We start from the raw sequence: 121,896 nt of genomic DNA, 5'->3' as shown, positions 1-121,896 counted from the left end.
CGTCCTCAGACTATCTCCCACTCGGGCGCGCCCTGGTCTCCTTATTTAGAGAGCACCCACATCGACACTCCCATTTAGGCTTGCTAGCGTAGCCCCTATTCATAGACATTGTTCGGTCGCTCTACTATCCAGGTCGAGCTTTCTAACGCCCAACCTGTCCTTTGCCTTCAGACAATCCCATCCTACAACCCTTAAACCCCAGGAAGGAACATCCTCTGCGGCCCATTTTCCCCGCCTCCTGCAGCTTCCCGAGTCGCCGCTGGGGAGCGGGTCAGGCCTCTGCGCTCGCCGTCTTCTGGGAACAGCTTTACGATACGTTGACCGTCATTTTACGACACGCTGGGGTTGCTTTGTGGCTGTCAACTTTCCCCGAGGTCCAAGTTGGTAGCTACCTTGTGTGTGGTAGCAGATACTACGGCCGCGGAGAAATGAAGCAGAAGCGGAAAGGTACGGAAGGGAGGGAGAGGAAGACGGGGCAAGCGGGGTGATAGGGAAGGGGCGAACACCTGGGCGGTGAGGTGCTGAACGCAGTTTTTCCCGCGGGACTCCTCTGCCTGAGCCAGTCGCCCTGCCACCCTAGGGTCAGTCTGTGTGTCGGCTCCAGCCCCTTGCCTTCTCGTTTTACCTGTTGTGCTTTTTAAACCAGCCTACCCTTTTCCTTTTTGGCAGTCACTTGATGTCTTTTGTGTAGATGGCAGGAAAAGCTTTGTTCCAAGGTATGCTGTCCAAGGAGTTAATGTGGTCGGTCGATTCACAGTGCTCTCGGGTCTCTTAATTTGCTAAAATTTGTTTTATGGTACATTTCACCTTTTTTTTTTTTTTGAGATTTTCCTTTAAGATCTGGGTTTAAAAAAAAGAAAAACTCTGAGTTCTTGGTTTTCTGTGCGACAGTTGTGTAGTTATTTTCGTTTATACTACCTCCTGAATTAGCATGGTGCAGTTCCATCTTTTGTTTTCAACAGGATGGAGTCAGATTTGTAAGTATTTTCTCACAAGTTCTAAACTTATTTCTGTACACTCATGTGAGCAGTCGGTCTAATCATGATTGATGGCTATGATAATAATAGCTACTATTTATTGAGCCTTTGCTAATAATTTTGAAATGGATATCATTTCCACTGTGATGGAAAGTGGAATCTTTCCCGCGGGAGATTCAAAGAGTTAAGTAACTTACCCAGCCCAAAATTATACGTAGGAAGTGGAACTGATGCAGGCTGTCTGTGTGCACCCAAAAAACCACAATTTTTTTCTTTTAAATCTGTCTTTAATCACTATGCCTCTGGGCATCCACTACCATTTCCTAGAACAACAGCTCCAAATGTCCAGGTTACTTTCAGTTGTCTTGTGGCATCACACTACATGCCCCCAGTTAGTCATCTTCTCCTGCATTGCTCTTCCTCAGACTATCAGGCCAGACAGCTTCCCACTCTTCACTTCATCTATCACTAAGCCCTGCCTCTTGAAATAGTTTATTACTCATCATTTTGGCCATCATCCTCTTAATCCACCTCCATCAATAACTAATATTTGAATACTACTTTGGCTTTCCTATACGTTATTTGAATTGATTCTTAGAATAGTCTTGTCAAATGTGTATGTTTTATCCCAATTTGGCAGGCAGGGAAATGGGAATACAGAAGTCTTTGATCTTCCCATTATCACACAGCCAGTAGGGGTTGGGAGCTAGGGATGGGAGCCTAATATCCAAGATTTTTACTTTTAAATCTTGTGGGGGTTTTACATTATTGGCTTTCAAGAGCCTTTTATTTAGTATCAAATTCTATGTATTCTTTTTACCTTCTGAATCATTTTTGTATCATTTTCTTATGTCCTTTTTTTAAAACACTACTTTCATCTTTTTACTCCCAAACTTGAGAATATTATTATTCTCCACTCCATTTAAATGCCTTTGCCTAGTAGTCAGTGTATCCTATAATCTGTTTTTTTATTGAACCTTGTTAGGCAACACTCCTTTACACAAAGATAGATAATTCCTATACCTGACATTGTTCCTTCTGGATTGTCCTCTGTTTCACTTGTCCACTCCTTTCCTTTCTTTAAAGTCCCCTCTGCCGTTTCCTCCATGAAGCCTTTTCTTACTAATTTGCTTCTCTAGTTAATTTTTTTATACTCAAGAGCTGTATATGTGGTTTTCAAATCTTTATCTGTTTTTATTATCACCTGAATCCTCTTCTCCTCTCCAGATTATTACATAGAGCTTCAATATATTACAGATGCAAAAGCCAAGCTGCTTTGGTTTAATGAAGAAAGAGACCCTCCTTTCCCTTCCTCTCCTCCCTCTCCCTCTTCTTCCAGCACCACCACCAACCCTACCTCTGTTACATGGTCCTTGAACCGCCTTTTTGGAACTCTGAATTACGTGGTTTCGAAAGCATTTAGCTTTTGATTATAGATGGACTTTTTTCCCTCAACATCGTGTGTGTTAACTTTGCTTCATTAAGTTAGAGGCAGCTTAGTACAGAGAAAAAAGCATGGAACTTGTGGAGAAAACACCTGGATTTGAGTTGTAACTATTCCATTTACAATGGCATCTTAACTTCCCTTAATTTTTAACACCTGTAAAAGGGGCTAACACCATCTACCTTACAGTGTTGTGAGGTTTCAAATGAGGTACATAAAGGGGCTCCATTACTGCCAGGGCTTTCTCATCTATTCTTCTCCCTGATGACTCCATTGTCTCTGCGCACTAGCGTTCTCTACAGGCTGGAAGTATGCTTGGTGGCAGTTCCCAAGCCATATCACTGGTGGGAGAGTGGCATTTTTTGCCTTGAGGAAAGAGCTCAGATTGGCCTGACTTGGGTAGGTGCCTGACCTTGAACCGATCTATTGTAATTGGGATGGAGTCATGTAAGAACCTGTCAGCTTCTGCTTGTCATGTCAGCCTCAGTTGCCAGAAGGTCATGATGGTGGACAGACTATCTCTTAGATCCCTAGGCAAGTATAGAACCAACATTCTTTGTATTACGAAGGAGCATTGCATTGCTTTGTAATATTACGTCTGTGGATACCTGGATTTGAGTTTCAACTTTACTCCTTGGTGGCATTTTTGTGGGACAAGCAAATATTCCTATTCTATCTACTGCATTCTGAGAGATGAAATAATGCATCTAAATATCATAATTCTGGAGATAAAGGGAAGCTATTTTAACCACTTTGATGCTTTCTTGTGCAATTAGGTTCTTTCTCCTCATGTTTGTCTCTATTCTTTCCTGTATCTATCATTCTTACAATGTTTGTACTTCTAAAGTGAATTCTCCCCATATATAGATGAAGCAGGTTTGTTTTAATTAAGGATACAAAAGGTATGCTCAAACTGTAAACAGTGGAAGTTTGGTGTCTTGTAAACTTGAGCTGTTCATCTGAGATAGTTGGAATAATTTTGGAAGAAAAAAATAAATACAAAAAACTTTACCGGGTTATATGGTTTTTTACATTGTTAAATATTATTTTTCCAGGAGATCTCAGCCCTGCTGAGCTGATGATGCTGACTATAGGAGATGTTATTAAACAACTAATTGAAGCCCACGAACAGGGGAAAGACATTGATCTGAATAAGTAAGTTGATTTATAAAACAAAGAAGGCAGTCTTGTTCTTAGGTGGTAGATCTTTTTATTGAAATTATCAATTGAAATTATCAAATATGACTTGTTTCCTATCTCACGTTTTATATTTTAATTGAGAACTTAGCTTTCTGCTCTGCCCTGTCACTCATTTATGGCAAAATTCTATCACAGCCTAAGAATACTAATAGCTTCTAATATTTATTGGGTGCTTACTATGTCCCAATCACTGTTAGTAGTGCATTGTATTAGTTCAGTTGGTCCTCTCAAAAACTGTGTGAGTTAGGTTCTTATATCACCCTCATTTGACAGTTGGGTATGAGACAGGAATATTAGATAATTTGTCTAAAAGTAAAGAACTAGTAATTGGCAGAACTGGGATTTGGAATTAGATCATCTGTCTCAGAGCCCCGTTATCTTCTTTGCTGCATCACTTCACATCCTTGTTCCCTTCCTCCTGTCTCAGGAAGCAGTAGCTCTTTTAGGAAAACCCTGCGTTTGGGGTCTTTGATCTAATCCAACCCTTTCCTACTTTATAGCTTTTTGACCTGTTCATCTGTTTCCTTTCCACAGTCATGTTCAGTTTTGACTTTGCTACATCCTCAGTTAAGAGTAGTCTTTCATCTCTGCATCTTTTTTTTCCATTAGATATTCACTAAGTAGATCTGCTCTAATGAAAAGATTTTCTCCCCACACCCAGTAGGTCATCAGTGATTTAAATCACCACAGCATGGCCTTTTTAAGACTGTTTCTTGTGCTTGAGATACTACAGTGTTTTATCACTTCCTTGGAATATTGTGCTTAATAAACTTTTGCTAAAGGAATAAATAAGTTACTTAACTATCCTTTCTTGACTGTGGAGTTATATTTTACTGATTTTTCTATCCTGTCTTTAGAAGTTGCTTTTCTGTCATTGTTGGCTATACTGCTAATTATACAAAAGTCTTTTATTTCTAGTGAACATTTCTTCTTCTTGTATTTTTTGTCAGTCTCTTTAATTTAGCACATCTAAAGTTTACGCTAACATCTTCCTGAAAACAAGCCTCTATGCAGATGTCCTCTTTGCTTAATTGTATTAACCTTCACCCAGGCTTGAAACTCTAGGGGGGCCTCGGTGGCTCAGATGGTTAAGCGTCTGCCTTCGGCTCAGGTCATGATCCCAGGGTCCTGGGATGGAGTTCCTCATCGGGCTCCCTGCTAGGCGGGGAGCCTGCTTCTCCCTCTGCCTCTCTCTCTCTCTCTCTCTGACTTTCATGAATAAATAAATAAAACATTAAAAAAAAAAGAAACTCTAGTGTCCTCTTCATTAGTTCCAGTTAATATTTAAATTTTGCCTACTCTCTCTTCATTATGACTCTCACTTTCATTTCCACTACTAACTCCCTAATTCATCCCTTTTTGAACTTAATTCTAGACTACTGCAGTAGCTTATGCTTTCAGTCTATATCTCCTGCTGGGTTAATTGTTCCTTGTTCTCATCTTTTATCATGTCATTTCCCTGTACAGGAATTTTCAGTATGTCCCCAACATTTATGAAATTAAATGCAAATTCCTCAGCCCATTATGTAAGGCCTCTTGGTTTGGCTTCAACTTGCCCAACTTTTTAAATTTCTGTACCTTTACATTGAAAGTGTCCTGCTTTATATTAAGTCTACCCATATATCTTAAAATATGTGCATTCCTGTTTTTGTGTCTTCACATAAGCCAGCCTATTTGTTCTCAGTGGCATCTCCATGTCTTCACTGCCTGCCTGAAGCCAACTCTTTTCTGTGCCTATTTTCCATGACTGTCTCCCCAGCACCCATTGAGTTCCTCTCTTGAACTCTGGACACATTCATTATTGTATGTGTGTTTTATCACATATATTTTTATCACTTACACATTTATTTTTGTGAATGCCTATCTGAAAACATAGCAACATACAAACATAGAGCATGAAACAACTATGCCTTATACCTTCTGGCATACCAAGTACTTGTACTCTTTACAAATCAGGTACTGAGTTAATATTTTTTGAAAATGATGCAGGGGCGCCTGGGTGGCTCAGTCGTTAAGCGTCTGCCTTCAGGTCAGGTCATGGTCCCTGGGTCCTGGGATCAAGCCCCGCATCGGGCTCCCTGCTCAGCGGGAAGCCTGCTTCTCCCTCTCCCACCCCCCCCCCCACTTGTGTTCCCTCTCTCGCTGTGTCTCTCTCTGTCAAATAAATAAATAAAATATTTAAAATTTAAAAAAAATGATGCAAATACGTCACAATATTTTTAGATGGATTAAAATGAGAAATTAAGGTGACTGTTAGGGTTTGCTAGCACCAAGAAACAAGAAACCAGTAAAATTATAGAGAAAAGCAAGGAATATTAGTTGGGTTGAAGGTTATTTCTAGGGATTGGGGATAAAGTTATAATCAGGAAAGGGTAAATGGGTTTTCTGAAGTGCTGATCATATTGTATTCCTTGGAGTGTAGGTAACACAAGTGTTTGCTTCATAAATTTTAAAGTATGTTTATATGTTTTATGTTCTGTTTTTTATGTATATATTATTTTATGTTAGAAAAAGTTTTAAAACACTTTAAAAATATATATACCTTATTTACTATTTGGTTCTGTACACCTTTCCTTCAAATTGTTTTTTGTTTGTTTGTCTGGTCTAAGACCATAGCTCACAACCAGGCATGATACCCCCCACCCACCCACCCAGGAGACATTTTTACTTGTTAACAATGGGAAGTGGGGTGCTGGTGGGTAGAGGCCGATGAAGCTGCTAAACATCCTACAGTGTAATAAACAGTCCCTTACAACAGAATTAATCCCAGATGCTATAGTGTTGAGGTTGAGAAAAGGGTAGAACGCTGTGAAGCTAGAGCAGTTTGTTAAATGAGACCTACCTTGTGTCACTGTCCTGGGACCTTCCCTGTAGTCATCTTGTTTTCTTTCTGGTACTCCGGAGTAAGAAGAAGTCATTGATATGTTTTCCTGATTTTCTTCTATTTTTCTGATACTCACAAATTTTAAAGCCACTGTTGTCACTGGGTGAAAAGATAGGGGAGTGACAGGAGTTGATGATGTTATTTGTAGGCCATTCTTTTGGTAGTATGCCTTGAAATATTATGATCTTGATAATGCTAGATGCTTTACTTCCAGGGTGAAAACCAGGACAGCTGCCAAATATGGCCTTTCAGCACAGCCCCGCCTGGTGGATATCATCGCTGCGGTCCCACCTCAGTATCGAAAGGTCTTAGTCCCCAAATTAAAGGCAAAACCCATCAGAACTGCCAGTGGGGTGAGTAATTTGATTCATGAAATATTGATTCCATATCTATTCTGCCAGAAATCCTTGCCTCCATGTAACACCCAGGTAGTGAGGTGGAAAAGGGGGATTCAGTTTAATAAAATCCATATATTATGATATGGGTTGCAGTAGAGACATGTGCAGAATGTTGAAAAACACTCACTATGCTTAAAGGAGTAGATTATGTTTTAATGTCCTTAAAAGTATAAATTGAGGCTTCGTGACTATCTCCATGTTATAAATATTGTTGGCCATTTTAAGGTCATGGCTTTCAATACAATTGATACTTATAAAAGGTACTTTTACTTTTAAAAGATTTTGTTTATTTGAGAGAGACAGAGAGCGCATGAGTAAGGGAAGAGGCAGAGGGAGGAGGAGAGAATCTCAGGCAGACTCTGTGCTGAGTGCAGAGCCCGAGGCTGGGCCCAATCTCATGACCCCAAGATCATGACCTGAGCTGAAATCACGAGTAGGACGCTCAACCCAGGCGCCCCTTGTACTTTTAAAAGGTAGTTAATGGTACAAAGGCATTCTGTATGTGGTTTTTGGGAAGCGACTGACGTAATGGGAAGCACTGTGGAAGTCCAGAGGACAAAGATGTCCCTGCAGTAAAAGAGACTAGGGAAAGCCCTAGAGAAAGCATGGCACTTGCTTGACATATAAATGGTGCCCATATAAGCAGAGAAGAGCAGACTTGAAGAATAATGGGAGCAAGGACACAAGGAACTAAGGCACAGAAGTAGAGGTATTATAAGAGGTAAGATGTGTGTAGGGTACAGTGAGTACCTCACACTGACTGGAGTTGATACTCCATTTGAGAAAGCAGCAGGACATTAGGTTAAAGAGTTAATTTGGGATCAGCTTGTAAAAGATCTTAAATGTCTGCAAAGAAGCTGGGTAATAGGAAACTGTTAAAGATATTAGAGGAGAGTGATGTGAACAAACCAGATTTTCAGAAAATTAATTTGGATACAAGATGTAGAGTAGCTTGGAACCAAAAAGACCAGTTAGCATACTCTTGGCTTGATCTAGGTGTAAAATATATTAAGAACTGGAATTAGGGTAGGGGCTTTAGGATATAAAGGATGAGTGTGAAAGATAGGATTTGGACCCTCTTAAAACATGATACCCAGAATTGAATTGTGTGTTTCTGATATGATCATAGAAATTCAATCTCTTATTTGGTTGGGAGTATAAAACTTGGTAATTACAGTTTATGTTGACTTGTTTAGTGGCCATATCTCCTGGATCATACTGCATTTGTAACTAATTAAACCCTAAAACTTTTATACACAATGAATCACTAATTCTGGTCTCTTCTCTCTGTACTTAAGAGTTTTTGTTTTATTTATTTGTACCTAGTGTAAAGGGTTCTTTAAGAGAAATTAATACAGTTGAACAACATGGGTTTGAACTGCATGGGTCCACTTACAGGCAGATTTTTTCCCATAAGTACAGTACTATAGATGTATTTTCTTTATGGTTGTCCTGATACTTCTTTTTGTCTAGATTACTTTATTGTAAGAATACAGTATACAATACCTATAGCATACAAAATATGTATTAATTGATGGTTTCTGTTACCAGTAAGGCTTCTGATCAACAGTAGACTATGAAAATAATTAAGTTTCTGGGGAGTCAAAAGTTATATGCAGTTACTCAACTGAGTTGAGGGGTTGTCACCCCTAACCCATGCTTTGTTCAAAGGTCAGCCATAGTTTCAAACCCCTCACCTCCCATTTTTCCCCTCAGGGCAAGCACTTTTAACTCTTAGCTGATTTCTTGGCATTTGCTTCTATATCCCCAAATAACACACTCTATAGATAAGTCTTGAATTTTTAGTTTTGAGCATTATGTATGAGCTTGCTGCTATGGAAGACAAAGACTTATCAACCTTTCCTTAACCTGGCTAATAAGCCTGGCTTCCATGACACCATTCTCTCTCCTCCTCCTCCTACCTCTAGTTACTTCTTTTCTTTCTTTGAGGTCTGTTCTTGTTCTGCTTGCCTCTAAAAATTGATGTTTTCTGTTGTCCTGGGTCCACTGTTCTTAGTACTATACATGCCTTCTTTGGTGATCTCATCTGTTGACATTTCTAAGTATTGTTATATGCTGACTTCCAGCTCTGACCACTCCTCAAGCTTCAGGCTTTTGTCAAAGTGCCTGTTAAACATCTCTCCTTTGACTGCCTATATACCCTCAAGTATAATATAACCAAAACTAACCTCAAACTTGCTCATTCATCTTTCTTCTCCATCCTAGTTCATGGTGCCTCTATCCACTCAGTTTCCAAAAGATGTGAAATGCATTGTCCATTCCTACCACCACTGGTAGGGATATTCTGGCCTTCATTATTTCTTTTTAGACTATTTCAGTTATTTCCTAACTAGTCTACTTTTTCTTACCTGCACCAAATCCATCTTTGCCAATATCACCAGAGTGAACTATTAAAAATATCAGAAGTACAGGGAGAGGTTGGAAGATGGCAGAGTAGGAGGACCCTAGGCTCACCTCATCCTACAAATACAACTAGATAACTATCAGATCATCCTAAATACCCCAGAAATTGACCTGAAGAATTGCAGAACAAACTACACAACTAAAAGTAGAGAAGAGCCCACACTGAAGAAGGTGGTAAGTGCAGAGATGCAGTTTGGGAGAGAAAGAGATCATGGCCGCTGTGGTGGGGAGAGAGCCACAGTGGCAGAGAAGGGTGAGAGACAGACTAATAACTGTCACACCAGGGAGCCCACAGGGAGAATGAATTCCCATAGCAATTGGCTTGGCAAGTGAGAGGGGCTGAATTTTGGGAGTTTTTGCAACCAGCGGACTTAAAGACTGGAATTTTAAAGGTCAGTGGGCTTGGCTGGGATAGAGCCCAGAGGGCATTGCACTGCTCTTAGAAGCTAGGCAAACAACCCATGACATACAGTGTGGAAACAGCAATCTGAAGAGCACCTGGGGGACACAGTACAGAGGTTATTTGCTCACCTCAGAGCACATCCCAGAGAAGCAGAGTTCAAGGAGAGACCCCTCCAGGAACACAGAATTGACGGGCACCATTTCCCTCACCCATCCCTCAGCGTGAGTACAGGGCCACCTGTGGGAATCAGCGCAGCACCCACACTTGCTACCTAACTTGCTTATACCAAGCCCACTTCAAGTGCCTTTACTCCTGTGGAACTGCCCTTCCCCATCACACTTGCCTCAGTCCCAGGTTGGCGAGTCCCTTCCCCCTGAAGACCGGCCCAAACTCCTGCTTATACTGTGTCTCCTGACTCAGAAGTTTTGTGGAGCCCCTGTTCAGACAGCAGTGGTGACAGGTCTCATTCACAAGCAGACCAGAGCACGCCTGGTTAAAATGCACTACATTCAGGTCAGGGGCCAAGTACTCTCACAAAAGGCAAAGATAGCCTCTGAAGATGACTGGCCTAAAGGATATAACAGCTAGGATAAAAAGCACAGCACATGCAGCACACATTGGTGACATTCCCAGAAGCGCCAGGCCCTGGGGAACTGGGGACAGTACACAGCAGGGCAGTACAGGACTTCTTCATAAGGCCATTACCCTCAAGAACGGGAGATGTAGCTGACTTTCCTAACACAGAGAAACAGAGACAAAATGTGAAGACAGGGAAATTTATTGCAAATGAAAGGAAAGAAAAAACAAAAGAAAAGGAAAGACAAGAAAGGAGGGAGGGAGAAAGAGAGAACAAAAGAGGGAGGGAGGGAGAAAAGAAAGAAAAAGGAAAAAGACAAGACCACAGCCAGAGATCTAAGCAAAGGAGATATAAGTAACATGCCTTATGGGGTACTTAAAGCAATGATCATAAGGATACTCACTGGACTTGAGAAAAGAGTAGAAGACATGAGTAAAGTACTTAATACAGAGATAAGGAATAACATAGCAGAGATAAGGAATAACATAGCAGAGATAAAGGGCTCAATAAATGAAATGAGAAACATACTTGATGGAATGAATAGCAGGATGGAAGAAGCAGAGGAGCGAATTAATGACCTAAAAACAAAGTAATGGAAATAATCAAGCTGAACAAAAGAGAGAAAAAGGAATTATGCAAAATTGGAATTGATATAGGGAACTCAGTGGCTCCATCAAATGTAATAACCTTCATATTATAGGTGTCCCAGAAGAGGAAGAGAAATCAAAGGGGGAGGAGAATTTATTTGAGGAAATAATAGCTGAAAACTTACCTAGTTTAGGGAAGGAAACAGATATTCACATCCAGGAGGCACAGTGAATGCCCAGTAAAAGCAACAAAAGCAGATTCACACCAAGACATAGTGTAATTAAAATGGGAAAAAGTAGTGATTAAAAAAAAACAAAAAACGTATCTTAAAAGCAGCAAGAGCAGACAGTTACATACCAGGGGAAAGCCCCATAAGGTTATCAGCAGAAACCTTGCAAGCCAGAAGAGAGTGGCATGATATATTCAAAGTGCTGAATAGGAAAAATCTTCAGTCAAAAGAATACTCTATCCAGGGGCGCTTGGGTGGCTCAGTCGTTAAGCGTCTGTCTTCGGCTCAGGTCATGATCCCAGGGTTCTGGGATCGAGCCCTGCATCGGGCTCCCTGCTAGTCGGGAGGCCTGCTTCTCCCTCCCCCACTCCCCCTGCTTGTGTTCTTTCTCTCGCTGTGTCTCTCTCTGTCAAATAAATAAATAAAATCTTAAAAAAAAAAAAAAAAAGAATACTCTATCCAGCAAGGCTATCATTTAGAATAGAAGGGGAGATAAAAGAGTTTCCCAGACAGGCGTGCCTGGGTGGCTCAGCTGGTTAAGTGACTGCCTTCGGCTCAGGTCATGATCCTAGAGTCCTAGGATCGAGTCCCGCACCAGGCTCCCAGCTCAGCAGGGAGTCTGCTTCTCCCTCTGACCCTCTCTGCTCTCATGCTCTCTCTCACTCTCTCTCAAATAAATAAATAAAATCTTAAAAAAAAAAAAAAGCTTCCCAGACAAACAAAAACTAAAGGAGTTCATGACCACTAAAACCAGCCCCACAAGAAATATTAAGGAGGACTCTTGAAGTGGAAAGAAGATCAAAAGTGACAGTATGAAGATAGGAAACACAAAAGCAGTAAAAATGAATATTTATGTAAAAGATGAGTTAAGAAACTCACAAAATAAAAGGATATAAAATATAGCACCGTATACCTAAAACATGGGGAGGAGAGGAGTAAAGAATGGGTTCAAACTTAACCATCAACTTAATATAGACTGCTATATGCAGAAGATGTTATATACAAACCTAATGGTAACCACAAATCAAAAACTAATAGATATGCAAAGAATAAAGAGAAAGGAATCCAAATATATCACTAAAGAAAACTAGCAAACCGTGAAAGAGAGAAAGAGAAGAAAGGATCAGAGAAAAATGTCAGGAACAACCACAAAACAAGGAATAAAATGGTAATAAATACATATCTTTCAATAATGACTTTGAATATAAGTGGACTAAATGCTTCAAAAGATATAGGGTGACAATGAATTAAAAAACAAGACCAACCTATATGCTGCTTACAGGAAACTCATTTTAGACCTAATGACACCTGCAGACTGAAAGTGAGGGGATGGAGAAACATCTCTCATGCAAATGTATATCAAAAGAAATCTGGGGTAGTGATACTTATATTGGACAAAATAGATGTTAAAACAAAGACTGTATGTAATAAGAGACAAAGAAGAACACTATATAATAATAAAGGGGACAATCCAACAAGAAGATATAACAATTGTAAATATTTATGCACCCAACATGGGAGCACCCAAATATATTAAACAGTTAATAACAAACATAAAAGATGAATCCATAGTAATACAATAATAGTAGAGGGCTTTACCAGCCCACTAACATTGATGGACAGATCATCCAACCAGAAACAAGGAAACAGTAGCTTTGAATGACACATTGGACTAGATGGATTTAACAGATATTCAGAACATTCCATCCTAAAATAGCAGAATACACATTCTTTTGAAATGTACATGGAGCATTCTCCAGAATAGATCACATATTAGGCCACAAAACAAGCCTCAACAAATTCAAGAAGATTGTAGTCATACCATGCATCTTTTCTGACCATAACACTATGAAACTAGAAATGAACCACAAGAAAAAATATGGAAAGGCTACAAATACATGAAGGCTAAATAACATGCTACTAAACAATGAATGGATCAATCAGGAAATAAAAGAAAAAATTAAAAAGTACATGGACACAAATAAAAATGAAAACACAGCAATCCAAAATCTTGGGATGCACCAAAAGTGGTTCTAAGTGGGAAGTTTATAACTATACAGATCTACCTCAAGAAGCAAGAAAAATCTCAAATTAACAACCTACTTTTACACCTAAAGGAGCTAAAAAAAAGAACAAATGAAACCTAAAAGTAGAAGGAAGGAAATAATAAAGATTAGAGCAGAAATAAATGATGTAAAAACTAAGAAAATAGTAGAACAGATCAGTGAAACCAGGAGCTGGTTCTTTGGAAAAAGATCAATAAAATTGATAAACGGCTAGCCAGACTTATCAAGAAGAAAACAAGAGAAAGGACCCAAAATCACAAATAAGAGAGGAGAAATAACAACCAACACCATAGAAATACAATTATAAGAGAATATTATGAAAAACTGCCAACAAATTAACAGCCCACAAGAAATAAATTCCTAGAAACATGTAAACTACCAAAACTGAAACAGGAAGAAATGAAAAATTTGAAGAGACTGATTACCAGCAAAGAAATTGAATCAGTTATCAAAAAACTCCCAACAAACAAAAACCCAGGACTGGATGGCTTCACGGGCAAATTGTACCAAACATTTAAAGAAGAGTTAATGCTTATTCCTCTCCAACTATTCCAAAAAATAGTAAGGAAAACTTCCAAATTCATTCTATAAGGGCTTCGTTACCCTGATACCAAAACCAGATAAAGATACCACTAAAAAAGAGAACTACAGGCCAATATTCTTGATGAACATAGATGTAAAAATCTTCAACAAAATACTAGCAAACTGAATCCAGCAATACATTAAAAAAAAAAAAAATCATTCCTCACAATTAAGTGGGATTTATTCCTGGATTTCAAGGGTGATTCAGTATTCACAAATCAATCAACACCATACATCACATCAATAAGGGAAAGGAAAAGAACCATATGATCATCCTAATAGACTAGGAAAAAGCATTTGACAAAATACAACATACATTCATGATAAAAACCCTTAACAAAGTAGGTTTAGAGGGAACATACTTCAACATAAACATACCTCAACATAATACCATATATGAAAAACCCACACCTAACATCATCCTTAAGGGGGGAAAACTCAGAGCTTTTCCCTAAGGTCAGGAACAAAGATAAGAATGTCCTGTTTCACCACTTCTATGCAGCAGAGTACAGGAAGGCCTAGCAGCAGCAATCATACAACAAAAAGAAATAAAAATCATCCAAATTAGTAAGGAAGAAGTAAAACTTTCACTATTTACAGATGACATGATACTGCATGTAGAAAACTCAAAAGACCACCAAAAACCTGCTAGAGCTGATACATGATTTCAGTAAAGTGGCAGGATACAAAATCAATGTAGAGAAATCTGTTGCAGTTTTATTTTTTTTATTTTTTAATTTTTTTAAGATTTTATTTATTTATTTGACAGAGAGAGCACAAGCAGGGGGAGCAGCAGGCAGAGGGAGAGGTAGAAGCAGGCTCCCCACGGAGCAGGGAGCCCGACGCAGGGCTCAATCCCAGGACCCTGGGATCACAACCTGAGCTGAAAGCATATGCTTAACTGACTGAGCCACCCAGCTGCCCCCTGTTGCATTTTTATACACCAATAATGAAACATCAGAAAGCGAAATTAAGGGGTGCCTGGGTGGCTGTCAGTTAAGCATCTGACTCTTGATTTCAGCTCAGGTCATGATCTCAGGGTAATGAGATCGAGCCCCATGTCAGACTCTGTGCTCAGCATGGAGTCTGAGATTTTCTCTCTCCCTCTCCCTCTGCCCATCCCCCCCGTTCATTCTCTCTCTCTAAAATAAAATCTTAAGAAAATGAAATTAAGAAAACAATCCCATCTACAATGACACCAAAAATAATAAGATACCCAGGAATAAACCTAACCAAAGAGGTGAAAGACCTGTACTCTGAAAACTATAAAATTAGTTTGAAAGAAATTGAAGAGGACACAAAGAAATGTAAAGACATCCCATGCGTAGATTAGAAGAACAAATATTGTTAAAATCTCCATCCTACCCAAAACAATCTACACATTTAATGCAATCCCTATCAAAATACCAATAGCATTTTTCTTAGGACTAGAACAAGCAATCCTAAAATTCATATGGAATCACTAAAGACTCCAAATAACCAAAGCAATCCTGGAAAAAAAAAAAAAAAAAAGGCAAAGCTGGAGGGATCACTGTTCCAGACTTCAGGTTCTTTTACAAAGCTATAGTAATCAAAACAGCATGATACTGGCACAAAAATAGACACACAGATCAGTGGAACAGAATGGAAAGCCCAGAAATAAACTTATAACTGTATGGTCAATTAATGTTTGACAAAGCAGGAAAGAATATCCACTGGGGAAAAAGTCTCTTCAACAAATGGTATTGGGAAAACTGGACAGCAACATGCAAAAGAAAGAAACTGGACCACTTTCTTACACCATACACAAAAATAAATTCAAAATGGATTAAAGACCTAAATGTGAGACCTGAAACCATAAAAATCCCAGAAGAGAGCAGCCTGTATCTTCTTTGACATCAGCCAAAGCAGCTTTTTTCTAGGTATGTCTCCTGAGGCAAGGGAAACAAAAGCAAAAATAAACTATTGTGGCTACATCAAAATAAAAAGCTTCTGCACATCAAAGGAAACAAGAAAACTAAAAGGCAACGTATGGAATGGGAGAAGATATTTGCAAATGACATATCTGATAAAGGGTTAGTATCCAAAATATATAAAGAACTGATTCAACTCAACATCCATCCAATTAAAAAATGGGCAGAAGACATGAACATTTCTTCAGAGAAGACATCCAGATGGCCAAAAGACATGAAAAGATGCTCATCATGACTTACCATCAGAGATAAGCAAATCAAAACCACAATGATTTATCTTCTCACACTTATCAGAATGGCTAAAAGCAACAACAGAAGATACTGTTTTGACAAGACTGTAGAGAAAAAGGAACCCTTTTGTACTGCTGGTGGGAATGCAAACTGGTGCAGCCACTGTGGAAAATAGTATGGAGGTTCCTCAGAAATTTAAAAATAGAACTACCCTGCAAGCCAGCAATCACACTACTGGGTATTTACCCAAAGAATACAAAAACACTAATTCAGAGGGGTACATGTACCCCTATATTTATAGCAGAATTATTTACAATAGCCAAATTATGGCAGCAGCCCAAGTGTCCATCAATTCATGAATGGATAAAGGAGATGTGGTATATATATACAATGGAATATTATAAAGCCATTAAAAAGAATGAAATCTTGCCATTTGCAATGACATGGATGGAGTTAGAGATACGCTAAGCGAAATGAGGCAGTCAGAAAAAGACAAATACCGGGGCGCCTGGGTTAGTTGGTTAAGCGACTGCGTTCAGCTCAGGTCATGATCCTGGAGTCCCAGGATCAAGTCCCACATCGGGCTCCCTGCTCAGCAGGGAGTCTGCTTCTCCCTCTGGCCCTCCCCCCCTCTCATGTGCTCTCTCTCTCTCTCTCAAATAAATAAATAAAATCTTTAAAAAAAAAAAGACAGATACCATATGATTTCACTCACATGTGGAATTTAAGAAACAAAATAAATGAGCAAAGGGAAAAAAAGAGACAAATCAAGAAACTGACATTAAGTATATAGTACAAACTGATCGTTACCAGAGGGGTGGGATTTAGGGGGATGGGTTAAATAGGTAATGGGATTAAGGAGTGCACTTGTCATGAGTACCAGGTGATGGATGGAATTGTTGAATCACTATATAGTACATCTGAAACTAAAAAACACTGGATGTTAACTAACTGGAATTAAAATAAAACCTTTAAAAAAAATTAAAAATATAAAAATAATAGAAGTACATACACAGGTGATTGTCATTCCCTGTCTGCTACGCGTCCTGATCTTCATGCTTTTTTTTTTTTTTTTTAAGATTTAATTTACTCATGAGAGACAGAGAGAGAGAAAGAGAAGCAGAGGCAGAGAGAGAAGCTGGCTCCCTGCAGAGCAGGGATCCCGATGAGGGACTCGATCCCAGGACCTCAGGATCATGACCTGAGCCAAAGGCAGACGCTTAACTCACTGAGCCACTCAGGCACCCCAATCTTAATGCTTTTATTCCTGCTGTTACTCTGGTGGTGCTTTGTAGTTATGTTTTTGTTTTTTTTTACAGAGCAGTTTTAGGTTTACCTAAAAATTGAGCAGAAGGTACACAGGGTTCCCCTATACTTCCTTTCCTCCCTCCCCAGGTTGCCCTGGGCATTGGTTTGGCACATTTGTTATAATTGATGAACCAATATTGCTACCTTATTACTGAGTGAAGCCCATAGTTTATATTGGGGCCACTTACAGTGGTGTGTATTTTGTGGGTTTTACCAATGCCTAATGTCGTGTATCCACCATTTCAGGATCATGTGGAATAGTTTCCTTCCCTAAAACTCCCCTATTCATCCTTTCCTTTGCTCCAAACTTCTGGCAAACTGATCTATTTACTGTCTCTGTAGTTTTACCTTTTTCAGAAAGATGTAGTTGGAATCAAATAGTATATAGCTTTTTCAAATTGGCTTCTTTCACTTAGCAATATGCATTTAAGGTTATGCCATGTCTTTTTAGGACTTGATGCAGCTCATTTGTTTTTAGAACTGAATAATATTCCGTTGTCTGAATGTACTACAGTTTATCCATTCACCTATTGAAGGACATCTGGGTTGCTTCCAATTTTTGGCAATTATGAACAGAGCTGCTATAAACATTGTCTGAAGGGTTTTGTGTACACATAAGTTTTCAACTCCCTTGGGTAAATACCTAGGAGCATGATTGCTGGATCGTATCGTAAGACTAGGTTTAGCTTTGTGAAACTTTGCCAAACTGTCTTCCAAAGTGGCTGTACCATTTTACAGTCCCACCAACAATGAGAATTCCTGTTGCTCCTCATGCTTGCCAGCATTTGGTATTGTCCGTGTTCTGGATTTTGGCCATTCTGGTAGGTGTGTGGTAGTATTTCGTTTTAGTTTGCAATTCCCAAATGACATATGTTGAGTATCTTTCATATTATTATTGCCATTACTATATCTTGTTTGACGAGGTGTCTCTTCGGATCTTTTGCCCTACTCCTAATGGGTTGTTTGGTTTTTTATTGTGAAATTTTAAGAGTTCTTTGTATATTTAAGATATGTATCTTTTATCAGACATGGGTTTTGCAAATATTTTCTCTGAGTCTGTGTCTTTTCATTCTCTTAAGAGTATCTTTCTCAGAACAGAACTTTCAAATTTTTAAGGTAGTCCAATTTACCAGTTTTTTCTTTCTGGATCATTCTTTTGGTGTTGATCTAAAAACTCATTGCAAAACCCAAGGTCACCTAGATTTTCTCCTGTTATCTCCTAGAAGTTTTATAGTTTTGACTTTACAGTTAGGTCTGTGATCCATTTTATTTTATTTTACTTTTTATTTGAGAGAGAGCACACATGCGCAGCACAAGCAGGGGGAGGAGCAGAGGGAGAGGGACAAGCAAACTCCACACTGAGCGCAGAGCCCAACGCGGGGCTCCATCTCACGACCCTAAGATTGTTGCCTGAGCCGAAACAAAGAGTTGGATGCATAACCAGCTGAGCCACTCAAGCACCCTATCAATTAATTCTTAATCAGCACAATTGTTAGCATCTCAGGAAGGCTTCCCTGACTTCCCTAGTGAGGGCTAATTAATTGCCTTCTTTGTCATTCCTAGTATTTTCTACATCCTTCTTACCATGTGGTTTTGAAATAACCTGTTTCTATGTGTCTTGCTCCCCTAGGCAGATATGATTTCAGAGGACAGAAGCAGTGCGTTAATATTTTTGTAGTCTCAAGGCCCATTTGTTCTGTGTAGTTTAGAACCTGGCCTATATACTGGGCCCTCAATAAAAGATTGTTGAATTAGACTGACCACATCAGTGGTATTCGTAGTTCTGGCTCATTTTAAATAAAAACATTTGTTTGAAAATCTAAATTTTTCATTCAGATTTGCAATTTTTTGTAAATTTTGGACTTTGTCTAGATCACTAATGATTTAAATTTTAATAATTTTTATTATGAAAAATAATCAAACTTACAGAAGAATTGAAGGTCTAGTATAAAGAACATCTTCCCCCTGAACCACTTGAGAGTATGTTGCAGAGTAAGTTGCCTTTGAATACTTTAGTGTGCATTTCCTACAAATAAGGACATTTTCTTTTATCACCACAATAGAGTGTCAAAATCAGGAATTTAACACTGATTAAGTACTGTCACCTAATCCTCAGACCTTGTTCAAGTTTCACCCACTGTTTGTTTTTGTTTTTTTTTAGCCATAAGAGACTTTTTTTTAATTATCTATTTTTTTAAAAAAGATTTTATTTATTTATTTCAGAGAGAGAGTGAGTGAGAGAGAGCATGAGCCAGGGGGAGGAGCAGACTCCCCACTGAGCAAGGAGCCCGATGTGGGGCTCGATTCCAGGACTCCAGGATCATGACCTGAGCTGAAGGCAGACACTTAACCAACTGAGCCAGCCAGGTGCCCCTCACCCACTGTTTCAATAATGATCTACAGAATCCAGTTCAGAATTACATGTTACATTTGGTTGTCATGTCTCTTTAAAGTCTGGACACTTCCTATCTTTCCTTGACTTCATTACCTTAACACTTTTGAAGATTTCAGGCAGGTTATTTTGTAGCATGTTCCTTAGTTTGGCTTAATCAGATGTTTCCTCATAATTAGATTCAGGTTATGCATTTTTGGCAGGAACATCATAGAAGCAATAATATGTTCTTATACTATCAGGTGGTATATATCCAAATAGTTTCAATTTGTCCTGTCACTGATAATGTTCTTTTTTTCTTCATTGAGGTAAAATTGGTATATAACATTTTTATTGAGGTAAAATTGATATATATCATTATATTAGCTTCAAGTGTATAAGATAATAATTTGATAATTGTATACACTACAAAATAATTACCACAATAAGTTTTGTCACCATCCATCACCATATAGTTGACCCCCTTCACCTGTTTTGTCCATCCCCTAGCCCCCTCCCTCCTTGATAACCCCCAGTCTATTCTCTGTATATATGGTTTTGTTTTGTTTTCTTTTTTACATCCACATATAAGTGAAGTCATATGGTATTTGTCTTTCTTTGTCTGACTTATTTCATCTACCATTTAATACCCTCAAGGTCCATCCATGTTGTCACAAATGGCAAGATTTCATTCTTTTTTATGGCTGAGCAGTATTCCATTGTGTATATGTATGTATGTGTGTGTGTATATATATGTGTGTGTCACACACACACACACACGACACCTTCTTTATCCATTCATCCACTGATGGACACTTAGGTTGTTTCCATATCATGGCTATCATAAACAATGTTGCAGCAAACATAGGGGTGCATATATCTTTTCAAATTAGTGTTTCTATTTTCTTAGGATAAATACCAAGAAGTGGAATAGCTGGTTCATATTGTAGACTTCTTTTTCATTTTAACCTCCATACTGTTTTCAATAATGGCTGCACCAACTTATATTCTCACCAACACTGCATGAAAGTTCTCTTTTCTCTCCACATCCTCACCAACACTTGTTATTTATTAGATTTTTCATAGTAACTATTCTAACAGGTAATATCTCATGGTTTTAATAGGCATTTCCCTGATAATTATTGATATTCATATGTCTGCTGGCCATCTGTATGTCCTTGGGAAAATGTTCAAGTCCTCTGCTCATTATTTAATCATATGTGGTTTTTGCTATTGAGCTGAGTTTTGTAATATATTTTGGATATTAACCCCTTATTGGATATATGATTTACAGATATTTTCTCCCATTCAGTAGGTTGCTTTTTCCTTTTGTTGATGGTTTTCTTTGCTGTGCAGAAGGTTTTTAGTTTGATGTAGTCCCACTTACTTATTTTTGCTTTTGTCGCCTTTACTTTTGGAGTCAGATCCAAAACTTCAACACCCAGACCAGTGTCAGGGAACTTCTGCCTGTGTTTTTTTTCTAGGAGTTTTATGGTTTCAGGTCTAACATTCAAGCCTTTAATCCATTTTGAGTTAATTTTTGTATATTATGTAAGATAGTGGTCTAGTTTTGTTCTTTTGCATGTCGATGTCCAGTTTTCCCGACACCATTTATTGAAGATTGTCCTATCCCCATTGTATATTCTTGGCTCCTTTATTGTAAATTAACTGATGATCATATATGAGGGGTTTATTTCTGGACTGTCTGTTTCTGTTCTATTGATCTACGTGTCAGTTTTTATGCCAATATCATATTGTGTTTAATAGTTGAAATCAGAGAGCATGATACCTTCATCTTTGTTCTTCTTTCTGATATTGGAGGTTCATTTTGATCATGGTAGTGTCTACCAGGCTTTCCTCTGTAAAGTTAATCTTTTCCATTTTGTAATTAAGAAGTTTTGTGTGGTGAAGTACTTTGAAACTATGTAAGTATTTTGTTCCTTATCAGATTTTCATTTCAGATTTCATTTACTCATTCATTTATTTGTATGAATGGTTTAATGGTTTCCAGTTTGGTGGGTTATAATCTGTTACTATCATGTATTTATTTTGATGTACAAATGATCCCTGATTTGACCAGTGAGAGCTCTTTCAGGCTGGTTTCTGTGTCTTTCTAAAACGTCCCCATCATTTTTTGAGCAGTTCTAACTTTCTGTCATAATAAAATGTTCCAGGCTCATCTTGTCCTTTCTTTGCCCCATGTCTGCAATCAGCCATTTCTCCAAGGAGCCCTGGGGTTTTTCAGTGGAGAAGCGTATTTAGAAACCAAGATCTGAGTGCTATAAATATAAATAAATATAAATAGCTATACTCATTTTATATATATGTAACTATACTCATTGCTATTAGGGTGTTGCTGCTCCTAGACCATGTCAGTGAACCAAGCTAGGAAATATATATGTGTATATATATATACGTATGTGCACACACATATATATAACACATTTGCATTTATATTTATTTGTATATCAGAATATTTACTGAAAACTGTGAGTTCACAGCAATACCTTCCATTCCATCCAGGTTCTCTCCCTTTTCATAATTTATAACTTCCTTCTCTGATAGTAAGAAACCTGGCTTACATTCACCTTAGTCTATACCCTTATTTGGCCAGCGCCCCCCATATGTAACCATACTTTTATCTCTGTCATCACCCCCTTTCTTTTTTTTTTTTTTTCTCGTTTCTCCTTTATTTTTTTTTTAATTTTTTTATTGTTGTGTTAATCCCCATACATTACATCATTAGTTTTAGATATAGTGTTCCATGATTCATTGTTTGTGCATAACACCCAGTGCTCCATGCAGAACGTGCCCTCCTCAATACCCATCACCAGGCTAACCCATCCTCCCAACCCCCTCCCCTCTAGAACCCTCAGTTTGTTTTTCAGAGTCCATTGTCTCTCATGGTTCTTCTCCCCCTCCGATTTCCCCCCCTTCATTCTTCCCCTCCTGCTACATTCTTCTTCTTCTTCTTTTCTTTCTTAACATATATTGCATTATTTGTTTCAGAGGTACAGATCTGAGATTCAACAGTCTTGCACAATTCACAGCGCTTACCAGAACACATACCCTCCCCAGTGTCCATCACCCAGTCACCTCGTCCCTCCCACCCCACCCCCCACTCCAGCAACCCTCAGTTTGTTTCCTGAGATTAAGAATTCCTCATATCAGTGAGGTCATATGATACATGTCTTTCTCTGTTTGACTTATTTCGCTCAGCATAATACCCTCCAGTTCCATCCACGTCGTTGCAAATGGCAAGATCTTATTCCTTTTGATGGCTGCATAATATTCCATTGTATATATATACCACATCTTATTTATCCATTCATCTGTTGATGGACATCTTGGCTCTTTCCACAGTTTGGCTATTGTCATCACCCCCTTTCTGAAGCACATACTGTGCTCAGACCAGGAGGGCTCTGACAGACCCCTCTGAGAATATTTTGCACATGCTCTGAAGTATAGCTCCTAGTTTAATACTGTCTGCTCTAAATATTGAGATCCAGTATATCTGTGAGGAGGGTGAGTTACAAAGGTTAGGCTTAGATATAATTTTATATCTTTATTGCATAAAGTAATTTTTTCTTGTAGGCTATTTTAGTAAAAGAGAGTGAGAGAATAGATCACTGTGACTTTGAAAATTATTAATTCCTTATTTTGCACTTAATTTATAGGTAAAATATAATCCAAGCTAGTATATAAGTGCATTTGTATATTTTAGAGATTAAAAACATTGAAAAGAGATCACCCTTATACCCACGGCTCAGCTTAAGAAATACAGCATTACGAATACATTGAAGCCCCTTATGTGCCATTTTCTTTTTTTGTTTTTTCCTTTTGTGCCATTTCCTGATTGTATTCCTTTCCCTCCTTCTGAGAGATAACCACTCTCCAGGATTGTGTATTCATCATTCCATAATAGCTTTTTTATTAATTTTTCTTTTGTAGATTGCTGTTGTGGCTGTGATGTGCAAACCCCACAGATGCCCACACATCAGTTTTACAGGAAATATATGCGTGTAAGTGTGGATGATTTTCATAAGTTGTGTGTGTGTGTACTTTAAATGAATTAGTTAATCCCCTAGAGTCTTAATCAGTGCATGCTGGTAATATTTAAAACTTCGATTCAGTAGATTCATAAGTTAGTTCTTTGAAACAAGCAGCCATTGATAGGATGTTTCACTGCTTTAAAAATGAAACATATAAAGATTTTAATATGTTGTAATAAAAAATATATAGGTTAGAGAACTCAAGAGTGACAGTCTATTAACTTGATAAATGAAACATGGAAATATGGAGCTGTCTAAATTCTAAATGTCAGAAATCTAAAATAGGTTTGGATCAGAAAAGTATCAAGTTAAAAAGTTACCCTTATAAATAACCTTTAAACTTCTTAAATTTAGATAATTGGAAAAATAGGCAGAAGAATATGCATGATTCTAGGTAGGAAGATTAAATGAGAGAAAGGTTTTCTAAGTATAGTTACCAAGAGAGCACTGTATCATTCCAAACCTAGGAAGACTTAAATCCTGTTATTTCTTCCTAAAAGCTTAAACCTCTAAAATAACAGTGACTGCAACATTCTCCAAATGACTACAGTAATGTTCCTTATATGTTTGTGTTTACTTGTTCATAGAAAATATATTAATTGTAATACTGCAAAGATAGACTCTTAGGATTTGAAAATGAAGCTTGTTTGCTCTCAGGATTTTATGGAGACTGCAGATACTTGAACTAGACTGTTGAACTGAATTTTGTATCTGACATCTTTATTCTTTGGTTGTATTGGCAGATACTGCCCCGGTGGACCCGATTCAGATTTTGAATATTCAACCCAGTCTTATACTGGATATGAGGTAAAGTAATGTGAGGTTGTCCTGAGGAAGTGTAACATCATACTTTACCTATAGTGTGCTTATATAAGTACTGGTTTCTGAAATTTTTTAATTTTTTATTTTTCTCCTGATCATAGAAGTTGTTCATCAAATATTTGTTGAGTCTCTACATATATTGCTCTAGTCACTAGAAAAATACTTATATAAGCACTTGTTATATATGTCAAACTATTCCAGGTGCTTTACAACCTTAAACCTTTCAGCAGCATCTTGAAGTGAAGACACTGTTATTATCCTGGTTTTATGAATAAGGAAACAGGCTTAGAAGTCCTAAACATCTGGCCCAGAGACACACTGCTAATAAGTGACAGACCCAGGTTTTGAATTCTTTGTTCCTCACCACATTATACTGCTTCTTCAGCAGTAGAAAATGGACGAAGTCCCTGATTTTATGGAATTTACATTCTAATAATGGGAGATAGACAAGAAAGAAGAAAATATCAGGTACTAGTAAATGTTAAGCTGAGAAGTAAAATCGAGTTAGATCTGTAGAAGATGAGTAGATACTTTAGTCTTGGTGGTTGGGAAGTGACTGAGGAGATGATATTTGAACTGAGTCCTGAATGAAATGAAGGAGCCATGCAGGAATATCAGGAGAGAGCATTCCCAGCAGAGAGAATAGCTAGAACAAGGAGCTGTAGCAGGAACGATAGTGAGGTGTACCAGGACTTAGTGGGTAAGGGGAGGAATGAGACTGGAGAGACAGATGACATAGGAGTTTGTAAGCTGGGCAGAGAGTTTGGATTTTATTATAGGTGTCATGAGAAGCCATTACGGTTGAAGGCAGGGGGTGGTCTGTTCCAGTGTAGGGTTTTAAAAGATCATTTGATGCTGTGTGGGTAAAGGATGAGAGTGGGGACAGGGTGCAAGCAAGAGAACAGCAAACAGGCTTTTGAAGCGGTCAGCCTCTTCAGAAGAGGTCAGCAGCCAGCAAACCACTGGACTTTTTCTTATATATGGCATTTCACTTTTTACTCGTTTTCCATTGTTCAAATTGTTAAAAATACAAAAGGAATTATTCAGTGAAAAGGCTCCCTCTCATTTCTGTCCCTTAGCCACCCCTTTCTGCTCCAGCAGGAAGTGACCCTGGAGATTTCATAAGTGTTTACACAAAGATAAATACGATTCAAGGAGATTCCCTGCTGTTCAGATACTTAAGACAGTGGGGGTAGAGACTAGCCAGATGCTATTCAGAACATTATTTTGATCCCTAACAAGACTGAAGAAGGAAGGAGCACAAGAGGATTTTATTTTTAATACAGTCCTTTAGAAATTACTTTTTATTTTTTATTGAATGTGGGCCCAGCAGGAGATTTTTCTCTTTTTTTCTTAGCCAACCTCCATGCGAGCTATCCGTGCTAGATATGACCCTTATCTACAGACAAGACACCGAATAGAACAGGTAAGTTTTTAAAAAGCATTTTTAAATTAGGTTTTTGTACACAGAAGGTATTATTGTTTGATTTGAGTTGAACCTGAAATAACTAAAAGAGTGTCTTTCCCCTCAGTAAGTTTTTAATATCTATCTGAAGGAGGGAGACTGTTTTGCAATACCCAGCAAGGTCAGAAACACTACTTCCTTTAGAGACTGTATTATTTTAAGGGTTTTATAGTCTCTAAATTTCTTTCAACTTGTACAAACTCATTTACCATATGAAATTTACACATGTAGATGCGTGGAAGTTCTTAGACAGTAAGTGGATGGGTTGAATTGTTGCTTCCATAAGCCACATAAAAAGTATTGTGCCTGGTTTGCCAGGTTGGGAATAGGGAATTGATTGCAAAAGGGTATGAGGAACTCCTGGGAGTCGTGAAATTGTTCTATATCATGACTCTGATGGTAGTTACACAACTCTAAACACTTACCCAAACTCATCCAGTTGTACACTTAAAAATTAATTGATTTTAATGTATGTAAATTATACTTCAATATAACTGATTAAAAACAAGTGCTTTGTAAATGGCCTTGCTCTGTTTGGGAAATCTGAACATTAATATAGTTTTTCCTTCTTACAATTCTATTTTGAACTTACCCAATTTAAGAAAGTGTGAACACTAACTTTTACAGTGACATCTAGTAGGGCAGCTACAAAATCTCCAATGGAAAGTAGTACATCCATAGTCATTAAGTCATTTCTAGTCATTTCTAACTAGTATTAGTGAATACCAGCCAATTCAGATTTTTCACTTTACTGTCACCCAAGCATGTGTGGATCAGGATTGTCAGCTATAGGAGAGGACCCCACCTGGGTGGAACCTACAGAGTTTAGAAATGCGTGTTCTAAACTGCCCATTGCCTCAGTTTCTTTTTTAACCATGGTATTTAATTCATTTAAAATGATGTACTGTATGGTGACTAACATAACATAATAAAAAAAATTTAAAAATATAAATAAATAAAGTGTTTCAATAGCATATGAAATTTTTATGTTTACCAAAAAGGGAATGGGTTTTAAAAGATTTAGAAACTACTATAGAACAGTGATTCTTTTCTTAACTGTAAATGCACTAGAATCGCCTGAGTATCTTTTCCAAAACATATGCCAGCATTTCACCTCTGGAGTTCTGATTAAGTGTGGTTTAGGGTACTGGCAAGATATTTTGAGCTTCCAGAGTGATTTTGTTGTGTATCCCTTATAAACAATCATAGATACAGAGCTTTCTTTTAGTGTTTGTGCAATTTACATATATACTTAAATACATATCTGCACGTGTATGCATATGTATGAATATGATTTATATACATAAAGATATACATATGTATAAATTATTTGCCATTTTCAGAAACAAACATTTTAAAAGGTGCCTTTTTGTCCAGATTAAGTGTAGACATCCTTTACATAGTGCCTTAATTAGAGTTCATAATTTGGTAGTCTACTTGACCCAGTTTTTCTCAAGCCTAAGATATGGCAAGAATTTTTTAATTGAAGTGTAGTTGGCACACAGTGTTACATTAGTTTCAGGTGTCCAGCCTAGTGGTTCAACATTTCTATTTGTTATGCTGCGCTCACCACAAGTATAGCTACCATCACTCACTATACAATGCTGTTACAATATCACTGACTATATTTTCTATGCTGTACCTTTTATCCCCATGAGTTATTCTTTTCGTAACTGAAGCCTGTATCTCCTACTGCCCTTCACCCATTTTGTCCATCTACTCACCCACTTACCCTCTGGCAACCATCAGTGTGTTCTCTGCGTTTATGGGTCTACTTTTTATCTGTTTTTGTTATTTATATTCCACATATAAATGAAATCATATGGTATTTGTTTTTCTCTGACTTACTCCACTTAGCACAATACACTCTAGTTCCCTTCATGTTATTGTAAATGGCAAGATCTCATTCTTTTTTATGGCTGAGTTATATTCCACTGTGTGTGTGTGTGTGTGTGTGTGTGTGTGTGTGTGTGTGTATATATATATATATATACATATATATATATGTGTATATATATATACTGCATCTTTTTTATGTATTTGTCTATCAGTGGACACTCAGGTTGCTTTCATATCTTGGGTATTGTAAATAATGTAATTATTTACAAATAATTGACTAATAAATGGAGGAGTGCATATATCTTTTCAAACTAGTGTTTTTGTTTTCTTTGGTTAGATACCCAGTAGTGAAATTACTGGCTCATACTGATTTTCTGTTTTTAATTTTTTGAGGAACCTAAGGAATTTAAATACCTGTTTTCAAAATTTAGAATCTTGTTTATTATAGTTGACAAAATGAAAAATCTGTACCATTCTCTCCCCTAGTAGAGAGATAATATTTCATATTTTATCAACCAGACTTTTCTTTTCCTTTTTTTCCCCACAGAGCAGTGCCACCTGTGCTCATAATCTTCACAATTGATTTAAAACTTTAAAGTTTTGATTTAAAACTGCTTTCTTAATTTTTCTTTCTAATGTAGTGTTCTTTTTCTTCTATTGGCATCAGGTCCTGATTATGTTTCATATAGTCATCTTTTTTGCCCCCAAGGCTTACTGCAAGTGTTCTGACATAAAAATACATAATCACTAAATACTCATTTATTATATTGCATATTGTATTGTTATTATATTTGCCCTTCCTGCTCGATGTCAAGCTTCTTGCTGGTTCTTTTTAATTCTCCCTTTCCCTCTGTGAGCTATAATTTTTTTTTCTTTCAGACTCTGGAGTCTGTTTTTTCAATCCACAGAATTCACTAAATATGTTTAATTGCTTTTCATTTTTAAACTATACTGATGAAAACACTACAAAATAAAATTAGAAATTTGCAGTGCCTTCTTAGGATAGTTGACTGTATATGTCTAATACTAATGAATTTATATGTATTTCAGTTAAAACAACTTGGTCACAGTGTGGATAAAGTGGAGTTTATTGTGATGGGTGGAACGTTTATGGCCCTTCCAGAAGAATACAGAGACTATTTTATTCGAAATTTACATGATGCCTTATCAGGACATACCTCCAACAATATTTACGAGGCAGTCAAGTAAGAAATCCTTATTTTACCATATTCTCCAGAGTGGTTGTCAGCTTATCCTTCTAGCCGCAGCCTGTGAGAATTCCTTCTGCTCTACATCTATATTCCTACTTCTTTTTTGGCGGGGGGGTGGGGATTGGGGTGAAGGGGGTAGATTTTGTTCTTTTTATTTGCATATTTTTGATGGGTTATAATTAAAATACGTCTTTTTCTAGTTTATTGAGATATAATTGACATACAGCATTGTAAAAGTTTATGGTGTACAGCATAAGGACTTACATATATTGTGAAATGGTCACCACAGTCAGCTTAGTTAGCATCCATCGCCTTACACATTCCTAGTTCTCATAGTTACGTCTATTTTGTGGGAAAGGATTGTTTTCATTGAAAAAATTATTTTTTTTTTAAATAAGTGTGTATGGTTCGTTGACATTAGTATTCTCTGAGAAAGAGTGATTCATAAAATCTACTGAAGGTTTTTTTCAGCCTTAGGCTGGTCTAAACTACAGGAGTAGTTTTGATTTGACTAGTTGAGCTTTCAGTCCACTCAAAAAGAGCACTAGGGGTACACTTTATGTAAAACATCTGGCTGCCATGAAATCAACAAAACAAGTGATTATTATGTAATAACTTATTTTATTAATAACTACTAAATAATTTCTGTTCATGAATGAGATGACTTATTCATTGTTGTTGACAAGAGAATTATACATTCTTTTGATATCATATCTCAGTTTTTAGCAAGAAGAATACTAACATTTTATATATATAGTTCAGTTATTTAAAAAGTGAGTCTTAAAAGTAGTTTTTATTTTCAGAAGTTTCAGGAAAACCTAGACCTAGTTAATTACCATATACTATTCCCTCTTATTTGCCGAATATTTATGGAGGTCCCACTAGGTGCTGTGTATTGATTTAGGCACTGGGAATAAGAAGGATGTTGTCCTTGCCCTTGTGGTGCTTATTTCTACTAGTTCAACATATAAACAGGAATGCTAATGGTAGAAATAGGCTATACTATGATAAATAAGTTTATTCTCTAGACAAAGTGGTGATATTTAATCTGAGACCCAAAGTATAAGGAGGAATCAGGCCAAGAGCAGAAAAAAATAGACAAAGGCACTGAAATGGGGAAGATCTTGGAGTCTTCTAGGAACAGAGAGGAGGCCAATGTGTCTAGACTCCAATGAACAAAGGAGAACATGTCATAAGGTGAGCTTGCAGAGATATATATGGGCCAGAGAATATAATGTTTTTGAGGAGCTAAAATTTTATTTGAAATGCAGTAGGAAGTAGATGAATGGTTTTAAGCAGGAGAGTGACACATTCAGGTTGATAAGAAGGTCATTCTGTCTATTGTCTAGCTAATGGATTAGAGGATTACAAGAGTAAAAATGAGAAGCCAGATAGAAGACTATTATATCCATCATAGTTCAGTTGAGGGTGGTGGCAGTAATGATGGAGAAGAGGATGGATTAGAATTCTGTTTTATTGTTGCAAATGACAGGACTTTGGATTGGGTTGGGGGTAAGAAAGAGGAAGGAATCAAGCATGATACCCAACTTTTGGTTATAAGAAATGGTTGATTGGTGGTGCCATATGCTGAGATGGAAAAGACAGAGGGAAGAGCAGGTATATGGGAGAAAACCAAGAATTTTACTTTGGATATGTTAAATTTGAAATACCTAAAATACATTCAAGTGGAGATTCAGGTAGACTATACAAGAGACATGTGGGCTGGCAATGCAAAATTGGGGGTTATCAACCTATACATGGCATTTAGATGCCATGCAGATGAATAAGATCACCTAATATGGGAGAGTTATTGGTCTCTGAGGTATACTGTGTGAAAAAGCAATTTTTAAAGCAATTCTTACAGTATGGATTCCATTATTTTTGTACATGCACATAAATGTAAGTGCATGGGAATGTAAGCACATGGAAATGTGTGTAAATGCTTAGAAAATGTAAATGCATGGAAGAGGTAGTAGAGTGATGATTATTATGGGCATTAGAGCTGAGGAGGAGGGGACATGGGAGGTGGGGGTAAAGGAGGACATTCATGTTTACTCTATATCATGTGCTGGGCATTGTGATAAGTATTCATTTATTTAAAACTCACAGTAAACCTTTGAGTTAAGTATTTATTTATTTTTAAAGATTTTATTTATTTGAGAGAGAGCACGAGAGAGCACAAGCAGGGGGAGGGGCAGAGGGAGAGGGAGAAGTAGGATCCCAGCTGAGCAGGGAGCCCCATGTGGGGCTCGATCCCAGGACCCCCAGGATTATGACCTGAGCTGAAGGCAGACCCTTAACCAACTGAGCTACCCAGGCACCCTGAGTTAAGTATTTGAATTATCCCTGTTTTTACAGGTGAGGAAACTAAGCACAGAGATTAGGCAACTTGTCAAAGTTACACAGGTAGTTTGGCGGCCAAGTGGGGCTGTGAAACCAGGCAGCTTTGCTTTCAGAGCCTGAACTTTGCTATAATGCAAGAAACTGTGCTAGGTATAAAATATGTATGAGAGTGTGTGTCTGTGTGTATATGAGCGCACATGTGTGTACATCATCAGAACTTCAAAATACTGGAAGAAATAATGTCTCTGGAGTTTTTTTACACTCCTCTTCCTGCCTTCAGGCTTTTTTCTGGCTTCTCTTTTATATTGGGGAGGTAGGGTCACATAGATAATTACAAAGTTGTTCAAATAGTGCCCCTCTTAGAGAATTTTTTATAGAGTAGTAAGTGCAACCAAAGTTTGAATGAACCTAAGGGTGGTTTTCATCGCTCTGTAAATAAAATGGTTCTTGGCACATAGTAGCCATAAGTAAATGTGTGAATGAATTTTGAATGAATGATCAATCTGTAGGTCAATACTGACAGCTAATGACTTAGGTAGGGCAACCTCTTAGAATAGGGACATCTTTTGTGTCCTTCCTACTTTCCCTGTCCCCTGAGCTATCAAGGGTATCTGGAGGGATCTGTATAAAGAGTTCAGCAATTGGGAGAGTGTGTGAGGAACCTACTTTGTTTGATTGCTTCTAGAGAATGTCATGAGTTAATTCTGTGTCCATGAATCTAGACTTTTAACAACAGCTGGCTGGTGTGATCTCTTTCTCCTACAGGATCTTTAGTAGCAAGATGAGATGGTGACCATATTTTTACTGCTTATTCAAAACCTTGATCATTCATGAATATAAATCATGCTTAGTAAAACACTGAAGTCTTTGAAACTTTAGAGGAATAATGATGTAATCTAACCCATTCTTCTTAATACTGAAAATCAGATGATAGCTTAGAATAAAATGTAAGTTGAAGGGAAACAACATTAATTAGTTCAAAGCCCCATGACATTGAAATGGCAACAGTACCTCAGAATTACTGACTAAAATTAATTTAACTCTGAGAATTCCCTAACAGGATAATCTATCAAGACCATTGAATTTTTCTACCTGCACTTAGATATTATATAATCTTCTCTCAGTGCAGCTACTTCTCGTGTTGAAGACCTTGTTTACTAAGTGGAATTGAGTATACTCTCTTGGACTTGCCCCACTGACCCAACTTCCATAAAAGTTTGCCATAAAGCTTTTCACAGTCTATAGTTTGGGTCCCCTGGGTCATAGGAGCTAGGTTAACTGAAGATCTGCATAACGAATTTTTAGGACGCAGCTAGTTTGACATTTTTATCTGTTGAAACTTTAAAATTTTTGCTTTATTCTTGGTGTGAAGTTTTAGCTTTATTTTTGCAGAAATGTTCTAGTGCCTTTTGTAAGTTGTCTGTTGTTGGGGTAAAAATAGAATTTGTATTATAACTCTCCAGCTTCAGATCATGATTTGTTTGTAGAAAAAGCCTGTTGGAGAAGAAAGCCTCTTTCCGTAATTGACTAGGCCAAGCCAGCGTTGTTTTGTTTCTGTTCTTGAGTTTACCTCAAGAGGGCAACAAACTCTTTACTTCCAGATGAAAATTTATATATGATTTGAGTCTTCATTGCAACAGATTTCATGAATGGCTCTTGGGAAGTAATAAAAGTACAATTTGGGAGCCATAAAACCATCCATAAATGTTACACTGAATCATGCCAACCCACGTTTGACATGTTTTGTTCTTTTCTCCTGGTCTCTATACTTTTATGAGATAATCTGGAAAAAGCTGATTTGTGGCATCCTGTTTGTTTTGTTGAGGTAAATTTTTTGCTACTAACTCCCTACAATAAAAATGGTATTTAGTTTTTCAGGAAATGTTCTTTAGTTTAAAGAAATAGCAGTCTGGTTTGTACTATAGAACTAGAGACTTAGAAAACCATTTTCAAATGTTAACATTTTGTGAAATAAAGAGCAGCCCAGAGATACTGTGTTTTGGACATAATGTGTTTTCTTCAAAATTTTTGCATGAGCTATTTAGGTCTCTGTTTTCTATGTTCTCTTGCACCGAGGGTTTTTGTGGAGACTGGCTGGGTTACCCAGTGTGGCTGACCTTTCTCAGATGTAAAGTAATGAGCTTCATGTTTGTTTTAGTATTAGTTGCTATTAGTCGTTTGTTATTGCTGAATGCAAATATGCAATACTGACTTTCATTAGCATAGCAGAGGTTTTAATTTAAAAGATTAATTTTAAAATTAGGTTAAAAATTACATAGTGACAGATGAGTCCATAATGTTTAAGGTGAAAAGTCTTCATTCAAATTGCAGTTAGCTCGTGTTACCCTCCTTTGTTATCCAGTGTCTAACCTGATTAAAGTTTAAGCCATATTTAAACCTGATTGAACCTGATTTAAACCTGATTAAAGTTTTGCTTTTTATTAAAAGTTAAGGTAAGGAAAAGCCCCCAAAAGTGAACCTGGTTATTATTTACAGCAAGTTAGTAGCAAAAAGTATGTTATATCCTTGCAAATAGAAAAATTGGAAAGCTGAGTCAAAGAGTTCAAGGACAAAGCAGGTGTGGTTTCTGTGAAGGCACATTAAATCAAGCAAAGTGATAATCACTCATTTCTGTCAGCTAGACTGAGACTTCAGTTGTCTGCAGAGAGCAACAATTACTGGTGACTGTTGTCCTCTAAAAATCATAGCTCTGGAGATGAGAAGGACCAGCAGTAGGATCTGAGTCACCCATTCACTGGAATGCAAATATTGCCAGATAACTCAGAGTAACCTTTTAAAATAGTTTTATTCCTTTTTAATCAGTCCTGCCCAGAAGCAGTTTTACGTTCAATCTTTAATGCTTCTTGGCTGTTTTCAAAAGATGCAATTTCAAAGGGTAGTTACCCATCAAGAAGTGGGTGAGTCATACCTTCTCCCAGTGGAATTTTTAATTCATTTCCGTTCCTTCCTCTTTTTTGCCCCTCATTAATGACTTTAAATCCTCCAGCTGTGTCCTTATGTGTCTTGGAAAAGCTAGTGCTAGATAAAGCTGGATACCAGGGCTAGAAGACAGTTTCATAGACTTGCAGAAGTTAGGAAGAAAGCAAAAGCAACCTCAGAAGGCTTGAAAGTGACTATTTTCTGCCTTCCTGCCCCGGCATTATTTCTGGCACACTTCAGACGTCTTGCATTTCTGGGCTTTGGCTCTAATATACTCTCCACCCCTCACTTTATATTGACCTCTTTTACTTCCTCCCTTTATCAACCCGATTTTCGTGGTTGGTGACCAGGATCCTTAACATTGGCAGTCCAACCTAAAAGACAGTCTCAGTCATATTAGCTGCTGTTTTTCTTCCAACATTTTATTTGAAACAAACAAACAAAAAACCAGAATTTTTCAGTGAGCACTACATACTTGTCACCTGGATTCTACAGTACTTGCTTTATCACATACATATCCCACTATCCATTTTTCTACCCATCCGTGGATCCCTCTTTTTTTATGCATTTCAAAATACATTGCAGACTTCAGTACACTTCTTTCCAAATATATCATCATGCACATCATTACTAGTCCACTGTGTTTTCTTTTGAAGTAAATTTACACACAACGAAGTGCAAAGATCTTAAGTATATCATTTGATGAGTTCTAATAAATGTATATACCTGTGCATCAAAACCCTAATAGGATATAGAACATAACCATCATCCCAGAAAGTTTCCTCGTGCCCCTTCCCAGTAAATTCTCACCTGTGTCTTCCAAAGACAGCCATTATTCCCTTTTTTTCCCCCTTCCATATAACCATATCCTCTTTTGTGTAAGGCTTCTTTCACTGAGCATAATATTTTGAGATTCATCAGTGTTGTTGGATATTTCAGTGGTTGTGCTGAGTAGTATTCCATTGTATGCATAGACCACAGCTTATCTATTCTGTTGATGGACACCTGGGCTGTTTCAGTTTGCAGTTATTATGATAAAACTTCAATGAACATATTCTTACAAGTCTTAATGTGAATATAGTATTTATTTCTGTTGGGTAAGCTGGAAGTAGAATTGCTACATCTTATGTTTATTTTATAAGAAACTGCCAGACATTTTTCCAAAGTAGTTGTATCATTTGTACTCCCACCAGGGATGTATGAGCATTTGGTTGTTCCACATCCTCACCAACATATGGTGTTGTCAGTCTTTTTAATTTTAGCCATTCTGGTAGGTGTGTAATGGTATCTCATTGTGGCATTCATTTTCATTTTCCTGATGACTAATGATGATGAGCACTTTATTATGTGCTTATGCTTTCTGTATATATTCTTTGTGAAGTGTCTGTTAAAATCTTTTGCCCATTTTTTATTGGGCTGGATACCAGTCCTTTGCTAGATTTATATTTTACAAATATTATATTTTATAAATCCTGGATACCAGTCCTTTGCTAGATTTATATTTTACAAATATGAAAACCCAGTCTGTGGCTTGAGTATTCATTTTATTAAGATTAACTTTAAGCTGAAGTTTTTATTTTGATGAAGTCTAATTTAGCTATTTTTTGCTCTGTTACTGCTTTTTGTATTGTCTCTATTAAACCTGTGCTTACTCCCAAGACAAGAAGATACTCTCCTGTGTTTTCTTCTAGTTCTAGTTTTAGCTTTTTATACTTAACTTGCCTATTTAGGCTTGTGATCCATCTTGAATTAATTTTTAAATGTAGTGTGAAGTAGGAGTCAAGGTTTCTTTTTTCTCATATAGGTAGACATCTAATTGTTTCAACATTACTTGTTTAAAAACTTCCCTTTCCCATTTAGGTTATATTGGTGGCTTTGTCAAAAATTAATGGACTATAAATGTGGAACTGGGCTCTGTTCTGTCCCATTGATCTATTTTTTTTTTTTAATTTTATTTATTTATGTGACAGAGAGAGACACAGCGAGAGAGGGAACACAAGCACGGGGAGTGGGAGAGGGAGAGCAGGCTTCCCGCGGAGCGGGGAGCCCGATGCGGGGCTCGATCCCAGGACCCTGGGATCATGACCCAAGCCAAAGGCAGACGCTTAACGACTGAGCCACCCAGGCGCCCCCATTGATCTATTTTTTAATTCTTATGCCAGTAACACACTGTCTTGATTATTGTAGCCTCATAGTATATCTTGAAGTCAAGTAGTATGAGCTGTCTTTGTCATTGTTTTTCAAGATTGTCTTGGATATTCTAGTTCCTTTGCATTTCTATGTAAAGTTTAGAATCAGCTTGTCAATTTCTACTAAAAAGTGTGTTGGGATTGGGATTGCGTTAAAACTATAGAACAATTTAGGGGCACCTGGTGGCTCAGTCGTTAAGCTTCTGCCTTCGGCTCAGGTCATGATCCCAGGGTCCTGGGATCGAGCCCCGCATTGGGCTCCCTGCTCCACAGGAAGCCTGCTTCTCCCTCTCCCACTCCCCCTGCTTGTGTTCCCTCTCTCACTGTCTCTCTCTCTCTCTGTCAAATAAATAAATAAAATCTTTAAAAAAAAAGACAACTATAGAACAATTTAGAGAAAATTGATGACAATATTGAGTCTTCTGATCCATGAACATAGTCTGTCTCCTCATTTACTTAGGTCTTCTTTAATTTCTCTTAGAAATCTCCAGTGTAGAGATGTTATTAGCCTTCTGTTAAACTTATCCTAAAATATTTTTGTGTTTGTTGATGCTACAGAAATTGAACTTCTTGAAAATTTCATTTTCAGACTGATTACAGATAATATATAGATACACCATTGATTTTTTTTTTGTATATTAACCTCGTATCATATTACCTTAATAAATTCACTACTTAGTTCTAAAAGTTGTTTTTGTAAATTTGCTAGGATTTTCTTCATAAACAATTTGCAAATACAGAAGGCTTTAATTTTTCTTCTTGGATTTGCATCCTTTTTCTTTATTGTAATGGCTAGGATGTTAGGACAGTGTTAAATAGAAGTGGTGAGAGTGGGCTTCTTCTTCTTATTCCCAGTAACACAGGGGAAACATTGAATATTTCAATATTAACTGCAATATTCCTTGAGGAGTTTTTTGTAGATACCTTTATTAGATTGAAGAAGTTTGCTGAGAGGTTATATCACTAATTCATTTGTCTAATGACTTCTCTATATCTAGTCAGATGATCACATAATTTTCCTCCTTTATTTTTATCAGGTAGATTACTTTGATTTTTTTAATTTTAAACTAACCTTCAGGGGCGCCTGGGTGGCTCAGTTGTTAAGCGTCTGCCTTCGGCTCAGGTCATGATCCCAGGGTCCTGGGATGGAGCCCTGCATCAGGCTCCGTGCTCCACGGGAAGCCTGCTTCTCCATCTCCCACTCCTCCTGCTTGTGTTCCCTCTCTCGCTGTGTCTGTCTCTGTCAAATAAATAAATAAAATCTTTAAAAAAAAAAAAAACTAACCTTCCATTCCTAGGATAAACCCTATTTGGTCATAATGTGTTATCCTTTTTATATATCATTTTGCTAATACTTTGGAAAGGATTTTGTGTATATGTTCATGAGAGATGGTGGTTTGTAATTTCCTTTTTTGTAATTTCTCTGTTAGGTTTTGGTATTTGTGTTATTATGTCGGCCCCATAAAACATGTTAGGAAGTGTGTGCTCCTCTGTTTTCTGAAAGTTCATATAAAATGAATGTTTTTCTTCCGTAAGTGTTCGTTAGAACTCACCAGTAAAATTATCCAAGGCTGAAGTTTTCTTTATGGAAGGGTTTTAGATGATTAATTCAGTTCTTAACTAGGGATATTCAGATTTTCTGTTTTATCTGTATCCATTTTGGTAAGTTATATTTTTCAAGGAATTTGTCTACTTCATCCAGGTTGTCAAACTTTTTGGTATTAAGTTGTTCATAATATTTATTCCCTTATTATGCTTTTAATATCTGTAGGATGTTAGTGATCACCCCTCTTTGAATCCTGGTACTGATAATCTGTGTTTTCTCTTTTTTTCTTGATTAGTTAGGGGTTTATCAATTTTGTTGTTCTTTTCAAAGAACTGACTTTTGACTTTATGTCCTCTACTTCATTGATTTCTGCTTTACTTTTTTTTGTTGTCTTCTTTCTTTGGGGTACGTTATGGTTCATTTTCTGTGACTTAGTAAGGTATAGAGGCTTGGCCATTATTATAGACCTTTTTTATCCCCCCCGATGTAAGTATTTAAACCTTCAAGTTTTCCTCTAAGCACTGCTTTGGCAGAATCCCACAAACTTTGATATGTTGTATTATAATTATTATTCTACTCAAAATATTTTTTAAATCCTTTATATTTTGACCCACGGATTATATAGAAATTGGTTGTTTAATTTCCAAATAAAAATGGAGTTTTTCTTGGTATCTCATTGTTGTCGATTTCTAATTTAATGCCATTTTACTCAGGGAGAGCCTATTCTGTATGATTTCAGTTTTTTGTTTTGGGGGGTTTTTTTAGATTTCTATTTATTTATTTATTGGAGGGAGGGAGAAAGGGCAGGGCAGAGGAAGAGGAAGAGGAGAGAGAGAATCTCAAGCCGACTCCACTCTGAGCGAGGAGCCTGATGCAGAGCTCAATCTCACAACCCTGAGATCATGACCTGAGCTGAAATCAGGAGTTGGACGCTTAACTGTCTGGCACCCCTTCCTATTTCCTTTAAGAGGGAATGTCTTCTTAAAAGAGAAGATCCCTTATATCTAGCATAATGTCTTACAGATAGAGAGTACTAAGTAAACGTTATTAAATGAACCCAGTGGAAAGAACTGTGCATGAAGAATCAGGAGACTTAGATTCCACACTTACGTCTGTGATTATCTTGCATTATTACCTGATTTAAGCCACTTCCGTGTTCTCTGCTTTATTTTCCTCATCTATAAAAATGAGGTGGGACTAGAGTATCTCTGAAATTACTTCTTTCTCTGACATTCTGTAGTTTGAAGATTTCTATTGGAATGAGAATGTTTATCTAAAAGATGTATTTGGAAGTTATTTTTCATCTAGCAGTCACTTTCTGACAATGACAACTTTTCTATAATGCATTTATAGTCCTTATATATAGTCCTTAAATTTGAATGTGTATGTAATATTAAAAGAATGTGTAATAACTGTGATTTTTTTTCTTTTCTATTAATAATGCATTGCTGTTGGTTCTTCAGCTGTCTGATAGCATTCTTGTCAGCTGTTGAAAGGATTAAAACCCAAAATGTTATGGGTTGTTTTTCCTATATATATCTTACACCTTGTCAACTAGCATGATAGGTCCCTGATTTGTCTCTAAATTACAAGGTCACCAGGTTAGTTTTTCATAGGTTGTGCTCATTTAAAAACCAGAATTCTGTTTCTTTCTGTTTCCTTAGTTTGTGTTGGGCAGAACCTTATTGTTTTATAGACCCCCTTGACAATAACAACCAATATCCAGGAAGCAAACTTGACCACTGTCTCAAAAAATAAAGGGAAAAGGAAAAAAATTGTCATTTTTAAATCACCCAACACCCAACTCAGTCATTCTTAAGTCTAGAATATCACCAGCACAGCATTGTACAGAGCATAAAATTTTATTGAGATATTTTCCAGATATGATTATAGTAAAAAAGAATTTGTTCTGTGGTGCTACTATTGAGGAATTGCGTCAGTAATCCCAGATGTTATTTGGCAATTCAAACATCTTTGGCTGTCCAAGAATTTTGTAAATTCTACTTAGCGATTTTGGGATTGTAGATACGGAAAGGAGTTTTATATTATGACTAATGAAAATTAACATTTCATCTAGGTACCATTTTTATTTACTTTGCCATTTGGTTTGAGCAGGTTGAGGTCCATGTAGGAAGGTTCTCTAAGGTTTTCAGGAATTTGGGCCTAGAGCTCTAGTGAGATTTCACGCAGGAGTAGACTAAGACACATCCGACTTTATTAATGACAGAGGTTTTAAAAGAGGACTGCAACAAATTGATAGCAATGAGAAGTGTTCTTTGATGCCATAGCCTTCCTGGAGTGAATCATGTAAACAGTTTCCAGAAGATAATAGAGAGACTTTAACATTGGTTTGCTGTCTTCCTTCAGTGTCCCCTTTGTTGGGGCCCTTCAGGCAAGGAGTTAGTAATAATAGATATCACTTTTATAGTTTACCTTTTTCCTTCTATAAATAGAACCAAGAAATAATATATATTTATATTCCTGCCCCTTCTAGCTCTTTGCTCTTAAATCCTTCTTGATTTCATCTGTGTCTTTTTTCTTGCAGCTAGATTGTTAAGCGTCTCTGGGACAAGAGCTAGTGTATTACTCCTTTCTATAGAATACCTGGTCTAGTGCAAGGCACCCTCTAGGGTTGATTCTTTGCAAGAGGAAAGATAACGAGCAGAACTAGCTAGAGGCTGCTATGGGAGTAAAGAGAGACCTGTGTCTTCAGTTATGCCTGATTCATTTATTCATTCTTTGTATTTTTTTTTTTTTACACTAAAGGAAAGTTTTTAGTGCTGAAGCCCTTAAACAGTTACCTCTGAACATACTCGAGCGTACTGCCTTCAAGGAGCCTCCTGTCTAGCTGCACAGACAAATATCCACAAATAACAGGGCAAACTGTATTCATATTATGGGCAAGGTGGCTCTGGGAATGGTAGCACAAAGTAAAGAGAGGCTCTGGGAAGATGCTGTGGGAGGAGAAATGTATATGAGCTATGTTTTGAAAACAGGGTAGCATTTAGTTTTTGTGTACGTTCAAACTTTGAAGGTATTGTCCCACCGCACCCCCCAGCCTTGTTAAAAAAAAAAAAAAATGCTGTCATAAGTTATTGGCTTAAGTTATTTGGCTTTGCAGAGCATATTAGCATCTTTTATAGTTGGTGCCACTACTGTGACATACAAAAAAGTGTAGGATTCCACATAGCCCCATACAGGTAGGGTCCAGACTTATTTAAGATGACCCTGTAATATCACAAAAAGAGCAGTGGAATTGGAATTAGAAGACATGGGTGCAAAAATTTTATGGTTTTTGTACTTCAAGAAAGAACTCTGAACTTCTTTGAAAGGAAGGAGATTAAACGGGGGAAAGAAAAAAAAAACTTGGTCTCTGACTTGGTCTCTTAGAAGTTTATGATCAGAGTTGGAAAATGTGTAGCGCATTTCCTAGGTGCCCAAGAATTCTGCGGCCCCCCAGAAGGTATGGGAGTTGAACTAGGTACTAAGGAGAGGCACACTGTTGGATGGCTACCTAAAATTATATGGAGGGTTATGGCAGGCCCTGAAAATTGCCCCAAAAGTTGTAATTTGCTTAGACTAGTTGAAAGCCTTAATGCAAATATTTGCATATTAAAGAACAATCATTAATATCTTTACACCTCTGTTAAATGAAGAGGTAGGTTCAGTGATTGTAGGACTAAATGTAGCATTAACAAAAATCCTAATAAAAATAGAGTGATCCTATAGGAAAAATGACCTTAAACTCTGTTCTTTAGGAAAATACCCCATTGTTTTTGTCATTCAAATTAAAAGAGTTTTTGCTTAATTGCTTTTCAAATGAAAATACAATTCTGAAAAGAAGATAGTGGTAAAAGCTTTTTGTAAATATAAAATGTTAGCTTTTAAAAACTTAATTTCTTTCATTTTTCCATTTCTTCTCCTGCAAAAGATAATGGCATTTCCCTTAAGAGGAAAGACATTTTTGAAATGGAGTTAAATTATTATTTGAGAATAAGGCTTGTCTCTGTCCTTATACTATATTCCAACTACTTAGGAAGAGACCTTATAGTCCTTGCAGCAGCTTCCTCTCTGTCTGCATGCCTTTCATGATCTGGGCAATAGAAAGATTAGCAGGTGATTTCCTCTTTCCTCTAGACAGATTCCCACTTGCACAGTTGCCCGTCCTCTAGTTTTTTCCCAGTGATGCAGGGTACTATTGTGATGCTGAACTTTCTTTTAAGAAATACTGGAGGCCATATTTATGAAACAGGCAGTTAATAGGGAGATTTGTGATAACAATTTTGGAATGCTTGATTCTAATATGTTCTTATTTACTTTCTTAAATAAACTAATTTAGAGTTTCTTGCTTTCCTTTTTTTAAAATCAATCTTCATGTGATTTCCTTTCTCCATAATACAGTATTTTAATTTTTTAAATATGGTTTTACCCAAACACAGTAATTGATACTCAAAGAAAATTATATTTAGCCATGGCATTATGTACTTCTGTTACTGCAGGTCTTGGTACCCACCTATTTGAGAGGTATGTGACTTTCTGATTTACTTCAAAAAAACATAATGATTTAGTATCCTGTCTTAGGCAAGATTTGATAAAATCGGAGCCCTTTTTCTCTCTCATGATTCACTTTAGTAACTTTGGACTACTTATTTACTTTTTAGTTCTGTTGCCTCTGGTAATCCTGTATAAAACCTTATGGAATACAGTAATAAACAGTCTAAAAGAGTTTGAATGTCGAGAATGGAAAATTTCAGAATCAATCCTCCAGTTCAGTGATTCTTAACTTCATTAATAACTGTTATTAACATTAAATAAGTCAGCTTTTATTGACAGTTAATGAAGAAGTGAACCTAAAGGAGTAGTTACAAAATTTTGGAAATTTTATGATTTTTGTACTTCAAGAAAGAACTTTGAACTTCTTTGAAAGGAAGGAAATTAAACGGGGGAAAGAAAAAAAAAAGAGGTTTCCCTCACCCTCCCAAGGAATTGAGAAAGTTGTAGAAGGGTGCACCAAAAAGAATCACTGGGTTCTAGGACGTTAGAGAAGTTGAAAAGAGAAATCTGATGTTCCTTGCTGAATTGTCTAAGCAGTGCTATAAAGTGAAGTGTAGAACAAGGATTTGGAAGTTAGGTGGGCCCAATTTCATATCCCGACTTGGATGTTCTTAGCTCTGTGTCCTTGGACAAGGTACTTAATCTCTTTGAACCTCAGTTTCTTCATCTGTGAAATGAAAATAAGAAGACACACTTCATAGAGCTGATGGGAGCATTCCATATGTACAGAGCGTCTCGCATAGTGCTCGGCACAGTGGCCTGGTTAATGTTAGGTACCCCCTCACAGCAGCAGCCCCCTCAACAAGTCATTTTTACTTCTCTGGATTCTGGGCCAGCAATAAAACCATTAATTCAAGCAGCTTGAATCTGAAGTGTTACTCAGTACTTTGATACCTGGTGTTAGTGAAAGAGAAAAATGATGCCTAATTTTGTAAATCATTGCTAAAATTAATAGGCTTGGCAGAATGACTTGTGTGTATATAGAAGACATTTTATCTAAATTATTTCTATGATCATTATACATACCTACTCTCCCCGTCTTTTTTTTTCTTTTATTTAACATGACATAAAATACGGAGTGGGAAATAAATAAGGCAGATAGTTTTCACTTATATGAAAAGTGGTTGCTAGGGTTTCCACAGTTGAAATCACTGCTTTCAAGGAGATTATGGTTTGCAGCGTACTGTAGGAGGATAAGAATGATAATGAATGGTAACAGTACTGTGTGCTAGTTCACTCATGTCAGTCCTATGAGGTATGACTCCTATTAGCTTCATTTTGCAGATAATGAAACCGAAGCACAGAGAGGTTAATAATAACATTCCTGTTTGCATAGTTAGGAAGTAGCAGAGCCAGGATTTGAACGCAGACAGTCTGGGTCTAGAGGCCACTCTCTTAACCACTGTCTTACAGGACTAAGAGAAGACGGTCCTTTAAATGGGAGCAAATGTCCTAAAGCTGTGGTAGGTTGTTTACTTTTAGATTTGCTTGACAGGTATTCTGAGAGAAGCCTCACAAAGTGTATCGGAATTACTATTGAGACCAGACCAGATTATTGTATGAAGCGGCATTTAAGTGACATGTTGACCTATGGCTGCACAAGGCTGGAGATTGGGGTGCAGAGCGTCTATGAAGATGTGGCCAGAGATACCAACAGGTAAGATGGGGGCAAATGATTTCACACAAGTATCCTTCTAACTCCCACTGATTATATCTATGTTCATGTTCATCCTCTTCTCCTTCCTACCAATCTTAGAGAAAGATATATAGGTATTCCTTCTTTTCAGGGTCATCCTTCTATCTCTGCTCTTAATTTCCATCCCCTTTCCTAATTTCTAGTCTTTACTGGCTCTTTTCCAGCAGCCTGTAAACGTGCTCTTCTGTCTTCCTGTTCTTGTCATAAACAGCCTTTCCCATTTGGAAAGCAGAAGGCAGGGCTCAAGATCAGTCATCTACAGCAGGAGAGAAGGCCAGGAGCATGGAAACAAAGAGAAGGGTTTGAACAAGAAGGACATCAGGGTGATATTTAAAAGATTAGTTTTTGTGAAGTGGATGCCAATAAGCAGAATAGTGAAAGAAGGGTTGGGGAGCAATGGATATAAACTGAGAAATTTGGGAGGGTAAGAAAGGATGGAAATAAGGTTGACAGAGCCGTATGAAGTTCTCTTGTAGAACTCTAGAAATAGATCACTGAGTTGAGGAGAAAAGATACACATGAAAGATTAGCTATATAAGGAACTTCATGATGAATTGGTAAATTAGAAAAAAACAAAAGATTTCAGGAGTTTATTAGGCAGCAGAGATCATTGATTGTGGATGTAAAGGCAGGTTTCGGGAAGTTGGTATGTGTTCAGTTGGACTTTAAAGGCTGCTTTACCAGGAGGGGCAGACATGATTGGGGGTTGTGGTAGGAGAAGGAAGTAAAAGGGAACTAGGGAAACATGAACTGGTCAGCATCTTAGAAACCACCAGAAGAATGCCAGGCTAAGGAGAGAGGAATCTTTCCTTTAGGTACTGGAGGTCTTTTGGATACTTTTGAGCACAGGGAAGAATTACACAGAAATCAGGCTTAAGAAAGATTAACCTGAGTAGAATGCGCTCTTGTAGGAGAGAGTCTTAAACCGGAAGCACTGGTTGGCCTGCTGCAGTGATCAAGGGTTGTACCTGTGGAGATGGGAAGAGTCTCTTGAAGGTCAGGAAAGCTTTCTGAAAAGAGTGACATCAGACTTGAGACTTACGGGAAGAGTATGACTTAGGTGGGGAAGAGGAAGATTATTTCAGACAGAAAGAAACATACAAGCAAAGTCCTGAGGATGGGTGCACATGGTATATTTAGGGGATTTGGAGCAGGTTAGCTTGGTTAAGACTGTAGAGCATGAGGTCGGAGAGTGGTAAGAGGTGAGGCTGAAGAAGTAAGCCATGGTGGCCAGATGATGAGGAAACTTAGAAATCAGCCCAGGGAGTTTGGGCTTTAATCTGAGGACAGGCTCTATGCTAAGTTGTGATAGGAGCATATCTGCATTTTAGATCCCTTTGGAAGGATCACAGTATGGAGGTGGATTAAGAAGAGCATGCTAGAAGGAAGACCAGTTAAGAGGTTGTTGCATTCATTTAAACAAGAAATGATGTTTTGAGAAAAGTGAATGACAGTGTTTAGTGACTGAATGGAAATGGGGGTAGGAGAGAATGGGAAGTAGAGGAGTCTTGGAGGGAAGGTGAATTTCATTTTTGGATGTACTGAATTCTAGATACATGTAGAACAACCAGTTGAGGGTCTCCTTTAGAGCAGAGCTGTCCAGCAGAACATTCTACAGTGATTGAAGTGTTCTACACCTGCACTGTTCAATATGATAGTGCAACTGAGGAACTGAATTTTTCATTTTAATTAAGTATAAACTGAGTAACTACATGTGCCTAGGGACCATGGTATTGTACAGTAGAACTTTAGAGTACTGGATATTTGCATGGGTTATCAGGAGAGAGGCTTCACCTAGTCATATAAATTGGGAAGTGGTTAGCAAAAAGAGATTGGAAATGGTTTAATGGAAATGGATGGTAACATCCAGAGTAGGATGGAGTCCACTGTTTCTAGGATTTTGTGTGTGTGTGTGTGTGTGTGTGTGTGGTGAATGGGAATGTCTTGGAGGTGAAAGGATTGGCTTAGGGCTTCAGTTTATAGTAGCCCCAAACTGTTATTAGGGCTTGCTTTCTACTTGGATGTGGTACTAGAATGGTAAGATGATTTACCCAGCTGGCCCCAGATGGTTCTGCCTTGTCACTAAATCATTCACTCTTCTCACTTTTTTAAGGACCTTGGAGACCACCAGAATGAAATCTATTTTGTATGTAGGTGACATTCTTCATCTCTGTCTGTCTCCAAATAATTTCAAAAGATTTTTAAAGGAAAGAGCATAACAAGAGGCTGCTTCTGCATGGTTTTGAGCTCATTATTTTTGTTTTTAACTTAAATATTTACATCAGTAAGCTTACTTCAGCTGATGATGCTAAACCAAATAATTTTTTTTTATAGTCCAAATAATTTTAGTATACATTAACTCTGGTTAACCCAGTCATTTACTGTCACAACCTTGAGTAAGTACATGGGGAATTTCTGAGAAATATCTCAGAAGTGAAATTATTTATTTCCAAGCCTTCTCAGAGCTAGAGATATAAAAATGCTTTTCTGAGATTTTTATTCCCCAACCATATTATTCTTCATTATAAAACTACCATTACATGTCTCAGAGATTGTTTTCCCTCTGTTCCTTGTGTTAACCTCCCTTCCCATTTATTTGTATAACAGATGTGAATTTTCTTTCCTCAGGGGCCACACTGTGAAGGCAGTATGTGAGTCATTTCACCTGGCCAAGGATTCTGGGTTCAAAGTCGTGGCTCATATGATGCCTGATCTGCCAAATGTGGGACTAGAGAGAGACATTGAACAGTTTACAGTAAGTGTTGCCTTAAACCAGGCTAATTTAGAATGCCTCTATATGCTGCTCTGTCTACCCTCTCTGCTCTTTTTGATTATTTACTGCTGATTTCCCTATCATTATTTAAGCAATATGTCCTCATTATAGAACAGTAGAAACACTGTAGTGAAAGAAAAGTCATTCACAGCCCCAACACCAAATAAAACCCTAACATTTTAATATACTTCTTTCTAGAATTTTTTTATGCTTAGGCTTTTTGGAGGGATGAGGTAGTTTATATATATACACACACAGACACGCTTACATATATGGTAAGTAATTATTTTAATGGCTTTTTCACTTAACGTAATGCAAGCATTTATCTGTGTTATATAGCCTGGTCTCTGTTAAAATGTTAACATATTTAAATGTGTACTTAATTTCCATTAAATAAATATGCCATACTTTGCTTAATTCCTTCCAAATTTTTTTAAATTGAAGTTATTGCCAGTTTTTTATATTGTAAATAGCACTGCAGGTGAACAGTTTTATGCCTATAACTTTTTGTAGTATTTAGGATTATTTCTTTAAGATAAATTCCCTGGAGTAGAATTACCAGGTAAAGGTGTAAACACTTAAAGAATCTCACCACATTAGTTGCTTTTCAGACGGTTGTAATAATTTAGTCATTTTAGCAGGGTTATCTTTTTCCCCAAATCTCTCCTGTTTATGTATTTACATAAACACACAGATAAAATGTTTCTATCTTTGCTAATTTGGTGGATTAAAGTGCCATTTCAACTTATATTTCATAATTATAGTAATATATTTTTCAGGTTTGCATGTAATAATCATAATTCTTACATCTTTTTAGAATTGTGTGTTTTTGTTCTCTGACCAATTACTCTGTTGGATATGAATATTTTTAATGTTAATTTAGATGAACTTTCTAGGTAAGGACATTCTGGATTCATTGGGGGTTTTTTGTTTTTTTTAAAGATTTTATTTATCTGAGAGAGAGCACATGTGAGCACACGAGCAGTGGAGAGGGGCAGAGGGAGACAAAGAAGCAGACTCCTCACTGAGCAGGGAGCCCAGGACCCTGAGATCATGGCCTAAGCCGAGGGCAGACGCTTAACCAACTGAGCCACACAGGCGCTCCACATTAGTTTTTTAAAAATAGTTGTTACAAATATTTTTGCCCACTTTATCTTGGGCCTTTCACTTTTGTATCTGTTGTCAAATCCATCCTTTATTTATGATTTCTTCAGATGCTTCTGAACTTAGAGCTGCTTTTCTCTTCCAGGATTTCATTAAACAGTAAGAGAAAATACTTGGGTTTTTTCCTAGGTTTTCTGTTTTTTAAATTTTAATAGCTAACTCTGGGTTGGTTGGTTTTGGTTTTTGTTCTTTGCTTTTTTGTTTTTTGGGTTTTTTTTTTGTTGTTGTTACTCTGTCACATGTTTGCTTGATCTGTGTTCCTCTTGTCTTGGGAAATGAGATTGATCAGAACTCTTTTTTTTTTCTCTCCTTCAGATTCTCAGCTAGAGAAAGTACCTTTGGGATATTCTTTTAGAGAAGAGAGTGAAAGTATTTATCAAGTTATTTCATTCACAAAAATAGTTTATTTTACTCTATTTAGAAAAATGGATTTCACCTTGCCTTATTTGTGACATATTTAATAATTCTTTCTTTCCTTGTCAGAAGTTTATCTTTATAATTTTTAAGCCAATGAATTATAACCAAAGGCCAATTTATAAGATAGTACTAATTCATAAATGTCCCTGTAACTAATTCCCCTGTGTTAGCTGTGTAAAGATTTTTTTTTTTTTTTTTTTTTTTTTTTTGCTGTGTAAAGATTTTGAATCTAATACTAATAGCCTCTTCTCAGTAGTTAATAGCCAGGTACCCAGACTCCAATTCTAAAAGGCCCCTGAAACACTTTTCTTTAACACAGCTCCTAGGTGGACCAGAGATATAGTCAGAATTCATAACTTTAGGTGTCCTTCAAAAAAAATACGGCATGTTTCAAATAATAGCAAATAGCTGAGTCTTACTATTCATTTTCCTTACTGTCTTCAAAATATAGTTCAGTGATAATATTGCAAAGACAATTCTTCATGTAAATAAATATGTCTTCTTGTTTGTAATCTTTTCAGAAAAACTCAAAGGGAATATGAACAGACTGTATGCCTTTTCTGACTGCATCCCAGCAAATAAAGGAGTGACAAAATAGAGCTAACATTTCTCTCTAGAGGAAAATTCTCTGCAAAATTAAATTGCCTTAAAATAAAGAATTTCTACAAATCAGTAAGAAAAAAGCAGACAGCCCAATAGGAGAATGGCAAAAACATTTGAAAAAGCACTTCACAAATAGGATATTCAAACAGCCGATAAACATATTTAAAAGTTCTCAAAGTCATTAATCTTCAAAGAAATGAAATTTAAAACTGTGATGCATTCCTACTATATACTCACCAGAAAGGCTAAGAATAGCTAAAATGAAAAAAAGACTAAATCAGATGTTGCTAAGAGTATGGAGCAACTACAATTCTTCATTTACTGCTAGTACATTGGTACATCATGTATGACATTATCTACTAAGGGTGAATATATGCATACCCCATGACCCAGTAATTGTACTCCTAGATGTATACTCAACAGAAATGCCTACACATATTTACCAAAAGTCACGGTCACAAATTACTATTGGTAATATCATCAGAGTGGCAACAAGTGTCCATTTAACAACAGAATGCATAAATAAATTATGATGTAGTCATACAATGAAATACTACAAAATATAATAAATTAATTACAACCTCATGCAACAACATGACTGATACTTTTCAACATAAATTGAGCAAAGGAAACCTGATCCAAAAGACTACCCAACATACAATTCTGTTAATATGAAGTCCAAAAACTTTGGGTGGAATTGTAACTGGAAACAGGCATGAGGTGGGCTTCTAAGGTTTTGATATTCTTTTTCTTAATTTGAGTGTCTGGGTGCTGGTTATAAGATGTGTAAAAATCCGTCAAGGTATACACTTAGAGTTTGTATACTTTTCTGTATCTAAGATACACTCCAATAAAAATTTACACAAAAACTTTGAAAACTAATTTTTGTTTAGGAGATCTTGTTTGGGCCTATTTGGAATTCACAGCCTTTCCTGAATTAGTAGGACTAGCAGAGGGAGAGGGAGCAGACTGCCCACTGAGCAGGGAACCCCATGCAGGACCTGATCCCAGGACCCTGAGATCATGACCTGAGCTGAAGGCAGACGCTTAACCAACTGAGCCACCCAGGCCACCCCTATTTTATACTTTAAAAACTTTTTTCCCTACTTTATTTTATTGTCCCATCATTAGCAACCCACAGATATATTTTCCCTAATTGATGTGTTTTGTTCCATAGGAAGTGTTGCTAAATCGGGAGTCTGTCTTATAATTACAGAAGTGTACCAAATGTTATATTTGTAGAGGACGGGATAGCCTTGCCTGGCACGGATCCATAAAGCTCCCACCTAGCCTGCTGGGATATCGCAGCTGTATCTTGGGTTGTATGCCTACAGTGTGCTAGTTATAAATTGACTTAGACCTCACACCTTGTTGTTTAGGCCAGCTCTGGGTCACTACTCTTAGTATCTGTTTATTTGCATCTGTTCATGACAAATTCACACTCTTATCTAGTGGTAGGTTCAGAGCTTGTAACTGTGTGTGATAAATAGCATTTGCTTATATTTTCCGGGAACTCAGAAATGAAGCTTCCTTTTTTCTTACAAAGCTGGAAGTCCTTGTTGTGGTGGAAATTCGGGAATTTATCCTGAAAGCATTAACTTCACCCTTTCCAGCTATCCTCAGATAGGACTTATTTATTACTCAAAGTAACTTTTAGCTGTTTTGGTGTTTTATTCCTTTAAAAATTAGACTGCTCTTGAATATCCAAGCTAAGATTGCTGAAAATGCTTGAAGAACATTTATTTCTCTTCAGAATCTCCTGTCAGTTACCAGAAGTCTTTCAAAGTCTATTAACATCTGACACAAGTTCTTTTTTTTCCCCACTGAGCCAGTCTGATTGAGTTACTACTGTTTGGCAGGGATGGCTAGAGGTATTTGTTCTTACTTGTTTTTAATATAAAGGCTTGTTACTGAAGATAGTGGCATAGGAAACAAGTCACTGTAGCATTCTATCAGAAAAGACCACCTGTAGTCTCTTCAATTGAGGAAGCCGGCCTGATGAGATTACGTAACTGGTCAAGTCAGTGGTGCGTCTCAGGTAGAACCCAAGCTCTTAGGTAAGCACCCTTTCCATGGCACCTTTCTGTGGTAACTTTTTTAGGTGAAGGGAAGTTTGACTATGAATGACTATTCATGACCTGAATGATGTTGAAATACAAGTCAAGTTGGATCTTAACAAAATTTTAAACCTCATTCTACTTTTAGTTATTTTTTATTTGAATCAAAGGAATACATGCATAATTTTAAAAGTCAAATTGTACCGAAAAACCTACAGTGAAAGACAGCAATACCTTCCTTTCCTTTTCCTTGAGTGCACCCAGACAGATCATGTTGCAAACGCTCCAGTGTCTCTGCTTCTCCCTCCCCTTCATTCCTCAAACCGACTGCAGTTTGGCTCCCACCCTTCACTGAAACTCTTCTCTCGAGTGTTGTAAAATACTTCCTAATCTCCAGATGCAAAGGATACTTCTCTGCTGTCATGTTATTCAGTCTTAGCATTTGTTGTTGTTAAAGACTGTCTCCATTTTGGGATTCTCACCCTCCTGGCTTTTGTGACTCTTCTGTCTCCTGGCTCTCTTCTTACCTCCAGGACTCTTTCTTTTCTGCTCTGTCTTCTTTTTCTTCCCACCACTGAAATGTAGGTTCTGTCTTTTGCTCTTTTCTGTCTGCTTGCCTTTCTTCTATTCTAACTTGACCACTTAACACTTCGGTGAGTCTCATTTTCTCTCCACCCTGAAGCCTTAGGCTCTTCAGACCAATTACTTAATACTCTGCAAATAGCACTAGATGTCTTACATGTAGTTAGAACTTAGTATGTCCAGTGTGGACATATTTATCCTTTCCCCCAGCCGTCTCTTCCTCTTTTTTTTTTTCCTGTCATGCTTGGTGGCCTCTTCATCTACATATTCTCCCTAGCCAGAAATTCAGGAGTCATTCAGGAGCAAGTAGAGAATATGTGGACTCTGGAGCCAGACCGCCTAGTTTGGATCCTGGCCCCCAGTACTTAGTAACAGACTGTTTGACTGCTTTGTTCCCCAGTTTCCTCATGTCAAAAATGAGGTTAATTATAGTATCTCCCTATTATGAAGATTAGCTGAGAAAATGGATGTAGCACACTTAGAAACATGCCTGGCACGTAGTGAGCGCTCAGTAAATCTTTGCTGCTGTGACTATCCCTTCATACCTTGAATCTAACTCCACAGGAGGTTGTCAGTAACTCCCTCTGCCTGTCCTTCAGAGCTCCCCTCCTCTCGGTCCCCGCTGCCACAACTTCAGTTCATACTTTCATCAGCTCACCTACACAGTTAGACAGCTTCTCAACTAAATCACCCAGCCACCAGCCCTCTTCCCTTCTGATGTTCCATTCGCATTGCACCAGACTGATGTTTATCAGATTAATTTTTTATCTTTACAATATAAAAGTTGTTAAATAATAAAATCACTATTAAATATTACTTGAAAATTCAGTACATCCTAGAGAGATCATATCAAAACATAGTAGTAGTCCTCTGCCACTTTCAACTGTTGTAGCTGGGGTTTTTTTCTGGGTATTTACCCCTCTGTATTTCTTACTACCATGCTTGGATTGCTTTTTCCTGATGATTTTGGATAGATTCTCTTGTCTTACTGTTATTGTAGATGAAAAGTTAATTCTTTTAAACTCTGCTCCCATTTCCCAATATTGTTACATCACTATTTTAGCTACATTAGTAGTCAATGTTTACATTACAGTTTTTACATAAATTATTACTGACATAGAGCCAAGTAATATACTAACATTCTTTTCTTGAATAACGTTTTGGGTTTTTTCTAGAATTAATAATTGTCTTTTTTTAATTTGCTTAGTTCTCTATGCACCTGTAACTTTCAAGGGTACCCACCCACTCAGTGTTAAGGCCTCTCTACCAGTGGCCTAATTAATCAGATATTCTCTCAGTTCCTTTTTTAGGCTAGTGACATGACTCACGGGTGTCTTGTCCTCCAACTCCAAACTGGACTGGCAGTTCTCTGTGCCTGGTTCACAACTGTCCTCCTGGAGGCTTCTCTTCACCAATCTCCTGGATTGGATTCTTTGTTTTCTGGTTTCCAAGTTAACCCTTTTTATTTGTTTATTCCTTGACTTTACTAAAACACATTTTCCACCAGTTTCCTTAGGAAATATTCATCATAGAAAGTAAGGCTTTGGTGTGCTCGAAAAAATGGCTCTTTGCAACCTTCACACTTAGAGAATTGTGTAAAAACATTTTTTTAAGGCATTGTACCATTGCCTTGTAGCTTTTAGCATTGCTGTTAAGAGCACAATTTTGTTTTTATTCCTTATTCTTTAATCCTATGATCTATGTAACCTGGGTGTTTTGTTAACTCTGGAATATTTTAGAAAATTGTCTTTATCCCATATGTTGTGAAATTTCACAGTGCTGTATCTTGGCAAGAGGTTTTTAACTAATTGTGCTAGATTTTTGAAGGATCTGTCATCTGGGAAATTTCCTTGTACCACTGGGTAATTTTCCCCTTTCATTTTCTATGTTCTCTTTCTAAAACTCCTATTAAGCAAATGTTGGATCTCCCAGGTTCGTCAAGTATTTTTTATATTTTTTACCTATTTGTCCTTTGTTTTCTGCTTTCTTCTATTCTCATGTTTATCTTTCAACTTTTCTGTTAAATGTTATTATTTTTGTTATAGCTTTGATTTTCAAGAGTTCTTTCTTACCTTCTGGTTGTTTGATTTTCTCTAGCATCTTGTTCGTGTTTAATAGATGTAATAGATCTTCTCTCTCTGAAGGAATTATAGGGTTTTTTAAGTTTCATTTTCCTTTATGCAATGCATCTTTCCTCCAAGTTCCTTTTTTTTCTTTTTGTTTTGTTCTGCCCTTTATTTTTTAGGCTTCCTCCAAGTTTCTGGTGATCCTTAGCCAAATGGTCATACTTTAAAAGTAAGGGACGGGGTGGGGGCCTGGGTAGCTTAGTCAGTTAAGCGTCCAACTCTTGATTTTGTCTCAGGTCATGATCTCAGGTTGTGAGATTAAGCCCCGTGTCAGGCTTCGTGCTGGGCGTAGAGCCTGCTTAAGAGGCTTTCTTTCCCTCTCCCTCTGCTCCACCCACCCCCCCTTAAAAAAATTAAAATTAAAAAATAAAAGTAAGGGGCTGAAAGAACAGATTGCAGGGTCTAGGTAGCTAGCTGCTGGGATACCTCATTGAAGGATATTCATATAATAAGCTCTCCTTTTCTTTTTTTAAGGTTTTATTTTATTTATATTTTTTAAGATTTTATTTTTCAGTAATCTACACCCAACCATAGGGCTTGAACTCATAACCCCAAGATCAAGAGTCACATTCTCTCCAACTGAGCCAGCCAGGTGTGCCCCAGCTCTCCTTTTCTTTAGGGGATTCTCAAATGTCAGTATCTTGAACTCTTATTTAGGGCCATTTGATTAATCCAGAGATGAACTCTCCAACTTCCTGCTTGGGGGTGGCTGGTATGAGTAGGTCACAGAAAATTGACTGCTGGTATCCAGGGAGCAAGGCAGGGAATCCACCAGTGAGTGTGCTGGCTTTCACTTAATCTCTCTGTCTTCAGCCTTTATCCTCACCTAGGCCTTCCTTTGTACCTGGAATCTCAGAATCCAGCAGTTTCTCCAGGGAACAAATGGGCAGGTGACTACCTGTAGGCAGGCCAAAGGAATAAGGGATAAATCCCTCCATGTTCAGACAGAAGAAATCCTGTGATTTCTTCCATCCTGCCTGGTTAATGGTACTTTTGACCCATGAGCTTTTCTGGGACTCTAGTGTGACTGAGCTGGACTTTCATGGGTATCCACTTTTGCAGATACTTTGTTTATAGTTTTATTTACTTGCAAAGTCATTTACCAATCTTCATCCATTTTCTGTCTTCCAAAAATTTATTACCATCACTGGTCCTGTCCTCTAACACCCAACTGATTTCCTCTGATGTTCTTTTTGTTCTTCTGGGTTTATACTTTTTTAAAAGTTCATCTCTTATATTACTATGATTTTGGAGGGAAAGGAAGGAAACACATGTTTCAATTCTCCATGTTTAACCAGAAGTCCAGAACCAATTTCATCTATCATCATTCTTACCAGCCCAACTATCTTCTAAATTTATCATATAAGCCCTTGAACTACTTTTCTGAAATCCCGTATTCCATTATGGACTAGGTACAGAATGACTTGCATACGTGTTCTTTTGGGTGGCTATAGAATACTTATAAAGGCCTAATGAATCATTAATATATAAATGTTACAGGGAAAATTACATGCAATTACAGAAGAATATCCCTAAGACCAAATGATGCACAAAGAATACAGCATTTAAGAATATGACAGAAATCAATGAGAGAGATCGAAAAGTCTGTAGTTAGATTTCTTTGAAAAGCAAGTTAAGCTTTGGAAAGCTCTACAAGAATAATGGAGCACAAGATAAAAAGCATTGTTCTAGTCACAATGTAGTACAGCTGGCTCTCTAGGTACTAATGCCAGGGTGGGGTGAGAGGAAACTGAGTCCACCTTCATTCCTCTATCACGCACTGTGCTAAAGTAAGAGCAAATGAGCAGTGCAAAGTCATGGAAAGGATAATGCCTGGTGTCTCCTTACTTCATCCCAAATAAAGCCAGCTGAGATGATATAGTACAGGAAATGACTATGTCAAAGTAGATAAATTAGATGTATTTCTCAGTGTCTAGATAACAGATAGTGTGTATCCCAGGTTAGGAATGGTGCCAGTTGGCCTGAAGAGGGATTGGCACACTCTTTCTGCTAAGGGCTGTATAGTAAACATTTTAGTTTTTGCAGGCAAGTGATGATCTCTGTCACAACTTTTTTAAAAGTTGAAACAGTTAAGCATATTCTATTATGAAAGGAGGATACAGTCTAGAGGTGAAGGCGGACATCGAATAAATTATCAGTGTGATGATACTAAGAAAGCAGTAATATAGAATTCAGTATGAATTTTTTTTTTTTTTTTTAAGCGAGGCAACTTGTATTTGAAGGTCAGGAAGGCCTCTCTGAAGAATTGGCATTCATGCCGAGACCTGGAGATTAGCTAGATGAAGTAAAATTGATGTACTTTCCAGACAGAGGAAATTGCCTTTGCAAAGGCAGAGAGGCAGGTGGTGAGGAGATGAGATTGCAGCAGTAGACAGGGGCTGGATTAACGAGGGCTTTGTAACCCAGCACGCACACATTTTGCTCCAGTGAGACTGTAAAAACAATGAGTTGCTATTTTGTTCCATCAAGGCAGTCTAAGGACTTGGTAGGTATGTGAGAGAAGCTGGCCCAGGACTGAAACTTGACCATGGAACCTTCATCAATCTCTACATAACTAATGGAGTGGTAATTTTCTATTCTCCATTCACAGGAATTTTTTGAGAACCCTGCTTTTCGTCCTGATGGTTTGAAACTCTACCCTACTCTGGTGATTCGTGGAACTGGGCTTTATGAGCTGTGGAAGTCAGGAAGATATAAGAGTTATTCTCCTAGCGACCTGATCGAATTGGTGGCTCGGATCCTTGCTCTTGTGCCTCCATGGACTCGAGTGTACCGAGTGCAGAGGTAGTGTGTTCTCTTTTATGCCAGAAGTAATCAGTGATGAGTCTGTCTGTTTAATTTCTAATGAGAACAGTCCGAGTTAATATTGAGGGGTTTGAATCTTATTTTTTTTTAATTAAAAATGAGACCTGGAATGCTGTCTATACATAGACAGAGATGGAAATCATGTCCAAGCCACTTTGCCAGTATCTTATTTATTCATGTATTCATCTCTCCATTGCTTCATGTGCCAGGAAATGGAGTTATGATGGTACATATGCATGATGTTGGTTCCAGAATTTCCTTTTACAGGTCTACTTCAATCTGGATACAGTAGTGAGTATGGAAGGAGGAAGTGTAGCCATGTGTCTGTTATCCCTGTTGCAGAGCCTCTAAAGAAAAAAAAGAAAGAGTAGCTATAATCATTCTTCACAGATATTAATGTAAATGTGGAGAGAGAGTAACCTATTCCTGATGGCATGAAAGAAATCATCTTAACGGCTTTTTTCCTAGAGGAGAGAAAACCTAAGATCTCATTTGCATTCATGACATACATACATACATATGTTTATTTATTTATTTTACAAGAAACATAACATGGAAGAAAAATTTTAGGAACCATAAAGTTACCTGTCTACCTACAATCCTGACAAAGCCATCCCTGTATTTGCTGTTCAGGAAGGCACATTTCTACCACCTTGCCAAAAGCTGCCTAGATTCTAGTACAAACAGAAGGTTTGAAAAGGTGACTAGCAAATGCATGTACAATCAGTTGCTGTGACTATTACCCCACTGAGCACAAAAATTGTGTTCCTAATAATATAAAACAATGAGTACTGAAAATAAGCAGAATGAAGAAAATTATCAAGAATATAAAATAATGGATTTGCTTAAAAGTTGAAGGATATTTACACACCATACTTCTGCCACAACGTATTTGATTTCTTAAATTTTTTTAAATTATTGGCCCAGTTGAAGGATCTAAATTGCCCATATGATTTCTGTTTTTTTTCTTTTAAATACTGAGGAAAACTCAGCTGCCAAAACTGTTTGCATTGTCCTTCCCCTTCTTTTTCAACCCTTCTGAAACTCAGTTCAAAAGACATTAGAAGGTGTTCCAACGATGCAGCCATGTGCACAGAAGTAGGGAGCCACAGGGCGGGTATGTAGGCTGCACCTGTGGAGGAGGCAGTGGTGTGGCGTGGTCTCTGGCAGCCCAGATGTGGTGAAAAGGGCATTCTCGCCGAGGGCTGGTCTGGCACAGGATGTCAGAACTGAGCAGGGTGAGGAGCATATCTCTGGGGTGGGTGCAGAGAAGAGGACAGCAACGGAAGATTGGTTACTTGCAGAGGGTTGATCTAGGAAAGTAGACAATATTAAGGATAATGGGAGCTAGGTTTTGTGTTACCTGGAATGGAAATTACAAGTGTGAAAAAGAAAATTAGAGTGCACCCTGTGGTGTTTTAGAATAGGAGATACTGGTGTGAACTCATGGTTTTCAACATATAGGAAGATATAGAAATAATTGTAAATGTATAATAAATAATAAATACAGTGTGTCTTTTTCACAGTCTGTTTAAAGCCATGGTTTTTTTTGCATTTTTTTGCCGTTTGTTGGTGATTTCACTATTTAAAATGACCCTTAAGGGTAGTACTGAAATGTTGTGTAGTGTTCCTAAGTGCAAGAAAGCTATGATGTGCCTTCTGGAGAAAATAGATGTGTTAGATAAGCTTCATTCAGCCTTGAGTTACAGCACTGTTGGCCGGGAGTTCAATATTGAATCAATAATTATATATATAAGATGTTGTTAAACACATGTGAACAAGGTTATATGTTGATCAGTTAATGAAAATGTTGTGACCAAAGGCCCACAGGAACCTAGCCCTGTATTCCCCCTAGGAGCAGTGTTTTAATATTCACTAACTCAGCGTTCATGGCAACTTTGTAGAACATAGCTACTGCGAATAATGCGAATTGACTATACATTGTTTCAGAATACCTCCCTACAACATGCTTATTAATTACAGAGCAGAAATAAGTAACTTGACTGTGGAGAAGACTGGCAGCTGGTCAAAGTGAATATCACCAGTAACAGGACAAGTCAGTTATGTGCCACATGATAGTATGACAGTATCACTTCTGTGTTACTCAGCCAAAATTCCATAATCTGAATTTAATTATGAGGAAACAGCAGACAATCCCAAATTGAGGGATATTCTAAAAAATAGTGTGAAATCTTCAAAATTATAAGAATTAAGGAAAGAGTTTCATTTTGAAGGAGACTAAAAAGTCATGATACCTAAATACAACACAGGGTTCTGACTGGACCCTTTTGCTATAAAGGACATTTATTTAGACACTGGTGAACCTGCAGTGGAGTCCAGGATTAGACAGTAGTAAAGTACCGGTGTTAATTTCCGGATTTTGGTGGTTGTATTATGATTGTGTAAGAGAATATCCCTGTTGTAGGAAATACTTTAAGTATTCTGAGGGTGTTGGAACATCTTCTTCCCAATTTACCGTCAAGTAATTTAGGAAAATAGTTATTTGTACTGCACTTGGGACTTTTTCTGTAACTTTGTAAAAATGTAAATTAATACAATAGAAAACAAAGATGCAATAAGTAGTATTAATAAAGACAAAAGAAAAAGATTATTTGCATTTAACTGACTTGAGCAACTAGATACAAGTGAAGATACTACTTCCCAGAGCGGAGTATGACAACAGATCTGTTGTGTGGACCTTAATTTAGTGATAGTGATCTTATCAGCTCTGAGTACCTGAGACACTTACCTGGCCCTTATTATTCATAGTGAGCCCTAACACATATTTCCCCCATGGGGGCCAGTGTTGCTGGACTAGCCCTTACGCTGCTTATTATAATTGCAGGACACACTTCAGCAAAAACCATCAGGGGACTTTGAGAAACAAGATTTGTTACTCAAATGTCCTGGAGGGTAGCCAGCAAACCCAATAGGTACACAGTGAGCTTGAGGGGGAAGGGGGGAAAGGCATGAACCTGGGCCTCTCTGCCTTTATTAGGATCCAAGGGTGGAGTGTCTAGGGTTTTGTGGGTTCACTCATTATTGGTTAATTTAAAGAATAAGAGTGGGAATTAGGGTATGATAAGGAAGAAATGGGGCCACTCAGTGGGCCAGTTATCTAGGTTAGCCAGGGCTTTCTGAAAGAGGGAACTTCATTGGGGGAAGGGTCAGTCTAAGTCCTTATCTGGTGGTTTTGCTAGTAGCTGTGTCACACCGCTGGCAGTATGTGTACTCAGGATGGATGTCTTTTGAAATGGATGCCTCAGCAATCAAAAACTTAATGTCAGGCACTTACACTACAGAAAGCTTAATGTCAGGCACTTACACTGCTGGGCAACCAGAGAGCTCAGAAGATAATACTTCCCAGCAGCAGAGAATGGCAGCAAATATCACGGAGTAGATAGAAATTTCACAGCCATACACACCATAGTTTCTTACCATAAGTAACAAGGCATAACTCACACAATCAGGTGAAGAGTTTGCATTCTCCCCCTTCACTTTCAGTTTTAAATTTCTTACTGCTGGGCGCCTGGGTGGCTCAGTTGGTTAAGCGACTGCCTTTGGCTCAGGTCATGATCCCAGGGTCCTGGGATCGAGTCCCACATCGGGCTCCCGGCTCAGCGGGGAGCCTGCTTCTCCCTCTAACCCTCTCCTCTCTCATGCTGTTTCTCTCTCGCTCGCTCTCCAATAAATAAATAAATAAAATCTTTAAAAAAAAAAAAAAATTTCTTACTGCTGTAACCAGTGAGTCAAAAGCAACAGAGACATTGCTATAACATTAAAAGCTTAATTTTATAGACCATGAAATATCACCATGGGACATTGTCCTGGCCTACCACCAAGAAAATAAAGACCTTGAGAAAACAAGAGCAGCAAAATAATCTCTATAGCAAAATTGTGAGGGCATCATGACCAGAAAAATTAAGAACATGTGTGTTAATATAACCAAAGGTTGTATGATGAGAAGGGCATAATATCATGGATAACCAACATGAGGCTGATGAAAGAAACCCTCTTCTCAGTTCTCCTATTATGACACCATTAGGGCTCTCTCTGGAGAATCCAGCAATAGAAGTGTCCCCCAGCTCTAATTCCAAGAAGCCAAACCGTCAGTTCTATTTCTCTATCAATACATCACTTAAAAGATTTATGCAGGACAAATGGTACAGGTGGGTGTAGGCTTAAAATTTTGAAGTGACACTCTTTTATTACTTTACAGATGTGTGGGTGAATTAAAACTTAACAGAATGCTGTAAAACGAGAGGTACAATCTCTTTAAACATGGAATTAGTAATGTCCTCAGACTCACTCAGAATTTATTTCAAGATGGTGATGACTCAGTTCCTAACGTAGCAAATGCCTTTGGTGGAGAGAGTCATCCAGAGTCTACCTGTGATGTCAGATTTTCATGCTTTGGGACTGATAATTTACTTAATTTTGAATGTGATTATTTTCTAGGTTTTTTAGAATAAAGATTAAAATCTTTGGGATACTTTCTATTTTATTTTTCTATTTTTTGTATTTCTAATTTAACCATGATATTGCTAAACAGGTTTCCATTAGAATTCTTTGGTTTTATGTAGCTCACCATGCACTAATTTAAAGCATTTGTTTTCCAATAAGCATGGACAGAATCCCTTCAAATACTTTACCTTATTTTTTGCGTTGAATATTACTGAACTATTACTATGGCTACCTACATAAGAATTCATTCAGATTTATGTTTTGCTACTTGCTTTTTACCCATTTTTATTTGCATACTTTCTTGGTATATACTGCATAAAAAATTATTCAAACTTACTTTATATTGACTTGTTTTTTTGTTATCAATCATCACTGAAATTCTAGCCTAGGCTTTTACAGTGCTGAGGTAGAGAGTGTTTTTTCACCGTTTGTTGATCCCAATACATTTCTTTCAGAGCATGTGATTTTATATTTTTTTTCCAACAGAGTTTGTAGGATATTACTATCCAGAACTTGTATTTTCTACTTAAGTTCTAGTCATAAAGCACTGTATTTACATGAACAAAATAACCTCTATAAAGCTACTTTAAAAGCACTTTCAAAATACATAGTAATAACAGGCTTATGTTATTTTTCCAAAAATTTCCTTGTATGATTAGAATGCATCTTTACATAGCAATACATTTTATACACTTGCAAATGTTTTGTTTGCATTTTTGTGTTCCATTTCTCATTAAAGACTTAGAATAATCTTCATAGTTATAATTTTAATGGCAGCACTGCAGTCTAGCATTTTAATTTGTCTCATTTAGTAAACTGTTCCCTGATATTGGACATTTAGGTTGCTTCCAGCTTTCTTTTTTTTTTTATCACTATCCTGACCTCCATGACAGCTAAAATCCATGTACATAGCAAAATCCATTTTTACTTTTGATAAAGTCATCTATTAGAGTAGTATAATCTAGGAAAAGGATCACTCATGCTAAGGGAACCTTACTTGATGATGATGAATATACTTTCTGGAACAAGGGGAGTATAAATGAATTTTGTGGGTTTTGCTATGTATATTGATATAGTTTTCCAAAGGGATTAGGATAAGCTTCCAATTTAGAGTAGTAAGTAGTTATTGGTTTTATCACAATCTCTATAGAATCAGATGCTTACATTTTTTATTTACCTAGGGGTTTTAATTTGCATTTCTGTAGTTATTAGTGAAGATTAACATTTTTTCATGTAACTGATTATTATTTGTGCTTCTTCTTAAATCAGTTGTCTGTTTTGTATATAAGTTCCAGTCATGGAATTTGGATCATAAAGGAGATGGTGCTTTTTGTTGAGATAACTCAGAGAAAATCTCAATTTTACCTTTCAGAGGCCTTTTGAATTATCTTCATTCTTCTGGACAAATATGAAGACTAGGGAGACAAAAAGCCATGTTCACATAGTACATTTAACACTTAAGAACAGTCTGATAGGTGTGTTCTGGTAAAAAGCTTCACGTCTTGGCTTAATGTTTTATATTTTATTTATTTTATATTTGGTTAAAGCTCAAATTTGGTATATCTGGCCCTCTAGAAGGAAATTTGTATGGATAGCTGGATGGTAAAATTTTGAAATAGAGATGCTAAAGAAAGTTTTAGTGGGTAACTCAAACATTATATACAAATGTGTGCAAGAAAAGACAGGGTCTTTAGACAGTGTTAAGTAACTGAGAAACCTGATTTGGGCAAAGAGAATCGTATGGTTTTGACTCTGCAATGTTCCTTCTAGCTTCAGTTTTAAACTTTTAGAGCAACTCTGAGAATGTAGAAAACTGATAAAGAAACCATTGGCAAGGGAGAAGAGTCTCCTTCCAGAGTGTTGAATCTAGGTAATTTAATAATTATAGTTTATTTTTGTCTTAAACCATACTAAAGGCAAATCATATGTGTTTTTGTGTTCTGTGCCTTTAGGATATCTGGCTATTTCTATGTAGGGTCACCTAGTGACAGCTTCTACCAATTACAGGTAATAAACTTAGTGTTGACTGGTGCATCTAAACATACAGGGAGATTTTAGGAATAGTTTTTCAGACAGGTGTTAGAAGGGTAGAGAGGAAGGAGAGTAGGAGAGAAGATATTTCAAGTGAAAACACAATGTTTTATACTTGGTCTTTTTTTAAATACTATATTTTACTAATAGATTACTTGGTATTTTTAATTGGACATTTTCCCCACCTTTTCTTAACTAATTTATAATTTAAACTTCTAATTTTATGACCGTTGAGTCAGTAACATCTTATTGGGTACTTTTATGAAGCAGTATTCTAATAGATGATTCTCTGTTGTGGCCCTGAAGGATGAAGTGCATGATTGAATGTGAAATTCTGTGCAGACACATGATGGAGCCACATTAAAATGCTGTTGCCTGCGGGCCCTTTGACAGCTGTCTGCCTTGCGGTGGTATTTAAATCACTGTGAAGCATTAGAATAGGAATACCAATTTGCAACCAAAACATGCTTCCGAAGCTTGAGAAGCTTCAGACCAAAAAAGCTCTAGACATCATTTTGAGAGGTTTTTGATGAGCAAATTGCAAATATTAGCACCTCTAAGCTTAAAATGTTACCTACTGAAATAAAAAAGTGAATAAATATTATTGAGTGTAATCTCTTTTCAAGTCAAGAAAGTAAAACTAGATTGAAACAAATTGAGAAACCTAAAAATAATTTTAACTCCTACCTAGATGGACTTCAGATGGTCAGTAATCTCACCTGGGCTTTGAGCTCCTAGAAGACTATAACAGTATCTGTTTATCTTTATATATTCCAGATTGCTTAATAGACTACTTTGCACATAGAAGATGCTCAGGATATATAGAATTCCCTTTGTTTTCATTGCAAAAGACCTTGTCACTGAAAGTGGAGATTGCCACATTGCTATTCCTTAATGAGGAAGAACTCCCATCTGGTATACTCCAAGCACGTCACTGCCAAAGACCATTAAAACCATGTTGTGGGTGTCTGGGTGGCTCAGTCAGTTAAGCGTCTGCCTTCCTCTCAGGTTATGATCTCAGGGTTGCCCCACGTGTCAGGACTCCCTGTTCAGCAGGGCGTTTGCTTCTCCCTCTCCCTCTGCCCCTCCCCACCAGCTCGTGCTCACTTGTGCATGTGCACTCTCTCTCTCTCTCTCTCAAATGAATAAATAAAATCTTTAAAAAAAAAAAAAAACCATGTTGCATTTTTGTAGTGATAGACATAAATTTAAGGATATTTATGAATTGTCAGCAGCATCATAAATCCCTCTATTATCAGGTCCTCTCTGATTTGTGCTTCATGGTAGTCAGAGCTAGCTTCTGGGACATGTGACCTGCGTAGTCTCATAGGGCCTTGAACTTGGCTTAATGCTTTGCTTTCACCATCTTGAAATTACTAATAGTTTCGTAACAAGAGGCTGTCGTCATTGTACTAGGCCCCACAAATTATTAGCCAGCCCTCTTGGTAATTATTTCGGTCATATAATTCTGCTTAACAACACTATATGATAAAACCAGTCCCTTAGAGAGTTTACTTCATCTGAAAATTTTAGTCTTTTAAAAGTACTGGTTCATTATTAGAAATATTTGTGGAGAGCCTGTTCTTCCTTCCCCTCCCCCCTCTCCTTCCCCTCCCCATCTCTCCTTCCCCTCCCCACCTCTCCTTTCCCTCCCCACCTCTCCTTTCCCTCCCCATCTCTCCTTCCCCTCCCCATCTCTCCTTCCCCTCCCCATCTCTCCTTCCCCTCCCCACCTCTCCTTCCCCTCCCCACCTCTCCTTCCCCTCCCCCCCTCTCCTTCCCCTCCCCCCCTCTCCTTCCCCTCCCCCCTCTCCTTCCCCTCCCCCCTCTCCTTCCCCTCCCCCCTCTCCTTCCCCTCCCCACCTCTCCTTCCCCTCCCCCCTCTCCTTCCCCTCCCCCCTCTCCTTCCCCTCCCCCCTCTCCTTCCCCTCCCCCCTCTCCTTCCCCTCCCCATCTCTCCTTCCCCTCCCCACCTCTCCTTTCCCTCCCCACCTCTCCTTCCCCTCCCCACCTCTCCTTCCCCTCCCCCCTCTCCTTCCCCTCCCCCCCTCTCCTTCCCCTCCCCACCTCTCCTTCCCCTCCCCACCTCTCCTTCCCCTCCCCCCTCTCCTTCCCCTCCCCCCTCTCCTTCCCCTCCCCATCTCTCCTTCCCCTCCCCATCTCTCCTTCCCCTCCCCACCTCTCCTTCCCCTCCCCACCTCTCCCCTCCCCACCTCTCCTTCCCCTCCCCACCTCTCCTTTCCCTCCCCATCTCTCCTTCCCCTCCCCATCTCTCCTTCCCCTCCCCCCTCTCCTTCCCCTCCCCCCCTCCTTCCCCTCCCACCTCTCCTTCCCCTCCCCACCTCTCCTTTCCCTCCCCACCTCTCCTTCCCCTCCCACCTCTCCTTCCCCTCCCACCTCTCCTTCCCCTCCCACCTCTCCTTCCCCTCCCCCCCTCTCCTTCCCCTCCCCCCTCTCCTTCCCCTCCCCACCTCTCCTTCCCCTCCCCCCTCCTTCCCCTCCCCCCTCTCCTTCCCATCACCTATGGAGGCAATGCCATGGAGGCACTGACCACAGCATATCAGTCATCTGAAGAAATGGAGAGTAAGGGTAGAGAGTGCAGCGATGGCAGCTTAAGTAGTGAGGAAATTGGTTACATTGAGCAAATAAACTATTTGATTTAGCAAATAAGTCAATATAATAAAGATAAAAGAGCCAGATTTCTCATTGTCTGAAGGGATTTATAAACAATGAAAGGTGAAAAATTGAACACTGGATTAGAATTGTAACTATCAGTATGAACTCATGGGCTTTTAAAATTTACATATAGAAAAGTTATAGATGTACGTTTATGTGTGTGCATATATGAATGCCTTATATGCACATACAAATATGTATGTATATACGTAAATTTCTTGGTTGTTTACACTGAGAGAATCTGGAGGCAATGACACCGCAGTGGTAATGAGCACAGTGAGTGCCCAGATCTTGATTTCTAAATACCATTCCTCACTAAAGGGAATTAGGGCTGCTTGGAAAAATGGCCAATTCCAGGGCTGGAGCAGCAAACATACAAAATAAACCTGGAACATCTTGTTGTTCTAGAAAGTACGAAATATTCAAAGAATGAGGACATGTCAAAAGGACCCAGAAACCAGCCTGAATACATACCCACTGGCCAAATCTAATTTAAGCAACAAAATAAAAAACATTAGCATCAGATTACAACTCTTTGAATAAAAAAGGAATCCATGAGTTCATAGGTGAATAAATAAATGCAGAAGAGAAAGTTCTTCCTTGCAGTACAAGCCCAGCTAATAAATGTAGAAGGCATGATAGATAATCACCAGTTTGACAGTCATAATAGGGATGGTGAAACAGGAGTCATCGGCGCACGTTAGACTAGTAGTTGGAGGGTTGATGAGGAACAAGATTTGTTCTGATACTGTGTAAACAGGTGTCCTTTTCGCAATCTACTAAATTACCCATTTTTCACATTTTTGTGCTTTGTGTTGATTTTGCTGTTTAAAATGGCCCCAAGCATAATGCTGAATTGCTGTCTAGCATTCCTAAGCACAAGAAAGCTGTAATAAGCCTTCTGAAGAAAATAAATATTAGATGAGCTTCATTAAGGCGTGAATTATACTGCTGCTAGCCACAAGTATTAGGTTAATGAATCAGATATATGTTAAATAAAGTATCTTTACACAGAAATAAAATAAAACAGGGTTATGTATTGATCAGTTGAAGAAAATGTGACTGAGTGTCACAGAAACCTAACCCTGCATTTTCTGTAGGGGCAGTGTTTGAGTAATTGCTAATACAGTGCTCATGGCACCTTTATAGAATTTAAGCGCAGTGAATAACAAGAATCAAATGTATCTGTCATTTAATGGGTACTAACAGTGATTGCCAGTGATTTTATCAGATTAATGTCATGTATAACAGGATTTTAAATTTTACCTGTAAGTCATGAAAATACATGTATTTGTGAGTTATTTATAAAATATTTCAGGGTAAATGGGGTGCCTGGGTGGCTCAGTTGGTTAAGCATCTGACTTCAGCTCAGGTCATGATCTCAGGGTCCTGAGATCGAGCCCCAGAGCCCCACATCAGGCTCTGAGCTGAGTGGGGAATCTGCTTCTAACCTCTCCCTCTGCCCCTCCCCCACCTTTTGCGCACACGCTCTCTCTCAAATAAAACCTTAAAAAAATGTTTCAGGGTAAAAAAGGGCATTTAGAAGACTTGAACTTTGGCTTATATAATATGAAACAGTAAAATATTTAAAACAGTATATTTGCACATTCCTTGCCAAAATAAACCATATTTTTTTTTACTTCAATAACCTTCATTTAGTTGCATCTGATTACTAATTTATTTTTTTTTAAAGATTATTTTTTTTGAGAGAGAGCGTGACAGGGAGGGGCAGAGGGAGAGGGAGAGAGAGTCACAGCAGACTGCTCGCTCAGCACGGAGCCCCATGCAGGGCTCAATCTCACAACCCTGAGATCATGACCTGAGCTGAAACCAAGAGACGGCTACTTAACCGACTGCACCACCCAGGCGCCCCTGCTGATTTAAAATATATTTGATTTTAAGAAATTGTAGTTCCAAAGATAGAAAGTTAATTTTTTTTTTTTACTAAAAACTGTAAGTAAACCATACATATTAACTAATCACTCTAAAATATATTATTTAATATCACCCTCACTCTTAACTCGCTGGTGTGTCATTGTCTTAAAGAATTTTGGCTTATCATTGCTTTATGTAATGTCTAATGGAAACTCTACTGGCTTCCAGAGCCTAATAGATTTACGTGTATAGCTTTTAATGCTAATTGATTGGCTTTTGATACTTTTGAGTGAGTGAGAAATATCTTATTAGAATCAAATGGGTGAATTAGCTAATTGTATATACTTAACATTTGGAGGGATAAGTAAAAAGAGAAGAAAAAGATTCAAGTTGATTCAAAAGCAAATGAGAAGAAAAGATATTTGGTGTATTCTTCAAATCTTTCTTCTAATCAACCAAATATTAGACAAAACAAATTGGGGACTTGTCTTTGAATAGGAAACAGATGTGCTAAGCATATTCAGTTTTTTTTAACTTTTATCTTCAGATGCTGATTTTTGTCTAGAAGAGGGTGTTGGGGGCTACTAAAATAAAGCTCATAACTTCAACTTTTGACTGAAATCTCCTTGGTGCCTGGCACTTTATGCTGTATTAATGCCAGGAAATAAAATTTATCTCCTCTTATCTTTAGGCAAGCTGTTAATCTTCTAATGCAGAGTCACTTCTAATTTAGATTTCTAGGAAACTGGGAGGGGTGACGGAGTATTCTTCGAGTCCAGTTGTTGGCTGAGCCAGGCTTTTGAGCTTCCTGGTTACTTGTCATTCAGCAACTGTATGGACAAGTGTTTATAAGCTTTATTAATAAAGAAGTGCATTGATAATAATTGTTATTTCTCCTCTTTAAACAAATCGGATATTTAAAAAGACAGTTGTATTTCTTGTTTTGCTGAGTGCAAATATATCTCTTCAGCCAAAAATCATTACTGATGGTTATCAGACATTTGTTTTACACTTTGTGATCTTATAAAGTGATTTTCATCGGGTGTTTCTCACAAAAACCCTGAGTGGTAGGTGAATATTATGATTTCATGGATGGGAAAAGAGGGACAGAGAAGCTCTGAACCTTGCTTCCTGTTTAGAATATTCTGCTTTTCTGATCTGCTTTGTAGGTTTTTGTTTTCCTTTTTTTATTTAATATCCCTGCCTTACTGGCGTAGAGAATGATTTATATTTTACAACAGCTGATGTTTTTCTTTTGCAGAGATATTCCAATGCCCTTAGTCAGTTCAGGAGTAGAGCATGGTAATTTGAGAGAGCTGGCATTTGCAAGAATGAAGGACCTTGGAATACAGGTAAGAGTCTGACGGTAACCGTTAAGATCAAAGTAATCTGAAACACAAAACACTTTGATACATACTTACAGACTCACAAGTTTGGTCAAAAAGTTTCATATGAAGGCATTCTTACTCTGTAACATGAAGTTGAAACTAGTGCTTGCAAAGGCTGCATCTAATCCCTTACACCCCTCTGCTTTCTTCCAGTGTAGGTTTGCTGATTTAAGGATTGCTTTTTCACCTACTCAGATGCCAACTATGTGTGCTCAACTCTCTTTTTTAAATTTTGAAGTATTTCTTTTCTTCTTTCTTTTGAAGTATTGGGTATTCAATTCTTTTTTTTTTTTTTAAAGATTTTATTTATTTATTTCACAGAGAGATAGCACAAGCAGGCAGAGTGGCAGGCAGAGGGAGAGGGAGAAGCAGGCTCTCCGCTGAGCAGGGAGCCGGACGTGGGGCTCGATCCCAGGACCCCAGGATCATGACCTGAGCCAAAGGCAGCCGCTTAACTGACTGAGCCTTAACACCCAGGCGCCCCTGGGTGTTCGATTCTTGACTAGTGGTGATAGACTATATGAGTGTACATTTGAAGAAACAAGGTTTACTACTGTGTAAAATGATTACCAAACAGTGCTGTTGCCCACATAGTCCAGTGTGCCTTGCCCCACTCCACCCCCATGTTTGTTCAGGTACTTACTTCTTCCGCAGATATTTATTAAACATCGTTCTACTGACCCTGAAAGTTACAAAAGAGCCCAGGAATCTGTGACAGTCTCTGCAGATGACTCTTAAATCACAGTAAGGTGATTATGACATAAATTCACAGAGCCCTAGAAACTCCTTAGAGATGCTAAAGAGAAAAAGCCAGGAGTGGGGGTCATGGCCTGAGCATTGATTCCTGGGCTCTGCCTTTAGCAATTTGGTTTCACCAGGTCTGGGATGGAGCTGTGGGATATTCTCATGCACAATTGAAACATGGACCATACTTTGAGAGACATTGTCTTGAGGATTGCATATCATGTTTGTGGACTTGCCCAAGACATTTTATTCTTTGGGTCAAATTATTATGGAGAAAACTTTTCAGAAAATTGTATGTCCAAAGAAGAGTTTGTGAACATGATTGGCTTATTCTTTAAAAAAAAAATTTTAAGTTCTAGAAAAATAGCAAATGTATTATTTATAGTAATTAATAGCAAGCACCAAACAAGACTGTATGCCTGTTCTGCTTCCCAGTTTCCAGCTGCCCTTATCTTCCAGCTCCTCTGTCCTCTGAGAATACCACAGCCAAAATGACTGACCTGGCCTGGTTATCCTGATAATCTCGTCATCTAGCTATCATCTTTAACCCAGTATCCCTTTTAAACCTTGATAGCCTCTCTTAAACTGGGAAGACTGAAAATCAGTGATAGCCCAAAGACATCTAGTTCACATAGGCAGTGTCTTATCAGAATATAAGCACACACCAATCTCTGCTTTTTAAAAAACATTCTCCTGGCACCTGAGTGGCTCAGTCAGTTAAGTTTCTGATTCTTGGTTTTGGCTTGGCCTGTGATCTCAGGGTTTTGGGATCGGGCCCCATGCCAGGCTTATACGCTGGCATGGAGTCTGCTTGGGATTCTCTCACCCTCACCCTCTCCGTCTGACCCTCCCCCTGCCAAAAAAGGCATTATCTCATAGCCCCCCTCCCAAAGGCATGCAGGTGTTCATTAAGAGCATGTAACTATGGCCTGTTCACATGCAAACTACTATATAGAACTGCTGTAGCTAAAAGACAACATCAAGGGCGCCTGGGTGGCTCAGTAGTTAAGCATCTGCCTTCGGCTCAGGTCATGGTCCCAGGGTCCTGGGATCAAGTCCCACATCAGACTCCCTGCTCGGCAGGAAGCCTGCTTCTCCCTTTCCCACTCTCTCTGCTTGTGTTCCCTCTCTCGCTGTGTCTCTCTCTGTCAAATAAATAAATAAAATCTTTTAAATAAATAAATAAATAAATAAATAAATAAATAAATAAATGACAACATCTAAATGTAATAGATTTGTAATTACAGAGACTTGTGATCCTTGTTTGCTATATAATTTTTGAGTTCATAGAATCCACATCAGCAAGGCATTATCTTGGACTGGTTCCTGGGACATGGAAATAGCTTTTTTACAGAGCTGAATAACGAGCTCTTATTTTTCTCATGGAATTCTATACGTATATAACAGTACTTCATAAATATGCTATTTTAGTAATATAGCTTGCATGACATCATCACATTTCCTAGGATGATCTTTTCTCATGGGTAGAAAATGTTAGAATCCTGACAATGATTTTTACAGTTTATTCTGTAGGGGAAAATAGGCCATAGGACATATAATGGAATACTGTAAGGACTTTGTAATTATAAATGTCAGGCTATGTAGTATGCACACTGGGTTGTGGAATAGAAGTGAGAGTCTCATCACATGAGCTTGGCCTTGCAGAGACCAGGCATTGCATGTGTATCATCTGCAGGCAGCTCTGTGCCTCCTAGTGATGCTCTCGTGACTGTGGTTCAGACAGTATAATAAATAGCTCTGGGTTCCTTCTTTTCTTCCTTTTTTCCTCCCTTCCTTCCTCCCATCCTTTCTCCCATCCTTTCTTCCACAATGCCCTTCTCTGCCAAAAAAAAAAAAAAGCACAGCAGTCTTTGAGCATCCCTCTTTTTGACATCTTAAAATGATACAAACATGGTGATGGTGAAGACGTAGTTTTGGATTGTACATTCAGGTACAGTTATATCCCCTGTGTAAAACTATTTTCAGATTTTAGGACCTATGTTATTTACTTTGAGTATTATATATTGATCTCAGAATTCTAAGCTTGTTTTTAAAGCATTACTGTACTAACTTTATACTTTATTTCCCCCATCCTCAGATTTATTAAAGATGGTTTTATTTTTAAATTTAGTTGTTTTTCTCTCATTGTAAATTATGTCCAAACTTAATTTTGAGCCCAGGGTTTGGTGGAAAGGTGTGAATAAATATTGAATTAGTTACCAGTTTTGTATTTGCCCCTCTCCTCCACCTTTTTTGGCAGTGTCGAGATGTCAGAACCAGAGAGGTTGGAATCCAGGAAATTCATCACAAAGTACGGCCATACCAGGTTAGTTTCTTCATTTTATAGAGAGTTTGGGTCCTGTTCATAAATTTTTGGCAAGGCTGGACCCACACTTTCTAACCAACAGGACTGATCCCTAGAAGTTAATAAGTAAACTAAGCAAAGTGTAATTGACGATCAGATATGGATGTCAAGACAGGAAAGGCAAATATGAGGGTGGGTGAATCGTAGAAGAGCCAGGCTAGGAAAACCAAGTCTGAGCTTCATTCTGGATCAGCACAATCCACCAGAATTTTCTGCAGGGTTGGAAATGTTCTATAATCTGCGCCATCCAATATGGTATCAGCCACCGGTCACAAGTGACATAGTGGTTACCTTCAGGTAGAGCTGGATGTGATGTTTATTTCTGTGTGTACAACTATTAAATTCTACACCATTGGTGGTAGTCAAATCAACAGATGGGCCCTTATCAACAGGGGTTCCACAGAAAACTTAAGCGTAATGCCCAAAAGTATTTATTGTTTGTACAGAGAGAGAACTTCTCTCCTATGTACCTATAATGCCTAGCTACGTGCCACATTTCCTGTGGGAGTTAACTCTCTTGTGGAACCCCATTTGAGAAAGACTAGATGACACCTGCATTGATATTTTTAACATTTGGGACCTTTTGAGGAAAAAAGTAGACCCAGACACAGTTAATAGTTTTTCCAAGTTCCTTTGCAATCCAGTTAGTTAGCAAACATTAAGTTTGAGAAGAAACATAAGCATTAGTCTGAATTGTTCACCTCACTACACATACTATCTGCCTATTTTTGGAATGTGTCTGGGTGTGACCATATGTAGGTTTCTCTGTGCATACTGTTACATATTGCTTATATAGATGCAAAATTCAAGGGCCACTTGAACAGTGAGTTTAAGAGTCAAAAGTCTATGTAGATTGCTACCACAAGAGCTTCCCCCAAAAGCTACTTTCCAGTGCTTGATTTTCTTTGATGTTTTAATTTTGTAACTAACTAGGCAGAATATTTTAAAGGGCTCATCCCTTTGAAGGGATGCCATACTTTCTTAAAATCCCATCAAGAAACAAGTGATCAATAACACATTTTTTCCCCCAAAAGCAGGTTTTAATGGAAGAGGTAAAGGCCAGGAAATGAAACTGTTGAGCCACCTGACTGTTCTGGGGCTCAGTGGTGCTCGCAAGAGCTACACATGTGATATAATGTGTAATTTTACCTTAGAGACTCTTTGTGGAGGATCAAAGATTTAAGTACATAGAAGCATTTACTAAGCCAGATCTCTGCAAGAATCTCAAGGTTAATGAAGTTCAAATATGTTTTCCTTTTATAATATTCCATGAACAAGGCAGGTACTCTTATTTAATCATTGATATGTGAGAGTAGACAAGTAAAAAGAAACATAATTCATGATTATTCATTCTTTATCCTTAATTGGGTATATTAGCCTAAATAAATACTTACAACAGTGAATTTTGTTCTCTAATTTAAAAACATTTTTAATTTTTATTAAACAGATTGAATTGGTAAGGAGAGATTATGTTGCAAATGGTGGCTGGGAAACATTCTTATCATATGAAGACCCAGATCAAGACATATTGATTGGCCTCCTGCGATTACGAAAGTGTTCAGAGGAAACCTTCCGTTTTGAATTGGTTGGAGGTGTTTCCATAGTTCGAGAGCTGCATGTGTATGGAAGTGTAGTTCCTGTGAGCAGTCGAGATCCTACTAAATTTCAGCATCAGGTATGCTGTATTCCATTTCTGTTTGACTGTAATTAAGAAATTGCCCAGGGGTGCCTGGGTGGCTCAGTCAGTTAAGCATCTGACTTGATTTCAGCTCAGGTCATGACCTCAGGGTCATGAGAACGAGCCCCGCATTGGGCTCTGTGCTGATCCTGGAGCCTGCTTGAGATTCTCGCTCTCCCTCTGCCCCTCCTCCCCCCCCAGCCCTCCCTACGCTGCTCACTCTCACAGGCACGTGCACTCTCTCTCTCTCTCTCAAAAATAGATTCATAAGGAAGGAATGAAGGAAGGAGAAAGAAATTGCCCAAAGGAGGAAAAGTGAAAAAGAATGGGTGGAGGGAGGGGGCAGAGGAAGAGACAGTGAAAGAGGAAGGAGGAAGGGGGAAAGGCAAGTACAGAAACCGAGGAGCTAATATTTTATGTTCAGGGATATTTTCTCTCCCAAGTTGTAACCTTTTGGGTGTGAGAGGGGAGGAGTGAGAGACAAATTTGAGACTCAGTCAAGTAGAATATAGTATTAGATTGAACCATATGAAATTGCTATTTTTGAAATTCAGAAATGGTGTAATACCAGCAATTTCTTATGATTCAACTATGTATTATGAAATCAAAGCCAATGATAATGTAAAAGCACTTGTGAAATATTAAAGTTCTCCATAGATGCAAGCTAAATCTGATATATAGTGGAATGCTATTCCACTCCCCACAAACAACTTAAATAAATAACTCACTTTTTCAAGTTTCCAGAAAATGGCTTAAATCACTAATGGTGGATATAGCGTAAATCTCTAACTTGGTGATTTAAGAATATTGCCTGGTTTCAAAAACCTTTTAGAAATTGGAGGGGTGACTAATAGATACAAGATTAGATGCCCCAGACTTAATCACCTGGCGATTGCCTAGAGCTTATTTAAAAAGAGACGGAAGTTGAGAGACAATTGCCCCCTTCCTGTGATGAGGTTACATCATCTACAGAATACCTTTTGATGGCTTTTGTTGCAAAATTATTGCCTAGTCTGCTATAGTATATTTTTGGTATAATTGAATGGTTTCTCTTTTCTTATCCCCATAATTTTTTTTTGTCACTCTTATTTAGCAGATTTTAGCAACTACTGAATATTAGCCTTTTTGTTTTACAGACCCTTCTTAATGACTTCCTTCCTTCCTTAATTCCCTAACCCCTCTTTTGCTCTTTCCAGGGATTTGGCATGCTGCTGATGGAGGAGGCAGAAAGAATAGCTAGAGAAGAACACGGATCTGGGAAAATAGCTGTGATATCAGGTAACTAGGGGAAGACAGAGTTCATGATTCATTCACATTTTTAACTTGGTATCACAATTAAAACGATCTCAGGCCTCTCTTGCCCCTATTTATGATTATTCACAATTGGGCAGCGTATAATAGTGAAAGACTTGTGGTCAAACACAGAATTCCTACGAGCAGTTTTGGTGGCATAGTTTCAGAAGCACTCCATCTCTGAGTGGCAAGACCAGTAATCTGGATCCTGTCTTCCTTGCTATCTGTCACACCGGTCATCTGTCTATCCCACTAGTTGTCATGGTCATTTCTTCTCTTGCGCTTTGTGCCCAGTTACTCTGTCTGGGAAAATGAAATTTGGTGATAAGGATCCAAGAAAAAGTAAACCAATATGGCCATTACCAATATTGTTGTTCAGAAACTTAAAATGGAACCTCAGGTGCCAATACAAGTTGTTTAAAGGTAGAGTTCTTTGCTCCTTAAATACTGCCCTCAGTAACTTTGCTTCTGGGAAACCACTTTCCCCTATTCGGAAGTTTCCCCATACTTTGTCTAGGACATCAGATAATTGGGGAAGTGGGCACGAAAAGGAAATTCTGGTATGAATGGAGCAAAAATAACATATACACCCTTTCATTCCTACACTTTAGTACTATATCCTTACAAAAATTGCTGTTCCCAATAAGAAGCTAACATGGGGAAAGCCATGATCAGAATATAGGTTGTTTTTCCTCCAGCATTTGTTCTCCCATTAGAAAACATTCTCTCTTAAAGGCCGATTATTTTCTTTTAAGATCTTTTAAATAATCTTTTCTGAAAATGAAAGTTGAAATGCGTTTTTTTTAAATCAGTAAGTTGTTGCTAATCAATAAATCAATACCCTTGCCTAGGTATTAACAATTATAATTATGAAAATGTAATGACCCAGGCTCACTTAATCATTTAGCCTGGCTATGGTTTTTGGCATTATCCAGACAGATTAGTAAAACATTTCTTAACATGGCTAGCTTTATATATTTTCGTCTGTTATCTTTAATTTCACTAAAGAAGAGGGAACTAAATGAGGCTCACCTGATTGATACTGATATTTGTAATAAAAAATGTTTACCTCTCAACTGTTTAACCTGTGGTTGTTCAGAAGTCAACCTTTCCTGGTACCAGGAGAGGGCCAGCCTGACTCAGGACTCCTTCCACACACATCTGTGGAGGGTTGAAAGCACCTGAAATTTCAGTGGTCCCTTTTGCTAGAGCACTCTCAAGCACAGTACTTCTCAAGCTTTAAGTACGCTTGTGCTTCACCTGGAGATCTTGTTGGAATGCAGATTCTGATTCAGTCTGGGATGGGGCTTGAGAGTCTGCATTTCTAACCAGCTCTCAGTGATACCTATGCCGATCGTCTCTTCAGACCACACTTGGAGTATCAGCAAGGTTTTCATATTCTCTTTGAAATCATTAAGGTCAGGATACTCTCAGTGGCCCTGGCGGTGCCTGCCCTCCCACAGTCGGCTATGCAATCACATGGTTTTCTGGTATCTGTAGGAACATCATCAATTTTAAAACTAAAGAGCATTGGTATTCTATCACATCTCCACATTATTTCATTAGCCTTCATAATATCTATCTCTTTTTAGAAATGTTACATGCACAGAGGGCCCCTGACTTGCCTGAGGTTCTATTCAGTTACCCATAAGAGCCTCAGTTTCTGTTTTTTATGAGCAGGGTGTCTTTCTAAGTAGAAATCAGCATCTGTCCTCTTCCTGGCTTTTTATCATAATCTAAATAATAGCTCAATTTCAGATCATCTGCCTGTAGAATTTTTAAAATAATAAGAGACTTGCTGAAAATAGCAGGGAAGAACCTTTCTCCTTATCAGCAGTCTACAATAGGACCACTAGATTTCTGTATAGGGGGTTTCTTTTGGCCAGTGAGTTTCTGTAGGAGCAGTCCTGGATTGTCTTTTTGAACGAAATTGAGTTCTTCTGTCACTCTAGTCTGTAAGCTGGACCATTGCTTTCTATTGAGGAAAGCACATAGGGCCTTGACTTTCTCTTTGACTCAACATCTGATCACCTTTCAAACGAAAAAGCCAAGAACATTTGCTCTTTGTATGATGCATTTTATTTCTCTAATTTAGAAATATATTATTGTTCCAGTTAAGTTTCTGAATCAGACACCTGAGATGTCCATTATTCAGAACTTTGAGTAGTGCAGATTTAATATATTATTATCACATGTCTTTAATGTTGCTTTTATCCTTCCATGTTTGTTCATTTTTTACTTTGGTCTTTCTGCTTTGAGTACAATGGGTGTGTGTGTGTATGTATGTGTTTTAATTCATTTTTGCAAAAAGTCAAACAGCTTTTCTCCATAAATTGGTCCTTGGAATGAAAAACTCTGTGATCGCAGTGGTGTTTGTGCACTACACTTATTCACAGTGCGTCATTAGATGTGCTGTATAGGAGACACGTTCGGGGGGGGGGGATTGGATTCCATTCCTGTGTTGACAGTAGCACTCCTTGTGATCTTGGATAATTTCACTTGATCTCCATGGACCTTTCTTTCCTTACTAAAAACAACAGGTAGGTTAACCATCTTTTACAGTTCTAGAGTCTAGAACTCTCCCCCTCAGTATCTTCATCTCTTTTAGTGCTCAGAGTAACCAGTTATGTTTTACTGATTACATCTTAAGTAGATTCTTTTCTGAAACCATGTTAGGAAGCCCTTCAATTTCATTAGTAATTGAGTTCTGTCTCCTTGTACATTGGGTATTTGATGATTAAAATTATACAGGTTACCATAGGTAGATTATCCTATCCATGATTTGTGGATGGGTGCATATTGACTTCAGTCACAATTTGGTGATATTTTGTGACCATCCTGTGTTTTTTTCTGACCTTGTCCTTGATTTGTAAATCCATCCTTGTTCTGGTCTGTAGGCTTTTGTATCCAGTAGTGGCCTAGATATTCTGTCCTGGCATAACTAGTAGCTTGAGCAAGGGAGAGACAGGTCATTTATCATTCTGGTTACTGTGACTGTAACAGTAATGCACTTATGTAGAGTTTTTGTTTAATTACATTCTGATTCATTATGACTTCCCCTCAACTTGCCAGCAGATTTTCTGTTACTTGGATTTATAATCTTTGATTCTGCCTCTAGACAGTATGATTAACTGCACAGTAGATCTGATTTGAAACACTAGTCAGAAACACTCCATGTGTTCTATTTTTCCCTATTAAAAACAAATCAGTTTTTATCTTTGTTACCTCAGTATATTTTGTTTCTAGAGTATTTTACAGCTGATTGATCCCTTTTTTAAAAAGATTAACTTTATAGCTACATGAGAAAATGGAAAATTTTCTTGTTTATTGGAGTCAAATGAAGCACTTTCTTAGACTTCTAAGATTATTCATTCTATTTTTTAAGTATGTATATTTGTCTTAGTAAGTAAACTGTGTTTTAAAGTTAACCATCAACTCTAAATGTAAAAATTAAAGCAAAAATGAAATGTTTAGCTTCATCAGCATCAAAATTACCAAGTGCATTGAGTATCTCCTAAGTTCAAGGAACCAGTGCTGAGAGGGCAGAGGAGTACCAGATGCTGCCCTGTCTTTGAGGGATGTCGCTACTGGACTGCACAGCTAACTCAGCCTTCACCCCACAGGTTATCCTTAACTGCAGGAGGAAGAAGATAAATTTTTCTCTCTACTTACATCTCAATTCATGATTAATTGCCTCAGAATAAGAAGATAATCTTTTTCTACATACAAAAATGGGTAAATCGATAGGATAAGAACAACCAGTTTACAAAATAATGTGTAAGCAGTTAATTACTGCTAAATATCTAAGCAATTAATTAGTCCCCATTACATCCAAGTGCTTTAGTATCTCCCGAACTTCCTCATGTGGTTTCTATCAACATACATCTGTTTAAGATTAACAAATTGTATCTACTTAAAAGCCATGATGTTTATGTGGATGATGAATATTCTTTCTAATATGTTAAGATGAAGCAGTTTTTTCTCTTCCCTGTCTTACGGTGTAAAGTGCAAGTGATTATACTGTAGAACCTAACTACAACATTTGAAATGCCATCACTAATAATCACCATGGAAACTGGAGATCTCTGATGTTAAACTGCCCGTACCATTTCCAAAAGGGCAAATATAACTGTTGATAGCTACAATTTAAAAAGCCACTTAATACCCCCAACAGAATGATTTTTTTTTCTTTTGGCAATTTTGGCTATGTATCAGATCCAACCATGTTACCATTTCTGTTTGCCAAGCTAATTGCTATGCGTTAAGACAAACAGCTATTCCCCACGCTGCCCCTAGTACCTTCGTCATACGCAGTATTCTATTTGTGTTCTTTCAAGTAGAAAATTAATATGGCCATTGGCCAAGAATTGTACAAGGCTGATAGATCACACAGTGGTGGTGAGAAATGAGGAAAATGTCCGAATGGTTGATGACAGAAATCACTGAAGTCAGAGACTGTTAGCCATTTTGTTTAAACCCATTAAAGAGGCACAGAAGAGGGAAGGGAAGAAGATAGATATACAGGGTGAGTAAACCTTAAACCTTAAATATAGAGTGAGTAAATGAGTCCTTGTGGAGATGAGATCATTCTAAATCATGATGCTCAGAATATGATTCTAAAACTACATCTACAATTCCTGCCAGTGAGAGAACATCAACATGCCTGTGCTTTATATAAGCCAATATGGTTTCCTAGGACCGAGATTATGGTCTGGTGCCCCAGAGCCAGTGTTTAATGATATGTGGGCAGAAAATAACAGTCGTTTGGTTTCATTAAACTACAGATGGCTTAGATCTACTTATTGGACCCCAGAAACTTCACCTGTATTCCAGGCGGCAACCCTTCTCCCTTAATTTAAGGTGAAGATAGTTTTATTCTTGCATGATAATCTAGGTGAAAAGAAGCATGCATTTGTAACTAGATCTGTCTGGTAATGGACTCATAATCCTTACCAAAATGCCTAGAAAAGCTTTTCCTCATTTTGGCTTATCTGTTTGCTGATGGACTCAGGAAGCCTGCCAAAGGCAAACCGATCTCTGCCACACGTGCGTATGTGCATAGCACTTCTCAGAAAGGAAGGGAAGAGATGGTTTGCTCTTTTTTTTGTCTCATCCCTTTACATAATTTCTCTTTTAATAAATTATCCCCCTAATTAAATGCACATTGTTAGAGTTCTGTATATTCCTCTATTTCTCCCACTTCGGTATTCTAACAATTATACATACTTCTTTTTTGTTTCATGTTCCCACAGGATTTTATCATGGTGGTGCCTAATATCTTTCTTTTTATTTTATTTTTTTAAAGATTTTATTTATTTGTTTGACAGAGAGAGACACAGCAAGAGAGGGAACACAAGCAGAGGGAGTGGGAGAGGGAGAAGCAGGCTTCCCACTGAGCAGGGAGCCCGATGTGGGGCTCGATCCCAGGACCCTGGGATCATGACCTGAGCCGAAGGCAGTTGCTTAATGACTGAGCCACCCAGGCACCCCAATGTCTTTCTTTTTAAAGACAATAGATACAACATAAAATATTGCTTTGCTACCAGGATTTTCTTAATTTTAGCATCATTATTAATCAGACTAGCATTGATGACATAATATACTATTTTCCTAGATAAGAAATTAGCTAACTGTTGGCTAATTGGTGTCTGTATTGCCACTGGACTGTGGAGCATTGTTAGCTCATCTCCTCTCAGGACTCTTTATTCCCTGACTTGACATTTATTCATTTGTAGATGAATCAGGTACCAGATTGTAAAAATACTTTGCATATCAAGTGCATTATACTCATTCCTCTCTTGGGATCTCATGACTATATTAATTAAAGCATGTTTTTCAAGTATTCCTGAATAAGCCACTAGTGAGTTTTCACTGTTTGGATCGTGTCAGCAACTGAATATGGTGAGGTTTCCTAGGCCGAAGCTAGTGATCCAGGGAGGTAGTAGCTTGTTGACCCTTGAGGAACAGCATCTGGCAAGTGCTGTTGCTCTTCCCAGGTCCTTGCTAGCAGGTTTCCTTGTGTCTCAGAAATGTGCACATGAGCATCCCAGAGGACAGCCTTCCTAATGTTGACACACATTTGTATGCTTTTTCTCCCCATTCTTGTTCCTCTTAGTTTTTGGATATTGGGAATTACGACTGTGCTTCTGCTTGGGAAGAGGAATAGTGTTACGTCACGTGGCTCCTAATAATATTCCGAAGAGGTCTGGGAGCTTGGATAGAAATGACTGCCTTAATTGTAAAGTTAGACACTTCACACACTTTTTTCTGAGGAAGGAAGCCTTCTCCAAAGTGGTCTAGTCTAGACTACTCATCACCTGCTGTCTGTCACAAAGTCTGTTTATAGTTTGTTGCAATGTTAACGCCTTATCAATATAACTTTCATATGATTAGTACCGTTCTTTTCTGTAAATATTTGACATTGCTATAATCCATTCAATTTGATGAAACTTTCCTCTTTTAGATCTATTAGAGGCAAGGATTTGGCAGATTCTCCCCTCTTTGGGTGAGCAGATCACTAAATAATGCTGGAAAACATTGATGCTGCCTTCCTTAGCAAGTAAGATACTGCTTTTATGGAGTCTTTTAGTTTAAGCATTTCTAATGCCAACAAGACATAACACAGGGAATTTTTTTATTCTTTGGTCAGCTGTCTCTGACTAATAGCTCACATTTCCAAGACATTACCTGGTAGATTTAGGGTTTTAGATAGTGGCCGTGGGATATAATGTTTCCTTATGCCCCTCCCCCCCATCCTCTCCCTCTCTGAGCATCCAGTTGTCCAGTTTGTCTAGTATTTATGAATGAATCACTGATATTTGGTATACCAGTCCAGAAGCCCCAGATCTAGATCCTGTGTGCTGTTATCTCTTACTGCAAATCCTACTAATTAGTGATTGTTTTGGTTTATTTCTTGTTGTGTAACATACCACACCAAAATTTGGTGGCTTAACAGAACAGCCGTTTTATTTTCTTAGTGATTCTGTGGGTCAGAAATTCAGCAGGGCATAGAAGGGATTGCTCATTTCTGTTTCATGATGTCTAGAGCCTTAGCTGGGGTGGCTTAAATGGCTGTAAGGTGACTAGGTTGGCTTGTCTGGAGTCTCACTTCTAGCCTGTAGCAGGTGCTCAGTTGAGACTGTCAACATGAGCATCTTGGTTCTTCTCCAAATGACTTGCATGTCCCATAGCATGAAAGGCTGGGCTCTAAGAGGAAGGGAACAAAGACTTGGACTTAGAAGTCCCAGAACATCTTATATTCATTATCTGTTTCTGTGTAATAAATAACCACAAAACTTAGTGGCTGGAAAGAACAAGCAGTTATCTCACAGTTTCTGTAGGTCAGAAATCTAGAAGTGACTTAGCTGGGTACCTCTGGCTCACAGTATCTCATAAAGCTGCAGTTAAGGTATCAGCTGGGGATATAATCATTTCAGGATTCAATTGGGGTTGAAAGATCTGCTGCCAGGTTTACCATGTGGTTTTGGCAGGCTTCTTCAGTTCCTCACAGGCTGTTGGTCTTAGGGCCACAGTTCCTCACCATGCCACATAGGCCTCTCTATAGGGCTGCTCATCATATGTCAGCTTGCTTCCCTCAGTAGAGTGATCACAGAGACAGAGAGCCCCTTAAGATGGAAGCCACAGTCCTTGTACCTAGTCTTAGAAGAGAGTCAAGTCCAGCCCACCCTCAAGGGGAAGGGATTGTGCAAGACTGAATACCAGTAGACAGTGACCTTTGGGAGTCATCTTAGAGACTGCCTACCACAGTGTGACTTAGGCCCCATTCTGTTGGTTACCAGCGTCATTGGGCCAGCCCAGATTTAAAGGGAGAGGAAATACATCCACTCTTAAAGAGAGGATCTGGTGACAGCCATTTTTGCCTACTAAGTTAAATACATTTTCATTAACTTGAAATTAACAGGCATACAGTCCCTTTCTACAGGAAACTTCATTTAGCCTTCTCCCAAGATGGACTCTCTTTGAGCATACATAGGTTCAAGGGTTCTTATCCCAAACCCAATATCAGATTTTCATAGAGCCAGTCATGGCAGCACCATTATACCTAATACTGTCCTAAGCAGACTTTGGCAGGCCCCCACAAATAGCCCCTGCATCTGATCTTTTGTCTGCCATCTCTCTTCCATGAGGACATTGGTGTATTTCCCTTTACAAGCCTATCTAAATCCTATCTGATCCTTTAGATCTATGATATTGGCCATTTATATCTTTCTTCTAGGTTGTGGAATATAGAAGACTATTGGCCATTTATATCTTTTTTCTAGGTTATGGAATATAGAAGACTATCTTTGGGCTGAGGGTACATGGTTTCTCTTTAGAGATATCTATCCCCCCACAGACACCTGAAAATAGTTAATAAACCTTAAAGTCTTTTTTTTTAATTTGGGGAGGTAGTAAATTATATATGACATAAAATTGACCATTATAACCATTTTTAAGTATACAGTTCAGTGGCATTAGTTACAGTCACAATGTTGTACAACCATCACCCCTATTTCCAAAACATTTTCATCACCCCAAACAGAAACTCTGTACTCATTAAGTAATACTCCCAATTCTCCCATCTCCCCACCCCTAGTAACCTTTAATCTACTTTCTGTCTCTGTAAAGTAGAATCATACAGTGTGTGGCCTTTTTGTCTCTGGCTTATTTCACTTAGCATAATGTCTTCAGGGTTCATCCATACTATATACATTAAAGGATTTTGCTTCATTTATTAAGACTGAATAATATTCCATGTGTGTATGGTGTGTGTGTATTCATATGTATACATACAGTTTGGGTTGTTTCCATATTTTGGTTATGTGAATAATGGTACTATGACATTGGTCATAGTTTAGTTTGGATCTACTCGAGTCCCTACTTTCAGTTCCTTTATGTAAATACTCAGAAGTAGAGTTGCTGGATCAGACAGTAATTTTTTTTAACTTTTTCAGGAATCACCAAACTTTTCTACAATGGCTATATCATTCATTTTACATTCCTATCAGCAATGCTTAAGAGTTCTAATTTTTCCACATCCTTGCCAACACTTGTTATTTTCCTTTTTTTTTTTTTTTTTTTTTTAAATAACCATCCTAGTAGGTGTGGAGTGATGTTTTATTGGGGGTTTAACTTTGATTTTCTTAATGACCAATGATGTTGAACATCTTTTTTGTGCTTATTTGTCATTTGTGTATCTTCTTTAGAAAAACGTCTATTCAAGTCCTTTGCTCATTATTTAATTGGGTTGTCTTTCTGTTGAGTTTTAGGAATTCTTCATATTTTCTGGATACCTTTATAAGATCTGTGATTTGCAAGTATTTTCTTCCATATACATTCATAAAGTTTAGAGGTCTGTAGTTTTCTTTGTACTGTCTTTGTCTGGCTTCAGTATCAAGGTATTGCTAGCCTTATAGGCTGAGTCCTAACTCGGTTTTTTGGAAGTGTTTGAAGATTGGTGTTAATCCTATAAACATTTAATAGAAATACCAGTAAAGCCATCTAGCCCTGGGTTTTTCTTTTTTTTTTTTTTTTTTAAAGATTTTATTTATTTATTTGAGAGAGAGAGAGCATGAGAGGGGGGAGGGTCAGAGGGAGAAGCAGACTCCCTGCCGAGCAGGGAGTCCGATGCGGGACTCGATCCTGTGACTCCAGGATCATGACCTGAGCTGAAGGCAGTCGCTTAACCAACTGAGCCACCCAGGCGCCCTAGCCCTGGGTTTTTCTTTGGAGGTTTTTGATTACTGATTCGATCCCCTTACTTGTTATAGGACTATATAGACCTTCTATTTCTTCTTGAGTCAGTCTTTGTGTTTCTAGGGATTTGTCCATTTAACTAAGTTATCCAATATGTTGGTGTACACACACATCCATATTGTTGTTCATATAATTGTTGTCATATAAATGTTGTTCTTATAATTCTTTATTTCTGTAAAGTCAGTAATGTTTCCTCTTTTATTTCTAATATTAGTGATTTCAGTCTTTTTTTAATACTTTTTTCATACTTCGTAAGATTTCAGTCTTATTAAATTTATTAAGATTTGTTTTATGACCTGATATGTGATCTAAGTTGGAGAATGCTCCATGTCCAATGTGGAAAATGTATATTCTACTGTTGTTCAGTGATGTGTTCTGTACATGTCTGGTAGGTCTAATTGGTTGAAAGACTTTTTCAAGTCCTCTATTTCCTTGTTGATCTTCTGTCTTATTTTTCAAGAAATTATTGAAAATGTGTATTGAAGTCTCCAGTTCTGAATGTAGAACTATTTATTTCTCCCTTCAGTTCTGTCCATTTTTGCTTCATGTATTTTGGAGCTCTGTTGTTAGGTGTAAATATGTTTATAATTGTTAAACCTTGATGAACTGAACCTTTTATCAATATGTCACATCCTTCTTCATCTCCTTTTTTTGACTTAAAATACCTTTTCTTTGATAGCATATCCACCCCAGCTCTCTTTTGGTTACTAGTTATTTTCTTAGTGATTACCTGAGGGATTACAATTAACATCTTAAACTTCCAGCAACCTAGTTTGAATAATACGAATTTAGTTTTAATAGTATGCAAACCCTTTGCTCCTATACATATCTGTCTCTGTTTTGCCTTGTTGCTGTCATAAATTACATCTTTTTGCCTGTAAGTCTCTTAACAAATTTATAATCATTGTTTCATGAATTTGTCTTTTAAATTATATAGGGAAAAGAAAGGAGTTACAAACCAGTACAATAATACTGGCTTTTGTATTTACCTATGTAATTAATCTTTAGCAGTGTTCATTCATTCATTCTTCATTCTCCTTCCTTCCTTCCTTCCTTCCTTCCTTCCTTCCTTCTGTCCTTCCTTCCACTTTGAGTTACTATCTAATGTCCTTTCGTTTTGGCCTGAAGGATTCTTGTAGGGTAGGTCTAGTGGTAACAAACTTTCCTAGCTTTGGTTTATTTGGAAATATCTTAATTTCTTCTTTATCCATAAGAGATTATTTTGCTGTATATAAAATTCTTAGTTGACAGATTTATTTGTTTGTTGCTTTCAGCACTTTAAATATGTCAGCCCATGCCTTCTGACCTCCATGGTTTCTGAGATTAGCTGTTGATATTATTGAGGACCCCTTGTATGTGATGAGTCACTCTTCACTGCTTTCAAGATTCTTTGGCCTTTGACAATTTGGCTATAATGTGCCTTGATGTGGATCTTTTTGAGTTTATCCTGCTTGGAACTTGTTGAGCTTAGAAGTACAGTTTCATGTCTTTTGGCCATTATTTCCTTAAATATTTTTTTTCTACCCTTTATCTGTCTCATCTCCCTCTGAGACTTCTATGATGTGTATGTTGGTATGCTTCACGGTGTCTCACAGGTCTCTTGGGTTCCTCGTTCTTTTTTCTTTCTGCTCCTTAGACTGGACAGATTCAGTCACATTATCTTTAAGTTCACTGATTCTATTTTCTGTCTGCTCAAATCTGCAATTGAACTCCCTCTAGTAAATTTAAAAATTTTTTGCTATTGTATTTTTCAGCACCAGTATTTGTTTGGTTTCTTTTTACAATTTCTCTTTATTGACATTCCTTCTTTGTTCATACAATGTTCTGATTTCTTTGAGTTCTTTTTTTGAATTGAAATATATTTGACATACAACATTGTGTAAATTTAAGGCATACAACCTGTTGATTTGATAAATTTATATATTGTAATATGATTCACATTATAGTATTAACACTTCTAACACATCACATAGTTATCATTTCTTTTTTGTGGTAGGAATTAAGATCTAGTCTCTTAGCAAGTTTGGTGTTTATAATATTGCTGTCTGTAATCACTGTGCTGTGCATTAGATCTCTAAGAATTACTTATCTACAAGTTGCAAGTGTGTACCCTTATACAGTATCTCTCCTATTCCCCCACCCTCCCAGCCCCTGGCAACTACCGTTCTACTGTTTTTATGAATTTGGGGTTTTTTTAGATTGTACATATAAGTGATATCATATACTATTTGTCTTTGTCTGACTTATATCACCTAGCATAATGTCCTCAAGGTCCATCCATGTTGCACATGGCAAGATTTCTTTCTCATGGCTGAATAATATTCTGTTGCATGTACTATGTACCATATACCACATTTTTTTAATCCATTCACCCATTGACAGACACTTAAGTTGTTTCCATATTTTGGCTAGTGTGGATAATGCCACAGTGAACATGGAGTGCATATATCTCTTCAATATCTTGTTTTCATAACCTTTGGATGTATATACTCAGAAGAATTATTGGATCATATGGTAATTCCTTTTTTTTTGGTAATTCTATTTTTAATTTTCTGAGGAACCTCCATACCCTTTTCCATAGCGGCTGCACCAATTTACATTCCCACCAACATTGCACAAGGATTCCCTTTTCTCCACATTCTTGCCAACACTTGTTCTTTTGTCTTCTTGCTGATGGCCATACTAACAGGTGTGAGGTCATATCATTGTGGTTGTGATTTGCATTTCCCTGTTGAATAGTGATGTTGAGCACCTTTTCATGTACTTGTTGGCCGTGTGGATATTTTCTTTGGAAAAATGTCAGTTTTAGTTCCTCTGCCCATTTGTAATCAGATTGTTTTTTGTTGCTGGGTTGTATGAGTTAAGTATTGTGGATATTAACCCCTTATCCAATATGTGAATTGCATATATTTTTTCCCATTCTGTAGGTTGTCTTTTCATTTTGTTAATTATTTCTTTTGCTGTACAGAAGCTTTTTAATTTGTGCAGTCCCCCTTATTTTTGCTTTTGTTGTTTGTGCTCCTTTAGTTCTTTGTCCATGGTTTCCTTTAGCTTCTGAGCATATTTAATACAGTTGATTTTGCCTGGTAATGCCAGTGTCTAGGCTTCCTTAAGCATAGCTTCTGTCAAATTCTTTTTTTCCTGGGTTTTCTATTGTCGAGAACTGCACATTTGAATATTATAAAAGTCAGACTCTCCCCCTCTGCAGGGATTGCTTTTAAGGGCTGTAGTCATCCATTTGTATAGTGACTTTTTCAAACTGTTTTTGTAAAATTGATTCTTCGTTGCATGTGGCCACTGAAGTTTCTGTTCTCTCTGCAATCAGCCTGTGACCCAACAGGGATTTTCTTAAATGTCCCCTTAAAAAAGGGGAAGGGTGGTGTTTGTCTCTTCAAATTTTACAATAAACACCCCAGGGAAGCCTGCACAGCAAGGAGGGGCCAAAACAAAGACACTACTCCCCCCAGGAGTCTCCACACCAAACCAAATATACAACCCCAAATTTTGAAAGAACAAGGGCTTACTGCCTACCATGGCTGCAGCCAACCACCTAGAAATAGGGAATAGTAGGTGCTTTATATCGGCTGCTCTCCTGTCAGAGTTCAGCAGCCCCTTCATCAAGCACCCCCAGATGCTGTAAGTGTCTTATTAAGTTCTAGTGTCCCAAAATAATTGATTCTATTTTTTCCAGTTCAGTGGTTGTTTCAGTGAAGGGACTGATCTCTGGAGTTTCCTACTCCACCATTTGCTCATTTAAAGTCTGCTTTTTAGAAGACTATAAATAGAAGGGATCCCACTTCCTACCAGGTTACAGATCGCACAGTCTTTAACTTCTGCAGAGACACACTAATGATTTGGGACATGAGCAAAGTAGTGAGAATGATCTGTGACATACAAATATTCTGCACTGATATGAACAGAGCCACTCTATTTTTGAATTAGAAGACTGCAGGCTCTCCTATATCAGATACCCTATGAAGGAAAAAAAAACCTTTCTAAGAGCTATAGGATAACCCAGCACCATCACCCTACTGTAAGTTAACACAGCTTTCATTTAGATTCTCTATAACTGTTGTAAAAAAGTTACCTTTTATTCTTTGTTCAATTTGTCTTTGTTATTATCTTAGTATAGCCATTTCAGAATGGATAGAGGAACTTTTAGGCTGCTGGGTAGCAGGTTGGATCCTATAGCTCTACTCAGATATTCTTTGTATCTTCCGAGATGATCTTCCGAGATAGAATAAGGTACTAATATGCTGTATTAATGACTTCCAATAATCAATTGCTTTGAAGAGCTACGATTATATGTAGGTAACTTTGTAAGATTTTTTTTAGAGCAAGAAAAAAAACCTCTCTCAAAGATTTAAGGTCATTGAGTTAATTGGTTCATTTTCAAACGTTCAGAATAAACACCTTTCCCCAACTCTCATATATGTGCATTGTTGAAGAGTGAAATGTTGCCATCCAACTAAGAAATCAATGAGATCAATAAAGTCTCATTTCAATAGCAAATGAATGAAACTAATGAATACATTTCCCTTGTATTAATGCTGCTAGGCACGTATCAACACTCAATAAATAGTTGATTAATTGAACGCAAAAGTAATTAAAACAGTTTCTTTATTTTTATTTCACTGATTTTTTTAAAAATGATCATGAATCATCATCTCAGTCTTTTGCACCTACTCGGAAAAATCAGATTTAGGTTTCAAAGGATAGATTTAGCATATTTTCTCTTTTCAAGTTTGGCTTTAGGAATGTGATGTGGGCCGAATTTTAATTCAGTCCAACACATGACTAGCAATTAAGGGGACAGCCCTGTGTCTTAACAGAGGTAGTGTCAAAGAACTGGAATGCTCCTCCAGATTTCAGATTCATTTTCCTGCTTCAGACAGGAAAGCGTCTAAATTATTAGGTCAGAGTTTTTCTTTCCTTAAAGAATTCTAGGAGATAAAACTCTTTTAATTTCCAGTTCCTAGTACATACTTAATAATTACTTGATATTAAACTTCCTTTTTCTTCCTGTATTAAATCACATTAGTAATTTCATGTTCTTCCTTTGTCCAGTTAGAATCACTAAACCCAAGTTTTTTTGACGTTCCACATGCATGAAGAATTTATTTCCGTATTTAAACAAGCATTCATATAGTTAAAATTACTAAATCTTAACTTCTCTGTCATTTTTAAAAGTTGACAGTAAACTGTAACAAATAGGAAAGTGAATTGTTTAACCGATGCCTATGTCGTCCTTACTTAGGTCAAGAACATATGTGGCATCCAAGAAGTACCCCCTATTGGCCCCTTCCACCATTCTCTCCTCCCACCTCCTTGCCTTCTTCCTTCCACCAGCAGCCCAGCTTTTTTGGTATTTTCTTCCATGTATTCTTGTTATACTCCACTACCTAATTCTGAATCCCTTAACTATAGTTTAGGTTTGTTATTGTTAGTTTTAGATAAATGGAATCATTTTAGTGAATTTGTTGTTCTGGCTGCTTGTGTGCAACATTGTGAGATTGAGTCACATTGTGTGTAGCTGTGTTCATTTTCACTCATTTTCATTGATACATAGGATTCCATTATGCAAATATCTCACAGTTTGTTTGATTCTTGCTGGATATTTGTATAGCTTCCAGTTTGGGCTCATGAATATTCTTATATATGTATCCTGGGGCCCATGTGCACACATTTTTGTGGACAATGCACCTAGGAGTGGCTTGTTGGATTACAGGGAGTTACATGAGTTTATAAGAATCTACAAAGTGGTTTACTATATTGCTACCAATTTTCACTCCCACTAGGAGTATATGAGTTTTAGTTGTTCAGTATGTATGTGATGATATTTTCTGTAGTTTTAATTTTTATTTCCTCATGACTGATATAGTTGACTCCCTTTTCATATGTTTATTGGTCATTTAGATATTTTCTGAAGTTTCTCCATGTATGATACTATTTCAAAAATCCACAAGACTAATTTATTATTACTATTTTTGTTATATACACTCAATATTCATTTGTATTTACTGTTATATTTATTACTTTCTTTGCTTTTTATTTTCATTGATATATAGGATCCCATGATGCGGATATATCACAGTTTATCTGTTTTATTATTGATGGGTAATCAGGTAATTTGCAAGTATTATTTTCTTTATGCCTAAAGAATTTACTTTAGTAATCTGCTGATAGCAAATTATTCAAGTTTTGACTGTATGGCATGTCATTATCTTGTTCCATTCTTGAATTCAGTTTTCACTAAGTAAAGAATTCTGGGTTTGCATTTATTTGCTTTTAGCACCTTGAAGCTATCTTTCCACTGTCTTTGGCTTTTAATGATGTAGTTAAGAACTCTCAGGTCTGTCTTGAGGATATTTCTCTGGCTGCTTTTATGTTTTTATTTTTTAATATTGTCTGGTTTTAGAGTGTGTTTTCTCTAGTTTTACTGTGGTGTTTCTGAGTATGGGTTTTCTCTGCTTGGGCTTCTTTCCATGGGAAGTTGATTTTTTTTTTTTGAGTAATTTTCAGCTTCGATCTCATATTGACTCTATCCCATTCTCTCCCCCCTTCCTGGGACTGCAGTTAAACATATGTTAGACCTACTCATTGTATCCATTGTGTCTCATACCCTCCTTCCCTACCCCCTTGCTTTGTTTCTCCATGTGTCATTGTTGATAGTTTCTTCTAATTCAGTCTAAGCTACTGCTAAACTCATTCATTGATGCCTTAGTCCTCATTTTATTTTTCAGTTCTGATTTCTATTATCTTTTTCAACTGTTCTATCATGTTTTACAGCTTTTTGTTGCTTTTAAAGTCTTAAATTCATCTTCTATCTCAATGAACATAGTAAGCATAGTTCTACAGTCTACATCAGATGACCTCAGATCTGGAGTACCTGCGTGCAGTCTCTCGTTACCCTGTTGTCTTGTTTCAAAGTATACCTCATCATTTTTTATTTGCTGAGCATTTTATGAGAGAATTTGCTTTCAAGAATACTTCAAGACCTAGATGATGTTAGCTTCTTCCAAGGAGGATCTCTGTTTCCTTTTGCCAGGGCATCTAAGAGCACTAGTTGTCCAAGAAAAAGGCTTGAGGTTTATCGAGGTCCTTTGAATGACCCCTCCCCAGCAGGCCCTCTCTCCACTTCAAAGTTGAGCCTTTCAGAGACAGTCCAGAAAGGGATCATTAGGCTGGAGACTGTGCCTTTACTAGGCTCTGGATTCAGACCCCCATCTGTTCCTTCAGCTCCTTGAGTCTTAGAAGCAACTCTGGCTTTCAGTTACTCCCACAGTGCAGAGCACAGCCCTTCATGGAGAGGAGTGAGATGAGCAGTATTATAGCTAGGTCTCTACTTCTGGTGGCCATGTGACTTCTGCCCAGTACTGCTTGTCTCCAGCTGGTCTCTGTGGATCTCAGCTGCCCTTCCTGGATTGGCAAACACCACCAAGGCAGAAAAGTCTACTCCCTTCTTAAAGCTCACCTTTTCTTCTTATTCTCTGCCTGATAATAACTGTTAGTAGACCTTTGGTGTTGGGGTTTTGTTTGTTTTTTCAAGTTGATCTTAATCATTTAGTGTGCCACAGTCCAGCCTGAAGTCACCTTCTTTTCTATAAGCATAATACTCCTCCTGACTTGACTGCCCTTCCTCTGGGATCTGGTTTCCATCATTGTTCCATCTTTGTTGCTTTTTCCCTCCAAACTTTATATGGTGTTTTTCTTCATTTTAGAAAAGGTGACCACAATTTATCAAGTTGTTACTGAAAAGTAACAGTAGGTCTCACATTTGTAAGCCGTATCTGTTAACAGTTTGTTATTGCCTATGTTATCTCACCGTTTTATGTAACTTTTCTTACTGAGCCCTATTAATGAAATGAAAATAAGGTCACCATGTTTATTTCATCTAGTGATTTATCAAAAAAGATACTGACAAACTAGACACAGATAAGAGAGGTAAAGTGATGAAGACAAGCCAGTTAGTCGTCCATTCTATGCTGCTACTAGAGCAGACTTGATGTTTAAAACCAGGGTGGGGGAAGGGGCTGGGGCACTACCCACAACACCAGTGCTGCCAGTGCTATAGCTTAGCAGAAATACTGGGAGCTGTGGAGCTGAGGGACTTGGGTCTGAATTACAGTTCTGCTTCCTAACTCTGTGACCTTTTGTTAGGACCCTTTCTGGAACTCACATTCCTCATAGGATAGTAATTCCAATCTCCAGTCTTTTTTTTTTTTAAGATTTTATTTATTTTAGAGCGAGAGCATGCTTGCCAGCGGGGGAGGGGTAAAGGGAGAGGGAGGGAATCTCAAGGAGATTCCATGCTGAGCACAGAGCCTGATGCAGGGCTCGATCCCAGGACCCCAATCTCATGACCTGAGCTGAAGCCAAGAGTCAGACGCTTAACTGCCTGAGCCATCCAGGTGCCCCTTTGTTAGGTGCTTAAGTTGATATGTCAAGCATCTAGATGCAATGCCTGGCATTTCTAAGTGCTCAAGAAAGTTCTTCCTCCTCTATCTAGCTTTATACTTTGTACTCAATCAACTATAAAGTTGTTGCTTCCTTTGTTTTGAAATGGAGTTAGGTGGGGTGTAGGCTCATCTCCTGCTCCTGACTGACTTTCTCTCTTGAAGGGAAAATGTGTTTTCAGTTTTCTCAGCCTCTACTTTGGTGTTGGGTTTATCCTTTTAGAAGGAAAGGGCTGCGGTAATATGGAGAAGCAAAGAGTTGTTTTGTGCCCAATTCAGGCACCGCATTGACTAGTTTACTCCTTTTGCTTACTTCTTCCCCCTTCGTTTTCTAAAATAGAATCAGTGGAATTTAAGTAAACAGATTTGTTCCATTTTCCTCTTTCATTAATCTTAAGGTTTTGTGATTTTTATTCCCCCACTTTTACTAAAGAGCATTAAACAACCCATAATTAACCTGCTCCTGTAGCCAGGGGCTGAGGCAGTTGGCATGTGTGTACACTCTACATGATTTCCTTTCTGTCCTCAATGTTTAGAGTATGCAAAACTTAAGCTAAATGGTGTGCATCTTTCAAAGAGAGGAGAGGGGGTCAGAAAGCAGAGCCATTTTCACCAACCGTGAGGGTCTGGAGGCTTGAAGGCATTTGGTACAGAAAAAGGATCAGAGAAATACTATAGCCCCTGGTCTCCCCTAGGTGGCAAGTTCCCAGGTGGTGGGCAGCTCTTGGCAGCCAGCCTTGGAGCAATAAGCCAGAGATCCTAGTTGGGAAAGGAGCAGAGGCTTTCCCACCTAGTGCTGGCCAGCTCTCTCTTCCTGTCACCCCATCGGAGTGAATTAGCGTCCCCTGTCTTTATCTCTGCCCTGGGGCACAGGTGGAGGCCAGGAAGGTAACTACAGAGGCTGGTCACTGAAGCCAAATCACAGAGTGTCACTCCAGCACATTTCAGGATCCTCTTCTGTCACCTTACCTCATTTCATCATCATCACAACCCGCAAAGTGGTGAAGATAGAAAATTTATCCTGCCTCTGAGAGTAGGAAAATGGCCCCCACGATATAGGTAACTTCTGCTTGTGGGTTACAGAACTTGGAGGATGAAAGGAAGCAGGCATGTGGCCCACCCCCGCTGTTCCCCTGTCCTGATGGCTCTACTAACCACTGGCCATAGGGCACCCTGAGGGCTGCTTGCTGCGTGTCGGCGCAAGTCCTGCTCGCTCCCCAGCCCAGGGCTTCGCAGACACCCAGACGACTGAGTCGAGAACTCAGTTACACATGCAGCCCACTGCATCTCTCCTCAAGGGCAGGAGCAGCGTTAACGCTGAGGCCTGTGACACAGCCTGCCGATGTCAGTCCGGGAGGCTGGCTGACGTCAGTTGTGACACGTAATTGCTTGTTGTTGGCCGAATAACAAGAGGAAAGTTACCGTGACGGGACTGTTTGGAGCCCTGCTCAGCACGCGGGGGGATGGGAGCAGGGTGTGGCCTGCACCCAGCCTGGGTGATGGTGTGTTCTCCTCCAAGCTGGCTAAGAGTACTAATGCTTTTACCAGTCTGTTCTGCAGATTGTAGAAACGGCAGGGGGGTGGGAGTGGCGGCTGGCGGATCTTTCAAGAAACGGGAGGCACAAAGAAATACAAATGGGGAGTATTTTTGCTTAGTTGGTTAAGACCCACTGGAGGTCAGAGTTCTTTCCCCCAAATTCTTAAATCTTCCCAGAGGGTCCAGAAGTAGATCTTCCATCTCAGTGCTACAGCATGTTACTGAAAACAGCATAGGACCTTGAAAATACACCTTTCTTTCAAAAAAGCACACAACGCCTGAATGCCTCTTCTCAAGCTGGTAATGGTTTCTAGGGCCCGTGCCCTGTATAAAGGCAGAAAGAGAGAGCTCAGGGAGCCTGGATGCTCAGTGAGAATCATGGCTGAGGAATGCTTCGTTGTGCCCCTGTAAAGCTGTTCTTTTCAGCAGCACGCTTAGGAAATCGGGACACACTCAAGGTGAGTGAACTTCTGCAGTTATCCAAGGCCTGGCTAGTCCCGTCTCAGGAGCTGCTTCTGTCTCACCTCTGCAGCTGGTTGTGGTGGACAGATAGAGGATGTAGCATGTCTCAGGAAGTAGAGCACTCTGACCAACAGTACAGCTTTGGTCTGGTAGTTGATGGTAAAGAAGATACCATCATCTTTATTTGAAAGAAGGCAATTAAAACATGTCTCCAGTGACCAAGCTGAGCAGAACCAGAAGGAAACAGATGTATTTTGTGACTTCCCCTGAGTAGAAAGCTAGAAGCATTAACAGTTTGGTGGATGAACTGATAACTGTTGAAGCTGGGTAATGGGTATGTGGAGGTTTGATACGCTATCATCTCTACTTTTATATATCTGAAATTCTCCATAATGGATTAAGTCCATGGAAAATGGCATCTGCTTTGTGAAATTAGAAAATATAAAAAGCCAGAAATGGCAGTTTTATTAGAGATAATAAATTGAACAGCTGCCTCTAAATCTTTAAGTTAACAAGGTAGAAAACTTGTAACTAGATGAAGAAGTCCTTCCCTTAATGCCTTTTACATTGAGTCATTCCCACTGCCTGGCACCTAACAACACAGAGGCAATTTTTTTTTTTTCCTTTTTTTAAAGACATCCCCAGGAGCACATTTCTTCATATGTACACAACATGATAACTGAATACAGTACAATATAATCTGCAAGCATTTATCGCATATTCATTATATGCCAGACACTTATTAAGCACTGATGATGGAAGTCATTGACTTCAAAGAGCTTACATTCTAGGAGGGGAGCTAGACATGCAAGTAAAATAAAGCACAGCATGATTACCAAAACAACAGGACGATAAGTAAGGGATGCAGCTAGCATGGAGAGAGGGGCTATGATTTCTAGCTTCTTCGTGGGTAGGGGAAGTATGTGCAAGGGTCTCCTGGTGGTTTGTCCAACTTGGGGGTTCAGTGTGGAGTGGGCCACTCATCCTATTCCTTCTGCCTTATTTCACTGAATTCTCTGGACAAATTGATTTGTCAAAATACATTAAAACATCTGTTAAATGAATTGTCCCTCTGGAGTTTTTTTTTAATTGAGATATTACATGCAAAAAGTACATGTTAAGCACACCACTTGATTAATTTTTGCATGTAAATTACGTTCCCATGTAACTACTAGATTAAGATAGAACATTTTCAGCACTCCAGAAGACTTTCTCCTTCCCTCTTTCAGTCCATATCATCTTCCAGATGTAACCAGTACTCTTGACTTCTAGGACCATAAAATTCATTTTACCTCTGCCTGAACTTTGTGTTAACAGGTGAACTTGTGTTAACCTTTTATATCTGGTTTCTTTCATACACATTAGGTCTGTGATATATATCAATTGAATGGATAAATTGTATTTTCACACGATAGAATACTACACAGCAATGAAAAAAGGAACTATAGCTTATTTGTAAGAACATGGATGAACCTCCTGTTTGGATATTATAAATAATGTCTTTTGTTGGATGTAAGCATTCATTTCTCTTTTCACTCAAGAGTATAATTGCTGGGTTATAGGATATGCTTACGGATAGAGAACTTTAGGAGAGGTTGTGCCCCTCTGGGGGTTTTCAGCCTTCTTGCTGTATTCAGGGGTCTGAGATGCCATGTGACCTGTACTGTGTTTTTGTTTTCCCCTTGCTCTACCCCAAGCCACAGTGTTGAACAGAAGTAATGATTAGAAATGCAGAGACAAGGTGCAGTTGTGTGAGATGGAGTATCAGTAATCCTCGACTTCAAAGGGAAAGTCTCCAGTGACCTGTTCTCACGGGACAGTTTTGCGACCTCCGTCGTGCCAGCTTCAGTTCCATTTTCTAAACACTTGAAAAATTTTGAAGGGGATGGAAAACAAAACTTGGTGGGAAGGCCTGTTCCTAAATAGCAAAGGTTTGGGCTAAAGAACTAGGCTAGACTTGGAAGAGCGAACAATTATTTGATTCCAGGCACAATCCGCAGTACTAGAAATACAAAGTGAGGAACAAGATAAATAGAACTTCCACCGCACAGGGAGGCAGAGCAGCGACACAGTCCACTGTGGGGAGAGCTATGGGGGCAAAGCATGGTAAAGAAACACGCTGTTGTTTTCATTCACATTGCACACAGTGCTCCGTGACTACTTCTGCTGACACCAGATGCAGCGGTTTTCCTCACATCAAGCAATTCTGCAATAGCAGCTGGGTGTCCTGCAATTTAACTCCATTCTGACACTGTCTCCCTGGAGATAGCATCAGATCCCACAGGTTAAGGGCTCAGGCCCACAAGAATGTCTGCACTTCAGATGCCCATTGCAAGTCCAGCTTCTTAGCTGTGCTTCTGACTTATAAATGGAAGTTTCCACTACCTCCCTCCTCGGGTTCAGTTAATTTGCTAGAGGGAACAGCATGAGCAAGGACCTGGAAGCTAAAGAAAGAGCCAGACATATGCAGAGAACTTGGAAATATTTTAAATTCATCAAGGCTGAAGCATAGTGTTTAGGGAGAGAGTTGTAGCAAGAGATGAAGCTAGAAATATAAGCAGCTAGGTACCAAGTCATAAAAAGCTTTAAAAGAATAACGACAGCAACCAGTGTTTCTGAGGAATTGGCCTTTTTCAGACTGAACTAATCACATTTCATAGACTGTCTCATTTAATACTCGACATCCTTAAAACATAAGTACGTTATTACAGACGATCAAATAATCAGGGAAGGTAAGTAAGTGGCCCAGGCCACAGACCTATGCAATGACGGGTCCAGGTCTCAGACCCATAGCAAACTGATCCAAAGGCCATCCTTTTAACCACTCCTACAGATACTACCTGAGAAGCCATGCTCTATCCTCTTAGGAGCTCAGCTTCTTACGTGTAATACTCTTACTACTTTAGAGGCATCACTTAGGGTAATGTTTCTCTAAAGAGAGTAAGTTCATGGATCTTTCGTTATTGACTTAAATCAGCCAAGTTGTTTCAATGCATGCAAACTTAAAACTAGTATAAACTCCTGGTAGTTATACTGTTCATACATGGAAGTAAATATGCCAATTAAGACAAACAAAACTTTAATAAAATGCAAATTAAGTAGCATGGATTTAATGTGACCGCTGTTTTGCTGAAACGGTCGCTGACGCTGCGGGAGTGTGGCGCTGACACTACAGCGCAGCGTTTCCCTCAGTGCCCTTTGCGTCTTGGCGCTCTGTGGAGAGCCCGCCTCCCCACCCTCTTCTCTCAGCTCCCCGGAGATTGGCGCTCTGTGGAGACCCCGCCTCCCCACCCTCTTCTCTCAGCTCCCCGGAGATGGGCGCTCTGTGAAGACCCCGCCTCCCCACCCTCTTCTCTCAGCTCCCCGGAGATGGGCGCTCTGTGAAGACCCCGCCTCCCCACCCTCTTCTCTCAGCTCCCCGGAGATTGGCGCTCTGTGGAGACCCCGCCTCCCCACCCTCTTCTCTCAGCTCCCCGGAGACCGGACTACTGTTTGGCTCTGTTCACAGGGTGGTGTCAGCAGGATTGAAATACGTTCACGAGGCTCTAAAATACAGTTTGTGTATTTTAATGTGGCTTGAATTCAAAATAATAAAAATGGTCCAAACTCGTTGAGATTCAGTCTGGACTGGAACTTGGTCTCTGAGTGAGAGTGGGAAAGGTGAGCTGTGAGGGGAGTGTTTGCTGGCTTTTGAGGGTTTTACTAAAGTTAGGCTTCGTGGAGACTTAACTTCGGTTTTCTGCTGCTTCCCAGGTGTCGGCACCAGGAATTATTACAGAAAGATTGGCTACAGATTACAAGGGCCGTACATGGTAAAGACACTAAAGTGATGGCCACACCAGCCCACCTTGATGCAGTATCCTCCCTGGCAGAAAATAAAAATTCAGGATATTTTGAATACTCGGGAGAGAGGCTGAGCTAAACAAATTGACCCACCCTGGCTCCCTGGCAAGGAGCTTCACCCTCATCCTACAGCTGCGGAGACTGGAAACTACTTTCGGGGCCAGGCCGGACGTCTGCTGACCAAGTCCACCAAGCTTCTGATGCTCAGAGCTCCCGCTCACCCTCTCCTGTGTGTTCTCAAGTCACGTGTCCGGTTTCTGAAGTCTGCATGGAGCCTGCAATTGACCTACTTTGACTCACGCACAGTGACGAAAGCAAATTAACTCATTTGGACACATTATTCATGAAATAAAACTAGCTATTGTCATGTGAGGAATAAACTTAGGAGTAGATTATTTATATACTGTAGGGACAAAAAGGTTGGAACATAGGAAAACTGTTCGACTTTGATCTCTGGCCTTTTATATACATTCTGGCACAAGAAAATGAGCTTTTGTTTTAATGGAAATCACTCTTGATTCCTGTGCTGATGTTTGAAATAACAGTGTGATGGGGAGAGAGGAACCGAAGTTGTCGGTTGGTGTTTCAAGCTTAAAACCGCCTTTCTCACTTGGGAGTCTGCCATCTACAGTGGGCTGTTACAAACACCCTTTATTTCACATTTTTTGTCTGTACTCCCTACACTCTTGACCCCTACAAAGCAGCGAGGGCAGCACTTCTACCCAGAGAAGTGTTTGGCTTCCCCTCTTGTCTGTCCTGAGCAGGCAGAGTCTGACATGCCCCCGTCCGGGCCTGCGTAGCCCTGAGTCCAGATGCGCTTCCACAGAAGCCTGTTCCTGCATTGTAATTCTTTAAGATGGGCTTTGGTTTGCTTTAAATGAAGAAAGGTAAGAGTTCAACTCCTCTGAAAACACAAAAGTGGGAAACAAGCCCAAATCGAAAAATAGGAAAAAGATTGGCTTTTTCAAAGGTTCATATTCTCGAAGTGCCTCTTTGTAACTTCCAGGTAATCTGCAAAGGAGACTCCACCTGGAGAGGGCCAATTCTTAAGAGCATGGCTTAACCCCATGCCCCCTGGCTTCTGGGGCATTTTACAAAGGTTTAGTAAATGGAATTGATTCCCCTGAAAGGTTCGAAAAATAAAATCTTCAGCCTACAGAGAAGAATCATGTAAGGTGTTTTTCCTCTGCCTGTTACACATGTGCTGACATTTGCTGTGAATCCGTGACGCTGTTTACTTCCTCCTGGGTGCCGCGTGCCATCTCATTCGGCTGCCACACGGCGCACGGCACTGGCATTCTCGGGGGCACGCCATGGGGCTACAAAGGCTTGCCGCACCTGTAATTTAGCTACTTCTCAGTTGTGCTTGTTTTTCCTTTAAAAATAAAACTATTAAACAGTGCGTGCACACTAGCTGTTAGCACATGTAACTGGGGGTGACGGAATGGACAGCGTGCTGGCCCAGCCTCGCCTCTGCCTGCAGTGTGACCACGGCTTACACAAGCGTTTCTGGGCCTCCAATTGCTCATCCTCAATATCCCGCTGCCCTAAAGGGATCTGCATGTGTAAAGTACAAACGGGTCCCTTGTAAAATTGTAAAAAGGCTTATTTTAAAATGATGATTTAGAGCAAGATTTTAAAACAAAATTGCCAGGGAACGTGCCCGTTTCCAGTGGTTATCAGCCAGTGTTCCATCTGGATTTTCATCTCAGGGCTCAGGAAAATACCTCTTTCTTTCTAGCTCGTCCTCAGCCTTCTTTGGAGTGGGCCTCCTAAGCTTGGGTAAAAGCTGCAGAACCTTTAAAGCTACATGGGAGAGACAGAGCACAGGCAGAACGCCGGCAGCCATTCTGCCATGAGAAGCTTCAGCTGCTCTTCCGACTGCCCAGGGCTTTTCCTGGTGTGTGGGGTGCTTGGCGCCTCCACAGCCTGGCCCTCTCGAAGACGTGTGCCCCTTAGTCCCACGGGCCACTTCCTGAGAAGGGTCAGGTGGGCGGGACCCTGCCGGCCTCAGCACGGGAGCTTTAAAGCTTGTGTTTCTGATCTCTATTGAACAAACCTTAGCAACCACCTCAAACCTAGTCAAATAGCCCTGCTTTTCGTTCACCTTGTTAAATCACCTGGAGAGTTTTTTTTTTTAATTAAGCTATATCAAAAACAGACTGAAATTTGAATAGAAAATAACATTTTAAAAATCTATCACCAAGTGAAGGGGCCTGGTAAAGATAGTTTCTCAAAGTTGGGAATGAATCAAGTCCCTTTAATGGAAAGATCTTTACTGACCCAAAGGAATACTGAAAAGTACAACTTAAGAACTAAAGAAAATATCTTTCAAATTATAAATTTCTATTTCCAAAGGTGTGTGTGTACGTGTTTTAGAGATTATCATCTAATCAAGGAGACAGTTTGTTCATAAAGAACTCACAGACCCCTGAGTTTAAGAAAGAGCTCCAGACCTAGATTCTGAAAACCCTGAAGCTCTGGGGTGCCCCCTCACCTTTTGAGCCATATTTAAAGATTTATTTTAGAGAAAGAGTGCCGGGGTGGGGCGGTGGGGGGAGTGAGAGGGAGAACAAGTTTTAAGCAGACTCTGTGCCAAGCACAGAGCCCGATGTGGGGCTCAATCTCACGACTCTGAGATCACAACCTGAACCAAAATCAAGAGTCAGTCACTTAACCGACTGAACCACAGGGGCCCCTATGATTCCCCTTTTGATGCGAGATAAATAACCAGCTCCAGGGCAAGTGTGAGGATCAGATGTGGTCACACTGGAGAGTCAATGCATAAACTGTGACATTCTCTTATATATAAACAGTTCTCTAGTGAAGTGGCTTCTCGACAGAAGTGTGACCTTGGGCACATAAACTTACTCTGCTCAACAGAAGTGTGACCTTGGGCACGTAAACTTACTCTGCTTTTCAGCAAGTTCCCAGTGATGACAGTAATTCCCTCCTGCAATACTCGTGTGGATTAAATGAGCTCATGTATGTAAGGCTCTTAGTACAGGGTCTGTTCAACATAAAACACTGAAAGTACTAGCTGTTATACATCTAACAAAGTGCAGTATTTGGCCCATTTTAAAAAGGGAGTTTCGTATCTGTTAGCAATAGAACGTGGCTTTTTGCTAGAATCCCTAAATTTTGCTAGAAGCCAGCCAGAAAAATAATACCTCTTGTGCTCTGAGGCCTTTTCTCCCATCCTCTAGTTGATCCTTCTATCTCATCCATCTAAGTCTAGGGTTGCAAATTGTCAGATCCATGCTTTGAGGGACAAGAGACTGAGACCTGGAACAACAAGCATTTTAAAATATTACTGTAGGGGCGCCTGGGTGGCTCAGTCGGTTAAGCGTCTGCCTTTGGCTCAGGTTGGGTAAAAGCTGCAGACACATCATCAGGCTCCCTGCTCAGCGGGAAGTCTGCTTCTCCCTCTGCCCCTCTCCCCTGCTCATGCTCTCTCTCTCACGCTCTTTCTCTCTAAGTAAATAAAATATTTTTAAAAATAAAATAAAAATCACTGTAATTCTGAGGGCTTCCCAGAACATTGTCCAATATCAACATGGACTGCCAGTGTCCCCTTTGTGTGCTGGTGGCTGTGTGCACTCAGGGAGTCCCTCCGAGGGAGTTCAGCAGCCTTTCAGCGCGGGGAGCAGGGTGGTGCCACATTCTGTAGATTAGAATTGCGTATGCCAGCAATACATTTCTGTTTCATTCTGGGCAGGCAGTTTCAAAAACTACGTTTACAGACTCTTCAAAGAAACTGATTTTAACATCAACAATCAAATTCGTGCCTAAGGAGTAACAAACTGGCTGCTTTTTTAGGTCCGAATGCGCAGCATTATTGTATTTCTGTCCCTTCCCAAGCCTAGAATACCCTTCTCGTCCACCTGGAAAGCTCCTCCTTCAAGGGAAGGAACTAGCATCTGCTGAGTCCCAAGGCTCTGGGTTCCACCTCGGGCCCTTCCCATGCTTGACTAGGCAGTCCTCGCCCAAGGGTGAGTGCCAGACTCCCCCACGTGACAAAGGAGGACACCAGCTGTTGTCTTCACCTCTGGGCCTCGAGTCACAGGCCAGGCCGCCACACTGCCCAGCTCCAGTTGGTACCAGTCCCGAAGCGTCTGGGTCGCATGCACTGGAATATGAAAGTGCCCAAGTGGCCCAGCATGGCAGCCCAGGTCTGCTGCTTAACGGATTTAGGATCCAAACCCAAGGCAGTGACTCAGCCTTTCTCACCCCCTTCTACCTCCCGGTTCCTGTTGTAAGGGGGAAAAATGTTCAGTCCGCTTCTGTTTAAAGCTGTTCAGCCAGCAGGTATTGAGCAACGAGTCTGTGCTTTCATATTATTTCATCCTCACAACAAACAACCTGTGAGGAAAATCCTGTCATCGTCCCAGTTGTTAAAACTACACATAGTAGAAGTGAATGAGGTCATCAAGAAAGAATGCAAAGAGTCTGCTTTTTTTTAATTTAAATGAATATAGCTTATGGTTCTAAAATTATATATGCTCACTGTAACTAATGGAAACAGAAAAGCCCAAAGTCCCCTGAGATCCCACCATCAGAGACAACCATGGTAAACACTGTGACAAGCATCCTTCATCCATCTCCCGCACACTTATGATCAGTTCCACATAAAATGTTCACACTGGGCATGTCGCTTTGGTAACTTGACAAAATGTAAGCATCTTCCCGTGCCTCTACACATAGATCCATTTAATCCTTTTTAATGACTACCTGTAATTAATATATCTATAACTAATACTCCGTTGTCAGCAGACACCACAGTTTGTTTAAGCAGGTCTTTCATATCTTATATTCTCTTACATTCTCATTGTCACAATAGCTAGAATCCTGAATTAAGCATGGGGGCTGCACACATAAGTGGATTAAACACTAAGATTTGCTTCTTTATGCCTTTTCTCTACAAGCATTCATTCATCGACAACAGGCTTCTTCTCTGTCTACCCCCAGGTCCTTCAGTCTCTCATTCACAACCCACCTTGCAGGAGCAGCTCAAGAAATGAACCTGTCCGCACTCGCCCTTTTTCATTCAGAAAGCAGCAACACACTCGATCGTGAACAAGTCCCGTGATGAGAAATGTCAAGCTGCGGGTTCACAGAAAGGCACTGGAACGTGGCCATCCTCTCATGGAGATTAGAGGTGACCGTTCCTTATCTTTCCTCCCCTGATGGAAGTTACTGCTTTGAGTCAGAGTCCTTTGCCAGCTAAAGCCCTGCAGTGAAGCTTATGCTCTTGTCTCAGGGCTGATCTTATCTGTGAGGTTAGCAGCTAGGAGAGCAGGAAGATGACAGTTCCTGCTGTCCCAAGCAGGACAGGTGGAGAAGGGCTCAGCCCCTGAACCTCTAGGAAAAGCCAGCCTGGCTTTTAGCTGCCTGGGTTCAAGGCTTGTTTCCACCTGTTGTCAAGCTTTCCAAGAACCAGGGTCTCAGACCTCTACGTATTTGGAGTGCTGGGGCAGCCTGCAAAGGATCCATTCTGTCCATCTGAGGAAAAGGAAAGGAAGGCTGGGAAAGTGGGGGGAGGGCAGAGAAAGGGAAGTAGTACCTATTGAACTGATACTCCTGGTATTGCCCCTCCCAGCAACCTTCTGAAGACTGATGGCCTCCATTTTACAAACTAGAAACCAAGGTCCCAAACAGTGAAGGAAGTTAACCAAGGCCACAAAACTAGGAAGTGAAGAGCTGAACATCAAGGCAACAGATTGGCATTCACAAACTTGCAGAGATCTAAGGAGTCTAAAATCTATGAGCAGTGGTAGCGCTAGAAGTTCTAAAAGAAAGGTTTTTCAGGGGCACCTGGCTGGCTCAGTCGGTTAAGTGTGCGACTCCGATTTCACCTCAGGTCATGATCTCAGGTCTGTGAGATTGAGCCCCACGTCAGGCTCCATGCTTGGCAGGGAGTCTGCTTGAGATTCTCTCTCTCTCTTTGCCCCTCCCACTCGTGCTCATGCTCTTTCTCTAAAATAAATAAATCTTTTTAAAAAATAAAACAAAGGGCTTCAGGCTGGCAATTGGGTTAGAAAATGATTTTAAGGGGTGCCTGGGTGGCTCAGTCGTTAAACGTCTGCCTTCAGCTCAGGTCATGATCCCAGGGTCCTAAGATCAAGCCCCGCATTGGGCTCCCTGCTCGGCAGGAAGCCTGCTTCTCCCTCTCCCACTCCCCCTGCTTGTGTTCCCTCTCTCGCTGTATCTCTGTCTGTCAAATAGATAAATAAAATCATTAAAAAAAAAGAAAAAATTGTTTTAAGATTTATTTATTTTTGAGAGAGAGTGTGTGCACAAGTGGGGGGAGGGGCAGAAGGAGAAGCAGGCTCCCCACTGAGCAGGGAGCCATGTGGGCCTCGATCCCAGGACCCTGGGATCATGACCTGAGCCAAAAGCAGACACTTAACCGACTGAGCCACCCAGGTGCCCCGAAAAGGACTTTTTTTTTTAAGCTACACTTACCTAGCAGACACCATCTGCCCTCACCCCACCTACCTCAAGCTACCTCTTGGCATCAACTGCCAGTAAACTCTTCCTTAAACAACTTGACAAAGAAATGTAGCCAAGAGATACATCCAAATAAAGAACTTGGGACGAGGGGCAATATGGAAAGAAAGAACCAGCAGTAAGTAATAAATCTATTTAATTGGAGAACTGAAACTAACTCTGGAAGTTACTGCTACAGAAAAGAATGGAAGCTTCTGGGTTAAAATGGAGGATCAAGCACACAGATCTAGTTTTGCTCCCACCCAAAGCTCACAACACAGACTGAAGGGGATTTTTAAAAATCCATCCCACAGGAAGAACAGAAGAGACAAAAGTGAAAGATTTTGGAAGCTATAGAGCAGATAGATTTAGTAACTCACTTAGCAGTTGAAACTGAGCAATGGAGAAAGTTCACAGCCAATACAGCTCATACCACAGAACTGATAGCAGCAAACACCAGAGAGGAAGGGAAGAGGCCAAAACGAGGAGGACTAATGATGGAAGTCATCTGATAGCGGGTAGGTCCCTGGGTCCCTCTACCAGCTCCCTCCATTCAGTGGATGCCCTGTTCCCACCTCAGCAATAGCCTGGAAGTTTATTTTCTGAAGAGGGTCAAACAGAGGATCTTTGAATGAGAGAACCCTAGACAAAGCTGAAGGTTGGGGTAATAGAACTGAAAACAGGATGATTAAGGGAACCCAGGCACACCAAATAGTGAGTACTAAAAGTTCCAGTCATCTTTCCTCAACTCAATTTTCAGAATGCTGGCAGCTGAAACTTTTCCCTACAGGCCAGAAATTGAAAGGCTCTTCTGGAGACTCTAACCAGCCCTAGAGGAAAGACCTAAAAGAGACTGTCATTTGGAACTCCTTAGGAAACAGCCCAGATGGCTACTCCACAGCAAGATCGGTAAGCCCCAGTGTCATGGACTGAATGTTTGTATCGCCCCCCCAAATTCATATATTGAAGCCTCAAACCCCAATGTAACTATATTTGGAGATAAAGCCTTTTAAGGAAGTAATTAAGGCAAAGTGAGGTCACAAAGGCAGAGCCTTGATCCAATAATATTACTGTCCTTATAGGAAGAGAAAACAGGCGAGAATGACATCAACAAGAATGTGACGTAGATTGCTCCTGACTCGCTCCCCCTCACAAGGAGAACAGCTAACAATTATTCATAGGCAAGACACCACTGAGAATTCTAGAACATGGGGATGAAGCTGAAGCATCCCCCTGAACCACAAGAGACCAAGACAGACTGCATTAGAAGGGTGAGAGGAGTGACCCATGGGGACCATATTGCCCCTCACCCAGGCTGGTGCAGCACTGCAGCAAAAGGTCTGCCCTGAGCCTATGGTACCTCCAGTGAGAAAAGAAAGCCTATGGTGGGCATCCAGCTCCACCAGCATTGTGGGTTGCTTCTTGGGAGCCCTATGAGGATTGCAGGGGAATATGAAGCACTCAACCACTAGGAATCCGATTGTGATGGAGAAGTGGGAGGAACTTACAACAACTAGCACTAGGATCCCAGACCCAGTTCGTATCTGCAGCACCCTAGTAGTAGTACCAGTGGCTGCAGCTGCTTCGTTCATTTGCAGAGCCAAGATGGCACAGTCTGACCAGGGAACTTGGCAGGATGCAGGTCTACCTGATTCAGGTCCTCAAAAGAAGAGTTTTGCTGGCCTTGGAGCCTGGTCTGCCTTCGCCCAGACAGGGAAGCTGAGTTCTAACCCAACCCATTGCTGAGTGTAGCTCCTGGCCCTTCCCAACCAGAAAGTCTGATCAGGAACACCTGGAAGCTGCATAGCCCAAGATGCTGAAGATGAGCGGAGAGAATGGAAGGCAGAGCTGATCTGCAGAGCAAAGCCAGTGCCACCATCCAGCCAGGGAACTTAGGGAGCAGGTTAGCTTGAGTCAAGACCACAAACAAAAAGTCTTGCCAGTCTTGGAGCGTTCCTCTGCTTTGCCCAGGCAAGCAGGCTGAGTCATAGCCCAGCTCACCACTGAGTGTAGCTTCTGGGCCCTCCTGACCAGAAAGCCTAACAAGAACACTGGGAAGCTGTGTATCCCTGCAACACTCTAGCAGGGAGTATAACAGGCAGAACTGATCACCTGCAGAGCAAAGCCAGTGACACCATTCGGCCAGGATACTTGGGGCATAGGTTGGCATGAGCCAAGACACAAAGAGCCTTATTGGTCTTGGAGCTGGTTTGCCCACTCTGCCTGGACAGGGAAACTAATTCGTATCCCCACCTATTGTTAAGTACAGCCTTCAGCCCACTTTATCAGGATCCTAACCAGAACATCTGGGAAGCTGTGTAGCCCATTAACGGCCCTGTTGAGACACTTGAACAAAGAGTACCCTATGGCTTTCCCCATTTGTGGAAACAAAACAAGTGGCCCCAGCTAGCCAGGAAATTCAGTGCACAGTCTTGCCAAACAGTGAGCCATGTAGGCCGTGGGGCCTATCCCTGCTTCCCTGCTGGGGCAAGGAACCAAATTCATAGCTCTACCTACTTCTGAGTATAGTATCCAATCCTAATCATCTAGTAAGCCTGACTCGAGAACCCAGGAAGCCACAGATCTCATCCTAGAGTACTGCATGATCAGGGAACCAAGCCAGCATCCTAGAGTACTGCATGATCAGGGAACCAAGCCAGCGTCCTATCCAAATGTTCCAAGCCAGTGACACATCCCCCAAGGTCAGAGGTTAGGCAGTGGCCTTAGCCCAAAAAATAGAGCCCTGTTAGCAAGCTCCACCTGCCCAAGGAAGTTACCAGCACACACAGCCAGAAACCCAAATGGAGCTAACGGGTATGTAACTATCTCTGCCAAAGGGAACCTGTAAAATCTGGAAGGGACCACTTACCCAAATGTACAAACACCAATGTAAGTAATCAAGGATTATTAAAAAACAAGTAAACATGATACCACCAAAGGAAACTAGTAAAACTCCAATAACTAACCCTAAGAAAATGGAGATCTATGAACTGTCAAAGAATTCAGAATAATTCTCTTAAAGAAGCTTAGTGAACTATTAGAACACACAACTAAATTAGGAAGAAATACATTAAAAATAAGTTCAACAAAGAAGTACAAACCATCAAAAAAAAATGTTTAATATAGAGTAAAAAAATACAATGACTAAAGTGAAGAATTCAATTCAATAGAGAGCTTCAAATGTAGATTTGACCACACAGAAGAAAGAATCAGTGACTTAGAACATAGGACATTTGAAATCATCCAGTCAGAGGAGAAAAAGGAAAAAAGAATGGAAAAAGAGTGAAGAAAGCCTATGGGATTTATGGAACACAATCAAAAGCAAGAGACAAAGCATATTGTAAGCAATAATAGCTGGAAATCTCCCAAACCTGGAGAGAGAAATGGACATCAAATCCATGAGGCTCAAAAGACCCCAAATAGTTTGAACCTGAATAGGGATACACCAACAAATACTGTAGTTAATTGGCAAAAGTGAAATGCAAAGAATTTTTAAAACAGCAAGAGAAAAGAGAAAAGTTATGTATAAGAGAACCCCTCTAAGATTACTGGCCGATTTTTCAATAGAAACTTTTTAGGCCAGGAGAGAATAGGATGATATTGAAAAACAAAAACTGCCAACCAAGAATTCAACACCTGGCAAACCTGTCCTTCAGAAATGAAGAAGAGATAAAGACTTTCCCAAACAAAAGCTGAGGGAGTTCATCACCACTAGACTTGCCTTATTAATAAGTGCTAAAGGGAGGTCTCTAACTTGAAGTAAAAGGATGTTAATTAACATCATAAAAACATAAAACGGTAGCATAAAACTCACTGGTAATGGTAAATATATAGTCAAAGTTAGATTCTATAATATGATAATGGTGGTGCATAATTCACTTATAACTAGTTTAAAAGTTAAAAAACAAATGTAAAATAACCATAACTACAATAATCTGTTATTGGTTACACAATATAAAAACATACAAACTGCAACATCAGTAACGTAAAATGTGGGGGGGTGGGGAGGAGAAGTAAAATTATAAGGTTTAGAGGGCGCCTGGGTGGCTCAGTCGTTAAGCGTCTGCCTTCGGCTCAGGTCGTGATCCCAGGGTCCTGGGATCGAGCCCCACATCGGGCTCCCTGCTCTGCGGGGAAGCCTGCTTCTCCCCTCCTTCTCCCCCTGCTTGTGTTCCCTCTCTCGCTGTGTCTCTCTCTGTCAAATAAATAAATAAAATCTTAAAAAAAAAAAAAAAAAAAAAAATTATAAGGTTTAGAAATACTATTGAAATTTTTAACCATTTTGAAATACGCTGTTATAATTTCAAGATATTTTATGTAAGCCTCATGGTAACCACAAGGGAAAAGCCTGTAGTAATTACGTACAAGAATATGATAAAGAAGTAAAAGCATACTGATACCAAAAGACATCAAAACACAAAAAAAGACAACAGGATTAGAAACAAGGAACAAGTCTACCAAACATCCAGTAAACAATAAAATGACAGTAGTGAGTCCTTATCTATCAATAATTACTTTAAATGTAAATGGATTAAATTCTTCTGTAATAAGATATAAAATAGCTGAATGGATTTTAAAAACAACATCCAGTGGTATGCTGCCTATAAGAGACTCAGTTTAGCCTCAAAGACACACAAAGACAGAATGAAGGGTTGGAAAAAGATATATCAAGCAAATGGTAACCAAAAAAGAGCAGGAGCACATATATTAGACAAAAGAGACCTTGACTAAAAATAGTAAAGAGACAAAGAAAGCCATTATGTAATGATAAAGGGGTCAATCCATCAAGAAAATATAATTGTATATTTATGCACCCAACATCAGAGAATATATGTATAATATATAATAGTGAAATATATATTTTATATATATAAAGTAAAAACTAACAAAGCTAAGGGAGAAATAAACAATAATATAATAATAGTTGAGGACTTTAATACCCCACTCTCAGCAGTCATCCAAACAATAAACAATAAAACAGACTTGAGCAACACTATAGATCCAGTTGGACCTGATGTATACAGAACATTCTATCTGACAAGAGCAGAATACACATTCTTCTTAAGTACACATGGAACATTTTCCGGGATAGACCATAAATTAGGACACAGAAAGGTCTTAGCAAATTCAGGAAGAATGAAGCCATACCAAATATCTTCTCTGACAAAAATGGTATGGGACTAGAAATCAATACCAGGAGGAAAACTGGAAAGAACACATCAATAATAAAAATTAGACAATACTTTATAAACAACCAATGGATCAATAGAAAATTAGAGAGGAAATTAAAAAGTACCTTGAGACAAACAAAAATGGAAACACAACATACCAAAATGTATGAAATGTAGCAAAAGAAGTTCTCAGAGGGAAGCTCTACCAAAAAACTCATTAAGAAATGAGAAGCGTAGAGGGGAAGGTGGTGGCAGAGTAGGAGGACCCGAGGCTCGCCTCATTCCTCAAATACAACTAGATAACTATCAAATCACCCTAAATACCCCGAAAATCAACCTGAAGACTGGCATAACAAACTCCACAGTTAAAGATAGAGAAGAGGCCACATTGAAGAAGGTAGGAAGTATGGAGATGCAGTTTGGGAGAGAAATGGATTATAGCTTCTCCAATGGGGAGGGAGCCACAGTCATAGAGAAGGGTGAGAGACAGACCAGCACACAGGGAAAATGAATCCCCATAGCAATTGGCTTGAAAAGCAAGAGGGGCTGGATTTCAGGAGTTCTTGCAACCAGCAGGGCTTAAAGCCTGGATTTTAAAGGTCAGCAGACATGGCTTAGAGAGAGCCAGGAGAGCATTAGAGCTGCTATTGGAGAGAAGACAGGGCAAACAGCCCCTGGACATACAGCATGGAAACATTGATCTGAAGGTTACCTGAGGCACACAGGGGGAAGGTTATTTGCTCATCTCAGAGCACATCCCAGAGAGGCCAGCATTCATGGAAAACCCCTCTGGGAACAAAGGAACTGGCCAGAGTAATTTCCCCTTCTGCCCCATCCCTCAGCATAAGCACAGGGCCACCTTCAGGAACCAATGCAGTGCCCACACTTGCTACCTAATTTGCTTACACCAACCCTGTCCCCCTGCATTCCAGTGGAACTGCCATTCCTAGTCACACTTGCATCAGTCTGGGCTCCACTCCAGAAGACCAGCCCAAACTGCTGCCAACACCTTTTCTCTTGACCCAGGAGTTTTGGGGAGCCTTGGTTCTGGTAGTGGTGGTAACAGGTCTCATTTCACAAGCAGAACTAGAGCACACCTAGTTAAAACATGCCACATTGAGGCCAGGGACCAAACACTGCCCACCACAAAGAGACCCTCTACAGACAACTGGCCTGAAGGATAGAGTGGCCAGAACACAACAGCAGAGCACATGCAGCACACATGGGAGACACTCCCAGAAGTGCCAGGCCCCGGGGAACAGGGGACACTACACTGTAGGGCACCATAGGACCTCTTCTTCATAAGGCCATTACCCTCAAGAACAGGTGACATAACTGACTCTCCTAACACAGAGAAACAAGCACACAGACTTAGAGAAAATGAGAAGACAATGAAATTTATTCCAAATTTAAGAACAGGAGAAGGCCACAGCCAGAGAGCTCAGCAAAACAGTTATAAGTAACATGCCGATGGAGTATTTAAAGCAATGATCTTAAGGATACTCACTGGACTTGAGAAAAGAGTAGAAGACATTAGTGAGACCCTTAACACAGAGATAAAAAAAGAAAACCAGAGATGAAGAGTGCAATAAACTACATTAGAAACATGCCTGATGCAATGAACAGCAGGCTGAAAGAAGCAGAGGAACAAATTAATGATCTAGAAAATAGAGTAATGGAGAATAATCAAGCTGAACAAAAGAGAGAAAAAAGAATTATGCAAAATTGGAATAGGGAACTCAGTAACTCTATCAAACATAATGGCATTTGTATTATAGGAGTCCCAGAAGAAGAAGAGAGAGAAAGGGGACAGAAAATTTATTTGAAGAGATACGAGCTGAAAACTTCCCTAATCTGGGTAAGGAAATGGATATCCAGATCCAGGAAGCACAGAGAACCCCCAACAAAGTCAAAAGTAAAGTAACACCAAGACACATTGTAATTCCATTGGCAAAATATAGTGATAAAGAAAAAATACTAGTAGACAACAGAGGACAGTAACATACATGAGAAACCCCATAAGATTATCAGCAGATTTTTCAGCAGAAACTTTCCAAGCCGGAAGAGAACAATATGATATACTCAAAGTGCTGAATGGGAAAAATCAGCAGTCAAGATTACTCTATCCAGCAAGGCTATCATTCAGAATAGAAGGGGAGATAAAGAGTTTCTCGGACAAACAAAAACTAAAAGAGTTTGTGACCACTAAACCAGCCCTGCAAGAAATATTAGAGGGGACTCTGAGTGGAAAGGAAAAAACAAAAGTGACAGTATGAAAGTAGGAAACACAAAATCAGTAAAAATGAATATTTCTAGAAAAAAAATCAGCCAGGTAGACCAACAAAATAAAAGGAGGTAAAAAAATGACACCATATACCTAAAATATGGGGAGGAAAGGAGTAAAGGATGGGTTCAAACTTACATGACCATTAAGTTAATATAGACTGCTATATGAGGAGGATGTTATATACAAACCTAATGTTAATCACAAATCAAAAACCACTAATATGCAAAGATTAAAGAGAAAGGAATCCAAATATATTACTAAAGAAAACCAACAAACCATGAAAGAAAGCAAGACAAGAAAGGATCAGAGAAAAACATCAGAAACAACCACAAAACAAGGAATAAAATGGCAATAAATATGTATCTATCAATAATGACTTTGAATGTAAATCGGCTAACTGCTCCAATCAAAAGACATAGGGTGACAGAATGGATAAAAAAAACAAAACAAACAAACAAAAAACAAGACCCATCTACATACCGCCTACAAGAGACTCATTTTAGACCTAAAGACACCTGGAGATTGAAAGGGAGGAGATGAAGAAACATCTATCACACAAAAAAGAAAGCCTGCATAGCAATATTTATATTGGACAAAATAGACTTTAAAACAAAGACTATAAAGAGACAAAGAAGGACACTATATAACAATAAAAGGGACAATCCAACAAGAAAATATAACATTTGTAAATATTTATGCACCCAACAAAGGAACACCCAAATACACAAAACAATTAATTATAAACATAAAGGAGCTAATCAATAATAATACAATAATAGTAAGAGACTTTAAAACCCCACTTATATCAATGGACAAATCATCGAAACAGAAAATTAAAAACAAAACAAAAAAATAATGGCTTTGAAGGATATACTGGACCAGATGGATTTAACAGATATATTCAGAAAATTCCATCCTAAAATAGCAGAATATGCATTGTTTTTAGGGGCACATGGAACATTCTTCAGAATAAATCTTATATTAGGCCACAAAACAAGCCTCAACAAACTCAAGAAGATAGAAGCCATGTAATGCAGCTTTTCTGACCACACCACCCTGAAACTAGAAATCAACCACAAGAAAAAATCTGGAAAGACCACAAATACATGAAGGTTAAATAGCATGCTACTAAACAACAAATGGATCAATAAGTAAATAAAAAATTTTAAAAAGTACATGGAAACAAATGAAAATGAAAACACAACAGTCCAAAATCTTTGGGATGCAGCAAAAGTGGTTCTAAGAGGGCAGTTTATAACAATACAGACCTACTTCAAGAAGCAAGAAAAATTTCAAATAAACAACCTAACCCTACACCTGAAGGAGCTAGAAAAAGAACAACAAACAAAACAAAACCAGCAGAAGGAAGGAAATAATAAAGATTACAGCAGAAATAAATGATATGGAAACTAAAAAAACAAACAAAAACAATAGAGCCGATCAATGAAACCAGGAGCTGGTTTTTTGAAAAAAATCAATAAAATTGAGAAACATTCAAATGGACTTATCAAGAAAAAAAGAGGACTCAAATAAATAAAATTACAAATTAGAAGAAATGACAACCAACACCACAGAAATACAAATTATAAGAAATATTGTGAAAAACTATATGCCAACAAATTGGACATCCTAGAAGTAATGGATAAATTCCTAGAAACATATAACCTACTAAAACTGAAAAAAGAAGAAATGGAAAGTTTGAACAGACTGATAACCAGCAAAGAAATTAAATCAGTAATCAAAACATTCCCCAAAAAACAGAAGTCCAGGACCAGATGGCTTCACAGGCAAATTCTATCAAACATTTAAAGAAGAATTAATACTTATTCTTCTCCAACTATTCCAAAAAATAGGAAAGGAAGGGAAACTTCCAAATTCATTCTATGAAGCCAGCATTACCCTGATACCAAAACCAGAGAAAAAGAGAACAATAGGCCAATATTTCTGATGAATATAGATGCAAAACCTCAACAAAATTTTGGCAAACCAAATCCAACAATAAATTAATAACATGATCAAGTGGGATTTATTCCCAGATTGCAAGGGTGTTTCAATATTTACAAATCAACCAACATGATACATCACAACCATAAGAGAAAGGACAAGAAACATGTAGTCATTTCAATAGATGCAGAAAAAGCATTTGACAAATGCAAACTCGTGCAGCCACTGGGGAAGACAGAATGGAGGTTCCTCAAAAAGTGAAAAATAGAATTCCCCTACCATCCAATAATCCCACAACTGGGTATTTACCCAAAGAATACAAAAATACTGAATCAAAGGGATACATGCACCCTGATGTTTATAGCAGCATTATTTATAAGAGCTAAGATATGGAAGCAGCCTCTGTCCATTGATTGATGAAAGGATAAAGAAGATGTGGTATATATGTATGTATATACACAATGGAATACTATTCAGCCATAAAAAGGAATGAAATCTTGCCATTGCCAATGACATGAATGGAGCTAAAAGGTATAATGCTAAGCAAAATAAGTCTATCAGAGAAAGATAAATACCATATGATTTCACTCACATGTGGAAGTTAAGAAACAAAACAAATGAATAAAGGGAGAAAAAAAAAAAAAGACAAACCCAGAAACAGACTCTTAATTAGAGAGAACAAACTAATGGTTACCAGAAGGGAGGGGGGTGGGATTATTGGTTAAATAATGATAGGATTAAGGAGTGCACTTGCCAATGATGAGCACCTGGTGATGTATGGAATTGTTGAATCACCATATTGTACACCTGAAAATAATATAACACTGTATGTTAACTAGCTGGAATTAAAATTAAAAGTTTAAAAAATGAGAAAATTCTCAAAAAACAACTTAAATCTCTGCCTTAAGGAACTAGAAAAACCAATTGAGCCCCAAATTTGCAGAACAAAGGAAACAATAAAAAATAGAGCAGAAATAAATGAAATAGAGAACAGGAAAACAATAAAAAAAATTAACAAAACTTAGAGTTGGTTCCTTGAAAAGAAACACAAAATTGGCAAGCTTTTAGGTAGACTAACCAAGGAAAAAAGAGAACTCAAATAAAATTATAAGTGAAAAAGAAGACTTACAACTGATACCACAAAACACAAAGCATCATCAAGTCTACCATGAAAAACTATATGCCAACAAACTGGACAACATAGAAGAAATGGAAAAATTCTTAGAAACATACAACCTACCAAGAGCAAAGTAGGAAGAAATAGAAAATCTGGACAGATCAATTACTAGTAAGAAGATTGAATCAGTAATCAAAAATTTCCCAACCATGAAAATCCCAAGACCAAATGGCTTCATTGCTGAATTTTACCAAACATTTAAAGAAAAATTAACACCAATCCTTCTCAAACTTTTCCAAAAAATTGAAGAAAAGAGAACATTCTGAAATTCATTTTATGAGACCAGTATTACCCTGATACCAAAGTCAGAAAAGAACACTATCAGAAAGAAAACTACAAGCTCATATCCCTGATGAATATAAATGTAAAAATCTCTATAAAATATTAAAGCAAATGAAATTTAGCAGCTCATTAAGAGGATTATTCACCACGATCAGGTAGGATTTATCCTGGGATGCAAGGATGGCACAATATACACAATTTAACCAATGTGATACATAACAATAAAATGAAAGAGAAAAATGGTATGATCATCTCTATAGATGCAGAAAAATCATTTGACAAAATTCAATATTCATTCATAATAAAAACCCAACAAATTAGATATAAAAGGAACATACCTCAATAAGGCCATATGTGACAATTCCACAGCTAACATTATATTTAATGGTGAATATAGAAATACATATTCAATGGTGAATCAGATATTTAAAAAAAGGCAACAGAATTGGAAAGAAAGAAGTAAAATCATCTCTATTTGCAGATGACATGATTGTATGTATAGAAAATCCAAAAAGACTCCAAAAAACTATTAGAAGTAATCAATGAATTCAGTAAAGTTGCAGGATACAAAATTAACATACAAAAAATCATTAGCATTTCTATACACCAACACATTATCAGTAAAAGAAATAAAGAAAACCATCCCATTTATAATAACATCAAAAGCAATAAAATACTTAGGAATAAATTTAACCAAGTAGGTGAAAGATCTGCAGATTGAAAACTACAAGACACTGATGAAAGAAATCAAAGAAGACACAAACAAATTGAAAGGTATTTCATGTTCATGTATCAGAAGAATTAATATTGTTAAAATGTCCGTATTATCCAAAGCCATCTATAGATTCATTGCAATCCTTATCAAGATTCCAGTGACATTTGGCATTTTTTATAGAAGTAGCAAAAACAATCCTAAAATTTATGTGGATTCACAAAAGACCCCAAATACCCAAATCAATCCTGAGAAAGAACAAAGTGGGTGGCATCACACTTTCTGATTTCAAGCAATATCATAAACCTTTAGAAATCAAAGCAGTATGGTTCTGGCATAAAAACAGACACACTGACAAATGGAACAGAATTAAGAGTCCAGAAATAAACCATATAGTCAAGTAATACTTGACATGGATGCCAAGAACACTCAATGGAGAAAAGGCAGTCTCTTCAATGGTGCTGGAAAAATTGGATATTCATTTGTAAAAGAATGAAACTAGACCCTTATCTTGCACCACTCACAAAAAGTAACTTGAAATGGATTAAAGACTTAAGTGTAAGACAGAAACCATAAAATTCCTCCAAGAAAACATAGGGAATAGCTCTGTGACATAGGTCTAGGCAATGATTTTTGAGATATGTCACCTAAAGCACAAGCGACAAAATAAAAGATAAACAAGTAAGACTAAAAAGCTCTGCACAGAAAAAGAAATGATCAACAAAGTAAAAAGACTACCTATGGAATGGGAAAGAAATATTTGCAAATGATATATCTGATAAGGGATTAATATCCAAAATATATAAAGAAATCATACAACTCAATAGCAAAAAACCCCAATCCAATTTAAAAATGGACAAAAGATCTGAAGAGGTGTTTTTCTGAAGAAAATATACAAATGGCCAACAGGTACACAAAAAGATGCTCAGCATGGCTAATCATTAGGGAAATGCAAATCAAAACCACAGTGAAATATCATCTCATGCCTGTTAGAATCATCAAAAAGACAAGAGAAAACAAATGCTAGTAAGGATATGGGGAAAAAAGGAACCCTTGTGCACTATTGGTGGGGATGTAAATTGCTGCAGCCACTATGAAAACCAGTATGGAGTTTTCTCAAAATATTAAAAATAGAACTGCCATATGTTCCAGTGATGCCATTTCTGGGAATATATCTGGAGGAAATGAAAGCACTCTGTCAAAGAGTTATCTGCACCACCCCCATGTTCATAGCAGCATCACTTACAATAGCCAAGACATGGAAACAACCTAAATGCCCATCAATGGATGAATGGATAAAGAAGCTGTGGTATGTCTGTGTGTATATATATATGCACAAAATGCAATATTATTCAGCCATAACAAAGAAGGAAATCCTGTCATTTGTGACAATGTGAATGGATCTTAAGGACATTATCCTAAGTGAAATATGTCAGAGAAAGACAAGTACTATATAATCTCATTTATAGGTGGAATCTGAAAGAAAAGAAAAAACCAAACTCATAGAAAAAGAGATCAGAGTTATGATTACCCAAAGCAGGAGATGAGAGGAGTAATTGGATAAAACCAGTCAAAAGATGCAATATAAATAAGTACAAGGGATGTAACATGATGACTATAGCTACCTCTGCTGTATGATAGTATATATGAAAGTTGTTAGAGTAAATCCCAAGAGGGCGCCTGGGTGGCTCAGTTGGTTAAGTGACTGCCTTCGGCTCAGGTCATGATCCTGGAGTCCCGGAATCGAGTCCCACATCAGGCTCCCTGCTTAGCAGGGAGTCTGCTTCTCCCTCTGACTCTCCCCCCTCTTGTGCTCTCTCTCTCATTCTCTCTCTCTCAAATAAATAAATAAAATCTTTTAAAAAAAAAAAAAGAATAAATCCCAAGAGTTCTCACACAAGGAAAAACAAATTTTCTTCTTTCTTTTGTTTTTGTATCTATATGAGATGATGGATGTTAACTAAACTTACCGTGGTATTCATTTCACAATATATGCAAACCAAATCATTACTCTGTACACTTTAAACCTATATAGTGCTGCATGTCAATTATATCTCAATAAAATGGGGACAGGGACGGGGGAGAAGAGACCATAGAGAACTCACTCGCTCCCTCACAACCATGTTGAGAACACAGTGAGATTTGTGAGCCATCTGTAAGCCAGAGTTCTCGTCAGGAACCAAGCCCTGCCAGAACCTTGATCTTGGACTTCCTAGGCTCCAGAACTGTGAGAAAAGAACTTTCTGTTACTGAAGCCACTCAGTCTGTTATAGCAACCCAAGCAAACCCACTGTACACACAGAGCTTCCTATCAATTTTTAGTTTCTCTTCCCCTCTTAATCATGAGCAGACAACCAAGAATTATTAGATTTCTGAGGAAAACCTCTATCATGGAAGTGAGAAACCAAAAGAAACAGGAGAAAGTGAGTTGGAGAAAACACTCAAAAATCATTAATAGCCTCAAAGAGATAAGAGATGACACTATGTCCATAAAATAACAAGATATATATATATATATAGAGAGAGAGAGAGAGAGAGAGAGTAGATATAGATGGATATACAATATATAAAACAAGATATACATATATATGGGATAGATATGATAATATACACAAATATATATGTATTATATATGCATTCACATATATATTCACAGAGGTAAACAGAAACACTAGGAAAGAAAAGTATGGAGCTAAAATGAAAAGCTCAGAAAATTGGAAGACCAACTTACGAGGGCCAACTGAATAGGAGTTGCAGAATGATAGAACAGAATGAAAAAGAGAAAAGAGACTCTAACAAAAGCATTCAAAATATTTTCCCAAATCTGAAGGATATGAATTTTCAGACTTAAATGGAATTATGATTTTCAAATGTGATAGTTTGAAAACAGACCCATACTAAAGCACAGAACTGAAATTTCAAAACAGTGGAGAGCACAAGACAACCCAATAGGCTTTGATGGGACAGTAGAACAAGTTATATATACAAAGGATCAAAAATCAAAATGGCTTTAGACTTCTCAGCAGCAACACTGAAAGCAAGATAGAAAGGAAGCAATGCCTTCAACTTTCTGAAGGGAAAAATTTCCAAATTCTATTTTCAGGCAGATTATCAATTAAATGTAAGGACAGAATAAAGACATTTTCAGATATTTAAGGTGTCAAAAAATTTACTTCCCATGTACTCTTTCTCAAGAAGCTACTGAGGATGAGCACTGAGGATGTGCTCTACGAAAGCAAAGGAGTAAACCCCAGAAAGAAGATGCCATTAGAGACATGTTAAAGGATGTCCAATATATGAGAACAGAGATGAAAATCCTCTGCATGATGGCGAAGGGAAGGTCCCAGAATGATGGTTGAACTCAGAAAGAAACAAATCCAGACTGAAGTGGGGTGACTCAAGACACAGTCATGTTGGGGTGCCTGACTGGCTCAGTAGGTGTGCAACTCTTGATCTTGGGGTTGTGAATTTTAGCCCCACATTAAGTGTAGAGATTGCTTAAAAATAAAATCCTTAAAAAAAAAAAAAAGACACAGTCATGTTGAGGAACGTCACCCTCAACTCCCCACTGCAACTGCATCCTCTTTATAGCCTGAGGCCAGAATGCCCACACGAGCCTAGTCCCAATTCTCAGTATATATTTTATATACCCTAAAATATAATACATTTCCCAGTTATTAAAATGGATTAAAAAGAAAAGAACTATACAATGTAGAATTGTAATATAATCATAATGGACTTGGACAGATAGTCTACTATGAAGAAAAATTAGAAAGTAGAAGAAACAAAGGGAAGGAAGATATAAATGAGTACACTGATTTCCTCATATTTAATAACAAGAATCAGTAGATTCAACTTCATTTTTTACCTTGACAAATCAAGAAACAGAGGTCAAAGTTATAATCGTCATTAACAGAAGAACTAAAAATAATCTATAAACTTCCAATGTGCAGGAAAAATGGCAGGGGAGAAGGGTACAGCAAAGACCATGAGCCTCTGGAAAGCAAGACTGAAGAGGAGGCCAGGAGACCTGAGGTGCCTACAGACTTTTCTGCACTATTTTATTTGACTTGATTTTACTTAGAAAATAGAATTGTTAAAAAAAGTAAAAAAGGAGGGGCGCCTGGGTGGCTCAATTGGTTAAGTGACTGCCTTCGGCTCAGGTCATGATCCCAGGGTCCTGGGATCCAGCCCCACATCGGGCTCCCTGCTCGGCAGGAGGCCTGCTTCTCCCTTTCCCACTCCCCCTGCTTGTGTTCCCTCTCTCGCTGTCTCTCTCTCTCTCTCTCTCTGTCAATTAAATAAATAAATAAAATCTTTAAAAAAAAAAAGAAAGGAAAATCACAAGGAAGTACTGAAGGTAAAACAGAACAAAAAGATAATAGCATTAAGACCAAACACATACTTTAATTTTAACATGTAAATGG

General features: G+C 38.6%; 1 protein-coding gene across 2 annotated transcripts; it reads left to right on the top strand.

Moving 5' to 3' along the window:
• Window positions 1–326: 326 nt before the first annotated feature.
• ELP3 (elongator acetyltransferase complex subunit 3) lies at window positions 327–100,809 on the top strand. Of its 2 annotated transcripts, XM_036100828.2 has the most exons (15): window positions 333–447; window positions 3,477–3,576; window positions 6,720–6,858; window positions 23,586–23,656; window positions 24,430–24,493; window positions 25,866–25,934; window positions 28,863–29,017; window positions 44,091–44,252; window positions 46,920–47,046; window positions 56,625–56,818; window positions 69,147–69,237; window positions 72,278–72,343; window positions 73,830–74,057; window positions 75,257–75,338; window positions 99,318–100,809. In XM_036100828.2, exons 1-15 carry the CDS (start codon window positions 429–431, stop codon window positions 99,392–99,394), a joined length of 1,644 nt encoding a protein of 547 aa, XP_035956721.1. In that variant the 5' UTR covers window positions 333–428; the 3' UTR covers window positions 99,395–100,809. The 2 variants fall into 2 exon arrangements, with proteins under 2 accessions (XP_035956722.1, XP_035956721.1); XM_036100829.2 differs by lacking the exon at window positions 3,477–3,576 and having other exon boundaries at window positions 327–447.
• Window positions 100,810–121,896: the final 21,087 nt, after the last annotated feature.

The sequence above is a fragment of the Halichoerus grypus genome, chromosome 3 (genome assembly GCF_964656455.1).
Source record: "Halichoerus grypus chromosome 3, mHalGry1.hap1.1, whole genome shotgun sequence".
Taxonomy (NCBI): domain Eukaryota; kingdom Metazoa; phylum Chordata; class Mammalia; order Carnivora; family Phocidae; genus Halichoerus; species Halichoerus grypus.
The sequence above is the reverse complement of the archived record's forward strand: the minus strand, read 5'-3'. Positions and strand labels throughout refer to the sequence as shown.

Excerpts from the sequence above, each read along its gene's own strand:
- ELP3 (XM_036100828.2), top strand. Across the intron at positions 6,859-23,585 it reads CCATCAGAACTGCCAGTGGG|ATTGCTGTTGTGGCTGTGAT; the intron begins GTGAGTAATTTG and ends TTTCTTTTGTAG. Across the intron at positions 69,238-72,277 it reads TGAAGGACCTTGGAATACAG|TGTCGAGATGTCAGAACCAG; the intron begins GTAAGAGTCTGA and ends CTTTTTTGGCAG.